Source organism: Cetorhinus maximus, chromosome 34, assembly GCF_964194155.1.
Source record: "Cetorhinus maximus chromosome 34, sCetMax3.hap1.1, whole genome shotgun sequence".
NCBI lineage: Eukaryota > Metazoa > Chordata > Chondrichthyes > Lamniformes > Cetorhinidae > Cetorhinus > Cetorhinus maximus.
This window is the reverse complement of record NC_135912.1, coordinates 5,188,055-5,311,979: the sequence shown is the minus strand read 5'-3', so window position 1 is coordinate 5,311,979 and position 123,925 is coordinate 5,188,055. Positions and strand designations below refer to the sequence as shown.

Below are 123,925 nucleotides of genomic sequence, written 5' to 3'. Positions count from 1 at the left end.
TGTTGGTTTAGCTACCTTGCTTGTTGCTGTTCTGTGTCTGAATATTCATGGGGTTGAAGAGAAAGAAAAGGCTGTTCTTAGAGTTGTTGTCATTATAGGACACATCATAACTTAGTGTTTTGCTGAGTTCCATGGTTTAATTTTAATTCTTAAGGGGGTGCAGGAGCAGAGGGACCTGGCTGTATATGTGCATAAATCATTGAAAGTGGCAAGGCAGGTTGACAGTGCGGTTAATAAAGCATACAGTATCCAAGGCTTTATTAATGGGCTCATAGGGTACAAGAGCAAGGAGAATATGTTAAACTTGTGCAGAACACTGGTTCGGCCTCAACTGGAGTATTGTGTCCAGTTCTAGGCACCGCACTTTAGGAAGGATGTGAAAGCATTAGCGAGAGTGCAGAAAAGATTCATGAGAATGGCTCCTCAGGGTTGTGGGGCTTCAGTTATGGAGAAGTTGGGACTGTTCCCGGAGAAGAGAAGGTTGAGAGGAGATTTGATCGAGGTGTCCAAAATCATGAGAGACCTAGTCAGAGCAGACAGGGAGAAACTGTTCCTATTGGTGGAAGGATCGAGAACGAGAGGACACAATTTAAGGTAAAAACAAAAAGCTAAAAGCTACTGCGGATGCTGGAAATCCAAAACAAAAACAGAATTACCTGGAAAAACTCAACAGGTCTGGCAGTATCAGTGGAGAAGAAAACAGTTGACGTTTCGAGTCCTCACGACCCTTCATCGGTGGAGAAGAAAACAGTTGACGTTTCGAGTCCTCACGACCCTTCGTGAGGACTTGAAACGTCAACTGTTTTCTTCTCCACCGATGCTGCCAGACCTGCTGAGTTTTTCCAGGTAATTCTGTTTTTGTTTTACAATTTAAGGTAATTGGCAAAAGAAGCAACGGAGACACGAGGAGAAACCTTTTCACGCGGCGAGCGGTTAGGATCTGGAATGCGCTGCCTGAGAGTGTGGGGTGGAGGCAGAGAGGGACCCGAGAGGGCTTTGGATTATTATCCAAAAAGGAAGAATGTGCAGGGTTATGGGCAGTAGGCGGGAGAGTGGCACTAGGTGCGTTGCTCATTTGGAGAGCTGGTGCAGACCCGATGGGCCGAATGTCGTTCTCCTTTTTGAATTTTAGATATCTCTGTCTATCTGCCCCCCGCCCTCGACACCTGCCCCTTTTGCGAAGGAAAAGTAATAGAATGGGAAGATTTAATTATCTCAACAACTTGCATTTGTATAGTGCCTTTAATGTCGCCAGGAGCGTTTATCATCCAAATTTGATGCCAAGACACACAGGAGATATTTAAGACAGTGACCAAAAGTTTGGTCAAAGAGGGTAGGTTTTAAGGAGCGTCTTAAAGGAGGAGAGAGAGGCAGAGGGGTTTAGGGAGGGAATTCCAGAGCTTAGGGCCCAGGCAACTGGAGGCATGGCTGTCCAATTGTGAGGCGATGGAAATCGTGGAAAGCACATGAGGCCGGATTTGGACGAACGCAAGAGACCTCGGAGGATCCCCGATTTTCATCGCCACACGCCCACTCCTCCTCCTCAGCATAGACCATGCCTTCAGCTGTCCGGGGCTGGAGGTGATTACGGAGATAGGGAGGGGATGAAGCCGTGGAGGGATTTGGAAACGAAGACCTGAATTTTTGAATCGAGATGGTTCCTGATGGGAGCCAACGTAGGTCGATGAACACATGCCGAGGGAGAACAGGAGCTGACCAAGTGCGAGTTAGGATACGGGTAGCAGAGGTTCGGAGGAGCTCAAGTTTATGGACGCTGGAATGTTGGATAGGACAGCGTTGGAATACGTAGGCTAACTTAAAGTGCTACTGTTAAGCAATGCAAGTGGTTCAACATCGCTATTACGCCCTTAAACCTTAACGCAGAAGAACGCTGCTGACTCGCCCTGTTTGCTGCTTCTGGGCAATGCCAGGAATCTCGGTTTGATCTGGGACAGTTTCAACCACAAGCCAACCTTGACATTGAAGAGGCTTCGAGGCTGCTGGGGCCAGCTCGGGCCTCAACACGTTTGAGAATTGCACAGGCATTAGCTCTTGGCGGAATCTCACTCTTCCACTCTGAATGAAATCCGGCTTTTTAAAAGCGATACTTGGTCGCCCACGAGCGCAAGGTGCCAATCATCCTGCCGTGTGCAGACATTCTGCACAGGAGGAGGCCATTCAGCCCATCGCGCCTTTGCCGGCTTTTTCGCAAGAGCTATCCTATTAGTTCCACCGGCCCCCTGCTCTGTCCCCATCGCCCTGCAAATTGTTCCCCTTCAAGTACTTGAAAAGGCACAGCCGCGTACTCTCTCACACACTCACACACACTCACAATAGCTGTGTTGCTCAGTTCAGCTGTGCAACCACTGAACAAGCCTTGACAATGGCCTTACATCCTGCAAGCTCCTTTAAAAATGCTTTACAAGAATTATGAGCAATCAACGTGTACCAGAAAGCCTCGGTTAATGCCGGCAGGAATGGCACAGCCACAATGCCACCCTTAAGTCACAGGGACAAAATCAAGATCCAAAGAGGTTGGCAGGAGACAGCCACCTACTATTTTACAGACAAGGTGATTTCCTGCGCTGGTGTTAACAGGTTGGTCTATCCTTGGCCTCCTCCTGTTCCTCTACATGCTGCACCTTGGCTACATTATCTAAAAGCACAACGTTACTCCCCACATGTACACTAGCGACACCCAGCCCTACCTCACTGCCACCTCTCTCGACTCCCCTACTGTCGCCAAGTTATCAGACTGCTTATCCGACATCCAGTACTGGATGAGCTGAAATTTCCTCCAATTAAATTTTGGGAAGGCGGAAGCCGTTGTTTTCGACCCCCCACTCCAAACTCTGTTCCCTAGCTAGCGACCCCATCCGTCTCCCTGGCAACAGTCTGAGATTAAGCCAGTCAGTTCGCAACCTTGGCGCCACGTTTGATCCTAAGATGAGCTCCGACCACACGTTCGCGCCATCACCGAGACTCCCTATTCCCGCCTCCAGGATGTCACCTGACATTGCCCCCTGTCTCGGCTTATCTGCTGCTGAAACCGTGGTCCAGGCCTTTGCTCTGGTCCTGACCATTCCAACACGCTCCTGACTGGTCAACCCTCCATAAACCTCGAGGCCATCCAAAACTCTGCTCCCCGTATCTTAACACACAACAAATCCTGCTCCCCTACGCTTGCTGAGCTACATCGCAGTAAAGCAACATCTTCACAGAATCATAGAATTGTTACAGCACAGAAGGAGGCCATTCGGCCCATTGTCTCCGCGCCAGCTCTCCGAATAAGCAATTCACCTAGTGCCAGCTGCCCCTCCTTCTCCCCGTAACCTTGCACATTCTTTCTTTTCGAATAACGATCTAATTCCCTCTTGAATACCTCGATTGAACCTGCCTCCACCACACTCTCGGTCAGTGCATTCCAGACCCTAACCGCTCGCTGTGTGGAAAAAGTTTCTCCTTGTGTCTCCATTCCTCCTTTTGCCAATTACCTTCAATCTGTGCCCTCTCCTTCTCGATCCCTCCAACAATGGGAACAGCTTTTCCCCTTTCTACTCCGTCTGGAACCCTCGTGATTTTGAATAATTTTGACCTTGAATAATCTTGATTTTAAAATCCTCGTCCTTGTTTTCAAATTCCCCTCTGGCCTCGCCTACCCCCCCCATCTCTGTAATCTCCTCCTGCCTCAGTACCCTCCCAGATCTCTGGGCTCCTCTAATTCCAGCCTCTTGTGCACCCCCCCGATTATAATTGCTCCACAATTGGTGGCTGTATCTTCAGTTGTCTAGGCCTCAAGCTCTGGAATTCCCTCCTTACACTAACTCCTTGAAGAGACTACCAGTTTGACCAAGCTTTTGGTCACTGATCCAACATCTCCTTATGTGGCTTGGTGTTATGTGGCTCCAGTGAAGCACCTTGGGATATTTTATTCTGTTGGAGGCATAATATAAATATAAGTTGTTGTTGGTTGTTATGTGCAGTTACAATGACTAGTTGTTAGCCAGGCCTGCCCCTTTAAGATAAAAGCAAAATACTGCGGATGCTGGAAATCTGAAACAAAAACAAAAATAGCTGGAAAAACTCAGCAGGTCTGCGGAGAGGAACACAGTTAACGTTTCGAGTCCGTGTGACTCTTCATCAGAACTAAGACATATAGAAATGAGGTGAATTATAAGGTGGTAGAGGGGGGTGGGACAGGTAGAGCTGGATAGAGGGCCAGTGATAGGCGGAGGCAAAGAAGAGATTGCCAAAGATGTCGTAGACAAAAGGACAAAGGGATGTTGACGGTGGTGATATTAGCTGAGGAATGTGCTAATGGTAACATTAAGGGTAGAAAGCAGGACGAGCAAGTGACAGATAGCCCTAGTGGGGGTGGGGTGGGGGGAAGACTGTTTTTCAGCTATGGGGAAGTGTTAACAACAAGACCTTGGGTAACTTCTGAGCTAATTATCCTGCTGGTTAATTCCCCTGCATTGGTCCCTGATGACATTGTTCCTTAATCCCCACCCCCTGCCCCACCACCGCCTACCACACTCTGGGCTATATTCCGTACTGAAGAAATTTTTTAAGGAAAATGTTGAAGAAATTTTCTTCTAGAGATTGTGTTCCTGTAGCGCCTTTCGCAATGGGACATCACCCAAAGCAACTTGCAGCCGGCGAATTTCTTTTCGAAGTGTTAAGTAGGAAACGCGGCAGCCAATTTGCGCACAGGCAGAACCGCAACGCGACAGTGACCAGATAATCTGATTTTCTGCGATGCGGACTGAGGGATAAATATGAATCAGGACACTGGGGAGAATTCCCCTGCTCTTCCGGTAATGCCACGGGATCATATCCGCACAGACGGCGGGGGTGGGGTTCCTTGGCCTAACGTCTCGACCAAAGGACGGCACCGCTGACGTGTAGCACTCCCTCAGTGCTGGCCTGGATTGTCTGCTCATGCCTCTGCAGTAGGCCTCGAAACCGTGACCTCCTGACTCCGAGTCACGTAAAATGGCCACAATCAACAAAATGGCTGACTGACAGCTGTGGAGTTTTACAGATTCTCAGAGAGCAAGAGAGAAGGAAAGAGAAAGAACAGAGAGAAAGAGAGAAAGAGAGAAAGAGAGAAAGAGAGAAAGAGAGAAAGAGCGAGAGAGTGAGGAGGAGAGAGAAAGAAAGAGAGCGAGAGAGCGAGGAGGAAAGAGAAAGAAAGAGAAAGAGAGAGCGAGGAGGAAAGAGAAAGAAAGAGAAAGAGAGAGCGAGGAGGAAAGAGAAAGAAAGAGAGAGCGAGGAGGAAAGAGAAAGAAAGAGAGAGCGAGGAGGAAAGAGAAAGAAAGAGAGAGCGAGGAGGAAAGAGAAAGAAAGAGAGAGCGAGGAGGAAAGAGAAAGAAAGAGAGAGCGAGGAGGAAAGAGAAAGAAAGAGAAAGAGAGAGCGAGGAGGAAAGAGAAAGAGAGAGCGAGGAGGAAAGAGAAAGAGAGAGCGAGGAGGAAAGAGAAAGAAAGAGAAAGAGAGAGCGAGGAGGAAAGAGAAAGAAAGAGAAAGAGAAAGCGAGGAAGAAAGAGAAAGAGAAAGCGAGGAGGAAAGAGAAAGAGAGAGAGCGAGGAGGAAAGAGAGCGAGAGAGAGCGAGGAGGAAAGAGAGCGAGAGAGAGCGAGGAGGAAAGAGAGCGAGAGAGAGCGAGGAGGAAAGAGAGCGAGAGAGAGCGAGGAGGAAAGAGAGCGAGAGAGAGCGAGGAGGAAAGAGAGCGAGAGAGAGCGAGGAGGAAAGAGAGCGAGAGAGAGCGAGGAGGAAAGAGAGCGAGAGAGAGCGAGGAGGAAAGAGAGCGAGAGAGAGCGAGGAGGAAAGAGAGCGAGAGAGAGCGAGGAGGAAAGAGAGCGAGAGAGCGCGAGGAGGAAAGAGAGCGAGAGGGAGCGAGGAGGAAAGAGAGCGAGAGGGAGCGAGGAGGAAAGAGAGCGAGAGGGAGCGAGGAGGAAAGAGAGCGAGAGAGAGCGAGGAGGAAAGAGAAAGAGAGAGAGCGAGGAGGAAAGAGAAAGAGAGAGCGCGAGGAGGAAAGAGAAAGAGAGAGCGCGAGGAGGAAAGAGAGCGAGAGAGATCGAGGAGGAAAGAGAGCGAGAGAGAGCGAGGAGGAAAGAGAGCGAGAGGGAGCGAGGAGGAAAGGGAGCGAGAGAGAGCGAGGAGGAAAGAGAGCGAGAGAGAGCGAGGAGGAAAGAGAGCGAGAGAGAGCGAGGAGGAAAGAGAGCGAGAGAGAGCGAGGAGGAAAGAGAGCGAGAGAGAGCGAGGAGGAAAGAGAGCGAGAGAGAGCGAGGAGGAAAGAGAGCGAGAGAGAGCGAGGAGGAAAGAGAGCGAGAGAGAGCGAGGAGGAAAGAGAGCGAGAGAGAGCGAGGAGGAAAGAGAGCGAGAGAGAGCGAGGAGGAAAGAGAGCGAGAGAGAGCGAGGAGGAAAGAGAGCGAGGAGGAAAGAGAGCGAGGAGGAAAGAGAGCGAGGAGGAAAGAGAGCGAGGAGGAAAGAGAGCGAGGAGGAAAGAGAGCGAGGAGGAAAGAGAGCGAGGAGGAAAGAGAGCGAGGAGGAAAGAGAGCGAGGAGGAAAGAGAGCGAGGAGGAAAGAGAGCGAGGAGGAAAGAGAGCGAGGAGGAAAGAGAGCGAGGAGGAAAGAGAGCGAGGAGGAAAGAGAGCGAGGAGGAAAGAGAGCGAGGAGGAAAGAGAGCGAGGAGGAAAGAGAGCGAGGAGGAAAGAGAGCGAGGAGGAAAGAGAGCGAGGAGGAAAGAGAGCGAGGAGGAAAGAGAGCGAGAGAGCGAGGAGGAAAGAAAGAGAGAGAGCGAGGAGGAAAGAGAGCGAGAGAGAGCGAGGAGGAAAGAGAGCGAGAGAGAGCGAGGAGGAAAGAGAGCGAGAGAGAGCGAGGAGGAAAGAGAGCGAGAGAGCGAGGAGGAAAGAGAAAGAGAGAGAGCGAGGAGGAAAGAGAAAGAGAGAGAGCGAGGAGGAAAGAGAAAGAGAGAGAGCGAGGAGGAAAGAGAAAGAGAGAGAGCGAGGAGGAAAGAGCGAGAGAGCGAGGAGGAAAGAGAGCGAGAGAGCGAGGAGGAAAGAGAAGAAAAGAGTGCGAGAGAGATCGAGGAGGAAAGAGAAGGAAAGAGAAAGAGAGAGATCGAGGAGGAAAGAGAAGGAAAGAGAAAGAGAGAGAGCGAGGAGGAAAGAGAAGGAAAGAGAAAGAGAGAGAGCGAGGAGGAAAGAGAAGGAAAGAGAAAGAGAGAGAGCGAGGAGGAAAGAGAAAGAAAGAGAACGAGAGAGCGAGGAGGAAAGAGAAAGAAAGAGAACGAGAGAGCGAGGAGGAAAGGGAAAGAAAGAGAACGAGAGAGCGAGGAGGAAAGGGAAAGAAAGAGAGAGCGAGGAGGAAAGAGAAAGAAAGAGAGCGAGAGAGAGTGAGACCCACTGATGCACGGCGGAGACCTTGACCTTATTACATTAAGATCATTTTTTTTCCTGCTATTTTGTACAACCCATAGAACGTGACAGGCGTTGTTTACAAGGACGGTAAAGCCCCGCCCTCTGCGACTCCGACCCCCTTTCGCGAATTTGCTTACCCGCGCAAAAGTCTTCGTCCGCCACCCACTGCGGGTCCGAATATCCACTCATCTGCAGTTTGGAAAATAAAAAATAAATGTTCAGAAAATGCCGCAAAAACGAAAAGCTGCCAAAGTAAAGCTTTAAAGGAAGAAGGTATCCACAGTGAACTCCCTGCGGTAGAAAGTACTCACAGCACGTGTGTGTTATCTATTTGCATGTGAGTGTTCCTCGTTGCTGCTGATCACAGTCCACCTCCACTGTCAAGTGTGTGACAGATTTCACATTTTTCTTGTTTTATTAAACAACCCCCTCCAGTAAATTTCTCTTTACGTTTATTAAAAACATAGTTTTTATTGCCTTTGATCCTTTTTTAATACAGGTAAAATTCTAGGTCCCAGCCATCCTATCTAATTGACTCCCATTGCAAAGTACGTTTGTCATTCGCGATCTCGCCGTTTTGCTAAGGCTTCCCGGGAAGGTGACCCCCTCCCCCCTTGCGAACGGCGGGACTTTACTGTACAGAAGGAGGCCATTCAGCCCATTCGAGTCCATCCCACCAGCCTTCTGTAGATTAATCCATTCGGTCCCATTCCCCCCCCCACCCCCCCCGCTCTAACCCTGCGAGTTTATTTCCCTCAAGAATCCATCCGATTTCCTTTTGAAATCATTCATCATCCCCACTTCCACCCCCCTCGTGGGCAGCGAGTGCCAACTCATTACCACTCGCTGCGTTTTTAAAAAAAAAAGATCTTCCCTCATATTCACCCGTATTTGCACCTCTTGCTCAAAACCTTAAATCTCTGTCTCCAATCCTTGTGCTAATGGGATTAGCTTTTCTTTGTCTAATTTATCTAAATCTGTTGTAATCTTGTACACCTAGAGTCATAGAACAGTTACAGCACAGAAGGAGACCGGTTGGCCTCTTGTGTTTGTGCCTGCTCTCTGCAAAAGCAACTCACCTAAGCGTACTTCCCCATGGCCTGTAAATTCTTCTTTTCCGACAATGATACGCTTCCCTTTTGAAAGCCATGATTGAATCTGCCTTCTCATTCGCTCGGTCTGTGTTCTCTCTCTTTCTTTCTTTCTTTCTTTCTTTCTTTCTCTTTCCTTCTCTCTCTCTCCATCTCTCTCTCTTTCTCTTTCCTTCTCGCTCTCTCTTTCTTTCTCTTTCCTTCTCGCTCTCTCGCTCTCGCTCTCTTTCTTTCTCATTCTCTCGCTCTCTATCTCTTTCCTTCTCGTTCTCTCGCTCTCTCTCTCTTTCTTTCTCTTTCCTTCTCGCTCTCTCTCTCTTTCTTTCTCTTTCCTTCTCGCTCTCTCTCTCTTTCTTTCTCTTTCCTTCTCGCTCTCTTGCTGTCTCTCTTTCTTTCTCTTTCCTTCTCGCTCTCTCGCTCTCTCCTTCCTTCTCGCTCTCTCGCTCGCTCTTTCTTTCTCTTTCCTTCTCACTTTCTCTTTCTTTCTCTTTCCTTCTCATACTCTCTCTCTTTTCTTTCTCTTTCCTTCTCGCTCTCTCTCTTTCTTTCTCTTTCCTTCTCGCTCTCTCTCTCTTTCTTTCTCTTTCCTTCTCGCTCTCTCGCTCTCTCTCTCTTTCTTTCTCTTTCCTTCTCGCTCTCTCGCTCTCTCTCTTTCCTTCTCGCTCTCTCGCTCTCTCTTTCTTTCTCTTTCCCTCTCGCTCTCTCTTTCTTTCTCTTTCCTTCTCATGCTCTCTCTCTTTTCTTTCTCTTTCCTTCTCGCACTCTTGCTCTCTCTTTCTTTTACTTTCTTCCTCGCTCTCTCTTTCTCTCTGTTCTTTCTCTTTCCTTCTCCCTTGCTCTCTGTGAATCTGTAAAATTCCACAACCATCAGTCAGCCATTTTGTTCATTGTGGCCATTTTATGTGACCACAGCACTGGGACATTTATGACAGAGTTGACTGCACACGGATATCATTTGAGCACTTTCAGTGCAACAGAGACACAGCCATGGAGATGCTGCGGCACAGCCATGGAGACGCTGCGGCACAGCCATGGAGACGCTGCGGCACAGCCATGGAGACGCTGCGGCGCACGGCCATGGAGACGCTGCGGCACACGGTGCCAAACAGGAGGGAATTGTTCCCTTTAGGACTGATGTTTGGTGCAGAAAAGACATCGGAGATGGGACTGCTGATGAGGGATTTTTCAGTTACGTGGATCGATTGGAGAAGCTGGGGTTCTTCTTCGAGAAGAGAAGGTTGAGAAATTTACTAGAGGTGTTCAAAATCAAGTTGGAGAGAGACAGAGTATATAGAGAGTGAAAAAAACAAAAAACTACTGCGGATGCTGGAAATCCAAAACAAAAACAGAAATACCTGGAAAAACTCAGCAGGTCTGGCAGCTTCGGCGGAGAAGAAAAGAGTTGATATTTCGAGTCCTCATGACCCTTCAACAGAACTGAGTAATATCAGGAGAGGGGTGAAATATAAGCTGGTTTAAGGTGGGGGTGGGTGGGGGGAGAGAAGTTGGGGGGGGGCGGTGGTTGTAGGGACAAGCAAGCAGTGATAAGAGCAGATAATCAAAAGATGTTACAGACAAAGGAACAAAGAGGTGTTGAAGGTGGTGATATTATCTAAGAGAATGTGCTAATTAAGAATGGATGGCAGGACACTCAAGGTACAGCTCTAGTGGGGGTGGGGTGGAAAGACTAACAGGGCATTAAAGGTATAGATTTAAAAATAATGGAAATAGGTGGGAAAAGAAAAATCTATATAAATTATTGGAAAAAACAAAAGGGAGGGGGAAGAAACGGAAAGGGGGTGGGGATGGAGGAGGGAGTTCAAGATCTAAAGTTGTTGAATTCAATATTCAGTCCGGAAGGCTGTAAAGTGCCTAGTCCAACCCTCGGACAACCTCGGACGGCCCGCTTCTCCTCCTACCCAAACTCCACAAACAGAACTGTCCCGGCAGACCGATCGTGTCAGCCTGTTCCTGCCCCAAGGAACTCATTTCTCGTTATCTTGACTCCCTTCTCTCTCCCCTTGTCCAGTCCCTTCCCACCTACATCCATGATTCCTCTGACACCTTACGTCACATCAACAATTTCCAGTTCCCTGGCTCCAACCGCTTCCTCTTCACCATGGACGTCCAATCCCTCTACACCTCCATCCCCCACCAGGATGGTCTGAGGGCCCTTAGCTTCTTCCTTGAACAGAGGCCCGAACAATCCCCATCCACCACTACTCTCCTCCATCTGGCTGAACTTGTTCTCACACTGAACAATTTCTCCTTTAACTCCTCTCACTTCCTCCAAATAAAAGGTGTGGCTATGGGTACCCGCATGGGCCCCAGCTATGCCTGTCTCTTTATGGGGTATGTGGAACATTCCTTGTTCCAGTCCTACTCCAGCCCCCTCCCACAACTCTTTCTCCAGTACATCGATGATTACTTCGGTGCTGCTTCACGCTCTCTTTGGGACCTGGAAAAATTAATTAATTTTGCTTCCAATCTCCACCCTTCCATCATTTTCACATGGTCCATCTCTGACACTTCCCTTCCCTTCCTTGACCTCTCTGTCTCAATTTCTGTTGATTGACTGTCCACCAATATCCATTACAAGCCTACTGACTCCCACAGCTACCTCGACTAGAGCTCCTCACACCCCGCTTCCTGTAAGGACTCCATCCCATTCTCTCAGTTCCTTCGCCTCCGTTGCATCTGTTCTGATGATGCTACTTTCAAAAACAGTTCCTCTGACATGTCCTCCTTCTTCCTTAACCGATGTTTTCCATCCACGGTCGTTGACAGGGCCCTCAACCGTGTCCGGCCCATCTCCCGCGCATCCGCCCTCACGCCTTCTCCTCCCTCCCAGAACCATGATGGGGTCCCCCTTGTCCTCACTTATCACCCCACCAGCCTCTGCATTCAAAGGATCATCCTCCGCCATTTCCGCCAACTCCAGTATGATGCCACCAGCAAACACATCTTCCCTTCACCCCCCCGGCGGCATTCCGTAGGGATCGTTCCCTCCGGGACACCCTGGTCCACTCCTCCATCACCCCCTACTCCTCAACCCCCACCTATGGCACCTCCCCGTGCCCACGCAGAAGATGCAACACCTGCCCCTTCACTTCCTCTCTCTTCACCGTCCAAGGGCCCAAACACTCCTTTCAAGTGAAGCAGCATTTCACTTGCATTTCCCCTAACTTAGTCTACTGCATTCATTGCTCCCAATGCGGTCTCCTCTACATTGGAGAGATCAAACGTAAACTGGGCGACCGCTTTGCAGAACACCTGCGGTCTGTCCGCAAGAAAGACCCAAACCTCCCTGTCACTTGCCATTTCAACACTCCACCCTGCTCTCTTACCCACATGTCTGTCCTTGGCTTGCTGCATTGTTCCAGTGAAGCCCAGTGCAAACTGGAGGAACAGCACCTCATCTTCCGACTAGGCACTTTACAGCCTTCCGGACTGAATATTGAATTCAACAACTTTAGATCTTGAACTCCCTCCTCCATCCCCACCCCCTTTCCGTTTCTTCCCCCTCCCTTTTGTTTTTTTCCAATAATTTATATAGATTTTTCTTTTCCCACCTATTTCCATTATTTTTAAATCTATACTTTTAATGCCCTGTCAGTCTTTCCACCCCATCCCCACTAGAGCTGTACCTTGAGTGTCCTGCCATCCATTCTTAATTAGCACATTCGTTTAGATAATATCACCACCTTCAACACCTCTTTGTTCCTTTGTCTGTGACATCTTTTGATTATCTGCTCCTATCACTGCTTGCTTGTCCCTACAACCACCCCACCCTCAACTTCTCTCCTCCCCCCACCCCCCCACCTTAAACCAGCTTATATTTCACCCCTCTCCTAACTATACTCAGTTCTGTTGAAGGGTCATGAGGACTCGAAACGTCAACTCTTTTCTTCTCCGCCGATGCTGCCAGACCTGCTGAGTTTTTCCAGGTAATTCTGTTTTTGTATATAGAGAGTGGCTGTTCCTGTTGGCAGCAAGGTCAGGAACCAGATGATACCAGTTTAAGGTGATTGTCAAAAGAAGCCATGGCGACATGGGGAAATCCTTTTTTTACGCAGCGAGTGATTAGGATCTGGAATGCACTGCCCGAGGGAGAGGCGGAGGCAGGTTCAGTCATGGCTTTCAAGAGGAAATTGGATGGTGAGGAGAAAATAACTTGCAGGGCTATGGTGGAGGAGTGGGCCTAGCTAAATTGCTCTAGCAGAGTGCCGATACTGGCTCGATGGGCTGAATGGCCTCCTTCGGTGCAGTAACCAAACAGTCCAGCACTCCCTCAGGCCGTGCACTCCACATCCTAACCACTCGCTGTGCTTAAAAACAAAAACGCTTTTCCTCGTTCTATCAAATCTCCCCTCAAAACTCCTTTGCTCCTAACGTCGTAGCCAAAGATCCCGCCCATCCCTGGAACTAATCGGTAATTCTCTTCTGCACCCTCTCGCGGATACTTGCTATAAAGCGTGGCGACCGCAAAAGGACACGGCACTCCTGCCGGGGCCTAACCAGACCTTTTTATAAAGGTTCGGAGTGTTGTTTTCTGCTGTTGTACTTAATACCCCTATTTATGGAGCCCAAGGTCACTTGTGCTTTGATAACCACTCTCCCAGGATGTCCTGCGCAGATCGATGCCCAGGTCCATCCCTCCGTCCCTGCACACTCTTTAGAACTGTGCCCGTAAGCCTCTGTTGCCTCGAATGGGGGTCAATTCACTTTTCTTCAGCTCGTGTGGACTAGAAAGTGCAGGGGGGGGCGGGGGAGAGCTCAAACTACTGATCACTGTGCAGGCCAGTGATCGCCCTTGAAAGTGTGGGTGAACACCCGTTGACTGAATCATAACCGTTCTATTGTTAAATTATAGTTTTTGTCTGTAATTATCCTGAGACTATGTTTTTAGTTTCCCCCGACCAGCAATCATGGCAGCACCCACACAGCCGCAGGAGTGGGAGGAGGCCATTTAGCCCCTCCTCCAGGCTGTTCTGCCATTCAGTGAGGTCGTGGTTGACTGTGACCAGACCCTACGTTTGTTTTCTATTCATTTAGATGTGGGCATCGCTGGCTAGGCCAACATTTATTGCCCCTAATTGCTCTTGTTCTGAGGGCATTTATGAGTCAATCGCTTTGTTGTGGGCCTGGAGTCGCTTATGGGCCAGGCCGGGCCAGGAGTCGCTTGTGGGCCAGGCCAGGCCGGGCCAGGAGTCGCTTGTGGGCCAGGCCAGGCCGGGCAAGGAGTCGCTTGTGGGCCAGGCCAGGCCGGGCAAGGAGTCGCTTGTGGGCCAGGCCAGGCCGGGCAAGGAGTCGCTTGTGGGCCAGGCCAGGCCGGGCAAGGAGTCGCTTGTGGGCCAGGCCAGGCCGGGCAAGGAGTCGCTTGTGGGCCAGGCCAGGCCGGGCAAGGAGTCGCTTGTGGGCCAGGCTGGGCCAGGCCAGGAGTTGCTTGTGGGCCGGGCTGGGCAAGGCCAGGGTGGCAGATTTCCTTCCCCAAAGGATGGGTTTTTACAACAATCGACAATGGGTTTCTTGATCATCATTAGACTCTCACTCATCAGACTCATCACCATTAGATTTGAACCCAGGTTCCCAATGCATTACCCTGGGTCTCTGGAATAATAGTCCAGTGACATTACCACTACGTCATCACCTCCCCGCTGTATGAATACCAATTCCCACTCTTCCCTTCGGGATCCTCACCCTGTTCAGAAGCAAAACTCCCTCTACTGGGGAAAAACCCCAGCTCTTAAGCCCAGGCTTCAATGGGCATCACCCGCTCTCCACTCACTCGGAAGCTTGTCCTGCTTTAACTCTTAAAGGGACCTGCAATTCTAACATTGTCATGGGTGGTAAGTCTTTTGTTAACCAAAGGTTAGCAGGGATATGGGGAAAAGGTATATCGCCATTCCCTCACTGGCGCTGGGTCAAAATCCTGAAACTGTGGGTGTACCTACACCTCATGGACTGCAGCGGTTCAAGACGGCTCACCACTGCCATCCCAAGGGGCAATTAGGGATGGGCAATAAATGCTGGCCTAGCCAGTGACGCCCACATCCTGTAAATGAATTTAAAAAAATGTAGAGTTTGGTCGCAGAACAGCCACGACCTCACTGAATGGGAGAACAGCCTCGAGGGGCTAAATGGCCTCTTCCTGTTCCCATGGCCGTGTGGGTGTCGCCATGGTTACTTCCGCTGGTTGGGGGAAACTAAAAACAGTCTCAGGATAAGGGGAGGGGGTGATCATTTAGGACTGAGACGAGGAGAAATTTCTTCACTCAAAGGGTTGTGAATCTTTGGAATTCTCTACCCCAGAGGGTCCATTGTTGAATATGTTTAAGTCTGGGATAGACAAATTTTTGGTGTCTCAGGGAATTAAGGGATATGGGGAGCGGGTGGGGAAAATGGAGTTGAATCCAAAGATCAGCCATGACGGTATTGAATGGTGGGGCAGGCTTGACAAGCCGTGTGGCCAATTCCTCCTATTTCTTATGTTCGTATGATTTAGCTCAACTGTGATGCCTTCACAGCGGATTAGCGGTCGATCAGTTGAGTGGCACGTAGCTTGGAGTCTGAGGCCTGTAGACGGCAGGAGGGAGGGAAAGTAGATTGAGGGAGGCGAGGAACTCCACAGTGAGAACAGCAGAATGAGCCATGTATTTCAAGTTACAGGGAGGAGGGAGCGTGGAGGAACCCAAGGTGCTTGGCGCTTGGAAGGACCAAGGTGGGTGGAGGGGGGGAGTAAAATGTGGTGGGGTGGATTTCAGAAGAGCAGCAACCACAGCGTAGTCGCACAGTGGTCATTTTACTGGACTGTTAATCCATGGTGCTTGATGTCAAGAAGCAACTCTTCACACAAAGGGGAATGGAAACCCAGAACACACTGCCGAAGAAAGTCTGAAGAGTTCATAGAAACTAGGAGCAGGAGTAGGCCATTCGGCCCTTCGAGCCTGCTCCGCCATTCATTATGATCATGGCTGATCACCCAACTCAATAGATAGAATTGCCATTTTCAGAGTTGAGGTGCGACAGAATTTTCTCGGGTTAAGGATATTGAGGGAAGTGAAAGCAAGGAATTGGGGTGCAGATCCAACTGAATGACAGAACAGGCTTGAGGGGCTGAATGGCCTCCCTTCCTCACCTCCCCCCCTCCTAAAACCACCCCAGCTCCCGTCCTCCTAAATAATTTGAAACTCGTAGCATCAGCGACAAGTTACAACACAATTCAGATATACTGAAAGTGGAATCTTTGTTTATATTGCACACATGTGCTTCTGATCAAGAATAACTTGTTTACACAGAAGGTTTCTCTTTACACCTGGAGTTTCTGCAATCTGTAGATTTCCACCTCGAAGGATATTTTCTGCCGCTGGCAAATACCAGAGGCTATGACTGATATTAATGTGAGAGGCTTGGGCTGTCAACAGCCAGCAGTTGGCGTGTGGCCTGATGTGCAGCCTTCATTAGGCTCAGTGCCAGGGAGACTGGGGGGGGTTGTCCCTCCCTCGAGTTGTCCCTCCCTCGAGTTGTTGAGTAATCCCTGTGATAATTGGATGAGGTTTGGAAAAGGCAGATTGAGGGCCCCATTCTTCTGCCCACCCACCCACCCCCCACCAATTCCTTCTCTTGTTGTCCACGGAAAGGAAGTAATGCAATGCTAACAGGAAGTGGGGCTTTCCCAGCATGCACAGAGGTAGAGAAAAAGCTCTATTAAAAGCGAGCACAGCCATGGTCAGTATTGTCACATTAATCCCTTGATGTCCAGGTAAACAAGAACAGTTCGGCCAGCACCAGTCATTTCCAAGTTTTACTGTTTTCCCCTTTCTCGTACACTTGTAAGAGGGATGTTGCTTTCTTTTCCCCATTCACTCTTTTTGGATGCAGGAATCGCTGGTGTTATGACCGAGCAGTTGGTAAAAGCTGAGTTATGTAAAAATCCCAGAGGGAAACTCTAAACAACTGTCATAACCTAGAATTTTAAGTGTTATGTTTGAGATGCGACTCTAAATCCAGGAATCTGACCACCAGTTCTCGAGGTTTTGCATTAAACTAAATGAAACGTTTTATTAATTTACACTGGTTAGAATAGATATACACATGGCTACAAATTACTGCGATCATAGCTTTTAACAAATTCCCAAACTATTCTCCATTAAGGCAACAGCAACCCATAGACTTAACCAGACACCAGGCAAAGCATTTTCACTCGACGAATTCAAAATTAGGTTCTTTTCACTTTGGTTCCTGTGGAGCCAGTTGGAGGCTTACAGCTGCTTTTGATCTCACATTGCCTCTGCTCTGCACACACACAACTGCTAAAGTTATACCTAGCACCGCTCATTGAATGTAAGTTCTCAATGTATCACCAACCTCTTTGAACTTCACCTCTTTTAACATTAAAACCCCTTTCGTAGTACCAATTTAATTTGTAACATAAACGTATTGCTTGGTATCTGCTAGCTAGGTGGTAGTTTTCACCCCACTTCTTGAGTGTGTTGTTACAATTGAGGTTTATAAGATTGTTATGTTTTAGAGCTGTGTCTTTAGTTTAAGGTAGAGTGGAGCAGGTCATATGACCTGTTCTGAAGTCTGTTTGACAGCCAGTCTTGTGGATGGGGCTGAAGATCAAAGAGGTCCAGATTGTGTTACTGGGATGATGGTATAAGGTGCTCACAGTTGGAGACAATGGTGGCAGTCTCTGAGTTCGCAACAGGTAGACTCTGAGTCTCCCAAAGTCCCAGAAAGGTGTCGAAGGTATTGGGTTGCAAACAGTTGTGCTGAAAACTGCCCAGTTACTTCTAAGATAAGAGAGTTGAGGTCAAGAATAGCTAATCAGCATTTCCACTTGGATACAAGGCTAACGTGTTTTATGTTGCCACGGGAAAGAGTGAAGGACAAGCTGTTTTGTAGATCAGGTTACAGGCTTCCTTACAAAGCTGGAGATATTCATAATATATCAAACAGTTTGTGTGGTCAGCAGAGAGAAGAGGCTGCTTGACTTTGCAAACTACCACAGTTGGATGTGGGAGAGAAATGGTCTCTATTCGAGGAAACACCTCCTGCAGCCCTCTAAGGATTCTGGGGGATTCGTTCTGGTGTGGCCATAGAGGAAGAATCATTGGGACAGGCTTTACTACTGTAGTGGATTTAGGGAACTCTCCAAAAATTAAGGGAAGTGCCTGCAGACAGTCACTCAAAGTTACTACTCAGTAAAATGGGGATACGGGAACCCATTGGAAGCTGGGAGTAACTGTGAACTGTTTGCTGTAAGGACTGTCATTTCATGGAAAGTGTGATGTGATATATGAATAAAAGGGCAATGTTCCTTTCTGTAGTTTAAAGCATAAGTTGCCTACGAAACAAAACTCATGTTTAAGCAATAGCGTTTTAATCATTTGATACAGTAAAAGTTTTAAAAGTTGAAATCTTGGCATGTCATCCTTTCAGCTAGTAACTGTTCAAACTTATGTTTAAAAGTTGTATGCCTCTACAGGGATTGTGAAAGTTGAAGTTGCTGGTGGTGATGAAACATACTGTTCATGTTCAGAGACAAATAGGATTTCTTTGGGTGGGAGGAGAGGGGTGCACCAAAAACAGTGGGGTCCCTCCATTAACTTCTCCCTCCCCAGGCAAGCTCTCCTCCTCTCAGGTGGACATAAAAAAGGATACCAATTTCGAAGTAGAGCAGGGGGATTTCTCCTCGATGCCTTGTGTTAATCAGGTAAACATCAGTCTGGCAAAGAAAGGATTTGGAGCCAGTTTGACTTCAACATAGGGTTATTCACGAAGCCCAGTGTAACATAAGACCTGACTACTTTTCCCTCCCACACAGTTTCTACTCAGTATAACATAAGTCTCGACTACTTTTCCCTCCCACACAGTTTCTACTCAGTTTACATTAGAAGAGAGAGCAAGTGAGTTTGGAAGGCATAGAAATTAAAGGCCAGTTAAGGCACAAGGGAGTTTGGCACGGTTGGATGGTATTTATTTTAATGCAAGGAGTCTGACAAATAAGGCAGATGAGTTGAGGGCACAAATTAACATATGGAAGTATGATGTCATTGCTGTCACAGAGACATGGTTGAGAGAGGGGCAGGATTGGCAGCTCAATATTCCAGGATATAGGGTCTTCAGGAGAGACGGGGAAGGAGGTAAAAGAGGAAGGGGTGTTGCAATCTTGATCAATGAACCAATTACAGCAGTTAGGAGGGATGACATCTTAGAAGGCTACTCAAATGAAGCCATATGGGTAGAACTGAAAAACAAAAAAGGAGCAATCACATTACTGGGAGTGTACTATAGGCCCCTAAGCAGTCAGAGAGAAACAGAAGAGCAGATATGTAGGCAAATTTCAGAGAAGTGTAAAAATAATAGGATAGTAATAGTGGAGGATTTCAACTTCCCCAATATTAACTGGGTTATTCATAGAGGGATAGGTTTAGAGGGAGTGGACTTCTTAAAATGCGTCCAGGAGAGCTTTTTAAGCCAGTGTGTAGAAGGTCCTACAAGAGAGGGGGTGGTCCTGGACTTAATTTTAGGAAATGAAGCCGGACAAGTGGTAGAGGCATCAGTGGGGGAGCATTTTGCAGATAGTGATCATAACTTCGTTAGATTCAAAGTTGTTATGGAAAAGCACAAGGATGGGCCAGAAATCAGAGTTCTCAATTGGGGGAAGGCCGATTTTAATAAAATCAGATATGATTTGGCCAGAGTGGACTGGGAGCAGCTACTTTTAGGTAAATCTGCATCAGAGTAGTGGGACTCATTCAAGAATGAAATAGGGAGAGTACAGGGCCAAAATATTCCAGTAAAGACAAAGGGTGGGACCAACAAATCCAGGGAACCCTGGATGTCGAGGGATATACAGGATTGGATAAAGAGTAAAAGGGAGGCTTATGACAGATACCAAGGGCTCAAAACAGCGGAAGCCCTAGAGGAGTATAGAATGTGTAGGGGGAACTTAAAAAGGAAATTAGGAGAGCAAAAAGGCTGCATGAAAAAACATTGACGGGTAAAATAGAGGAAAATCCAAAGTTATTTTACAAGTACATTAAGAGTAAGAGGATAACTAGGGAAAGAGTAGGGCCCATTAAGGACCATAGTGGTAATTTGTGTGTGGAGCCAGAAGACGTAGGTAGGGTTCTAATTGAATACTTTGTGTCGGTGTTCACAAGTGAGAGGGACGACATGGGTATGGAAATCAGGCAGAAGGACTGTGATATAATTAAAGAAATTAGCATAGAAAGGGAGGAGGTTCTAAGTGGACTGGCAGGCTTAAAAGTAGATAAATCTCCAGGCCAGGATGAAATGTATCCCAGGCTGTTGAGTGAGGCAAGGGAGAAGATAGCAGGGATACTGGCAATAATTTTCAACAGCTCTCTGACCACAGGAGAGGTGCCAGTGGACTGGAGGACAGCCAATGTGGTACCATTATTCAAGAAGGGAGGAAGGGATACACCAGGGAACTACAGGCCAGTCAGCCTAACCTCAGTGGTGGGGAAACTATTGGAAGCAATTCTGAGGGACAGAATTAATCTACACTTGGAGAGGCAGGGGTTAATCAAGGACAGTCAGCGTGGTTTTGTTAAGGGGAGGTCATGTCTGACCAATTTGGTTGAATTTTTTTGAAGAGGTGACTAGGTGTGTAGTTGAGGGCAATGCATTTGACGTAGTCTACTTCAGCAAGGCTTTTGATAAGGTCCCGCATGGGAGATTGATAATGAAGGTAAGAGCCCATGGGATCCAGGGCAATTTGGCTAATTGGATCCAGAATTGGCTGAGTGGCAGGAAGCAGAGGGTGATGGTCGAGGGATGTTTTTGTGACTGGATGCTTGTGTCCTGTAGGGTTCCACAGGGATCGGTGTTGGGTCCCTTGCTGTTTGTGGTATATATAAACGGTTTAGACTTGAATGTAGGAGGATTGATCAGTAAGTTCGCAGTTGACACGAAAATTGGTGGGGTGGTAAATAGTGAGGAGGATAGCCTTAGATTACAGGAGGATATAAACGGGCTGGTCAGATGGGCAAATGGAATTTAATCCGGATAAGTGTGAGGTGATGCACTTGGGCAGGACAAACAAGGCATGGGAATACACGATGAATGGTAGGACCCTGGGAAGTACCGAGGATCAGAAGGACCTTGGCGTGCATGTCCACCGGTCCCTTAAGGTAGCGGGACAGGTTGATAAGGTGGTTAAGAAGGCATATGAGATACTTGCCTTTATTAGCCTATGCGTAGAATATAAGAGCAGGGAGGTTATGCTGGAACTGTATAAAACGCTGGTTAGGCCACAGCTAGAGTATTGCGTGCAGTCCTGGAATACGCATTATAGGAAGGATGTGATTGCAGTAGAGAGGGTGCAGAGGAGATTTACCAGGATGTTGTCTGTGCTGGAGAGTTTTAGTTATGAGGAGAGATTGGATAGACAGGTTATTTTCCCTGGATCAGAGGAGATTGAGAGGGGACGTGATTGAGGTGTATAGAATTATGAGGGGCATAGATAGGGTAGACAGGAAGGAACTTTTTCCCTTGGGGGAGGGATCAATAACTAGGGGGCATAGATTTAAGGTAAGGGGTAGGAGGTTTAGAGTGGATGGGAGGAAGAATTTTTTCACCCAGAGGGTGGTGGGAATCTGGAACTCACTGCCTGAAAGGGTGGTAGAGGCAGAAACCCTCATAACATTTAAGAAGTATTTGGATGTGTACTTGTGATGCCATGGCATACAAGGCTATGGGCCTAGTGCTGGAAAATGGGATTAGAATAGTTAGGTACTTGTTTGACCGGCACAGACTCGATGGGCCGAAGGGCCTTTTTCAGTGCTGTAGACCTCTGACTCTAGTACATAAGTCCTGACTACTTTTCCCTTCCACACTATTTCTCCCCCTCTCAGGTGGACACTGGTTCTTATATCTGTGCCCGAACCTTTCTCCAATTCCTATCAGCTGTTCTTAACTACAACGAGATTATGCACTCAATTGTCACAGCCTTTGCAACATTAGCACCTTTGGGAGAAGATTAATCCCTCGACCAACATCACTAAACCAAGTGACCTGGTCGCTATCATGTTGCTGTTTGTGGGAGCTTGCTGTGTGTACGTTGGCTGCCATGTTTTCCACATGTAACAATATTCTTGTTACCTCAATCACTCGTTAAGAACTCTTTGTTTCTTTGGCATCTTCATGAGTACCTTCAATATTGGGGGCTGCCAGTCTGACAATAGTTTATTAAAATTAGTCTGAACCCTGGGGAATTGATTTGAAAACCAGTCAAGTCATGACTCCTTGTAACCTATTGTGCGTTGCCTGGAGTAGCAAACCAGCTCGTCGTTGGCTCTCTGCATTTCCCCCAGGACCCACCCGGTCAGAGATGCAGCACAGACAGAATTATGCCAGGAATTGGAGGGTTAAATTAAGAGGGTGGATTGCATAAATGCCCACTCGCACTCTGACCTCTCTATGCTATTCTACTGAAACTCGAGGAACAGTACCTTTGCATTTCCATAGCAGCTTTCACAACCACCGGACATCCCAAAGTGCTTTACAGCCAATGAAGTACCTCTGAAGTGTAGCCACTGTTGTAGGAATCGCAACAGCCAATTTGCGCACAGCAAGCTCCCCCAAACAGCAATGTGATAATGCCCAGATAATCTGCTTTTGGTGATGTTGATTGAGGGATGAATGTTGGCCAGGACACCGGGGAGAACTGCCCTGTTCTGGTGCTGTAAGATTTGTGATGGCCGCCTGAGGGGTCTCGGCGTAATGTCTCATCTGAAAGACAGCACCTCCGACAGTGCAGCACTCCCCCCCCGGCTGTGGTGTGGCAGCTTAGATTGTTGTGCTCGAGCCCTAGAGTGGGACTTGAACTCACGACCTGCCGATCTTCATCTTCCGATTGGACACTTCGAGACTCAACAGTTCTGGCGGAAGGCGACCAACCTGAAACGTTAGCTCTGTTTCTCTCTGCCTGGACCTGCTCGGGTGTTTCCAGTATTCTGTTTAATAGAATTTTGTTGGATGCAGACAACAAGAGATACGGGGCAAAGGTGGGTAGGTGGAGCTAAGATACGATCAACCACGGCCTAATTCAATATTGGGTGGAACAGGCCCGAAGGGCTGAATGGCCTCCTTCCCCCACCCCTTCCCTATCATCTGAGGTAGCATGTGAGCAATTCCACAGGAGGTCAGCTAGCAGAGTTAGTCTGCTGACTCTGACGTGGTGCATTTAAATTCGAGTGCAATGTGATATTTCTTTCATACCACACAAGTGACCAGCTTTGTTCCTCTTCACGTTTTTGTATTTTAAACCAATTCCTTAATTTCTTTACCACACAAAGAGGAAGCCATCTTTACTGTACTCATGCTGTGCCTCACTGATGTTCTCTGACAGTGTTCAGCCAATGAAATGATAATATTGGGGGAGATGGTGGCGTAGCAGTAATGTCACCGGACTAGTAATCCACAGGCCCAGGCTAATGCTCTGGGGACACGGGTTCAAATTTAAATTAAATTAATAAAATCTGGAATATAAAGCTAGTTTTAGTAATGGTGACCATGAAACCATCATCCGTTGACGTAAAAACCCATCTGATTCCCTCATGCCCCCTTTAGGGAGGGAAATCTGCCGTCCTTACCCGGTCCGGCCTACATGTGACTCCAGACCCACAGCGATGTAGTTGACTCTTAACTGCCCCTCTGAAATGGCCGAGCGAGCCCACTCAGCTCAAGGGGCAATTAGGGATGGGCAACAAATGTTGGCCTTCTCAGTGAGGCCCACATCCCATGAAAGAATAAATTTATACAGAATTTTTATGCTTATCCTAATAGGGCATTGCTGTGTCAACAATCTAGGAAGGCCATTAAACCCCTTGAGACTGTTCTGCTATTTATTGAGATCAGGGCCGACCTGTGACCGAACTCCATGTTATGTAGGAAAGGTAACAGGCGAGTTGTGCACAGCAAGATCCCACAAAACCTGTTTGATTTGATGTGGGTTGAGGGGTAAATATTGGCCCGGGATGCCAGGAGAAACTCTGCAGCCCTCCTTCAAGTACTGTGATATTTCGATGCCCGCAGGCGCGGGCAGCCGGTTTAACGTCTCACCTGAAAGTTGGCGCCGCTGACCACGTGGCACTCTTCACCACTGGCACCCCAGGAGCGGTTGGGCCGCGTCGTGTGCACGAGTCTCCGGAGCGGGACTTGAGCCCACCACAACCTTCTGACCTTGAGGCACGATGACAGCCGTCAACTCTTAGTAGCCCAGCGAGTAACTTAGCTCCTGACTAAACGCCTCAGGTCATGTGCAGCCCGTGGGGAGATGGCGGGGTAGGTGGTAAGGTCGATGGACTCATAATCCAGAGGTAAGGGCTCAAGATGCCATCAAATCCCACCATGGCAGCTGGTGAAATGGAACAACCAAATGACTATTAATAATTTTATAGTGTTCGTGTCAGAAACCTGAACTTAATGTAAAACGCTAGTGGTTATATGCCCAGACAATATTCAGCATCACCTTTACCAAGTATTTAACATATGAGGAACGTTTGAGGTCTCTGGGTCTATACTTGATGGAGTTTAGAAGGATGAGGGGGGATCTGATTGAAACTTACAGAATACTGAAAGGCCTGGATAGAGTGGACATGGGGAAGATGTTTCCATTAGTAGGAGAGACTAGGACCCGAGGGCACAGCCTCAGAATAAAGGGAAGACCTTTTAGAACAGAGATGAGGAGAAACTTCTTTAGCCAGAGAGTGGTGAATCTATGGAATTCATTGCCACAGAAGGCTGTGGAGGCCAGGTCATTGAGTGTATTTAAGACCGAGATAGATAGGTTCTTGATTGGTAAGGGGATCAAAGGTTACGGGGAGAAGGTGGGAGAATGGGATTGAGAAACTTATCAGCCATGATTGAAAGGCGGAGCAGACTTGATGGGCCGATTGGCCTAATTTCTGCTGCTATGTCTTATGGTCTTATTTATGTAGCATTGTGCAGGTGCCATGGCTTAGTTGGTTAAAGCACCATTCCTGTAAGCTGGAGATCCTGAGTTCGAATCCCACATTGGTGGGTAGGTTTAAAGCCAGCAATGGCCTGAATACCAGTAATTCTGAAAGACGTGGCATAGTGGTAATGTCAGTGGACTAGAAACCCATTAGCCCCAGCTAATCCTTTTGGTGGAGGGGGGAACAGGTTCAAATCCCACCACGTCAGTTGGTAGAATTTAAATTCAAGTAATAAAATCTGATATTGAAACAGTCTCAGTAAGCGACGACCATGAAACTACCATTGATTGTCGTAGAAACCCATCTGGTTCACTAATGCCCCCTTTAGGGAAGGAAATCTGCCGCCCTTACCCGGTCTGGCCTACATGTGACTCCAGACCCGCAGCAAATGTGGTTGACTCTTAACTGCCCCTCTGAAATGGCCGAGCGAGCCACTCGGTTCAAGGGGCAATTAGGGATGGGCAACAAATGCTGGCCCTGCCAGCGATGCCCACATAGAATAAAAAAAGCCTTGTGTGAGGTTTTGGCCAGAGTTACTGAGTCACAGCAATAATGCAGGTTCTGGCTGTGCTCCGACAAGATGCGGATTGTTAAATGCTCTGAAGGTGGTGGTGTCTTGTTTTTTTTTGGTCAGGTTTATTGCACTTTATCGTACATGGCACTGTTTGTCTTTAATTCCAATTGACCTGAATAACGTGGTGAGCAGCAACCATCTGCAAAAGGTCAGGGAGCCAGAGTCTGATTTCTGAGGTAGTGGGGCCCAGCCTAAGGGACTGGGCCTCGTTTCCTAATATTTGGCTCCCAATCCTTAAGGTGCTCTTTAAACTCCTTGCTTGGAATGTGGACAGGATTCTCCGGGATTGTCTCCAGGAATTAAGAATTTTTCCTGGAGGAAAAAATGTCTTAGGGGTATTGAGAGAAATATTGTGGCTGTTCCTTTTTTTCCAATTTTTTTGGAACTCTGTTTTCCTTTTTGATTTAGGAAGGTATTGGAGATGGTGGTTGGGGGGTGGGGGGGGGGGGGGGGGACATGCTGTTTGTCCGATGGTTGAAATCGTCCAATCGGAAAGCCAGGATTCTGTCCACTTTCCAATGGATGGGGGAGGGCGGGGTCACCATGATGGACATGTAGGGCAACCAGAGAGGGGAGAGGAGGTGCTGTGTGTGGGGGTGTGCGCATGTGTGTGGGGGACGGCGTGTGTGTGTGTGTGAGAGAGACGGACGCCCTTAAACATCTTACCCCAGTGTGAGCGTGGATAGTGAAGGTTGGCACTGCCCGCCTAACTACTCATGTTCCGCTGTCTAGCAGGGGCTACAATGCAACAGGATTAAGTGGAAATCGTTCCCTGGCCTTAGGTACTGAGGCCCATTGTGGCGCCTCAACATCCGGTTAATACTACCCATTTATCAAATCAGTTCTATCAGGCAATGCCTTCCCTGCTGTGCCCGAGACTGGCACCAATACTAACGCATGGGCAGTCAACCCATTGGAAATTCCGCAAGCTTCACTGCTCATGCCAGCTTCAGCAAGGCGAGGTTAAAGTACAAATAAGGTATAAATACTGTGGCTACAAGAGCAGGTCAGAGGCTATGAATCCTGCAGCAGGTAACTCACCTCCTGACTCCCCAAAGCCTGTCCACCATCTACAAGGCACAAGTCAGAAGTGTGATGGAATACTCTCCACTTGCCTGGATGAGTGCAGCTCCTACAACACTCGAGAAGCTCGACACCATCCAGGACAAAGCAGCCCCGCTTGATTGGCACCCCATCCACAAACATTCACTCCCTCTACCACCGACGCACAGTAGCAGCAGTGTGTACCATCTACAAGATGCACTGCAGCAACTCACCAAGGCTCCTTAAACCCTTCCAACCCACAATCTCTACCATCCAGAAGGACAAGTGTGGCAGACACATGGGAACACCTCCACCTGGAAGTTCCCCTCCAAGTCACTCACCATCCTGACTTGGAAATATATCGGCCGTTCCTTCACTGTCACTGGGTCAAAATCCTGGAACTACCTCCTTAATAGCACTGTGGGTGTACCTACGCCACATGGACTGCAGCGGTTCAAGAAGGCAGCTCACCACCACCACCTTCTCAAGAGGGTAATTAAGGATGAGCTACAATTGCTGGTCCAGCCAGCGATGCCCCCACCCTGTGAAAGAATAAAAAAGTCCTGTAGCAATTATGGTTTTATTTAGTGTGTAATGTACTTTTTAAGAATAATACTTGTTTAGGAAAGATCACATGATCTGTAGTAACCAATAGGAGAGTAGCGTGGGCTACCTTAGCAGTTAGTGTAGAGATATCGTTGGAGTTGAAAGCACACGTCTAGTTGCTGCTGAGTACATTGTAAATAAACTTAATGTTTCCACTCAAAAAGTGTCTGCAGATCAACTATCATCAATAGTTGCAACTCAGCCACCCTTACAAGTCCCTATAGGAATAAAGTGTGTTGCGCCTTTTATGGGGTTAAAGGTGTTTCCTGGTATGATGCCAATATGTCACTACGTCCTAGCTACGCCTAGTCAAATGTCTGAGAATGCTAGTTTCCTGTGTCACAACGTAAAGCAACATATATTAGCTAATCCCTTGAAATGTGACTATGCTGTGTCTTATTCACTGTCCTCCTTAATATAAATTCATGGATAACCTTCCTTTCTTATATAAGGAAGGACGTATTTGCCCAAATGGGAATGCAACCAAAAAAACATAGACATAGAAACATAGAAAATAGGAGCAGGAGCAGATCATTCGGCCCTTCAAGCCTGTTCTGTTATTCAGTGTGATCATGGCTGATCCTCTATCTCAATGCAGTACTCCCGCTCTCTCCCCATACCCCTTGACGTCTTTAGAGTCCAGAAATCTATCTCTTTCCTTCTTAAATATATTCAGTGACTTGGCCTCCACAGCTTCTGTGGTAGAGAATTCCACAGGTCCACCACCCTCTGAGTAAAGGAGTTTCTCCTCATCTCAGTCCTAAATGGCCTACCCCGTATCCTGAGACTGTGAGCCCTTGTCCTAGACCCCCCCCTAGCCTGAAGAAACGTCATCCCTGCATCCAGTCTGTCCGGCCCTGTCAGAATTTTATACGTTTCAATGAGATCCCCTCTCATTCTTTACAACTCCAGTGAACACAGGCCTAGTCGGCCCAATATATCCTCATATGACAATTGTGCCACCCCAGGAATCAGTCTGGTGAGCCTTTGCTGCACTCCCTCTATGGCAAGTATATCCTTTCTTAGGTAAGGAGACCAAAACTGCACACAGTACACCAGGTGTGGTCTCCCCAAGACCCTGTACAGCTGCAGTAAGACATCCTTGCTCCTGTACTCAAGTCCTCTCGCAGTGAAGGCCAACGGACCATTTGCTTTCTTGACTGCTTGCTGCACCTGCAGCAGTTAGACTAGTTCCTAGGATGAGTGAAGTGTTGAGGGGAGCTTGAGTAAACCAGGCCAAGTCTGGAAGTTTAGATGAATGAAAGGTGATCTCATTGAACCATAAAATTCTTAAGGGGCTTGAAAGGGTAAACACTGAGGGTATTTCTTCTGGTTGGAGAGTCTAAAACGTGGAGGTCACCGTCTCAGGATAAGGAGTCGGCCATTTTGGACCGAGATGAAGAGAAATGACTTCACTCAGAGGGTTGTGAATCTTTGGAATTCCCTACCCCAGAGAGTTGTGGATGCTCCATTGTTGAAAATATTTAAGGCCGGGATAGACAGATTTTTGGGGTCTCGGAATTAAGGGATATGGGGAGCGGGCGGGAAAATGGAGCTGATCTGCCATATTGAATGGCGGAGTGGTCTCGGTGGGCTGTGTGGTCTACTCCTATTTCTTGTATTTTCAGCATCTATCCAGTCAAGCCCCTTCAGATCCATTTTAAGTTTCAATAAGATCACCTCTCATTCTTCTAAACCCCAATGAGTATAGTCCCAGCCTGCTCCACCTTTCCTCATAAGCCAAACCCCTTCGTCCCAGGAATCAGCCGAGTGAACCTTCTCTGAATGCTTCCAATGCAAGTATGTCCCTCCTTAAGTAAGGACACCAGAACTGTATGCAGTACTCCAGGTGCAGTCTCACCAAAGTCCTGTACAGTGGTAGCAAGACTTCCCTACTTTTATACTCCATTCCCCTTGCAATAATTCCAAACATTCCAATTACCTTCCTAATCACTTGCTGTGCCTGCAAGTCACTCATGTACCAGGACACCCAGATCCCTCTGTACTGCAGCATTCTGCAGCCCTCTCTCCATGTAAATAATATTCTCCTTTTTCCAGCTGTATTTTATGTAGCCTTCTATGAATTCAGGGTGTCCAAAATCCCTTTACCATGCAGTGAAGCACATCTGGAGTAAGCGGAGGACAAATATTTAAGGTGATTGGTGAAGGAACCAGACATGACGAAACACGTTTTTGCGCAGTGGGTCGATGTCGGAACTTACTGTCCGAAAGGGTGTTGGAAGCAGGTTCGATCGTAACTTTCAAAGAAAAAAAGTGGGGGTTGGGGGGTGGATTTGGATGAATAGTTTAAAGGGGAAAAATCTGCTGGGTTAAGTTGGGGGGTGGGGGGGGGTGCGGAAGGAGGAGAGGGGAATGGGACCAATTAGAAAGCTCTTTCAAAGGGCAGGCATGAAAGCCTGAATGGCCTCCCCCCCCCCCACCCCCGTATGAGTTTACGGCATTACGCGTGGAAACTGTTGCAATGTGCGAAATGCAGCAGCCAATTTGTGCACAGCAAGATCCCACAATGTGATAAATGACTATAGGTGGTCTGTTTCTTTTGATGGTGTTGGTTGGGTGGGGAGGGGGGAGATAAAGACTGGCCCAGGACACCTCAAGGGGGTGGAGAGAACTTCCTTGCTCTTCTTTGAAGCAGGTCACAGTTGGATATTTTGGTTCCAGTGTTGAGGTGGCGAGCAGTTCGAACGCTGCCTGGTGAAATTTGTTGGGAGATTTTGTGGGTTTTTTTTTTGGAGTCTGGGGACAATATTCCTGTGAATCTGGGTTGGGAGCGATAAGTGGATGTCTAAACCGCTCTTGACTCCCAGCTCCTACGTGTTATATACCTCACATTGAGTTCGATGGCAGTTGTTAAATTTGAACCCGCTTTTGTTTGTCGTACTTTTCAGAAAAATGTTGGTTGTTGACGGGGGATCTTTTTGTGATTCAAGATGGCGTCGACGGCCAATGGGCCCCCAGAGATGGAAGTGCAGAAACGGGCCGGGAAGCAGCAGCCCAGACCACCCCTTAAACCAAAGCCCCCCGTGCCGGGCCATGGCGCCAAGAAGCAGGACGGAACCCGCGCCTCTGCCATTCTAGAACCTTCCACTGAGGCCGACGTCTTGAGCAGCGACGGGGCGCAGTCAACCGGCCCCCCGGTCCCCAGCAGACGGAGGGCCCCGGGCGCCGCGCCGGGGGGGTGCGAGGCCCTCTCCGGTCCCGGAAACGTCCGGAAGATGCGGGAATTGTTCCAGCAGGCGTTGAGCCTGTCGGAGGGAGAGAAGGCAGCGGCCAAGGATAAGTCGGCTCGGGGCCTCGAGTGGTCAGAGGCGGCGAGGGTCCCCCCTGCCAGAGCCGTGCCGGTGCCCAAAGCCCGGCTGAAACGCATGGCAAGGGTAGCAGTGCCTCCGCACCCGCTGGTGAATGACGGCAGCGATCAGGTGCTACCGGTGGCCAAGATGCGGCCCTGTGACTCGCCCCCCAGCCAAGGAACCACAAAAGGTACTTCAGGTGGCGGAAACGATCATTCACGCGCCCCCCTCCCCTCTCTCGCGTGACATGCCAGCTCAGTGGGTAGCACTCCTCACCCCAAAGTCGGAAGATCATGGGTTCAAGTCCCGCTCGGAGTCTTCTGAGCACAAAATCCAGGCCGACACTCGATGGGGCAGCACTGAGGGAGTGCTGCACGGTCGGAGGTGGTTTCTTTTGCATAGCTTTAAACTTAATGTTGGTTGAAGGATAAATGTTGGCCTGGACACCCAGGGAGAACTCCCCCTGCTCTTCTTACATGTGAGGGCGGACAGGACCTCAGTTGAATGTCTCATCCAAAAGGAAAAGGCACTTTCAACAGTGCAGCACTCCCTCGGTAACCGCAGTGGGAGCGTAGGCCTAGGTTAGTTGCTCAAGTCTTGACTCCACCCCTCCCCTCTACACCGCCTGACTCAGAGGTGAGAGAGCTGAGTGACCCAGAGCTGACACATGCAGTGCCAGGCCCAAGGTCAACTATGATAGCAGTTGAGGTCAAACAGCCTGCAGACTGTCTCTGAATGTCCACCCGAGTGGGATGGTGGAGGGAAAGCCCGTTGCCTGGTGACCATGTCCATAGCAAGCGCTGCTAACTTTTTGGGTGGGAAACAAACGTGCATCAGAGAGAATTTAAATCCAGGCTGCAAAGCTTGGCACGTTCTTGAGAAGCCACCTGGAGCTCATCGGCAGAAGATGTCACCCATCTTAAGCCGTGGTTGGTTTTGGCTTAGTCGGTGCCACGCTCTTGCCTCCAAGCCCCAAGGCTGTGGGTTCGAACCCCCAACTCCAGCGCGTCAGGAGCGCTTATTTGAGGCTGAAGCCTCAGCTCAGTGCTGAGGGGGGGAGTGCTGCACTGTCAGGGACCTTCCACCGAGACTAGGCTTGCCTGGCCAGGGTGGGTGTTACGATTCGGAGAAGGGTTTGGGGAGGGGGGTAGATCGTGAGCAACATTCCTACCACAATCAAAACAGATTAACCGATTGTTTAGCTGGTTGTGGGATCTCGGTGTGAGCCAGTTGTCAGCCATCTTTCCCCCCCAGTAATGGCATTTAAAATCATCTGTCAGGTTTACAATGTGGCTCATTTATACTTGCTAGAAGCTACATATATTCATAGGCAGAGACCTGTCCTCTGCAAGTAAAAAGAACATGTCCAGGCATTGTGCCTTTTTTTGAATTGAACAAAAACAATAGTTGCCTGGTTCATTCTCCAAGGCAATGCCTTGACTTTCCAACCAATCAGCACCCTTTTCTCATGCAGTTTAAAATTTTGCTCCCTTTGAAATTTGGCTTTCTTGTGCCTGTCCTAATGAGTGCGAGATGAAAAGGCTTTGACAGCTTGTCTCCTTCCTTCAATAGTGTTTCACCCCGTCTGTCCGAGAGGTAGTGGTGAGTCTGTGACCTTCTCCGCCCCCACCCACGCCATCTATCTCTATAACCTCCTCCAGTCCTACAACCCTCCGCGGGGGGGGGGGGGGGAATGGGGAGTGTTGAGGGGGTGGCAGGTGGACGCGCCGGGGTGGGGGGGGCGGGTGTTGGTGGGATTGGGGGTGGTGTTTGGGTGGGATTGGGGGTGGTGTTTGGGCGGGATTGGGGGTGGTGGTTGGGCGGGATTGGGGGTGGTGTTTGGGCGGGATTGGGGGTGGTGGTTGGGGGGACAGAGGGGTGAGGATGGGGGGTGTTGGGGGCTGGGCAGGTGGACACGCCATGGGGGGGGGGTTGGCGGGGGGCAGGTGGACGCGCCATAAAATCCTGGCCTTTGCCTTTGTAGCTCGGTGCAATTTATTTATTTATTTTTTTGGCGCTCTTGCGACATTAAAGGCGCTATATCAATGCCAGGTGTTGTTGAGTGATGCCCAGATGCATGAGCGAGTGACCCACAGCCTGATGCCTCTTTTACAGGCCTGAAACCGGAGGGGACGCAGGGTCAGGGCGACGCGGCTGGAGATGGTGAGGCCGACTGGCGCTGCCCGCCCACCTGCCCGTGCATGTGCCACACCACAAGACCCGGGATGGTCCTCGTCTGGAGACCCGCGTCCGTCGGCAAGGAGGGCGTGGATGAGCTGGACAACTCCCTGTCGGACTCGTCGGGGAGCGAGAGCGGGGGCGGGGCCAAGCCGTTTCGCTACGTCATGCACGTGACCGACGGGGACCGCGAGGACGCTTCGGAGGAGGAGGAGGAGGACCATGCGCGAGGCAGCGGCCACGTGGGCTGGAGCGTGCCCGAGATCAGCCTCACGGGGACGGAGGCAGCCGGAGAGCAGGAGGGAGATGGCGGTCAGCCGCCTGACTCCGCCTCCGTCTCCATGGTGACGGTGACCGCGGGGGGCGCAGAGCCCGACGGGAACCCCGAGCCCGGGCCCGAGGGGCCTCCGGGGGCCTCCGCGGGCAGGGGGCTGGATTGGACGTCGGCGCCGGCGGACAAGGGGCCGCTCCCCGGGGCCGCTGCCCATCAGCTGCCCAAACCCCCCCGCCGGAATAAGCCGGCCAGGCAGTCGTCGCTGGCGGGCAAGGGGGCTCCGGTGCCCCACAGGAGGCTGGCCCAAGTGGGGCGGTCCGGCCTTGACCCGCCCTCCCGCATCAGGCAGCGGTACACGGCCAGCGACCTGGACAAGATTTCGCAGTGCGTGGACGGGCTGAACCTGCACTTTCGGAAGCTGGGCCTCCCCAGGGGCGGTGAGGGCCCGCCCCCTTCTCCGCCCCCATCAGCCCTGAAGCCCCTGAGCCCCAAAGTGACCCGCTCAGCGCCCCCTAGCCCCAAGGAGAAGCACCTGCAGGCCGTCTACGACGAGATTGACACAGGTACCCCGCAGCTTCTCGAACCTTCTCTGAGGCCAGTTCCCAATCCCTCCCACACCCCCCTAGAAGTCGGGCAAGTCCTCCCCCATCTCGACTTACATAGAAACCAGGAGCAGGAGTAGACCTCTTCAAGCCTGCTCCGCCATTCATCCTGCTCATGGCTGATCATCCAACTCAATAGCCTTTCTTCCCATCCCTTTCACCCCAAGAGCTCTACCTAACTCCCTTCTCGAAAACAGACAATCACAGAACCACACAGTGCAGAAGAGGGCCCATCGAGTCTGCGCCGACACGTGAGAAGCACCTGACCTAACCTACCTAACCCCATTGACCAGCACTTGGCCCCATAGCCTTGAATGTTATGACGTGCCAAGTGCTCATCCGGGTACTTTTTCTAAAGGATGTGAGGCTAACCCGCCTCCACCACCCTCCCAGGCAGCACATTCCAGACCGTCGCCACCCTCTGGGTAAAAAAAGTTGTCCTATCCTCCCCCCCCCGCTAAACCTCCTGCCCCTCACCTTGAACTTATGTCCCCTTGTGACTGACCCTTCAACTAAGGGCAACAGCTGCTCCCTATCCACCCTGTCCATGCCCCTCATAATCTTGTACACAATGTTTTGGCCTCAACTACTTGGTGTCAGCTGTGGCTCAGTTCATAGCACCCACGCCTTTGAATCAGAAGGTTGTGGGTTCATGTCCCACTCCCGGAAACCAAGAACTGTGAATGTACTCGAAAGAGTTACATGCGATCTGTTGATAACTCGAAAGAGTTACTTTCTGTGGTAGCGAATTCCACAGGCTCACCACTCTCTGGGTGAAGAAATTTCTCCTCATCTCAGTCCTAAATGGTCTACCCCATATCCTCAGAATGTGACCCCTGGTTCTGGACTCCCCCCACCATTGGGAACATCCTTCCTGCATCTACCCTTGGATGTACGTCAAGGGCCAGAGTTTTATGGTTTCTCCCGCCGGCGGGACTTACCGGTACCGAAAAGTCCATGGCCTTTTTGAACGGCTTGCTGCATTTTACAGCCCCGCCCCGTCACGACAGGAGCGTAAAATTCCGCCCAAAGAGTGCAGGCAGTTATAGGGCAACCAATCCGTGCTCTAACCCTGGCCTGGAGATGGAAGGACCCCTTTAAATCCTGCATCCACTGCGATGTTTCACACCCTCCTCCCCCCCCCCCCCCCCCCCCCCCCCCCCCCCCCTTTTCACCCCCTTCTCCCCTCACGGGCAATGGTCTCTTTCACCATGGGCCTTGGGCCCCCATCGGGGTTTCCCAGGCAACGCTGCTAGAAAAGTGAAGTCTTCTGTTTTAGCTACCCCCATGTGTCCCATTATTGGCTGAAAGACCCTGTAATCTATTGGATTATTGCTTTTAAAAAAAAATAAAAACGACGTGCTGTCGAAGCTTTTCATCTTGCACTCATCAGGACACAATCACAAGAGTACCAAATCTCAAAGGCAGCAACTGTATTTAATCTTCTCTTCTCATGCAGTATAAATTGTTGTTCCCTTTGGGATTTGGTATTCTTGCGATGTGTCCTGATGAGTGCAAGATGAAAAGCTTTGACGGAATGTCTCTTTCTTTCAGCAATACTCAAAGTTCCACACTGCCAATCTATTGGATCCTTATTCTCACTGACCAATCGAAACACAGGAGCATTTATAAAGCTCTGGTACCCACAGGCCCAGGCAGCAGGTGGTTGAGGGGATGGGTTCCCCCCGACTGTCTGCCCCTCTTCCATGGCTACAATTGCGGCCAGTTGTCCCTGGAGAGCGCTGGAGGCCTTCTGTGATTGGTGGGCACCGTGAGTGCTGGGGTGCATCATTGGCCCCCACAACAACATTTTGTTTCGATTTGCTGAATTCCTTTCAGAATTTTGTCCCTTTTAAGAGACAGAACCACACCTTCACCCCCCACCCCCCTCCCCTAAAATTGTTGATTTTATTTTGTTAATTTATCCCCTTTTGGTTGATTGGTTACACTCAACAGGGCATATAAAGCTCTGGTGAGAGGCCACAACTAGAATATTGTCTTGTTGCCGCACTTTAGGAAGGATGTGAGGGTCCTTGAGACGAGATTTACCAGAATGGCCCCCAGGGATGAGGGAATTTCGCCAAGAGGTTGGGTTGGAGAAGCTGGGGCTGTTCTCCTTGGAGCAAAAGGGACTGACGGGAGATTTGATAGAGGTGGACAAGATTGTGACAGGTTTAGAGAAGGTGGGTAAAGAAAAACTGTTCCCATTGGCTAATGGTTCAAGGACTAGGGTGACACAGATTTAAGGTTTTGGGGGAGAGACACAGTGGTGAACGTGAGGAAGAACTTTTTTTACGCAGTGAGTGGGTAGGTGACCAGGACCTGCGAGGGTGGTGGAGGTGGAGATGATCAATGATTTCAAAATAACATTGGATGGAGACTTGATGGAAATAAACTTGCAGGGCTATGGTGGGGGGGTTGGTTGGGGGAATGGGACTGACTGGATTTCGCTAGAGAGATGGGCCAAATGGCCTCCTGTGCCATCATGACTCCATGACCTTTCCTGATCGTGTTGAAATAGATGGGGTAGAGTGTAGATGGGGGAAGGAGAGCTGCTAGAAGTGAAAGAGTGAACTGGTTCCCTTAGCAAAAGCCTACTCAGCCTTGCCCTATCCCCTTGCGCCCTCTCCACCACTGTGTCTCTCCCCCAAAACCTTAAATCTGTGTCATCCTAGTCCTTGAACCATTAGCCGATGGGAACAGTTTTTTCTTTATCTACCTTCTCTAAACCTGTCACAATCTCGTCCACCTCTATCAAATCTCCCCTCAGTCCCGTTCGCTCCAAGGAGAACAGCCCCAGCTTCTCCAATCCAACCTCTTGGCTAAATTCCCTCATCCCTGGGGCCATTCTGGTAAATCTCGTCTCAAGAACCCTCACGTCCTTCCTAAAGTGCGGCAACGAGTGCTTTGATTTCACAGGCAGCCTAACCTTCACGAACCAGTTGAGACGAGGAATGTTGACAGAGTAGTCAACAGCCTGAGCCCATTCTTCTTCATTCTCACCTCCTAAAGGTGCCTGGATGGTGATCAGAAGCTGATATTCCAGACCAGGAAAACCAGGCCCAAATGTAACACAACCCCCCCCCAATATTGTTTTGTAGCCTCCAGAGACAAATGGAGGATAAAATCGCCCGGTCGGGACATTGGCTGATTTGGTTGTGTGTGGTTGATGTTGACAGGTGTTGACGACGATTCAGGGGACAACGATTATGAGGCTTATTTGGAGATTCTCGCGAGCAGGTCAGATCTCTTCTGTTGTTCTCCTCGCTAAACTCCTTGCACTGTTGTGGTATATCTTTCTCGAAAAGGGCGATCTCTCCATCATACAATTCCTCGGTGGGCTAAATTTCAGGACATTGTGGTGTTGAGCTCAATGGGACGTAGAGCTTTATAGACTCGGGGTGTCAGCTGGGGCCTCTGCTGGCCGCATACTCACTTCTGAGTCACAAGGTGTCCCCCCCCCCCCCCCCCCCCCGTTCAGCTCCCACCCCAGGGCTTGAGTGTGAAAATCAAGGCTGACACTCAAGTGCAGTACTGAGGGAGTGCTGCACTGTCAGAGGTGCCGCCTTTCGGATGGGACGTTAAACTGAGTAAATCTGCCTGTTCAGTTGGGCATAAAAGTACCTGTGGCACTTTTTCAAAGGAGAGCAGGGGAGTTACTTCCGGTGTCCCAACCAATATTTATCCCATCAATCAACGTCACAAAAAAAACAGATTATCTGGCTGTGAATGCTGTTTGTGCGAGAACTCGCTCGGCGCAAATTTAACTGCCCCATTTCCTACATTACAACAGTTACTACACTTCAAAAAGCATCTCATTGGCTGTAAAGTGCTTTGAGACGTTTGCTGATCGTGAACGGTGCTATATAAATGCAAGTCTTTTTTACTCCACGGGTGCATATCGGGACCCGTGGATAGAGTTTGCGCCTCCGTGTCCAGGTACCTCAAATCTCTGAGGCTAGCGGGAGGCCAAGAGTCGAAAGAATTTGTTTTCTTCTTTCTTTTATGGCTGGGCGCAGCATCCCTAATTAGACCATAAGACATAGGAGCAGAAATTAGGCCATTCGGCCCATCGAGTCTGCTCCGCCATTCAATCATGGCTGATAAGTTTCTCAACCCCATTCTCCCGCCTTCTCCCCGTAACCTTTGATCCCCTTACCAATCAAGAACCTATCTATCTCGGTCTTAAATACACATAGTTGCCCCTTGAGAAGGTGGTGGGGAGCTTACCACCTTGAACAGCTGCAGCCCGTGTGGTGTGAGTAAACCCACAGTGCTGTTACAGAGGGAGTTCACGGGATTTTGACCAGGCGATGTGCAGTTTGAGGGAACCTCGGGTCTCAATGGGCTTCTCGCGACCCTCTCTTTTGTGTGTTGAGGAGGAAAGGGCGGGAGGCATGCTGCACGGCTACAAGTTGACTTGTCGTTGGCATTGCACACGAGGGACGTCGTAGGGACACGTCCACTCAATCCCACCTCCTGAGTTTGGCCTCCCAGGTTGACGGCACTCAGGGTCAAAGGTCACCGGAGGCAAGCGCTGGGCCGAGAATGAGCTCAGCGGCAAGAGGGCGTGGAGGCAACACCAGGTTAGTTCAGCCTCGCTCAAGAGAGGGGAGCTTTTAAATATGTAAGCGGGCCCTCCCATCTCACTGAGACCTGTTTTCTTCAAAGCATTATTAAAACATCCTTTATATGCAGCACTTTCATATACAGAGTAGTAGCAGGTATTGTAATTTAGATGGGAATTTGTGACTAATTAGCAATTCGTTCTAAAAGTGGTCCCTCAGCTAAATAAAAAGGTTTGAGAATGACTGAATTGAATGGCGGAGAACATAACCTACAAATTAGGAGCAGGAGTAGGCCATTCAGCCCCCTCGAGCCTGCTCTGCCATTCGATAAGATCATGGCTGATCTGATTGTGGCCTTAACTCTACTTTCCTGTCTGCCCCCCCACCCCATAACCCTCGACTCCCTTGTCGATCAAAACTCAGCCTCGAATATATTCAATGACCCGGCCTCCACTGCTCTCCTGCGGAAGAGAATTCCGTACACTAATGACCCTCGGAGAGAAGAAATTCCTCCTCCTCATCTCCGTCTTAAATGGGAGACCCCTTATTTTGAAACTGTGCCCCTTAGTTCCAGATTCCCTCATGAGGGGAAACATCCTCTTGGCATCTACCCTGCACAGCCCCCTCAGAATCTTACAGGTTTCAATAAGATCACCTCTCATCCTTCTAAACTCCAAAGGGAACAGGCCCAACCTGCTCAATCCATCCGACAAACACGTTTGTCACCTTAATTCCTTGCTGTACCTGCATGCTGGCTTCTTGTAATTCGGAGAACAGGCTCGAGGGCTGAAGGGCCTTGCCCTGCTCCCAAGACAGCCAAGAAAGGGAAACATGGAGGCGAAAGTTGATGAGTGAGACAATAATGGTCGGTGGTGATATTTGTTTTTCGGCATAACTTGAATCATCTTCATTTTAAAAAAAATATATTTTTAACGACAGGGAGCTGGGCTGGATGAGAAACTGCCAACCGTAGGGGCTCGACAGGGTAGACACTGAGATGATGTTTCCCCTCGTGGGGGAAATCGAGAACTGGGGAGGACACAGTTTAAAAATAAGGGGTCTCCCATCTAAAACGGAGATGGAAGAGGAATTTCTTCTCTCAGAGGAGCGTTAGTCAGTGAAATTCTCATCTACAGAGAACGGTGGAGGCTGGGTCATAGAATATATTGAAGGCTGAGTTAGACAGAATTTTGATTGATGAGTTATGCGGGGGGGCGGGTGGAGACAGGAAAGTGGAATTAAGTCCAGAGCCAGATCAGCCATGATCTTATTGAATGGCGGAGCAGGCTCGTGGGGCTGAATGGCCTCCTCTTGTTCCTATTTCTTATGGCCAACCATTATCTGTCTAAAAGCAAAATGCTGCAGATGCTGGAAATCTGAAGCAAAAACAAAAAGTGCTGGAAAGACTCAGCAGGTCTGACAGCGTCTGCGGAGAGGAAGACAGAATTAACGTTTCGAGTCCGCATGACTCTTCATCAGAACTATCTGTCTATACTTGAGTGGTGCACGTGATTAACTGAGTTTCATTCACACTTTTTGCAAGGAAGGACTCGCTTCCAAACATAGTGTGCAAGCGAGACTTGTGATTACCCAGATAGATTGAACTGCCTGTGATATCTGCTTCACTTCATTTTTGCCTCCAGGCCTACAAAGACCGATAATCAGAAGATGACTAACTGGGAATCCCAATTTCAAAGCGGTAAATATTCAGCAATAATTATACGGAAATATATTTGGGGAGCTGTACTTTATAGATACTGGCCTGTGAAGAGTAACTGTGTACCTAGGGTAACTAAGCCTCCTGGATGGGCCTGGAGTCTTCAGAGGATTGCTGTGTGCAACCCTGGAGAAAAATCATCGGGACATTAAAAAAGATTGTGTTTTTTTTTTAATTTTCTTGAACGTTTCTCTTCACCAGATATAAAAATATTGAAAATAGGGGATAAAAGGTTGTTTGGCTGACAGTCAAGCATCGTCCAATTGGGTAGTGAGTCTTTTTGCTTTCCAATTGGTGTAGGAAGGCCGTGCGTCACAAGGATGGACATGTTGGCCGACCAATGGCTGGAGCTTGTGGCGAGTCATGTGATGAAACCTCCAGGAATGCCTTTGTTCACAGTTGGCAACCCTCTGTGTACCAAGTGTTGATGGCTTTTTATTAAATGTATACAATTAAGAAACTTCAGACGAACATCGTTACTGAGTTTCAAATTAAGTTGGAAAATTTGGGAAATTGCTAAATAGGCCTCACCAGAAGTGTTGTGTCCAACTCCGTGCTTTAAGAAGGACGTCAAGGCCTTGGAGAGGGTGCGGAGGAGATTTACCAGAAATGGGACCAGGAATGAGGGAACTCAGTTAATGTAGAGAGACGGGAGAAGCTGGGATTGTTCTCCTTGGAGCAGAGAAAGGGGAGGTTTAATCGAGGGCATTCAAGATCATGAAAGGTTTTGATAGGGTAAATAAGGAGAACCTGTTCCCAGTGGCAGAATGGACAGTAACCAGAGGGACACAGATTGAAGATAATTGGTAAAAGAGCCAGAGGCAAGATGAGATTTTTGTTTTGTGCATCGAGTTGTTGTGATCTGGAAGGCGCCACCTGAAAGGGTGACGGAAGCAGGTTCAGTCGTAACTTTCCGAAGGGGAATTGAATAAATACTTGAATGGGAAACGTTTGCAGGGCTATGGGGTCAGAGCAGGGGGGAAGCGAGACTAATTTGATAGGCCTTTTAAAAAGACAGCAAAGCACTGGGCCAAATGGCCTCCTCATTTACCATGCCGGTCTATGGCTCTCAGTCGAGGAGTCGTGATTGGGTTGTGTTTTCAAAATACGACAAGGGCAAGGCTGAGGGTCTCCATGGTTATGGGGGTGCTGAGAACGCTGAATTCGTGTTGAAGCAGGCCAATGAGGCTCGAGGCTGCAAAGTGAGGAGGTCAGATGCGTTGAGAGAACATTCAGGGGAGTGAAAGCAATTGAACTTTTGATAAAATAGAGAGAGAGAGAGAGAGAATATGCATAGAGTGACAGAAAGAGAGATGGATAGCGTGAGAGAGACAGAGGAGATGGACAAGGTGACAGACAGAGAGAGATGGATAGTGAGAGAGAGAGAGACAGAGACGACGGACAGAGTGACAGAGAGAGAGAGAGACTGATAACGAGAGTGAGGGAGAGACACACAGAGTGACAGAGAGAGAGAAGGATAGTGTGAGACAGAGACAAACGACGGACAGAGTGGCAGAGAGAGAGACTGATAGCAAGAGAGAGAGAGAGAGAGACGGACAAAGTGATAGACAGAGAGAGAGATGGATAGTGTGATAGAGAGAGACAGAGAAGGCGGACAGAGTGACACTGTATAAACAGGCTCAGAATTAACTCTCTGCCCCTGTCTGAAAATTCCAATCTTTATTAACAATTTAATAAGATTTGTAAAATAACTTTAATCATGAATCCACGGTCTAGTTGACACACAACTGAAGATAAATAGGGATAGAAGTATGGACAGAGATAATCAGCCAAACTGTGGAATGCCTGTGTTACTTGGGCCAGGGTGAAATGAAGAGCAATGGGCTGAGGATGATTCACGGGGGAGTGTGGATGGATGCCTGTTCTGGATGTCTATTAAAATTTACCATTATTTTTGCAGAAGCCTCTTTCAGAATTAGATAGGAATTACAAAATGGACGTGGGCTGCTCCCTGTAACTAATCCCTGTTGGCCAGAGAATCATCACAGCATGGCAGGAGGCCATTCAGCCCATTGGATCCTTGCTGGCTGTCTGTAGGTCAATCCAGTTAGTCCCATTCCCCCTCCGCTCTATCCCCGTAGCCCAGCAAGTTTACTTCCCTCAACTGTCCGCCTAATTTCCTTTTGAAATCATTTCATCGCCTCCGCTTCCCCCACCCTCGTGGGCTGCAAGTTCCTGGTTATTACCTCTCGCTGTGTTTTTAAAAAAATCTAGTTCTTCCTCACATCCGCCCTGCATCTCTTGCCCAAACCCTTAAATCTATTCCCCCCACCCCCCCGAAGCCCTTGTACCATTAGCCAATGGGAACAGCTTTTCTTTGTCTACCTTATCTAAACTTGTCACCATCTTGTCCACCTCTATCAGATCCCCCTTCAATCTCCTTCACCCCAAGGAGAACAATCCCAGCTTCTCCAACCCAACCCTTGTATCTAAAATCCCTCATCCCTGGAACCATTCCAGTAAATCAACTCTGCACCCACTCAAGGATCCTCACATCCTTCCTAAACTGTGGCGACCAGAACTGAGCACAATACTCTAGTTGTGACCCAACCAGGGTTAGGTTTGTAACCTAGATTAGGTTCAGCATAACTTCCCTGCATGTGTATTTAATACCTCTATTTATGAAGCCCAAGATCCCATGTGCTTTGCTAAACACACTCTCAATATGCCTAGCCATCTCCAAAGACTGATGTACAGCACTGTGGGTGTACCTACACCTCATGGGACTGCAGTGGATCGAGAAGGCAGCTCACCACCGTCTTCTCAAGGGCAACTAGGGATGGGCAATAAATGCTGGCCCAGCCAGCGAAGCCCACGTCCTGTGAATGAATAAAAAATGACATGCATCCCCAGATTCCTCTGTCCCTGCACACTCTTTAAAACTCTGCCATTAAAGTCTATGTTGCCTCTCCCTTTCCCTTTGGCCAAAATTCATCACATCACACTTCCCTGTATTAAATTCCATCTGCCACTTGTCTGCCCATTCTGCTAGCCCATCTATGCCCTGTTGGCATAGTTGTTTGTCACCACCCTCGCTGCCTGCCACTCCTCCAATTCTGGTATTGTAAGCACTTATTCTCCATGTGAGATGCCTCAGTGGGTGGCACCCACTGGGATGAAGGTGGGGTTTGTCTTATGAGGAAAGGTTGGGCCTGTACCCTATGGAGTTTAGAAGAATGAGAGGTGATCTTATTGAAAGATATAAGATTCTGAGCAGGGGTGGGTGTTCGGCAGGGTGGAGGCTGAGAGGATGTTTCCCCTGATGGGGCGACCTGGAACAAGGGACGCAGTTTCAAAATGAGGGGTCTCCCATTTAAGACGGAGATGAGGAGGAATTTCTTCTCTCAGGGTCATTAGTGTGTGGAATTCTCTCCCCCAGAGAGCAATGGAGGCCAGGTCACTGAACATATTCAAGGTCGAGTTAAACAGGTTTTTGATCGACAAGGGAGCCTAGGGTTATGGGGGACAGGCAGGAAAGTGGAGTTAAAGCCACAATCAGATCAGCTAACATTTTATTGAATGGCAGAGCCGACTGGATGGGGGCGAATGGCCTACTCCTGCTTAGGGTTGCCAACTGTGAATAAAGGTATTCCTGGAGCTTTCATTACATGACTTGCCCCCACGCTCCAGCCATTGGTCGGGCAACATGTCCATTCTTGTGACGCACGGCCTTCCTACGCCAATTGGAAAGCAGTAAGAACTCGTTACCTGATTGGATGATGCTTGACTGTCAGCCAAGCACCCGTTTTCATTATTTTTATGTCTGGTAAAAAGAAACGTTCAAATTAAATGGCAAAGAAAACCTTTTTAATGTCCCGATGATTTTCCCCCAGGGTTTGCACACAGCAATGTCCCGGAGACTGATCTTCAATCCCTTGGAGACTCCAGGCCAATCCGGGAGGGTTGGCAACCCTATTCTTGCTCCTATGTACTTTACGTTCTTGGGTTTTTTTTTAATTTACTCTTTCACGGGACGTGAGTGTCGCTGGCTGGGCCAGCATTTTAATTGCCCATCCCTAATTGCCCCTTGAGAAGGTGGTGGTGAGCTGCCTTCTTGAACGGCTGCAGTCCACATGGTGTAAGTACACCCACGGTGCTGTTAGTGAGAGGTAGGGGTATGTGGGTAGAGCGTAAGTGGTGTTGGGGGGGTGGTGCGGAGGTTCAGTGGGTGGGTACAACCTGTGAATGGGTAGAGCGTACATGGGGAGGAGTGAGTTTGATGGGCCCAGTGGTCACACAATGTTCCGTACTTCCTTCCACCCTCGATTCTAGAGCCCCTGTATCAAACCTATCGGGAGACAGTAATCAACAAGGCGATTAAGCAACAGACCTTGATGCGAGACTCCAGTAAGACCAGCGATGACTACGTGTACGAAAGCATACCCCTCGTCCCGGACAGCGACAGAGCTCCCCTGCAAGGTCCGAGGTCACAGAGCCCCGGGAACTCGCTGTGGCAGAATCTGAGTGTCGTCCGTCAAAGTGGAATTCTGGATGAGCTCAGCCAGGGGGAATGCCGTCTCCAAGAGGTGAGCTGAGGGAGCCCCCGTTAAAATATAGTCAGTAATATTCGGCTGGTTGCACAGAACTTGAGTATTGCTGAGAAAAGACATTTTGTCGAAGCTTTTTGTCTTGGTGCATTCTCCATGGCAACACCTTTAGCAATCAAAGTCCACTTGCCAACCAGTCAGCACTCTCTTCTCCTACAGCATAAAGTTGTTGCTTCCCCTGACATTGGTACTCTTGCGATTGTCCTGATGAGTGCTAGATGAAAAGCTTTGACAAAATGTCTCTTTTTTTTTCAGCTATAATCAATAATATTATTGCCTCACATCCCCACCCCCACCCCTCCGAGGAAGGCACTGACACGTCGCGTACGAATCCATGGATGTTAACCTTCCTCGACTAGAAGCCCCAAACCCTGACTGGCGACTGGCTATTTGGCCGCAGGATGCCTCGCGCTCAAGCTCTCAGGCTGGACGGCCATCGTCAGGAGTTAGCCTTTCAGCTAATTTCTTGAACCTCTTCTTCACTGCAAGACACTGGGGCCTACTCAGAGCAGATCCCATTGCTACCGTCAGCTGGGATAGCACCCTCGGACCTGACCTGGGGGTTCCTGACCTAAAGACGGGATGGGACAGGACAGGAGGGTTGTCCCTACAAGGAGAAATGTGGGCACTCCAGATTAAGTAAAGGGACACACTAAAGTGCCTTCCTCCAATAGTTTAGTCCTTAAGAGACCAAATTGGCCAAATAATGACGCACTATAGAGTATAATCTCTGCTTTTTTTCTTTACTTATTTTTTCTTATTTTACTGTGTTTTTCTTTTGTGGCTGTTAATAACGTTACTAGTTCAAACCCCCCCACTCCAGAAACCGGAGCATGAGATCCCAGTGCAGTCTGGAGGGAATGCTGCACTGCTTGAGGTGCTGCCTTTCAGATGAGATATTAAACCCACTCGGGCAGATGTAAAAGATCCCACGTAACTGTTCCGAAGAAGAGCACGGGGAGTGCTAGGGGTCACTGTTTAAAAAATAAGGGGTCGCCCATTTAGGACAGAGATGAGGAGAAATTTTTTTTTCTCCGAGGGTCATGAGTCTTTGGAACTCTCTTCCTCAAAAGGCAGTGGAAGCAGAATCTTTGAATGTTTTTAAGACAGAGGTGGTTAGATTCTTGGTAAGCAAGGGGGTGAAAGGTTATCGGGGGTAGCCGGGAATGTGGGGTTGAGGTTACAATCAGATCGGCCTTGATCTTATTGAATGGCGGAGCAGGCTCGAGGGGCTGAGTGGCCTACTCCTGCTCCTAATTTGTATGTTCGTAGTTCTCCCTGGTGATACTCAACCCTCAACGGACATCACTTCTTTAAAAAAAAAATGATCTGGTCTTTTATCACATTGCTGTTCGTGGGAGCTTGCTGTGCGCAAATTGGCTGCTGCGTTTCCCACGTCAAAACAGTGGCTACACTTGGGAAAGGTGCTTCATTGGCTGTAAAGCACTTTGGGACATCCAGAGGTCATGCAAGGCATTGTATCAATGCGAGATCTCCCACTGTCTCGTTGAGCTGTTTTAAGCCTGTCATTCTATTAACAACGAGAGTTTGATCAAAGACACTTGGGTGAAGAACGCTCCAGTGCACCTTGGCAAACAGACAAGGTTTAAAGGTTAGTGGTGAAGACAAGTTTTTTTTTAATGAGTTATTACTGTGGTTTATTACTTTAATACAGGCTGATGAATGACCACTTTGTTAGTAAAGGTTAGCCCTTAAAAGGTCTAAACTGAAATGAAAATAAGAGGATCGGAGCCGATCCTTAAACAAGAAGACATTCATTGAAAAGACTCTCTCTGCAGTCTCTCATCTTCCTACTGATTTTTATGAACCTAATGATTTTTTAAAATCCTTTCATGGGATGTGGGCGTCGCTGGCAAGGCCAGCATTTGTTGCCCATCCCTAATTGCCCTTGAACTGAGTGGGCTCGCTGGGCCATTTCAGAGGGGCAGTTAAGAGTCAACCACGTTGCTGTGGGTCTGGAGTCACATGTAGGCCAGACCGGGTAAGGACGGCAGGTTTCCTTCCCTAAAGGGGCATTAGTGAAGCAGATTTTTACAACAATTGATAGTTGCCACGGTCACCATTACTGAGACTAGCTTAATATCCAAGATTTATTGAATTCAATTTCTACCAGCTGCCATGGTGAGATTTGAACCCGTGTCCCCAGAGCATTACCCTGGGCCTCTGGATTACTAACCCAATGACATTACCACTATGCCACCATCTCCATGTTTTTTTGTCTCTGCCAACTATTGTTCCTGCCAACCATTTTCCCTTCACAGATTCCTGTGCCCAATATTTATAATGAAATTTTTCTATGTAAACTGGTCACGCTGAATTGCACTCTCTCTCACCAGTGGAGGCACTGCAGTGCTACTGGCGAGAGGGTGAAAGGACGGTGTGACATATTTATATTATAGATCGGGAACATAGGAATTTATTGTAGGATTATAGTAATAAGGACTGATATGAGATGAAGAAGGATAGGAGGAGGTTCATGTAGAGCATAAAAACCTGGGCTGAATGGCCTGTTTCTGTGTGGTGCGTTCTATATATCAGCTTTTAAAATGGGGACTGGATTTCATTACTGAGCAATGGACCGTTTACCCTTCACCCTTGTGCTCGCCGACCTATATTGGCTCCCAGTCCAGCAACGTCTTGAATTTAAAACCTCACCCTCATGTAAAAACCCCTCCGTGGCCTCGCTCCCCTCCCTATCTCTGTAACCTCCAATAGCCCTCGGATCTCCAATTCTGTTCTCTCGAGCATCCCCCGATTTTTAATCGCTCCGCCACTGGCGGCCGTGCCTTCAGCTGCCTAGGCCCTGAAACTCTGGAATTCCCTCCCTAAACCTCCCCGCCTCCCTCCCTCTCTCTCTCCTCCTTTAAGACACTCCTTAAAATCTACCTCTTTGACCAAGCGCTTGGTCACCTGTCCCTATCATCGCCTTATATGACTCGATGTCGAATTCTATTCCTGCAAAGTGCTCTGAGGTGTCTTTCCAAAATTAAAGTTGCGATATAAATGCAAGTTGTTGTTTTGTGTTTTTTTTGGGGGATCTGCCTTGGCGGTGACTCTGCAATTCGCTTTGTTGCAGAGCATGTTTGAAGTTCTGACATCCGAGGCCTCGTACCTTCGCAGCCTGAACGTTCTCACCGAGCATTTCATGGACAGCAGGGACCTGAACGAAACCATCATTTTACGCGACAAAAAGACACTCTTTTCGTGCATCACCAGAGTGAAGGAAGTTAGCGAAAGGTACAGGGCGGCTGTTAACAATTCAGACCCCCCCCTCCACACGGCCTAGTCATTAACGGGCCTGAAGCGCAGCGGTGAGGGCCTGAAGCCCTCGGGGCGCTCCCCACTTCCGTGCCAGGCTAGCTCTTCCGAATCATGGTGTTTGTTAGAGAGGGTGCAGCAGCAGAGGGACTTGGGGGTGCGTGTACACAAATCATTGAAGGTGGAAGGACAGGTTGAGAAAGTGGCCAATAAAGCAGACAGGGTTTATAAATAGGGGCGCAGCGCACTAAAACAAGGAGGGTTGTGATAAACCTGCGTTTTTAAAAAAAAAACTGGAACAAGAACAAAAATAGCTGGAAAAACTCAGCAGGTCTGACAGCATCTGCGGAGAGGGATACAGTTGACGTTTCGAGTCCGTATGACCCTTCAACAGAACTAAGACATATAGAAATGAGATGAAATATAAGCTGGTAGAAGGGGTTGGGACAGGAGAGCTGAATAGGGAGCCAGTGATAGGTGGAGGCCAAGAAGAGACAGCCAAAGACGGACTCGAAACGTCAACTGTATCCCTCTCCGCAGATGCTGTCAGACCTGCTGAGTTTTTCCAGCTATTTTTGTTTTTGTTTTGGATTTCCAGCATCCACAGTTTTTTGCTTTTATCTTAGTGTGTTTAAAAAAAAAAACTGGTTTGGCCTCAATTGGAGTCCAGTTCTGGATGCCCTCATTTTAAGGAGGATGTGCCGGGAGAGTGCTGAAGAGATTCAAAGAAATGATTCCTGGGATGAGGAAGTTCAGTTGTGTCGAAAGATTGGGGAAGTTGGGACTGTTTTCCTCGGAGAAGAGAAGGTTGAGAGGAGATTTGATCGAGGTGTTCAAAACCACGAGGGGTCTGGACAGAGTAGACAGGGAGAAACTGTTCCCATTGGCGGAAGGATCGAGAACGAGGAGGGCACAGATTGAAGGTGATTTACAAGGGAAGCAATGGAGACACGAGGAGAAAGGTTTTGCACAGAGAGTCGTCAAGGTCTGAAGTAGACTGCCTGAGGGTGTGATGGAGGTGGATTCAATCGCGGCCCTCCAAAGGGAATTGGATAATTAACTGAAGAGGAAAGAAATTTACAGCATACCGGGGAAAGGGTAGGGGAGTGGGATGAGGTGAGCTGATCTTGTAGAGAGCCAGCATGGACATGAAGTGCCGAGTGGCTTCCTTCTGTGCTTGTTAAAATTTATTTATTTGGCAAACGCAAATCCCAGAAGCCACATGATAGCCTCTTCATTTGCCGAGTTTAAGGTGATTGGTTCATCGGTTAGTCTGTAGAGGGCACACTCCCTCTGCAAAATGCAGAATTGTTTGTATCTCTCCGCAAGTGCGTGAGGGCTTTGAACTGAGGTCCGGGCAATGGAGGTTGGCTGCGTGGAGGTTGGTAGCCTGAACCTGTTTAACAAGGACCACTCCTGCTTTGGTAGTTTTAGCCCTGCCATTCAACAGGCTGGGTTCGTCACGAGGAACTTTAGTGATTTTCTGGGGGGGTTTTTTTCCCATTCCTTGATCCGAAGGATGCTTGCTGGTAGATCTTGCTGAGGAATGTTGCTCCGTTTGGGGCACTGAGATGGACGGCGGGCAATAGGTGGGTAGAACAGGTCATCGTGGAGTGGGGAGTGAAGCGTGGCACGGATGGCATCGACCAGCTCGTGGGTTTGCGTTAGTCGACACTTGTGCGGGGGGAGTTATCTTCGCGAGGACAGGACAGGGGTATTGAGTGGAGAATTCCAGTCATGGTGCATATTGTCGCATTCAGTTGAGTGTCAAGATGTGTGTGTGAGATGACTTGTGCCAGACAGATGCTCAGTATGCTGCTGCAGAGCATGATAGGGCGAGATCTGAGGTCCAGAGTGTAGTGGTAGCAGCGGCCCACGTAGATCCAGCGAGCTTGGTCAGCGGGTTGTCTCTGATTTTGACTTTTTGCTGCTGTTTCCCTCAGTTGTTCCAGGAAGGACAGGGTCCCATCTAGAGTCACTTCCAAGTACATTGGGTTGGGATCATGTTTTAGCCGCTGGCCATCCATGTAGATATGCAATTCTTTTTTGGCACTGGTGTTGTGGAGGTGGAATACCCTGGATACGGTTTTGAGAGGGATGTGCCCATGTGTTGCAGCAGCCCGTCAACTTTGTAACCTCTTCATTAAGGGTCTGGTCCAGAGTGCAGAAGGATGGAACTTTGGGTAACCTCCAGTTCGTTCTGGTGCGGGAGGGAGAGGAGCGACTTGAATGCGTGTTTGTAATCTGTGAGGCCGTTGCCCTTTCACCTCTGACCCTGATTGGTGCAGCGAAGATTTCCAGGCGATTGGAAATCCAGAACTTTAGTCAGCGCTTTGACTTTAGGGGGTTAAATAATGGAAGTACCAAGGACAGGGGTTCGGCCTCCAAAACATCTCTCTCTCTCTCTCTCCCTTCTGCCACACGAAACAAGCAGGGCCTCAAATCTAGGCCGCGTTGTCATGGTGATCACCACCTAGTGGCAAGTCCCCGAGTTGGCAGAGGCCTGAGAGACGATATCGACCCACGAGGAAGTAATTCGCTTCTTTTATCCTTTTTTTTAAAAACAGTTTTCTGAAGGACCTGGAAGATCGCATGGACGAGTGTATAAAGATTAAGGACGTGTGCGACATCATTTATTTGCACGCCCAGCACAACTTCCAGGTGTATGTTGATTATGTGCGTAACCAGCTGTATCAGGAACAGAAGTACAGCCAACTCATGTAAGAAATGATTCCGGTCTCTGACTATGCAGCCTGCAGATTATTATTACTGTTTCCGAGATGATTCAGCGCGTGTCAGCCATGCTTCATCAGGTAGCTCGCTCACTCTCTCTTGAGTCAGCAGGTTGTGGGTTCAAGTCCAACTCCAGTGACTTCAGCATGTGGTCTAGACTGATGCTGGTGCACTGAGGGAGCGGGCGCTGAGGGAACTGACTTTGCTCCGATGAGATGTCAAGCCTCTTTCAGGGGAATGTGAACGATCCACGGGCACTGGGATCCCAGTTCACCCCTCGACCAACACCGTCTTTTCAAAGCCGGATAACCCGGCTGTTTATTTCATGGCTGTTTTGCTACGTGCAACATTGCATTTCCCTACCTTACCCCGCTTTCAAAGTACTTTGTCACCTACAAAGCGCTTTGAGGTGTCCTGGTGTCATGAAACAAGCTCCCTAAATAATGCATTTAGTTCTCTGTTCTCTCTAAACTACTGCTGTCCCCACGTCCTTACTCATGCTTGGTCCCATTCCTCTATCATCCCTGTGCTCACTGATCTACATTGGTTCCTGGTCAAGCGACGTCTCGGTTTTAAGATTCTCATCCTTGTTTTCTAATCCCTCCAAGGCCTCGCCCCTCCCTATCTAATCTCCTCCACCCTCATGGGCCCTCCGAGGTCTCTGCGCTCCTCCGTTCTGGCCTTTTGGGCATCGCCAACTTTAATCGCTCCACCGTTGGCGGCCGAGTCTGCACCTGCCCTGGGCCCTGTACAGCTTCCTTCCATCAACAGAGGGGTATCTTCACGTGGCACACTTCTGACAATGGCTGAAGAGGCCAGTCCTTGAGAGGCAGCCTCTGCCATCAAGACGCCCGCTAAAACCTTGTGGGTCGCTGTTGCTTTTGGCGTTGGCACCTAATGCCACTTTAGCCACTGATCATCGTGGCGGTGTGTACGCCAGCCCGCAGGAGGTGTCGCCATTTTCCCCTTGCCAGCTGGCGACTCCCAGGCGTGACAATCGGTCTCAAGGGCCCTCGTGCCACACTCGCCAGCACACACAACGACTGGGTCTGCCCCAACGTGTGCATTGGCATCACCCAGGATGGAACAGCCTCTCGCCATTTGGAAGGTTCCTCGGAACGTCTCCTAGAAATGCTCCTTGCCCGAGATGGCTGCCCATACAGAGTTGGTGCGTAGGCGCATACGACGTTGACTGCTCTGCCCGCCAAATGGCAGCTGCAATGGGGGAGATGAGGCACCCCCCAGGTTGTGATTGGCATCTGTGCCGGCCGCTTGCTCACTGTGAAGCCCACGCCACGCTAATGGCGATCTCCTGCGCTCTTTCCATGCCAGTGGATGGTGTAATTAAGCCCCTCGAGTTGAGCCCGCAACGGCCAATCCAGTGGCTTGTTGAGCGGCAATGTCGGCACCGAGCTTTGAGTAGCTCGCGGGCAATCGGGGCTGTCTTGCCTACCCTCGTGTGGCTGGTTGCTCGTGCTAGGGAAACACAGCCCTCTCGTTCCGGCTTCCGAGCGGGAAGAATATTGTTGTTTGCAGCATAGTCTTGGCCTGGTTTTGGGAGGTGCAGACTTGCCTCTGTAACCACCACCCCCCGCCAACCTCCATAGGCTGACGTCCAGCGGAAAGGCAAACACCTATACGGCCTGGGGCCTGGTTGGCTGTAGCAGTTGCTAACTTGACTGTAGAGCGAGCAGCCAATGCAAGAGACTCGATTGAAAGGAAGTACCTGCGAATCGCTGCTTCCCAACCTCACCTTAGCTTTTCTTAAGAGTCGTTATTGTGCAGTAGGTGACCATTCGGCCCATCGATCGAGCCCAAGCAAGCTCTCTGTAGAGCAATCCAGTCAGTCCCGTTCCACCATTCTATCGTTTCCCTCCTACGCCGACGACCTAATGGGACTCCGCTCCAGATTTTGTGTCGGGTTGATTCCCTTAGCCGTTAACTCTTGATATTGTTGTTAATGTTCAAAGGCGCTGGGCCCGGCACGCCACAGATGTACAGCTGGGCCCTAAAGCTCTGGAATTCCTTTCCTAACCCTCGCCGCCTCCCTCCCTTCCTATAAGCTGCTCCTTAAAACTGACCTCCTTTAGGCCACCCTGTCCCTAATACCTCCCTTTGTGTCAACCACCGAGGCCTGTGAAGAGCCTCGGGAGTCCTATGTTAAAGTCGCCGCCTAAATGCAAGTTGTTGTTGTTGTTTGAGGTGGTGGGGGAGGGGTGGGGTTTGAGTGCGATGTCACTTCCTGGGGAGTGGTTCTCCATTCAGAGCCAGAGAAGTGAGGAGGGGGGGGGTTACAGGTGGAAAGGGCTCACGCTGTTTCTCGCCCCCTCTCTCCGCACAGGGAGGAGAACGCTCAGTTCGCCGCTGCGGTTGTCCGTCTCCAGGAGCTTCCGCGATGCGAGCGGTTGCCGCTCATGTCCTTCCTGCTCCTCCCTTTCCAACGGATCATGCGGATCAAGATGCTGCTCGAGGTAGGCCAGGCCCGAACCGTCTCAGCCGCGAGGCGCTCTGTGGAACCTGAGAGGGTGGGGGGGGAGGGGTGCAGTGGGCGGGGTTGGTGCGGGAGGGTGTGGGGGGTGGGGGGTGGGAGTGTCAGAGGTAGGGAAGGCGGGGAGGAGGGGACGTTGGAGGAAGTGCCAAATGTGGGAAGGTGGGGGAAGGGGTGGGGGAAGCGTCAGGTGAGGGAGGGCTTGTGGGGGGAGCTTTTGGCTGCTTTTTACCCCCCTTATCCCATTTTTGATCCTTTTTCCCCCCCTCTCTCCCCACCCCATCCCCCACAGGGCCGTCTGTTACTTGTTCTGTGTTGCTCTTTCACACAATGCTACCCTTGTTCTGCTATTATCACATTTTGCTTTCTTACCTTTATGCCACTAACAGCACTTTTTTTTTTTGGTCCTTGCCACTACCATTAACACTCCCTTTTGTTCATGACATCTTTGTCAATCTCTCCTTAGCCTATCGCTGGCCTTCTATCCAGCTTCACCTGCTCCAGTAAACAGTATAAACTTCATCACGTTTCCACGTCTCTTCAGCTCTGAAGAAGAGTCATACGGACTCGAAACGTTAACTCTGTTTCTCTCTCCGCCGATGCTGCCAGACCTGCTGAGTTTTTCCAGCATTCTCTGATATTGTTTCAGGTTTCCAGCCTCCCTAGTATTTTGCTTTTATTTTGTATTAAGAGGGGTGTTAAGGGTACGTTTCCTCACCACGTTGTATTTTTATCCTCGATCTTCGGCTGAGTTGGTTTGAGCCACATGCCTTCTTGAATTCTCGATCACTCCACCCCCAGAACTGGCCCCAACAGGAGGTCCCAATGACTGCCTAGGTGTGACTTTCCCTCCAATTTTAGCCCACGGTCAGTCCCCAGGGTTTTTTTTATTATCCTTCCATAGGATATGAACGGCACTGGCAAAGCCAGAATTTGTTCGCCATCCCTAATTGCCCCTTGAGAAGGTGGCAGTGAACTGCCTCCTTGAACCGCTGCAGTCCCTGTGGTGTAGGTACACCCACAGTGCTGTTAGGGAGGGAGTTCCAGGATTTTGACCCAGCGACAGTGAAGGAACGGCCGATATATTTCCAAGTCAGGATGGTGAGTGGCTTGGAGAGAAACTTCCAGGTATTGGTGTTTCCATGTGCCTGCTGCCCTTGTCCTTCTAGGTGGTAGTGGTCATGGGTTTGGAAGGTGGTGTCGAAGGAGCTTTGGTGAGTTGCTGCAGTGCATCTTGTAGATGGTACACACACTGCTGCTACTGTGCATCGGTGGTGGAGGGAGTGAATGTTTGTGGATGGGGTGCCAGTCAAGCAGGGCTGCTTTGTCCTGGATGGTGTCGAGCTTCTTGAGTGTTGTGGGAGCTGCACTCATCCAGGCAAGTGGGGAGTATTCCATCACACTCCAGACTTGTGCCTTGTAGATGGTGGACAGGCTCTGGGGAGTTGGGAGGTGAGTTGGTGGGTTACTCGCCACAGAATTCCCAACTTGCCACTACCCAACACCGTTGATGTGATCAGGAATTGAGCACCGTGAAGCTCCAAACCTCCTACATCTCGGCAAAAACCGTGAGGTTTGGAACCCGCTCGTGGAAAGACTGCAGTCGGGTTTTGTGTCTCTGTTTTTCCCTCCTCCTTTGGAGGAAAGTGACATTGTCAACATTAATTCACTACCTTGAAAGCAATAAGAATTAACCGGGCTGTACGGAACTGGAGGCGAGAGTAGGCCGGGACTCGTGGTGGGTGCCCTGAAGGATCAGTTGGATCAGTCCCTCGTGGATAGATTTTGGTCGTGCGCAAGAATTATTTTGAATCAAATGGTCCCACTTGCCAATGAGCTGCTGGCCCATACCCGAGGCCTCAAGTAGGTGCACCCAAATAAGTGCAGACGTTGCCTGAGAGACTGGGCACGGAAGTCTAGGCCGACATTCCCAGTGCGGTACTGAAGGACTGCTGCACTGTCGGAGGGTGCCGTCTTTTTGGATGGAGATGGTAAAGCCAGGCTCCCATCTGCCCTCTCGGTGGGGGGGCCTCCATTTTGACGATGAGCAGGGGAGCTCTCCCCAGTATCCAGGGCCAACACTTATCCCTCCGTCAACATCACTAAAAACAGACGATCCGGTCATTGTCGCAGTGCTGCTTGTGGGAGCTTGTTGTGCACGGATTGGCTGCTGATTTTCCTACATTTTTCATTGGTCGTAAAACGCACTGGGATGCCCTGAGGCTGTGAAAGGTGCCCTAGAAATGCAAGTCTTTCTTTTTAAAGTTGGTCCCAGTTCTGAGACGCTTTTATCTCTTTAGAATATACTCCAAAGATCCGAGGTTGGATCAGTGAACGAAGAAACTGCCTCGAAAGCACTAGGCCTCGTATCCAAGGTAAGAATGAGAATCCAAGCACATTCACTAAGCCAGAATTGAGTAGCAATCTAATGGTTAACCAGGAGAAGAGCTCCAATCACTAACTTAAACCATGATCATTACCTTGTTAACAGGACAGGTACAGCACGGGGTTAGATACAGAGTAAAGCTCCCTCTACACTGTCCCTATCAAACACTCACAGGGCAGGTACAGCACGGGGTTAGATACAGAGTAAAGCTCCCTCTACGCTGTCCCTATCAAACACTCACAGGGCAGGTACAGCATGGGGTTAGATACAGAGTAAAGCTCCCTCTACACTGTCCCCATCAAACACACTCTGGACAGGTACAGCATGGGGTTAGATACAGAGTAAAGCTCCCTCTACACCGTCCCCATCAAACACTCCGAGGACAGGTACAGCACGGGGTTAGATACAGAGTAAAGCTCCCTCTACACTGTCCCCATCAAACAATCCCAGGACAGGTACAGTATGGGGTTAGATACAGAGTAAAGCCCAACCTCAGAACTCCCTTTACTCTACCAGTTTGACTGTTTCCCTTTCTCCACGGTCAGATCAATAATTTTGTTCAGTTGTTCTCTGCTGTGGGACTCGGGTGCACGATGACCCTGGTTTCACCAAACCCATTTACCACGGGGTCCCCTTCAGCCACAGGGAGAGAGGAGACTTTCACAGTCCTGTCCATTTTAACTTCAACTCCCATCTCGTCCAACTTCCGTCCTCTTCCCAGATCATTGAAGAGTGCAACCGGGAAGTCGGGATAATGAAGCAAATGGAGGAAATGATCCACATTGGAAAGAAGCTGGAGTTTGATAAACTAAAGGTAATGGAGTTTAAACTGGCTGGAAGCCCTGGGTCAGAGATCTTGATTGGGAAGTGGAGGTTGCTGATGGGATGATAGTTTGTGAGGACAGAGGGTCAAGGGTTTGGTATCTTCCCATACAATCCTGTAGAGGAACAAAATTCTTGTGACTTGTTGGGCAGAAGGTCCGAGGGCTTCCAATGTCACAAGTGACCATCCTGTGTGAAACTGTCCCTCCTCGTCCTTCTCGGCCTGTCTGCAGCCTTTGGACACAGTCGACCACACCATCCTCCTCCTCCGCCTCTCCACTGCCATCCAGCTGGGTGGGACAGCCCTCACCTGCTTCCATTCTTATCTCTCTCATTGTAGCCGGGCGATCTCTGGCAATGGCTTCTCTTCCCTGCTCCTGCACCGTTACCTCTGGTGTCCCCCGCAAGGATCTATCCTTGGATCAGCGACATCATCAAAAGCACAGGGTTAGTTTTCACATGTCTGCCGATGATGGGCAGCTCCACCTCACCACCACCACCCCTCTCGACTCCCCCTAAATTGCCGGACTGCTTACCTGACATCCAGGACTGGATGAGCACTTCCACGCCTGAAACACAGCCCAACCCTGCCCCTGCCGCGGCTAATCTGCTGCTGAAACCCTCACCTATCTCTTAGTTACCTCTAGCCTTGACTATTCCGGCCGGCCGGCCTCCCACATTCTACCCTCTGTAAACTCGAACGCGTCCTAAACTCTGCTGCCCCCGTGTCCTAACTCACATCAGGTCCAGTTCAGCCATCATCCCCTCTGCTCGCTGACCTACATTGGCTCCTGGTAATGCCTCGATTTTAAGATTCTCAGCCTCGTGGCCTCACCTCCACTCCCCCTCCGCCTTCCTATCTCTCTAACCTCCTCCAGCCCTGCAACTCTTCGAGGCTCCTAGGCTCCTCCAACTCTGGCTTCTTGAGCATCCTCGATTTTAATCACTCCCCCTCTGGCGGCCCTGCCTTCACCTGCCTGGGCCCCAAGCTCTCGAATTTCCTCCCTAATCCCCTCCTCCTCCTCGCAGGAACTGACCTCTTTGGTCAAGCTATTGGTCACGTGTCCTAATGTTTCCTCGTGGGCCAGGATCAAATTTCTGTCTGGTTTAATGCTCCTGCAAAATGCCTCCGGACCTTTTTGTTACCTCAACCATTTCGTGGGAAACTGGGCTTTATAAAGAGGTGTAGAGTACAAGGTTATGATGAACCTTTGGATGTGGAGAGGGAGTTTCCTCTTGTGGGAGAACCTAGAACTAGGGGTCACAAAAATAAGGAGTCGCCCATTTAAGACAGAGATGAGGAGAATTTTTTTCTGAGGGTAGTGAGTGTTTGGAACTCCCTTCCTGAAAAGGCGGTGGAAGCAGAGCCTTTGATTATTTTTAAGGCCGAGGTGGATAGATTCTTGCCAAGTGAGAGGGTAATAGGTTATGGCGGGTAGGCAGGAAGGTGGGGTTGAGATGAAAATCAGGTCAGCCGTGATCTTGTTGAGTGGTGGAGCAGGCTCGAGGGGCCGAGTGGCCTACTCCTGCTCCTCGTTCGTATGTTCGGCCTCCGCTGGAGTGTTGTATCCAATTCTGGGCACCGGACTGTAGGAAGGACCAAAGAGTCTACAGAGGGATATAGACAGGTTAAGTGAGTGGGCAAAAAATGTGGCAGATGGAATATAATGTGGGGAAAATGCGAAGTTATGCACTTTGGCAGGGAGAATAGAGGAGTGAATATTATTTAAATGGAGAAAGACTGCAGAAAGCTATTGCACAGAGGGATTTGGGAGTCCTCATGCATGAATCTCAAAAAGCTAACATACAAGTTCAACAGGTAATAGGGAAGGCAATTGGAATGTTGGCCTTTATTTCAAAGGGAATGGAGTATAAAAATAGGGAAGTCTTGCTAAAACTATACAAGGCACTAGTTAGACCACATCTAGAATACTGTAAACAGTTTTGTTCCCCTTATCTAAGGAAAGATATACTGGCATTGGAGACAGTCCAGAGAAGGTTCACTAGGTTGATCCCGGGTATGGAGGGATTTTCTTTTGAGGAGAGGTTGAGAAGGTTGGGCCTGTACTTATTGGAGTTTGGAAGAATGAAAGGCGACCTTATTGAAACATATAAGATTCTTAGGGGGCTTGACAGGATAGATACTGAGAGGTTGTTTCCCCTTGTGGGAGAGTCTAGGACCAGAGGGCATAATCTCAGAGTAAGGGGTCGCTCATTTAAGACAGAGATGAGGAGGAATTTCTTCTCTCAGAGGGTAGTGAATCTATGGAATTCTTTACCGCAGAGGGCTGTAGAGGCTGGGTTGTTAAGTATATTCAAGGCTGATATAGACAGATTTTTAATCAGTAAGGGAATCAAGGGTTATGGGGGGAAAAGGCAGGAAAGTGGAGTTGAGGATTATCAGATCAGCCATGATCTCATTGAATGGCGGAGCATTCTCGATGGGCTGAATGGCCTACTTCTGCTCCTACGTCTTATGGTCTTTTGGTCTGAAGGCTTTACAAGAGGGTGCAGAAAAGATTCCTCAATGGTTCCAGTGATGAGGGAGTTCAGTTCTGTGGACAGATCGGAGAAGCTGGGGCTGGTCCCTTTTAGAGAAGGGAAGGTTGAGAGGAGATTTGATAGAGGTGCTCAAAATCATGAGGGGTCTGGACAGAGTCGATTGGGGAGCAACTGTTCCCACTGGCTGAAGGATCGAGAACCAGAGGGTACGGATTTAAGGTGATTGGCAAAAGAAGCAATGGAGACATGAAGGACCTTTATACACAGCGGATGTTTAGGCTCTGGAGTGCACGGCCTGAGAGTGTGGTGGAGGCAGATTCAGTGACGGCTATCAGAAGAGAATCGGACAATGATCTAGAGAGAGAGAGAAACGTTACGTGGTTACGTGCGGGAAGTGGGACGAGCTGAGTTACGCTTCCAGAGAGCCAGCAGGGACACAACAGGCCGAATGGTCTCCGGCGCTGTAACTGTTCTGCGATTTCTACCTCATTAAAGGTGCTATTTGAATACAAGTTGTTGTTGTAATCAGTTCCATCTGGTCAACAAATGAGGGAGTCGCTAATTCTCTTCCCTTCCCCCCTCAAACTCTGTTGTGCATTTTCAGGCTATTCCTATTATCTCTCAGCTTCGCCACCTCGAGAAGCAGGGGGAGCTGTCCGAGATTGTCTTCCGGGGGAACCTGTTTGGGATGAAGCCCAAGGTCACTCCTTTGTACCTCTTCCTCTTCAATGACCTACTGCTCATTACCAACAAGAGGAGGTGAGTCTCTGATCTGTATGAACAACCAGTTACGCTTAAAACCTCCATCTTTCACTTCCTCGTGGAGGCCCGATTGTACGTTCTGGGCAGGCTCATCGCTCTTGGCCACGAGGGCGCCCCCCCCCCCCCCCCCCCCCCCACCATCGGCACACAGCAAGATCCCAACAACAGCGGATAACTCGTTGTGGTGTCAAGCAGGAGACAAATGTTGGAAAGGTGCAGAGCTTCCCTGGAATTGGATGAAGGGAATTAGGTTGTGGGGGGGGAGGGGGTGGTCGCTGGCTAGGCCAGCATTTGTTGCCCATCCCTAATCGCCCCCTGAACTGACCTCGCTCGGCCATTTCAGAGGGGCAGTTAAGAGTCCAACCACATCGCTGTGGGTCTGGAGTCACATATAGGCCAGACCGGGTAAGGACGGCAGATTTCCTACCCTAAGGGGGCATTAGTGAACCAGATGGGTCTTTACAACAATCGATGATATGGTCACCATTACTGAGACGAGCTTTATACTCCAGATTTTAATAATTTTAATTTAAATTTCACCCGCCGATACCGTGAGATTTGAACCGGTGTCCGCTAGACCATTGGCCTCAACCTCCAGGTTAACAGCCCAGTGACCTTAACACTACGTTACTGTCTGCCCCCCCAGATGCCTCCTGTTTAAATGGGGGAATGGGACCTACCCCGGGGATTGGTATAAAATACTGGCAGCTGCGATGGGGAAAGGATCAGGCGCAGGACAGAGAAAGGAAGAGGGAGAAGAGACCCTCGCTGTTCGGACGTTTCCCATTGGAATGCGTAAATGGGTGGCCAGTGAGGATGGGGTAGACTCTATTGCTTTGCATACACCCAGGTCCTCATGTGGACAATGGTCACTTGGCTCTGTCTTTCTCTGGGATGGCCCAGCAAAATCCAACGTCTTCAGGAGGGGGAGGGGGTACATATTTTCATTAAAAAAAAATCTCCCACACTTGATATCTGAAAGGACGCACACTGCAGGCCAATGGGGTTAGTGCTAAAGTGAGCAGGGGTCTCTCTCTATTGCACAATGGTTGCTTAAGCTCGGCCCCACCCCACCCCAGTCACTCGCCCCTGAGCGCCCCCCCTGCTGGCTGACACCTGCGCCCCTCCCTCCACTCCCCCAGGTCGCTCATGCCTGCCCCCACACCCACTCCATCCATTGCTCGCACAGGCTCACCCCTCCGGTTACTCTGCCCGCCCCATTTGCCTTCACCCCCCCCACTCGCTTACCCCCGCCACCCCCATGCTCACGGCCCTGTTCCCCCACCAACTTATTTCCCAGGCCACTCCCACTCGCAACCCCCCCACCCCAGCTCGCACCCATGCCCCTGCTCTCTCACATTCTTGCCCTCACCCCGCTCATGCCCTGCCCTCCCTCCTCCTCCCCCTCCTCGCTCCCGACTTTAAGCTTGATTGATAACCCTGGCCGTTTCCGTGGCCAATCTCTGGCCCTCTAACCAAGCTGTGATGCTGTGCCCAGTGGAGACAGGTACCAGGTGGTGGACTATGCCCATCGATCGCTGGTTGAGGTGCAGGAATGCGCCAATAACTCCGTGGGAGCCGGAATCGGGAATGTCTTCACATTAATTCTGCTGGAGAACCATCAGGGCAAGCAATCTGAACGCCTCGTGAAAACCTCAACAGAGTGAGTATCCCGTCTGTCCAATCGCAGAGATGCCCGCCTATCACCAGGGATCCAGCCGTGGGCAGGCCTGATTTTAATGTGAGCTCTGTTCCCAGGTCTGACCGGCACCGCTGGATGGATGCTTTAATGTTGGGCAAACGGAACCTTCTGGAAGATTCCAACGATGACAAAATCTACGAACGCTGGGGTAAAAATCGCACTTGTGCTTAGAATTACAATTGAATTTACAGCACAGAAAGAGGCCATTCAGCCCATCTGGTCCGTGCTGGTATTTATGCTCCACGTGAGTCTCCTCCCATCCTTCATCCCACCCTATCACCATATCCGTCTATACCTTTCTCCCACGTGTTTGTCCGGTTTCTCCTTTAAATGTGTCTATACTATTCAAATGGTCGTTTGGTAGGACAGAACTTGAGTATCGCTGAGAAAAGAGAGGTGTCGAAGTTTTTCCTCTAGCACTCATCAGGACACTCTCAAAAACACCAACATCAACCACCGTAAAACTATTTGTATACCTGAGACCAAGGCACAACAAAGACCAAATTCGGGATATCAACTACATAGTTTGACTTACAGGTAAGTTATTGTATAAATTGTTGTTTTCCCCTAATGTTGGTGTCCTTGCGAGTGTCCTGATGAGTCAAGATGAAAAGCTTTGACATATCTTTTTTCAGCAGTGCCATACTATTCGCCTCGACCACTCCCTGCGTTAGCAAGTTCCACATTCTCCCCACTCTCTGGGTAATTTGCTCCTGAATTCCCTGTTGGATTCATCAGTTGGATTCATCCTATATTTAAGGTCCCTAGTTTTGCATTGCTGTCTGTGCCTAGTATTTATTGCCCATCCCTAGTTGCCCTTGAGGAGGTGGTGGTGAGCTGCCTTCTTGAACCGCTGCAGTCCATGCGGTGTAGGTACACCCATGGCACTGTTAGGGAGGGAGTTCCAGGATTTTGACCCAGCGACAGCGAAGGAACGGCCAATATATTTCCAAGTCAGGATGGTGAGTGGCTTGGAGGGGAACTTGCAGGCGGTGGTGTTCCCATGTGTCTGCTGCGCTTGTCCTTCTAGATGGTAGAAGCCGCGGGTTCAGAAGGGGCTGTTGAAGGAACACCCGAGGGGGCAGACAGGGCCCCGGTTCAACGTTTCACCTGAAAGATGGCATTGCTGACAGTGCAGCACTCTCTCTCAGTGCTAACACTGGGAGTGTCAACTTGGATCTGGGGGTCTTATCTAGTCTCTGGGGTGGGACTCGAACCCACAACCTTCTAATTCAGAGGCAACCCCACTGAGCCACAACTGGCAGGTCCAACTCTCTGTTGTGTATCTCATTTGTGGGCAACTCCTGGATTTGGATTCCTTGGGGATTCTATCACAGGAGCAACATGTCAGTGAGGTGCAGGCAGCAATTCCGCTGTCAGTTTGTGGAATTTTGAGGTGACCCCATTGATCTCTCTCCTTTTCCCAAACAGACTGTCCCCAGATGCAGTGTCTGATACCATACACTGCCCAGCAAACTGATGAGCTGAGCTTGGAGCCTGCGGACATAATTAACATCACGAGGAAATCAGCAGAGGGTGAGATCATCTTTCTTTGTTAATTGATTATCCTCTTGTGTTAGAAACTTGTGTTTGATCACAGGATCACCTGGTAAATATGATCATATTCCCCTTCCCTGTAAATACTGACACACCCTCCCCGGGGGCCCCCTTTAAATACTGACCCACACTCCTCGGGACCCCCTGTAAATACTGACACATGCTCTCCCCGGGACCCCCTGTAAATACTGACACACACTCCCCGGGGACCCCTGTAAATACTGACACACTCCCCGGGGACCCCCTGTAAATACAGACACACACTCCCGGGGACCCCCTGTAAATACAGACACACACTCCCCGGGGACCCCTCTGTAAATACTGACACACACTCCCCAGGGACCCGCTTGTAAATACTGACACACTCCCCCGGGGACCCCCTGTAAATACTGACACATTCCCTGGGACCCCCCTGTAAATACTGACACACACTCCCCGGGACCCCCCTGTAAATACTGACCCACACTCCCCAGGGACCCCCCTGTAAATACTAACACACACATTCCCCGGGGACTCCCCTGTAAATACTGACACACGCTCCCCGACCCGCCCTGTAAATACTGACACACGCTCCCCGACCCGCCCTGTAAATACTGACACACGCTCCCCGACCCGCCCTGTAAATGCTGACACACGCTCCCCGACCCGCCCTGTAAATACTGACACACGCTCCCCGACCCGCCCTGTAAATACTGACACACGCTCCCCGACCCGCCCTGTAAATGCTGACACACGCTCCCCGACCCGCCCTGTAAATACTGACACACGCTCCCCGACCCGCCCTGTAAATACTGACACACGCTCCCCGACCCGCCCTGTAAATACTGACACACGCTCCCCGACCCGCCCTGTAAATACTGACACACGCTCCCCGACCCGCCCTGTAAATGCTGACACACGCTCCCCGACCCGCCCTGTAAATGCTGACACACGCTCCCCGACCCGCCCTGTAAATGCTGACACACGCTCCCCGACCCGCCCTGTAAATGCTGACACACGCTCCCCGACCCGCCCTGTAAATACTGACACACGCTCCCCGACCCGCCCTGTAAATACTGACACACGCTCCCCGACCCGCCCTGTAAATACTGACACACGCTCCCCGACCCGCCCTGTAAATACTGACACACGCTCCCCGACCCGCCCTGTAAATACTGACACACGCTCCCCGACCCGCCCTGTAAATACTGACACACGCTCCCCGACCCGCCCTGTAAATACTGACACACGCTCCCCGACCCGCCCTGTAAATACTGACACACGCTCCCCGACCCGCCCTGTAAATACTGACACACGCTCCCCGACCCGCCCTGTAAATACTGACACACGCTCCCCGACCCGCCCTGTAAATACTGACACACGCTCCCCGACCCGCCCTGTAAATACTGAATGATGAATAAAGAAATAGGGATTTCAAATGAAATAGAGGTGGTGGGGCGTGGATTTGATAAAGACCAGCTCGGTATGAGAGAGAGTCGGAGAAAGGATTAGCGGGTAGCTTAAGAAGGAATTGTCTCTGTCGGTTGGAGTTTTTAAGATGCAGCCTCTAATCTGCAGGGAGGGGAAGCCTCAATTTGTGCACAGGAAGATCCCACAAGGAGGCTGAGCGACAATCAGTTGAATTAGCCGTGAAATTGAAAGGGAGGCCGGGGAAGGGCAGAGTAAAGTTGAAAGGGGAAACCACCGATTTATTTGGGAATAGCAGCATTTCCCGTGTTTCCGGTTGTTTGAGGCCCTAGCACTTCTGATATCTTGGAGGTCGTTGATAAGGGAGTCTGCCTAAGTTGCTTTTGTATTTAATAAAGGCAAATATTCTGAATGCATTTTTTTTTAATGGAATAAATAGCCGCGTCCTGGTTACCTTCAAAGATTCAGTTCGAGTTTGACTGGAACTGAAACGTAAGGGGGACTTGACAGGGTAGATGCTGAGAGGATGTTTCCCCACACCCCATGGGAGAGACTAAGACTAGGGGGGGGGCACAGTTTTAAAAATAAGGGGTCTCCCATTTAAGACGGAGATGAGGAGGAATTTTCCCGTCAGATGGTCGTTGGTATGTGGAATTCTCTTACCCCCACTCCGAGCTGTGGAGGCCGGCTCATTGAGTTGTATTCAAGGCTGAGTTAGGCAGATTTTTGATTAACAAGGGAGTTGGGGATTGGGGGTGGGGAGGGCAGGCAGGAAAGTGGAGCTGAAACATAGAGAATAGGAGTAGGTCATTCGGCCCTTCGAGCCTGCTCCGCCATTCAATATGATCGTGGCTGATCCTCTATCTCAACGCCATAGTCCTGCTCTCTTCCCATACCCCTTGACTCCTTTAGAAATCTATTTCCTTCTTAAATATATTCAGTAACTTGGCCTCCAGAGCCTCTGTGGTAGAGAATTCCATAGGTTCACCGCCCTCTGAGTCATGAGATCCTGAGATTGTGACCCCCTAACCAGAGGAAACATCATCCCTGCATCCAGTCTGCCCATCCCTGTCAGAATTTTATACGTTTCAATGAGATCCCCTCTCATGCTTCTCAACTCCAGTGAATACAGGCCTAGTCGGCCCAATACCTCCTCACACGACCATCCTGCCAACCCCAGGAACCAGTCTGCTGAAGATTCAGGCCACATTCGGATCAGCCACGACCTTATCCAATGGCGGAGTAGGCTCGAGGGGCCGAATGGCCTACTCCTCCTGTTCCTCATGCTTGTGGGCAGGGAGGCAGAGGACACCGATTCGAGGCGATTGGTTAAAAGGGAAACGATGGCGACTTCAGGAAAATGAACGGTTGGGACCTGCCTGAGAACTTGGCGTAGGCAGATTAAATCGCAGCTTTCCAAAAGGGAACTGATTCGGTAACGGAGGAGAAAAGATTTGAAGGGCTTCGGGGGTGTGGGGGGGGGGGGGGGGGGGAGGGGGGGAAGAGGCCAGGGTTGGTGGGGAAGAGGAGGGTAGACAAGGGATGAGGTGGGCTTCTCTGGCAGGGAACCAGCTCCGGGACAACGGGCCTTCTCTGCTTGTAACCGCTTTCTGATTTCCAGTGCTGTTTCCACTTTGCCAGGGTGGTTCGAGGGCTGCAAGTTGTCCACCGGGCAGAAGGGCTGGTTCCCCAGCGACAACGTGCAGGAGATCACCAACGAGCACGTCCGGAGGCGGAACCTGAGGGAGCGATATCGGCTGCTCCAGGCCGCTCAGCATCAGACACGACAGAGCGAGGCCACCAGGAAAGCGAACGTGTCCTTCTGAAAACCTCCCCCCCAGGACGGCGGTGGGGACAGGAAGTTGGGGGCGTGGGGAGAAAAACGAGCGGTTTACAAGATAAAGCGACGGCCTCTTCCTCCGGCCTAGCGAAGGTCTTTGGAAGGCCGATTTTGGTCTGGAGAACGCCCTAGCAAGCGAGGGGAGGACGGACTCAGGCATATTAAGGTGCTGCACATCTGGACTGCTCGAGAGAGAGAGGGGCAAACACTACTTGTGGATTTAACTCTCTGGTTTTTTTTTTCTCTTCCCGCCTCACCAATCGGTTGCTGCTTCTGGTGACACCTTTTGTTCTGTCGGTGACCTTTACCCTCCCAATCACTCGCCCCCTCTGCCAGACTCGAGCACGACTCCAAAGCAAACGTTTTACCTTGGGCGCCCCCGGGGGTTGGGTGTTTTAAGCCCAGTCGTTGATTTGTGCCCACCAGGACCCTGTGGGCAGCCGTTGGGAGGGCAGGGACGGGCGGGCAAGCAGGCAAGTCTCTCGTGGTGACGCTAGAATTGGAAGCGGCGAAAAAGACGTGGAGAGAAAATTCATTGGAGGGGCTGGGGAATTGCAGTAAACTTCGAGAGAAAAAGACATCCATTGGGGGAATTGCACTATCACTGACTTTCTAGTCAAGACAGCGAAAATGGTTTTGCGATTTTGTGCATGCATCTCTTCCAAAGTTATTCACTTGTGACCGGTGTTTTATACAGCTATTATATTTTTTATTGTACAGCTATTATTTTTTTTTTAAAAAGAAAAAGCATCAAGCCAGCAATTGCACTCTACCTGACCTTAGCAGCAGAACAATACATATTATACAGTCTAGTGCTCCACCTTACTTTCAGCAACACTATTGGAGATCCAGCGTGCTCTGATAAGATCATTGAGCTCACTTGGAGACCATCTGTGCTCACTCACTAAACGCCCAGGGCACCCGGGTGTTGGCAACATGGGCAGGGGATCCCGACCAATAGATCTGGGTGCTTGAGGTGGGCGTGTAAGTATCACTATTGTATCCAGGACAGATGTTGGGGAAGAAAACCACTGCTAGGTAAGAAAGCTAGGAAATGGGCACAACTGCCACGCAGACAGATGTTGTTGGTGAGACAAGGGGTTACTGCATTTCAAACCCCTGGTAGCTGGGAATGGGGTGGGGTAAACCCTGCCTCGGTCCCATGCAGAAGTTGGCTGTCTTCGACTGGGCTGTGAAACGTTTTAGCTGCCATCTTTTCCCTACCACAGTTGCCATGGCAACATGTCCTCAAAAACGGCCCAGGCGCCTGAGAAAGACCAGACGGGAACAATGTTCAAACCACTACACGTGCCGGGCCTGTTGGAGGCTTGGGGGACAGGAACTTTTGGCTTGTAACCCCAGGGCCTTAAGACCTGGGTTGGAGGGATGAGAGTTGGGAAATGCAGGCAGCCAGAAGCCAACTTCGGCTGTACTACCTTCAGCCTCTCCTGCTCAGGAAAGTGGCTGTTGTACATTGAAAGGAGAGGGGAACTTTCAGAGGGGTATTCTGCCTTTTAAGCCTGGTTGGGGGGGGGGGTCCAAATTCAGTGGGCTGCCCTATGGGGAGAATAAAATCTGCTCACCCAGTAGTATCCCCCCAACCCCAACCTTCAATCCCAAACTGTGGGGTCTGTTTATTTGCCTTGGTGAGCGAGGGTCTCAAGTTCTGCCTTGGTGAGCGAGGGTCTCAAGTTCTGAAGGTTGGGCAGGGGAAGGAGAAAATAAAGGAGGGGGAGGAAATGTAACCCCTTCGAGGCTGTGTCCTCTGGTTTGTGTGAGTGGGGGGATGATTGGGGTGAGAGTGGGTGGGGGGGTGATTGGGGTGAGAGTGGGTGGGGGGGTGATTGGGGTGAGAGTGGGTGGGGGGGTGATTGGGGTGAGAGTGGGTGGGGGGGGTGGGGAGAGTGGGTGGGGGGGGTGGGTGAGAGTGGGTGGGGGGGGTGGGTGAGAGTGGGTGGGGGGGGTGAGAGTGGGTGGGGGGGGTGAGAGTGGGTGGGGGGGGTGAGAGTGGGTGGGGGGGGTGAGAGTGGGTGGGGGGGGGAGATTGGGTGATGGGGGTGGGGCGCGATTGGGGTGAGAGTGGGGGTGGGGCGCGATTGGGGTGAGAGTGGGGGTGGGGCGCGATTGGGGTGAGAGTGGGGGTGGGGCGCGATTGGGGTGAGAGTGGGGGTGGGGCGTGATTGGGGTGAGAGTGGGGGCTGTGCATAAATGTGGGGATAAAGAAGAAAGGAAAACAAGGAGCGGCAGAATGGATTCCCCAAGGGCTGTAGAGTAGATCTTGGCTGGTCCAAAGGTTGTAATTCAATGGCAACGCAGTCCCGTGATTTCATTGGCAACCTCTAGGTTAATGGAGTGGAGAGGCTGGGCCTTGGCTGTAATGGTTTCCCACCACCACACTGCCCCGGCCTCATTCCCCCCTCCCCTCCCTACCCCCACCACCATGTGCTCTCCTTCCCTTCCCCCCCACCCCACCCCTCTCCCCCACCCTAATCTCCAATAACCTGCAACACACAATAGCAACTTTGAGTTAAGATCCTGCTCTGTTATATTCCAACTTGTGGAGCACTGGCCCAGAAGGTGAGATTCCCACAGTTGGGATGGAGGGGGGGAAGAGGGGAAAGCGTTTACACTAGGTGGGGGGGTGGGGAAAGGAAGAGTCCCTTACTTGAAGCCAAGTCAAAAGGAATGGCCTCACCCAATCCAACCAGAGAGAGTGACGAGAAGAACGATATCACCAAACCAAAGTGTGCACAAAAAATAGTCCCTTCAGGAACTGTTGAACACTGAAGTGTATTTCTGATAATAATGCTGTTGTAAACAAAAACTGCTTGTTTAATTAGAGATCTGTTCTTGGAATGGGAACCAACATCACCCACAGCAATGTGGTTGATTCATAAAATGCCCTCTGAACAAGGGCAGTTAGGGGTGGGCAATAAATGCTGGCCTAGCCAGCGATGCCACACGTTTATTGACCACCCCCCAGGCGCCTCGAGAAGGAACTGGTTGAAAGCTGTGTAGCAATGGTGCTGCCGAAGGGAAGGAAACTCTACAAGTACTAACTCAACGCCAATGGGTGGCATGTCCAGGTCGATGTGTGAAGTGAAGGTTCTCATTCCATCCTTGGGAGCAAAGGTGAGTGCCTGGGCCCTGCAGATAGTTTTTTTATTCATTCATGAGATGTGGGCGTCCCTGGCTAGGCCAGCATTTATTGCCCATCCCTAACTTCATTTTTGAGAGTCAACCACATTGCTGTGGGTCTGGAGTCACATGTAGGCCAGACCAGGCAAGGATGGCAGATTTCTTTCCCTAAAGGGGCATTAGTGAACCAGATGGGGTTTTTAGAACAATCGGCAATGGTTTCGTGGTCATCATCAGATTTTTAATTCCAGCTGCCGTAGTGGGATTCGAACCCAGGTCCTGAGTATTACCCTGGGTCTCTAGGATACTAGTCCAGTGACAATACCACCCATGACACCACACCTCCCCTGCAGAACGCCCCCAGTGAGGATGACGATGAGAGGCAGGGCTACGGCTCTGGCCTGGAAAGATGCTATGTTCCTTTGGCAGTGTTATACTTTTACCTCACTGCCACCCCCACCCCAAATCATTCGGATGAGGGGTCCTGACGTGGAATGCTCAGAGGGGCTAGGCCAAGTCACTCATCACAGAATAGGCAATGCTGCTTCTGCTGTAGTAGCTACAGACGTGACTTATTAAATGTGTGTCCTCTCGCTCTCGATCTTTCCACCAATAGTTTCTTCCCACCTACTCTGTGCGGACCCCTCATGATTTTGAACACCTCGATCAAATCCCCTCTCAACCTTCGTTTCTCCACGGGACACAGTCCCTATTTCCCCAATCTAAGAAACGGAAGTTCCTCATCCTTGGAACCATTCTCATGAATCTTTTCTGCACTCTCTCCAATGCCTTCACATCCTACCTAAAGTGTGGCGCCCAGAACTGGAGACAATACTCCAGCTGAGGCCAAACCAGAGTTTTATACAAGTTTAATATAACTTCCTTGCTCTTGTACTCTATGCCCCTTTTAACCACTTGCACCACCTGTCCGGCCATCTTCAATGACTTGTGCACAAATAAACTCTGGTCCCTGTGCTCCTCTTCCCCCCGCCCCCACTTTGTTACATTATCTCTCCATGTTCTTCCTACCAAACTTGGTGAACTTCGATACATAACTTATTTCAAAAAATATGTCTTAATCATTCTTCAATTTAACAGGAGAATGGACAATGCAGGAAGGTGCAGTCGAGGTAGATTATCAGCCACCAGTTTGGAGAATGACAGAGCAGGCTTGAAGGGATGAATGGCCTCCTCCAATTCCTATTCCTTCTGTGCTTAGGCCGATGGGGTAGGATGCACACTGTTTCATGAGGGAGTGGGAGAGATCACTTGCGGCTCCCACTTTAGCTAGGACGCTGAGACAGTACTGAATGCTTTTGTTGTGATCTTTAAACAGAGCCATGGATGGGCTGAATGGCCTCCTGTGCTGGGAAAAAAAAAGTTTCCTCCATAACATCACTTGACCTTTCCCCCCAGCTCAGTGCAACTGCTGAAACCCTCAATCATGCCTTCATCAGCTCTACACTTTGATATGGTCTCCCACCTTCTACACTCTGTAAACTTGAGCTCATCCAAAACTTGGCTGCCCGTATCTTAACTCTCAGCGAGTCCCGTTTCCCAATCAGCCCCTGCTGCCAATGTAAGTCAATGAGCACAATGTCTTTATTTTTAAATTCTCTCACCCCCTTGTTTTCAAATCCCTCCTTGCCCCCGCCCCCATCTCTGTAATCTCCTCCAGTCCCATGACTCCAACATCTCTGCACTCCTCTAATTCTAGCCTTTTGTGCATTCCAGATTTCCATCGCTGCACCATTGGCGGCCGTGCCTTCAGCTGCCTGGGCCCCAAGCCCTGGAATTCCCTCCCTCAACCTCCCCGCCTCTCTCTCTCCTCCTTGAAACCTCTCTCTGACTGAGCTTTCGGTCATCTGACCTGCTATCGCCTTAATGTGACTGCGATAATTGGCTATATAACACTGCTGAGAAGCACCTTGGGGCATCTTATTACATTAAGGACACTATATAAATATTGTACAAGTTGTTGAGTTGCAGCCAGTGGAGTTGCAGCTCAGATTTTGGTGGAACAGGGCCACCTGGTGGTGTGCAGCCAGAACAGCACACCAATAAAAAGGTAGGGTGTTGGGAAACTGAAGATCTAGCACCTGCCCCACCCCCCCAAAAAAAGGTTCGGAACATTCCAAAGCACTTAACATTCAATGAATTACTGGAAGTAACAAGATCCCAGATCAGTTTTCCAGCACGGTTAGATGAGGGATGAATATTTGCCAGACAAAAATCAGGGAGAACATCTCCACCCCCACACCCCTCCCTCCCTACCCACCCCCCGCCACTCTTAGAAATATTGACACGGGATCTCCCACACCCACTCAGAAGCAGCCAGACTACGCTCAATGTCCCATCTAAAGACAGCACTTCAGAGAACGCAGTGTTCTCCAAGTACTTTTTTATTCATCCAGGGGACATGGGTGTCGTTGGCTAAGCATTTTTATCGTCCATCCCTAATTGCCCCTTGAGAAGGGGGTGGTGAGCTGCCTTCTTGAACCGCTGCAGTCCATGTGGTGTAGGTACACCCACAGTGCTGTTAGGGAGGGAGTTCCAGGATTTTGACCCAGCGACAGTGAAGGAACGGCCGATATATTTCCAAGTCAGGATGGTGAGTGGCTTGGAGGGGAACTTGAAGATTGTGGTGTTCCCATGTGTCTGCTGCCTTTGTCCTTCTAGATGACACACGTCACTGGTTTGGAAGGTGCTGTCGAAGGAGCCTTGGTGAGTGTCTGCAGTGCATCTTGTAGATGGTACACACTGCTGCTATTGTGTGTCAGTGGTGGAGGGAGTGAATGTTTGTGGATGTGGTGTCAATCAAGCGGGGCTGCTTTGTCCTGGACAGTGTCGAGCTTCTTGAGTGTTGTTGGAGCTGCACTCATCCAGGCAAGTGGGGAGTATTCCATCACACTCCTGACTTGTGCTTTGTAGATAGTGGACCAAGATTTGGGGAATCAGATGGTGAGTTACTCACTGCAGAATGCCCAGCCTCTGACCTACTTTTGTAGCCAGAGTGGAGTATGTGGCTAGTCCAGTTGAGATTCTGGGCAATGGTAACCCCCAGGATGTTGATAGTGTGGGAATTCAGTGATGGTAATGCAAGGGGTGATCGTTGGATTCTCTCTTGTTGGAGTTGGTCATTGCCTGGCACTTGTGGCACAAATATTACTTGCCATTTATCAGCCCCAGCCCGAATCTTGTCCAGGTCTTGCTGCGTTTGCACATGGATTGCTTCAGTATCTGAGGAGTCATGAATGGTGAATATTTTGCAATCATCAGCGAACATCCCCACTTCTGACCATATGTTGGAAGGAGGGTCATTGATAAAGCAGCTGATGATGGTTTGGCCTAAGACCTTAGCCTGAGGAACTGCATGGGGGATGGGGAGGAATGTCAGCCTGGCTTCTGTGCTTCTTAACTACAGAACAGTCCATCAGTGAACTACAGTGTGCACACTTCCATGGACAGCAGTGATGCAGGATGGTCTCACTGATAGAGGAAGTGGACAATCCACTATAACACCAGCCTGTGGCATAAATATACAGTATATGGGAATACAGGAATCATTATTTTTCTGACAAGGTTTATTTTTTGGGAAATTTAGAGTTGGTGTTTGGGAAAGAGGTTCCTGACTCCCTGCCATTTAGACTATTGGCTAATTTTTTATTTTAAAAATGGGGATGAGGGGAATTTTTCCAGCATGTGAGACTGGACTTTGCAATGCTATCTATTTTCCCCTGCAAGTTACCAGTTATCAAACAATGTGACTGGCTGGTTAGTGTGCCAACTTGCATTTATATAGCACCTTTGACGTAATTATTCCAAGCACTTCACAGGAGTGTTAACATATGACATTAGGGACAGGTGACAAAAAGCTTGTTCAGAGGTAGGTTTGAAAAGGAGGGGGATGGTCACAGGGAGGGGAACTCCAGAGCCAAGGGCCCAGGCAGCTGAAGGCACGGCCGCCAATGGCGGAGGCGTTAAAATTGGAGGAAGTGTTGGAGAAGCACAAAAGGTCTCGAGAGGGGGGACATAAGAGGGTGGGTCAGGGGAAAAATGATCACAGAGGGGTTTGAAAACTAACTTAACCTGTGGCTCCAGTTTAGAGCCAGGTAAGTCCTGCACCAGACAGACACTCAGCCCAAACACAGAGCTGCAGTGGAGGAAGTGAAGTCCTTTGCCTAAGATGTTAATGTGAGGCCCCTCAAGTGGAAGTTAATGATTCCATGACAATATTCTGAAGAGCATGGGATTCACCCCAATGTCCTAGCCAATATTTATCTCCCAACCAACATCGTGGAAACAGATGATCTGGTCCTTGTGACAATGATGTTCATTGTGTTCCTTCTATTGCAGTAACTATGCTTCATTGGGTTTAAAAGGGCATCTTAAATGTGGTGAAAGGTGCTATAGGAAATCAAAGTTCTTTCTTAGAACATCCCCTACTCATTTATTGAGGGCCAGAGCTCATGAACTGACCAATCAGAGCTCCCGCCACAGGATATGAGACGGGTTATTTGAAGTCAGATCTTTGTCTGATTAGTGATGGGTCATGTCTACCCAAGCCCATTGTTCCCTATCCAAACCAGAATTTCAGTCTCCTAGACTGATACCCGGTAGTTTATCTATATAGAGTCTGCAATCAGAGAGGAGGGATGTGCTTCACAGCAATTATTATTCTTTAATGGGATGCTGGCATTGCTGGCTAGGCCAGTATTTATTGCCCATCCACAAATGCCCTTGAGAAGGGGGTGGTGAACCACCTTCTTGAATTGCTGCAGTCCCATATGTTTTTAGGTACATGCCCAGTGCTATTAAGGTATGCCAGGATTTTGACCCAGCGACAGTAAAGGAACTGACGATATATTTCCATGTCAGGATGGGGAGCGATTTGGAGGGGAACTTCTGGGTGGTGGTGTTCCCATCTATCTGCTGCCCTTGTCCTTCTAGCTGGTAGAGGTCAGGTGTGTTGGACAGGCTTGGAGGGAGGGAGTGAATGCTGAAGGTGGTGGATGGGGTGCCGATCAAGCAGACTGCTTTGTCCTGGATGGTGTCAAGCTTGTGGTGTTCTGGGAGCTGCACTCATCCAGGCAAGTGGAGAGTATCCCATCACACTCCTGGCTTGTGCCTTTTGGCCAGGCTTCAGGGAGTCAGGAGGCAAGGTACTCTTTGCAGGATTCCCAGCTCTGACTTGTTCTTGGAGCCACAGTATTTATTTGTTCATGGGATGTGGGTGGCATTGGCTAGGCCAGCATTTATTGCCCATCCTTAATCGCCCTTGTTCAGAGGGCATTTAAGAATCAACCAGAGTCTGGAGTCACAAGTAGGCCAGACTAGGGAAGGACAGTAGGTTTCCTTCCCTAAAGGACATTGGTGTGGTGGGTTTTTAATTGAATTCAGATTTCACAATCTGCTGTGGTGGGATTACTGGTCCAATAATACCACCACTGGCTGGTCCAGTGGAGGTTCGGGTTAGGATTGGTCCCATGAGAAAGTAAAGGTTGTTTGGGATACAGGTGGAGGGAAAACAAAGAGCAGGGGTTGAGGGAGTGGGACTAAATGGACAAGTCTTTCAAAGATAAAAACAAAAAGCTAAAAGCTACTGCGGATGCTGGAAATCCAAAACAAAACAAAAACAGAATTACCTGGAAAAACTCAGCAAGTCTGGCAGCATCGGCGGAGAAGAAATCAGTCAACGTTTCGAGCCTTCATGGCCCTTCGGCAGAACTGCAGCATAGTTTCAACAAGGGAGAAATATAAATTGGTTTAAGGTGGGTGGGGGGGGGGGTGGCGGGGAAGAGACACATTGAGGGTGTGGTGTGAGCAGATAATAATCAAAAGATGTCACAGACAGAAGGGTCAAAGAGGTGTTGAAGGTGGTGGTCTTTGAGAAAAGTGCTAATTAAGAATGGAAAACAGGATATTCAAAGTACAGCTTTAGTGGGGGTGGGGTGGAAAGACTAAAGGTTTTAGTTTTAGATTTAAAAATAATGGAAATAGGTGGGGAAAGAAGAATCTATATAAATTATTGAAAAAAAAGGCAGGTGGGGGGGGGAAAAGAAACGGGGTGGGGATGGGGGGAGGGGGAGTTTAAGATCTAAAGTTGTTGAATTCAATATTCATCCCAGAGGGCTGTAAAGTGCCTAGTCGGAAGATGAGGTGCTGTTCCTCCAGTTTGCGTTGGGCTTCACTGGAACAATGCAGCAAGCCAAGGACAGACATGTTGGCAAGAGAACAGGGTGGAGTGTTAAAATGGCAAGCGACAGGGAGGCTTGGGTCTTTCTTGCGGACAGACCGCAGGTGTTCCGCAAAACGGTCGCCCAGTTTGCGTTTGGTCTCTCCAATGTAGAGGAGACCGCATTGGGAGCAACGAATGCAGTAGACCAAGTTAGGGGAAATGCAAGTGAAATGCTGCTTCACTTGAAAGGAGTGTTTGGGCCCTTGGACGGTGAGGAGAGAGGAAGTGAAGGGGCAGGTGTTGCATCTTCTGCGTGGGCATGGGGAGGTGCCATAAGTGGGGGTTGAGGAGTAGGGGGTGATGGAGGAGTGGACCAGGGTGTCCCGGAGGGAACGATCCCTACGGAATGCCGTCAAGAGGGGTGAAGGGAAGATGTGTTTGGTGGTGGCATCATGCTGGAGTTGGCGGAAATGGCGGAGGATGATCCTTTGAATGCGGAGGCTGATGGGGTGATAAGTGAGGACAAGGGGGACCCTATCATGTTTCTGGGAAGGAGGAGAAGGCGTGAGGGAGGATGCGCGGGATATGAGCCGGACATGGTTGAAGGCCCTGTCAACGACCGTGGATGGAAAACCTCGGTTAAGGAAGAAGGAGCACATGTCAGAGGAGCTGTTTTTGAAGGTAGCCTCATCAGAACAGATGCGACGGAGGCGAAGGAACTGAGAGAATGGGATGGAGTCTTTACAGGAAGCGGGGTGTGAGGAGCTGTAGTCGAGGTAGCTGTGGGAGTCGGTAGGCTTGTAATGGATATTGGTGGACAGTCTATCATCAGAAATTGAGACAAAGAGGTCAAGGAAGGGAAGAGAAGTGTCAGAGATGGACCATGTGAAGATGATGGAGGGGTGGAGATTGGAAGCAAAATTAATAAATTTTTCCAGGTCCCGACGAGAGCATGAAGCAGCACCGAAGTAATCATCGATGTACCGGAGAAAGAGTTGTGGGAGGGGGCCGGAGTAGGACTGGAACAAGGAATGTTCCACATACCCTATAAAGAGACAGGCATAGCTGGGGCCCATGCGGGTACCCATAGCCACACCTTTTATTTGGAGGAAGTGAGAGGAGTTAAAGGAGAAATTGTTCAGTGTGAGAACAAGTTCAGCCAGACGGAGGAGAGTAGTGGTGGATGGGGATTGTTGGGGCCTCTGTTCAAGGAAGAAGCTAAGGGCCCTCAGACCATCCTGGTGGGGGATGGAGGTGTAGAGGGATTGGACATCCATGGTGAAGAGGAAGCGGTTGGGGCCAGGGAACTGGAAATTGTTGATGTGACGTAAGGTGTCAGAGGAATCACGGATGTAGGTGGGAAGGGACTGGACAAGGGGAGAGAGAAGGGAGTCAAGATAACGAGAAATGAGTTCCGTGGGGCAGGAACAGGCTGACACGATCGGTCTGCCAGGACAGTTCTGTTTGTGGATTTTGGGTAGGAGGTAGAAGCGGGCCGTCCGAGGTTGGGCGACTATCAAGTTGGAAGCTGTGGGAGGAAGATCTCCAGAGGAGATGAGGTCAGTGACAGTCCTGGAAACAATGGCTTGATGTTCTGTGGTGGGGTCATGGTCCAGGGAGAGGTAGGAGGAAACGTCTGCGAGTTGACGCTCAGCCTCCGCGAGGTAGAGGTCAATGCGCCAGACAACAACAGTACCATCCTTGTCAGCGGGTTTGATGACAATGTTGGGGTTGGACCTGAGAGAACGGAGTGCAGTGAGTTGAGAGAGAGACAGATTAGAATGGGTGAGAGGAGCAGAGAAATTGAGACGGCTAATGTCACGCCGACAGTTCTCAATGAAAAGATCAAGAGAAGGTAAGAATCCAGAGGGAGGGGTCCAAGTGGAGGGAGAATATTGGAGGTGGGTAAAAGGATCCGTTGAACGGGGAGAGGACTCCTGCCCAAAGAAGTGAGCACGGAGACGAAGACGGCGGAAGAAGAGTTCAGCATCATGCCGAGCCCGAAATTCATTGAGATGAGGGCGTAAGGGTATGAAACTAAGTCCTTTGCTGAGCACTGAACGTTCAGCATCGGAGAAGGGAAGGTCAGGGGGTATAGTGAATACGCGGCTGGGGCTGGGATTGGAAGATGGGGTGAGGATGGAGGGACAAGCAGGGGTGGAGGGTCCCAGATGGGTGTTGGAGTCGATGAGTTGTTGGAGCTTGCGTTCCTTAGCACTTGAGAGAAAGAGAAAAAGTTTCTTGTTGAGGCGACGGATGAGGCGAAGAATAAAATGAAACTGGGGGCACGCGCAGCTTTGAAAAAGGGTGCGGCGGTGCTGCTGGAGGGAGAGGTCGAGTGTGTTCATATGGCGGCGCATGGCACTGAGTGTGGATCTCAGAATGCGACAGGAACAGCAGTCCGAACAGCAGTCTTTCAAAGAGTTGGCATTGACATGATGGGCCGTTAAACTTGCTGCACCCATTCCAGGTAATCACTGGCCTACCAAAAAAAATCCACTATTGACCTCATGGCCAGCAGGCAACCAGTTTGGCAAAACTCAAACTACACCTTTTGTAACTCTGTTCCACTCTTCAGTTTGGATCCAACTCATCTCTCTCAACATGAAGGTCCTGTGGTAGTATCCCTGCCTCTGAGCCAGAAGATCCAGGTTTGAATCCCACTCCAGCACTGGACAGCTAAGGAAGCTGCCTTCTCCAGCTCTATGGAATGACCATTGGAGCCTCTACCATCACTATCCATAGCTCCAGTCTACAACACAGCAACTCTGACCCCATGAACTAACACACCATAAAAGTCTCTCAAGTACAGGAATATAGTTTTTTAAAAAGTCTTGCTACAATTGTACAGGGCTCTGCTGAGACCACATTTGGAGTATTATGCCCAGTTCTGGTCTCCATATGCTTGCTTTGGAGGTAGTCGTGGGTTTGTAAAGTACTGCCTAAGGAGCCTTGGTGAGTTTCCACAGTGCATCTTGTAGATGGCACACACTGCTGCTAACTGTGCATCGGAGGTGGAGGGAGTGAATGTTTGTGGATGGGGTGCCAATCAAGTGGGCAGCTTTGTCCTGGACGGTCTTTAATACTAAGATGCTAGGTCTTTGCCCCAGTCGGAGAATCTAGAATATGGGGACGATCATTGATGGAGAAATTTCTTCACTCTTTGGAAATCTCTACCCTAGAGGATTGTGGACGCTCCATCGTTTAATACATTTAAGACTGGGATAGAGATTTTTTTTTGGGATCTCAGGGAATCAAGGGCTATGGGGAGCGAGTGGGAAAGGGGAGTTGAGATGAATGATCAGCCATGATCGTATCGAATGGGTCTACTCCAGCTCCTATTTCTCAAAGACCTTCCAGACCCTGTGACCTCCACCACCTAGAAGGACAAGGGCAGCAGAAACATGGGAACACCACCACCTGGAAGTTCTCCTCCAAGCCGGACTTGGAAATATTGCTGGGTCAAAATCCTGGAACTCCCTACCCAACAGCACTGTGGGTGTACCTACACCACAGGGACTGCAGCGGTTCAAGAAGGCAGCTCAGCACATGGTACTGCAGTTGAGGTCTCAAAGCCCTGTACAATTGTAGCAAGACTTATTTTTATTCCTGTACACGGGGGGGGGAACCCAGACCTTCTGGCTCAGAGGCAGGGATGCTGCCACCACAGGACATCCATGTTGAGAGGAGAGATTAGTTGGATCCAAAACTGCAGTTTTGAAATTGGTGTATACCCCATGGAAGAATAAAGAAAGGTTTGCCCCATACCAATCCTCCCTGCTGAAAGATGAACACAGGCAACGACCCACAGTTAAAAATGACTTCAATCCCAAATACCAGTGGAAATTTAAAAAAAGGTCAAAACCCTTTTACGAAAAAGAGGCATCTTACCTTCAGGTGAGAGAGCTGGTTGGTCAGAACTTCTAGACCTGATCAGACAAAAAAAAAAAAGAGGGGGAAACCCCACAAGAGAAAGCAAAACAGCGTGTATAAGCAGCTACGGCTGTGCCAGAGTTAAAAAATGTCACAAGCTGTGGAGAGGAGAGTAAACCGGATCAGCACATCAACTCTTAATGGTTTCGTAGAACTGCCAACTTCCATCATCTGATTCACGACCACAAATCCTGTTTGAACAAGAAAATCATCGCCGCAGAATCGTTAATTTAAAAAAAGGAGCAAAATACCGCGGATGCTCGGAAATCGGGAGCACGGACAGAAAAACGCTGGGAATGTTCAGCAAGGCAGGTAGCTGCTGGGGAGGCAAGCATGGGGTTAACATGACCGCCTCTTGGTCAAGAAGTCAAAAAAGTCAGAGATTTAACAGATTTCAAATGAGTTGAGGCAGGGAAAAAGGGAAGGAGGAAGGAAGAGGAAGAAGGAAGAAGAAGGAGGACAAGAAAAAGGAGCCATTAATCCCATTAACACCCCCCATAACATCTAACTTTTCCCAGTTCTGAAGAAAGGTCAGTACAGGCTGTTTCTCTCTCCACAGATGCTGCCTGACCGGTTGAGGATTTCCAGTTTCAAATTACACAGTATTAACCATTGACACAAGCCCAACGTCAGATTCTCAGTTGGCAGATCACCACCACCCTGGCTTGCAATCATCAGATGGTCACCGCACAGGGGGTGGCCATTTGACCCCTCGTGTACCATGGTGGCTCTCTGCAAGAGCTGCTCACCTCGTCCTGCCATTGCCCGTCCCCCCCTTTTCCTCCATACTCCTGCAAACATTCTTCAGGTAATTGTCCAACTCCTTTTGGAAAGCCATGACTGACTCTGCCTCCCCCACTCAGGCCGCACATTCCAGATCCTAACCACTCACTGCGTGAAAAAAAGTTTCTCCTCATGTCTCCATTGCTTCTTTTACCAATTACCTTAAATCTGTGCCCTCTCATTCACAATCCTTCCACCAACAGAAACAGTTTCTCCCTCTGTCCAGACCCCTCATGATTTTGAGCACCTCGATCGACAACCTTCTTTCCTCTAAAGGAAGAGACCCAACTTCTCCAATCTATCTACGCAACTGAAGTTCCTCATCCCCGGAACTATTCTCGTAAATCTTTTCTGCACCCTCTCAATGCCTTCACATTACTTCCTACAGTGACCCATCAATCCTTCCCATCCCCAAAATGGGATGAGTGTCCCATCAAGCCTCAAGGATAATCTGGGTCATTTCCAGTCAATGAATGGCTCTCCAGGAGGTAGCCAAACCCACATTCCCCGCCCTTTATTCCTTCATGGGACGTGGGCGCCGCTGGCAAGGTCAGCATTTGTTGCCCATCCCCAACTGCCCTTGAACTGAGTGTCTTGCTCGGCCATTTCGGAGGGGCAGTTAAGAGTCAACCACATTGCTGCGGGTCTGGGGTCATGTGTAGGCCAGACCGGGTAAGGGTGGCAGATTTCCTTCCTTAAAAGGGGCATTAGTGAACCAGATGGGTGTTTTATTAAAAAAAGAACAATCGATCATGGGTTGTCATGGTTACCATTACAGATTCGCTTTTTATTCCACCACCTGGTGGGATTTGAGCCCATGGCCTAGAGCATTAACCTGGGCCTCTGGATTACTAGCCCAGTGACAGTAACATTACCACTAAGCCATCATCTCCTACCCCCTTCCTCTGCCACCATAAAGATAACTAATCCAGATAATCTAAATGAAGAGCATAGGTCATTGTCATAGCCATTTCAAAATATTAAATTTCTCTATAAAGTCACATTCAATCCATGAAAAATCACCAAGTAAATTACAGTTGCCTCTCGGGCAGTTAAGTATTAGTTAAAAACCAGGGTCGTGGAGGAAGTCACCTGGGGTCAGAGAGTCATCTCACTTCAGGTTTCGCACGAGTACAATCCAAGGTCACAGGCCTCCAATCCCGTTTGAATCGAGCAGCCATCGCCTCCTCTACTCCACAATGTGTCCACCCTGGCCCGGGTACCAGCCAGTATTGGCCCAGGATCAGGCTAATGCCACCTACTGCGAAAGCCCTCCTAGAAATTGACCACCAGGCCAACCTTAAGCACAGTCGCCCGCGATACCTCATCACTGCAAGAGGATGCAACAGGGTCCAGAGGAGGAGTAATTCCGTCCCCCACCCCCCGTCCCTGCTCAGTTTCTATGTTCAACAGTTCAGTTGTTGGGCTCCACTATCCTGTACACCTGCAAGATGCACTGCAGCAACTCACCGAGGCTCCTTCAACAGCACCTTCCAAACCCACGACCTCCACACCACCTCGAAGGACAAGGGGAGCCAATGCCTGGGAACATAATGGTGACATACTCTGCCTCCATCAGGGCCCTGCTGGTCTCGTCATCCTGGACAGGCAGGCAGTGGGGCTTTCAAAGCGGCAATGTCCACGCCAAAAAAGTGGTCATTCTCCACCTCTGAAGGCCAGGTCACACAGGAAGTCGTCCTCTGGCAAGCTCCCTTCAAGTCACACACCATCCTGACTTGGAAATATATCACCGCTCCTTCACTGTCGCTGGGCCAAAATCCTGGAACTGCCTAACAGCATGGTGGGTGTACCTACACCACGTGGACTGCAGCGGTTCGAGAAGGGGCCTGCAACCATGCCATCAGATGGCAAAAGTCAAACTGCAACCACATGCAGGGAATGGAGAGTGATCTGAACATCTCACACCTGAGGTACAATCCATGCAGACTCACCCTGTAACCTCCTACAGTTACATCCCTGCTTAAAAAAAAGAGTCCACCATCGCTGGTCGGGATCTCGAATCCTGAAGTAGAAGTCTTGGAGGTCTGGTATTCCCATGTACTAGCATGAACCTCACCCATCCTCTCAACATCAGGGCGCATTGCCACTGGTGACAGTCCCTCGGGCCAAGATGATTCCAATTGGACACTGCTGGGTTAGCAGCATCTCAATGGCTGGGTCCAAGGGTGTGGAGTCAGGCCACAGAACAGCCATGACCTCACTGAATGGAGAGGGGCTGAATGGCCTCTTCCCACCTTCCCCTTCATATATAGGGGTGAGACTGCCCAGGAGATGGTGGCACAGGGGCAATGTCACTGGGCTAGTGATCCAGAGGCCAAGGCTAATGCTCTGGGGACAGAGATTCAAACCCCATCATGGCAGTGGTTTAAATTGATAAACCTGGAATTAAATAGATTGTTGTAAAAACCCCATCCGATTCACTAATGTCCTTTTAGGAAGGAAATCTGCCGCCCTTACCCAGTCTGGCCTACATGTGACTCCAGACCCACAGCAATGTGGTTAACTCAAGTGCCCGAGCAAGCCCACTCAGTTCAAGAGGTAATTAGGGATGGGCAACAAATGTTGGCCTTGCAAGTGATGCCCACATCCTGTGAAAGATATATTAAAAATAGTCCTGTCACTCAAGAATTACTCCGGGTCTCTGCGGAGCTGACTGCAGTCAGGACAGAAGCAAAGGTTTCCTACAATAGGGGGATGAAAGAGAATCACCCCTCCAAACCAGGGTCCCACCCTCCTCCCTGCAAAGCTGGGTGTGGATGCCTTCTCTTAAAGATTCTTTCACAGGACGTGGACATCACTGGCTAGGCCAGCATTTATTACCCATCGCTAACTGCCCTCGAGGTGGTGGTGGTGAGCTGCCTTCTTGAGCCGCCGCAGTCCATGTGGTGTAGGTACACCCACAGTGCTGTTAGGGAGGGAGTTCCAGCATTTTGGCCCAGCGACAGTGAAGGAACGGCTGATATATTTCCAAGTCAGGATGGTGAGTGGCTCGGAGGGGATCTTCCAGGTGGTGGTGTTCCCATCTATCTGCTGCCCTGGTCCTTCTAGATAGTTGTGGGTTTGGAAGGTGCTGTCGAAGGAGCCTTGGTGAGTTGCTGCAGTGCATCTTGTCGATGGTACACACACTGCTGTCACTGTGTGTCGGTGGTGGAGGGAGTGAACGTTGAAGGTAGTGGATGGGGTGTCAATCAAGCAGGGCTGCTTTGCCCTGGACTGTAATGTCCAATGGACATCAGCTCCAGCTCAGCAGGGACATTGCCCTCACACACACACCTTCCTGCCAACACTTAAATGAAGGCCACCATGTAACATCCCAACCTTGAGAAATGGTTTAAAAACTCAGGATAAACATTGTTTAACAATTTTAATAAGTTAGACCCACCTTCTCCCCCCCCGCCTCTCCAGAAAATGTCTTTCAAATCCAAATTACACACAATCTTTTCCATTAAATTCCCCTCTATTAAATATAAATAATGGCAATGTGAATGATTCCTCTCAAAAGTGTCTAAGGCATGTCACTGTTTTCAATACAAGTTGGTCAATTTTGGAGCTCAGTGTTCAAAGGTTTAGTGCCCGTGACGTTGGCGTTTCCAAGTGTCGGCTGCCCTCAGAGGTCAGTGCAGGTGACTGGAGTGAGGCCGTGGATCAGCAGGGTAGGCCCGAGGCCTTCGGTGAGGATGTCCAACTGCTCCAGGTAGCGCTGGGAGCGGGCAGCGTCGGTGGGCGGCCGGGGCAGGTAGAGGAACCTGACGGCCGTGTGGAAGCCCTGGTCGAGTACCATCCTGTTGGCGGCCCGCAGGTACTCGTCCGAGATCAGGGCCGAGGGGTCGCCGCTCGAGTGGCGGGCCGCCTCGTGCTCCTCGCCGGACAGCCGGCTCTGCCAGTGCAAGGACACCACGTCGTCCCAGGTCACTATCTTGATGGTGGCCTTGATCCGCAGCTTGTCCAGGAGTTCCCTCAGCTTCTCCTCCTTCTTGATCCAGCTGTCGTCACCGGACTCGATGCACAGGAAGATGCGCAGCCGGGCGCCCTTCCAGGAGACCACCATGGTCAGGACACAGGCCATCTGGAGCAGGAAGAGGCTGCACATGTCCACATAGTTGGTGCTGTCAGGCCTCAAGAGGTTCAGGGGCCAGACGTCGATGGACACCCGCTCCGGCCGCTTCTTGGCGAACAGGTCTTTCTTGTTCATGGTGAAGAAATAGCGGGCCAGGCAAACGTTCTTCTGCATCTTGAGGGCGTCCGAGATGATGGCGACGTACTCCGCCTCCGTCAGGCTCCTGCTGGTCTCTCCGTCCCGGACGGGCGGGAAGTGGGCTTGCAAGGAGGCAATGTCCACGCCAAAGTGGTCGTTCTCCTTGGCGTCTTTGAAGGCCGGGTCGCACAGGAAGTAATCCTCCGGCACGCAGTGGTCGTAGAAACCGAGGACCAGTGTGTTGGGTTTCATGCCACCTGCAGGACAAGAGAACAACTGCAGTTAACCCTTCCCGGAAAGTCAACAGGGCCATCTAGTCACTTGGCTGGTGCCCAAACCCTTGCTGCAGAGCATGAGCAAGCACGAGATGGTAGTGTTAAAGACTAAAGCTTTTCTTTACCACTAACATCAACACTCCCTTTATCTTGTGTCCATGACATCTTTGTCCCACCTATCCCTGACCTATTTTTCTCCACCACCCCCCAACAAACAGTATAAAATCCACCACATTTCTACCTCTTCAGCTCTGAAGAGTCATACAGACTCAAAACATTAACTTTTTCTCTCTCTCCACAGATGCTGCCAGGGCTGCTGAGTTTTTCCAGCATTTTGTGTTTTTATTTAAGCTTTTTTTAAAATTCCTTCCTCATCGTTGTGGTAGATTTTGCTACTGTGGGGTTAGGAAAGCAGGATATTATTTAAATGGAGAGAGGGGACTGCAGTACAGAGGGATCTGGGTGTCCTTGTACATAAATCACACCTTCAGGTAAAGGTAACTAGGAAGGCAATTGGAATGTCGACCTTTATTGCAAGGGGGGATGGAGTAATAAAATAAGAAATCTTGCTACAACTGTACAGGGCATTGGAGAGACCACACCAGAATTATCACATGCAGTTTTGGTGTCTCTTTACTGGAGGGACATACTTGCATTGGAAGCAGTTCAGAGAATGTTCACCAGGTTGATTCCTGGGACGAAGGGGTTGTTTGTCTTATGAGGAAAGGTTGACCCTCTACTCGTTGAAGTTAAGAGTGAGGTGATCTTAGCGAAACATTACGATTCTGAGGGGGCTTGACAGGGTGGATGCTGGATGTTTCCCCTCGTGAGGGAATCTAGAACTAGGGGGCATAGAGTTTCAAAATTAGGGTTCCCCCTTTAAGACGGAGATGAGGAGGAAGTTCTTCCGAGGGTAGTTGGAATTCTCTCCCCCAGTGAACAGTGGAGGCTGGGTCGTTGAATGTGTTGAAGCTGGAGTTATATTGAGTTGGTTGAAAAGGGAGTCAAGGGTTAAGGGGGACAGACAGGAAAGTGGAGTTAAGGCCACAGTCAGATCAGCCATGATCTTATCAAATGGCAGAGCAGACTCGAGGGGCCAAATGGCCTACGTTTTTATTAAAAAAAAGTGTTCCACTGCATTCATGCCTGCCTCATCCCCAGACTCTCCAACATTCTCCACCTCTTGAAGCCAGCTCTCAATTTTCCAAGGCAGAGATGAGGGTGGCGGAAGTGGAGACCATGAATGATTTCAAAAAGGAAGTTGGATGGACACTTGAGGGAAATAAACTCACAGGGCTCCAGGGATAGAGCTGGGGGGGGGTGGGGGGCGGGGGGAGAATGGGACTGACTGGCTCGCTCCCCAGGGAGCTGGTGTAGCCTCTTCCTGTGCTGTAATGACTCCTGCTGGCCCTTACCGAGTCCCGTTATGCGGAGGAGATGCTGCACCCCTTGGCGGACTGTCGGAGACAGAGTCAGATCCACAAATGCCTTGACGTTCAACTTGTCCACCAGGCTGAGCCAGAAGTTGTACTGTGGCTGGATGGGGTCAGTGGGCAGAGTGTCTGTAAGAGCAGACAAGTTTTTAGCTCTGGGTGTACAACCCACATTAGAGGACAACACTCACTTCAGCACACCAAAAATCACCAAAGACTTTTTTTTGTAAATTAAAGATCCTAACTATACTCTCAAATGTCCAGCGTTACAATATAAACCATCCTCTACCCCAGGGCACTGTAGAAACTCAAGTCATGGAATATGTTCAAGACAGAAATTGATAGATTTCTAGATAATGACATCCAAGTGATACAGGGAGTGCAGGAAAGTAGCATTGAGGTAGATGATCAGCCATGGGCTAGCTGAATGGTACAGCAGGCTTAATGGGCTGAATGGCCTGCTCCCATTCTGTGGGGAGAGACACAGAAAACTTGCCCCCCCCATCCTCTCCCCACAGGAGCATAACATACTTGTCCAGCTGACGACTTCTGGTAGATGGGTGCAGCGTTCAATGGTTTAATTGTTCTGTGTTTGATTAGGAGAGTCTGATAGCTGATCTGTGCTGTCTACGTTTGATTGATTAAGTCGGTGTGTGGACTCAGCTCAAGACAGACCTGGAAGCCTGGGGCACAGGCATTATGATTGCAGAGATATTTTAAAACGCTAAATAAACCTGTTGCAAACTTAAGAGAAAATATTGCCATCTCTGTGTTGCTCCAAAGTAGATCAGAAACATAAAACACACAAACTGGAAAAAAGAACAATAGGAGCTAGTGAGCACCATACTGAACGTGACTTGGTGGATGGGAGCTGGCGTTCTGGGGTTGAGAATTTCAAGAGCTCCTCACATTTGAATGACTGTGGCTTGTGTCTCATCTACCTCTGAAGGGAGAGGATGGTTTGTGTGCAGGAACACCCTTGAAGCCTGTTCAACCCTTGACAGAACTGTGCAAGGCACCAAGTCTACTGAGTTAGCACCGATGAGAAGTCGGGCCCTTCTACTGTTCACCTGGCAAGTTAGGGACTGTGAAGTTTATTACAGTAAAGTCCCTCCGTTTGTGACTTGCTCATTCGCATTCTCACTTACCCACACTTTGTGCACAGCACTGCCCATGGCATGAGCAATCTTCGCTTACCCACGGTTTCTTCTCTCTCTCTCTCTCTCCCCCCCACCGAAGGAGATGGCAGCCATGATGGAGCAGAGACTGAAATAGTTTCAGCTGAAGTGCAGCCCGAACAAAAAGGGGATAACCCGAACATGTCAGAATTGCTGGGTCCAGAGCTGCAATAATGGCTCTGAGCGACACACCGGTGAAGATTTAACATCGAAGAGAGGCTCCCCCATCTGTCGTATACAGGTACTGCACCACAGTTTTACTGGAGAATCCAAGACTGCCCTCGCATGACTGGACCCCATCTAAAAATCGAGTCAAATTCAAAAACATGTTCCCCGTTCGAGATTTTGCAGGAGTGTAAGCCCCCTGTGAAGGGCAGGACTTCACCGCAATAGTCTTGTGCGCGCACAAGTGCCACAGAAAATTAAAGAGGTTGGTCCGATTGTCAGACAATCACAGCGCAGCTTGGGTTTATATAACACGTTTAACAAAACAAAACAACCCACTTCACAGCAACAAAATTGGACACTGAGCCACATCGGGAGATATTAAGGCAGATGGGCCAAGGGTGGGGAAAAACAGATAACGCTCAAGAGCCCAGAAGAATTGGAGGAGCGCAGAGATTGGGAGAGTGGTCGGGTCAGGGATTAGAGAGACAGGGTGAGGTGAGGCTATGGAGGGATTTGTAAACAAAGCTGGTAACTTTACAAAAATTGGGGTGTTGCTTAACCAGGAGCCAACTGTAGGTCAATAAGCGCAAGGACGATAGGGGAATGGGACTTGGTGAGGGTAAAGGAGCAGAGTTCTGGATGACTTCAAGTTTATGGAGAGTAGAACAGCCAGGAATAGTTACTTCTAGGAGGTAATAAAAGGCCTGGATGAGGGTTTCAGCAGTAGATGAGCTGGGGCTGGTAACATTACAGCGATGCAAATAGGTGGCCTTAGTGCTGGCACACACATGCGGACAGAAGTTCAACTTGGGGTCAAATACATCACCGGAGGTTACCAACAGGTTGAAATCAGCCTCGAGTTACCAGGGAGAGGGATGGAGTCGGTGACTAGGGAAACTGAGCCTGTCATGACTGCAGTCGGTGCAAAGTTTTTAAAGGATTAAAACAATGACATTGCCCAAGATGCTCAGTTTTGCTGGGCTATTCAACCACAAATGCTTCACGTCTACCACCCAAACCCACAGGTAAGCATTTCCAGGTTACATTGCAACATTTTCAGCATCTGCAGGATTTTACGTTCTCTACCACGGATCTGAAGGGTCTTGTGGCACAGTTGTGGCCCGAGCCAGAAACTCCAGGTTCGAGTCCCACTCCGGGACTTGATGGCCGAGAGGGAGGTGTTCATAACCCAGCCAAAACAGGTCGAATATCGGCCTGCAAATCCTTGCAAACACACCAATGGCAGGTGGTAAGAGCAGGAGAGATTCTTGGTCAGCCATGTGATGGACAGAAAATGGATCCTCAACCGTAGCTCCAGACTACAACATGCATGTAAAAGTACAGGTTTCTCAGACAAAGCTGCTGGGAGTATCTACATCAGGCTGGGAACAGGAATCAGACACATGGTGACTCAGCCTGAGGCTAGGCCTCGTGTGAGAACAACCATACATGGAAGGTTCCAGATGCCGCTTTGTACTGCAACAGTGAACCCCCCCCAACCCACCACACCCCTCTACATGCAAGAGGCCATCTTACCGAGGTCCCCGATTTCCACGTGGCCCAACACGAAAAGCCCCCCCTTCTTCAGGTCGTTGATGAAGGTGATGAGCTGAGCGCTAGTCCGCGGATTGGCCACCATGAGCAAGATCTGAGGCCTCCAGAATTTGACATGTTCCTTCCGAATGTCCAGCAGCAACAAATACTTCCTCACCTGGAAAGATTAAGACAAATAAACGCACGCGGTCTCTTCCGTCGGAGTCCCCGCGAGTTTCATCGGGTCAAGAGCGTTCCCTGGTCAGAAAGGGGTTGTGGGTCAAGTCCCAGTCCAGAGCCTCGAGCCTGTGATCTAGGCCAACACTCCCAGTGCCAGCCCTGAGGGAGTGCTGCACTGTTGGAGGTGCCGTCTTTCTGTCTAGATGCTGAAAAACAGAGGTTGCCCTTGATGGTTGGTGTCCACCTTACCATGCCCGCTAATGGAAGAGCAGGATGGTCTAGCAAGCTCCACCTCTGCTTTCTCCCCACCCACCTGCCCCCCCAAAAACCCCAGGGCCAATATTCAGTCTTCAATCAAAATCATAAAAACCAGATTAGCTGGTCCATTATCACGTTACTGTTTGAACATTGTAGTAGGCCATTCGGCCCTTCAAGCCTGCTCCACCATTCAATAAGATCATGGTTGACCTGGTTGCGTCTCAGCTCCACTTTCCCGCCTGCCCTCCCATAACCCTCGACTCCCTTGTTAATCAAAAATCTGTCTAACTCAGCTTTGAATATATTCAGTGACCCAGCCTCCACTGATCTCTGGGGAAGGGAATTCCACAGACCAATGACCCTCAGAAAATTTCTCTTCACTTCAGTTTTAAAAGGGAGACCCCTTATTCTTAAACTGTGACCCCTAGTTCTAGATTCCCTCCCGAAGGAGGAAACATACTTCTGGTGTCTGCCCTGTAAGTCCCCTCAGGATCTTATGTTTCAATAAGATCACCTCTCACTCATCTAAACTCCAATGAGCACAGGCCCAACCTTTCCTCATAAGATAAACCCTTCATCCAGGAGTGAGTAGAGTGAACCTTCTGAACTGCTTCTAATGTAATCATACCCTTTTTCAAAGGAGCAGACCAAAACTGTAGACAGTATTCCAGATGTGGTCTCACCAAGGCCCTGTACAGCTGCAGTAAAACTTCCCTACTGTTATATTCCACTCCTCATGTATTAAACACCAACACTCCATTTGCCTTCCTAATCACTTGGTGTGTCTGCATACCAATCCATGTATCACGTGCACAGCAAGCTCCCACATTTCCTACACGACAACACTTCTTAAAGAATTTCATTGGCCGCAAAGGATTTTGGGACATTTATGAGGGGGACCCCTTCTTCAAAATCAGACATTTTACGTTCACCCACGAGACTAGGCCTCAGGCCTCATCTTAGCATCTCCTCCAGGAACGAGGTGGGGGGAGGGATAAAGAGCGCTCCCCGCACCACCACCACCACCACCCCCCCAGAATTGCCGACCTTGGACAAAGTCGGTGGCTGTGCTCACCTGATGGAATATGAGGGCTTGGCTGATGTAGCCCCAGCTGCTGGTGGGAGACCGGTAGTGGATCACCACCAGGAGGATCAGCATGACGACAATCCCGCAGGAAGCGTAGGCCGGGTTGATCAGGAACATCATCACCAGGCAACCAATTATCCCCAGCAAACACGTGTGCCAGCTGAAGAGTTGGAAAGTAGGCCTGAAGGAAAGAGAAAGCCCAGTGAACGAGGATCAAATGCAAGGGGAGAGGCAGGAGGACTTTATTTTTCTTTTCTTAAAATCCTTTCATGGGATGTGGGCATCACTGGCAAAGGCGGCATTTGTTGCTCATCCCTAATTGCCCTTGACCCGAGCGCCAGATAAGAGTCAACCACATTGTGGGTCTGGAGTTACAGGTAGGCCAGACCGGGTAAGGATGGCAGATTTCCTTCCCTAAAAAGGAAGGTGAACCAGATGGGTGTTTACAACAATAGTTGTCATGGTCATCTTTCATTACCCGAAATGTGGATTGAATTCATATTCCACCAGCTGCCATGGTGGGATTTGAACCCTGTGTCCCCAGAGCATTCGCCTGGGCTTCTGGATTACTATAGTCCAGTGATATTACCACTCTGCCACCATCTCGCTCCCTCTTCTTTCCTCCACCCCCCACCCCCTCCTCAAAACTGTTAGGAGGCCAACGTCCTCTCCTCTAGGGATCAAGTGGCGGGGAGCCTTTAGAGGCTGGAACAGACACTCATTCTCCAAATCAAGGCCCAGTTAGACCTTATAACCAAATCGAGCAAGCTGCCAGATATAGAAGGTCCTTGATATTCTCCTAAGACTGGCTGCACCCACCCAGGAGGTCAGGGAGAGGGAGGAAAAAAGAAAATACTTGGAGGAAAGGCTAAACCAAACACAAATAGGATTAAGCCATTTAGCCCCTCAAGCCTGCTCTGCCATTTGATATCATGACTGATCCAATTGTGGCCTTAAACTCCCCTTTCCTGCCAGCACCCCCATAACCTTCAATTCCCTTGTCAATCAAAAGTCTGTCTAACTCAGCCTTGAATATATTTGATAACTGCTGTACAAAGGTATTCGACATAGCAAGGGTTAAAGGTGGGACTGGGAAACAATACCACTCAGTGTGATGTAAAGAGACATGACCCAAGAGGAGAGTCGGTTGTGGACCAGACAGAGACCTGTTTAGAAGCAAGCATGGAGTTTGCTCATAACTGTTGTTAAAGAATGTATCTTTTTATTTCTGTTGGACTGTGGATTAAAATTACACTGGTTGCAGTTTGAAGGACATGTCTACTAAAACAGTGTGAAGGATATATACAATGTCACTGCTCTGGAACAAAGTGTGTCATGAAAGACAGGATGGTGCTGAGAGGAGTCTGGTTTAATGGGGAACTACCTGGCAACAATGTTTGGCTCCTGATCAGGTTTTGTGCGAGAACAATACATCGGAATAGCTCCTAGCCCGAAAGGAAAAAAGACTTAAAACCTCTTGCTCCTGTGTGTAAGATTCCAGTAATTCCACAATAATAGCTAACTGGCTTTTTCTCCTTGTATCTATAACCTGCCCTCCTGAAAACCTGTCAAGAGGAAAAAGGGAAAATAACAAAATCACCATTCGAGACATTGAAAGGCAAGTGCTCAACTAGTGAGCTAAATACTGAAAGTGTTGGAAGACCATCTCGTGTCATCAATGAAGAAACATCCTCCCAGCATCTATCCTGTCAAGCCCCCTCAGGATACACTATTTCAATAAGACCACCTCACTATTCTAAACTCCAAATGAGCATAGACCCAGCCTGCTCAATCTTTCCTCATAAAGGAAAACCCTTTCATCCCAGGAGCTTCTCTGAACTGCCTTCAAATGCAAGAAAAAAAGTTCCTTCAAGTAACCTTCACCAATATTGAATCTTACAGCACAGAAGGATTCCATTCAGCCCATCGTGTCTAGGCCAGCTCTTTCGAAGAGCTCTGATTAGTTCCCCTGCACACTTCCGCTTTTCAAGCATTCATTCAATTCCTTTTATCGATGGAATCTCCTTCCACCACCCTTTCAGTCAACGCATTCAATCCTGTCTCTCCATCTGGTCCTTTTACCGATTACCTTGTGAAGTTTGGTACTACAGAATGTTAAAAAAAGACATGCTGTCAAAGCTCTTTGTCTTGCACTCATCAGGACAAACAAGAATGTTTGTTTGAAATCTGGCAACCACATCAATGCATACAACAGGAAAGAAAAGGGGTGCTGATTGGCCAACATGTTGCCATGGAGGCTCCAAGCGATTCCAAAAATTAAAGAGACAAGGCTTAAACATATTCCTTTTGTTTGCAGAGAACGAGTCCCAACATCTGAATGGTCGCCACTGCTAGTGAGTGTAAGTGAGCAATGTGACGAGTTTGACCGATTGTTTTAAAAATCGGTTGTTAGTGTAGCTAGTGGCGCATTCAGGATTGTTCAGCAAGTGCTCAACTGCAGAATTGCATCAAACAGTAGAGGAAAAGCTTCGGCATCAATGGCTCTCTTTTCAGCAGAGTTTTAAAGCTTTTCAGATCTGGCTATTAACTCCCTTACTAGTGTAAAATGTATTCCTCCCTCTGTTTTACTGTATCACAGCCTTACGCAAGCCTGGAACTAGGTGTTATTTGCTCAGATTGCCCAATGCTTGACTGAGATCACAATGAAGGGGAAAGGTGAACTACCTGAAGTTGGGTGCGGAGGCCCATTCCAGTGCCAAACAGGCCAAGTCAACAGCAGCATAGGCCATCAGGAAAAAGATGGTGACGATGCCAGCGATCGTGTTCAGTTTACCTGCAAACAGCACAGACTAGAAAAAAAACAAAGAGAGACATAATTCACGTGGGCCAAAACACTTCAGAAGTAACTTCCCCAATCAACTCCCCTCCAAAAGGTGATGCCAACCTTCCACTGAGGGTGCAGTCCACGGGGAAGAGCTCCCTGAGCGGCGACTCTAAATGCACTGTCCCCTGACTGGGTGGGTACGTGACCCAACACTTCAGGCACTGCGTCTGTTGACTTTTCACAACAACTGCTCAAGAGCTCGGGGAGCAAGTCTTTGCAAGACATTTAACCTCATCCTAGAACCCAACCCATAAACAACTGAACAAGGGGTTCTCAAATGTATATGGGTGGGGGAAAAGGAGGGGAAAAGAGAGAAAGAGGGGGGTGACGGAACACAAGAGAGAAGGGGGGGTAAAAAAAGAGAAGACAAGACAAAGAGAATGAATGGGGGCTAATTGTTTTGATAGGTGGTCAAATCCATGAGGGTTTCGGACAGTAAATCCAATCAGTTCCCATTGGTGGAAACAAAGAGCCAGAGGTCACAGGGTTCAAAGGTCAAAGAACCAAATCTGACAGGAGGAGCAACTTGTTGTTAAAATCGCAGCGAGTGTTTAGGGTCTGGAATTCTCTGCCCGCGTGTGTTTGGAGACAAATTCAATCATGGCTTTTGAAAGGGAATTGGATAATCATCCAAAATGGAAAAATATTTGCAGGGCAACAGGGAAGAAGATGGGGGAGTGGGACTAGCCAAGTTAGTCTTGTAGAGAGAGATAACACCGACATGAGGGACCGAATGGAAGGCCATTCTGTGACTGGCCATTCGAGCTAGGATATTCAGGAGGGAATTCAGCAGGCATTTCCAAGTTCCCACCCACAGAGGTTGGCGGAACATCCAAAAGGGGTGTGGGGGCTCAAAAAAAAAAAAAAATTGTTCAGCTCTCGAGGGCTACAGGCTTGTATTGGGAAGTGGCATTAAAGGAACGCGAATCAAAAGACGGGTAGACATCAGAGATACAGGTCAGCCATCATCAAACCGAATGGTGGGATAGGCCCAAGGGGGTGGGGCTGAACAGCCTCCTCCTGCGCAGAGTAGCTTTACAGGATGGACACTTAAGATCCAGGTGTCAAGTCTTACCTGAACCATTAACCAGGTATAGAGAACGGCGACCCAGGGGTTTCCTGTCATGGAGGTTCTCTTTGCAGGGGCCAGTATGATCCCTGTGTAGAAAAATCAAACCATGTATTGGGGTAAATTCTGATGCCCACGTTGTCTCCTGCATCAATCCCCTTTCACTCATACCCCTCCACTCGCTGACCTACACCAGAGGCTTTGTCAGACCAGGAGTCAATCTAAAAACTCTCATCCTCTTTTCACAGTTCCATTCCTGTGAATCTCCGTAACCACCTCCTCCCTGACAACCTCCAGAGCTCAAGAGTTCCTCCCTCTGGCCGGTTTCCCAATTCCACCACTGGTGGCCACGCACCCCCCCACCCCGCCACCGCACCCCCCCCCCCCCCCGCCCCCCCCACCCACCCACCTCCCCCAACACCACATCACAAAGCTCTGGAATTCCCTCCCCTCTCTCCTCCCTCAAGGGAGATTAGAACAGGAATAGAAGAATATAGCGATGGGGTGAGATGGAGAGGGTAGAGGAGGCTCACGTGGAACATAAAACAGCAGCATGGATCAGTTGGCCCGTTTCTGTGCTGTAATCTTCGATGTAATTTTGAATTCGGCAAGTGGGGTTTTGAAGGATCTCATCGTTGACCCTCCCTGGGGCCCCCAATCTTCAAGCCCGTGCCGTCTCCTGGCACACCATTTCCCCAATTTCCAGATCGGCCCCTTTCCTGCCAAGTCTCAACCCGTCTCCCTCCCTACAGCAGGGCTAACCTCACTCCAACACTGCTTGCAGACAGCTTCATCACCTCTCACCCCCTTCCATGAAAGTGGAGAACAGCAGAAGATGACACTGCTCCCTCAAGTCTGCTCCTCCATTCAGTAGGGCCATGGTTCATCTCCTGCCACATTTCTGCCCGCTCTCCATATCCATAGATTCCCAAAAAAACCTGTCCATCTCGGCCTCACATGTATTCAATTATGGTACCTCCGAAAATAAGAAATGGGTGCAGGCGACCACATAGCCCTCAGAATTCCAAAGACTCAGAACCCCCGAGTAAGGGAATTTCTCATCTCCGACCTCCATCCTAAAACGATCAGCCCCCCTACCCCGAGATCGCACCCACCCCATGTTTCACATTGCCCAATCATTCCTGGCAGGGCAACTCCAGAGTGCACAGTTTCCTTCTGTACTGAACCCATGCTACAGCCGTTCTGATCCTGGATGTAAACCACCCCCACTGCATGCTAATGTCTGTCTTCGAGCTAACCTATTCAGTGTTTACTAGTTACACAAGATGCACGCTCCAATAGGCAGCACCGGTTTGGAATGCTGAGCTTAGCAAAACAGCATGTGAATAAGCTCGAAAGCGTTCAGAAATCAGCTCAAACTGATCCTGGGCAACTCATACCAAAAACTACTGACTCAAACAGCTGAATGCATGTTCCCTTGCTTTAAAAAAAAAAAGCAGTTAGTCAGAACTTGACTGGAAAACTCTTCAATCCCACGTCCCATTGCCACAATTGCACAAAAGGAAATGTGTGGTGGCATCAAGAGAAAAGACACCATTTTGCAAACATATAGAACGAACAGGCTATGAGACAGCCCAATTCCCTGCTCTATAAAACTCAAATAGTCCGTAAATGATTGAGAATTTAAGGAAATCAGCCTGACAATGTATCAGCCATACAGTTTATTCTGTAAATTAAGGGGACCTGCATTTTGCATTGTAATTATTTATATATCGGAATGATAATTGTGCAATTTTATACCCCATTTCCATGATTGACATAGCTATAGACGTGAATTATGATTTACTGGTTTTATTTGTATCAATGCGGCACTTGCACCTTGATTTTTCAACCAAAAAAACCCCTCTTTAATTGGTTTAAGACACAAATGAACTTACCAAAGAGGTCATCCCTGGCCAGGGCGTGTAGGATACGTGATGCCCCTATCAGGGTGCTCATTGATGCAGACAGCGAGGCAGCATAAACGCCGATTACCACAAACGGGGGCCAGACATTGATTTGACGGAAGAAGATGTAATCCCCTTTAAGTAGTGCCCTAAGCAGCAGAAGGAGAAAGAGAGAGAGAGAGAGAGAGAGAGAGATACAGTGAGGCCCCAGAGATTAAGTTGCTCAGTCCAGGGTAGATGATCAAAACCCAAACAGGTAGAACATCACCACGGTCGGGATAATCTAATGAATTTAACGTGGAGGGTGCTCAGCATTGAGATGGATATGACAATGGGAGGGCTGGGGAAAATGGGCTCTACTCCAGTACTCAAATTTCCTCAGCTGTTTGTGGAATTAAAACAGCTTTCTGCTAAACGGGAACACTTTGTGAAACAGTCTTAAGGCAAGAATAAGGAATGCGAAGATCAGTGTCCTGATACACTGATCACTGTCTATAGTAAAGTGATTGGAAGACCTTAAGTGGACCATATAACCATGACAATGATTTAGGAGATCTAGGGATGAACCAAGTACATCTTCTTGGCTTGTTGCTTCTCTGATGCCATCTTTTCCATTCATTCATGGGATGAATGGGTGCCACTGGTTAGGCCAACATTTGTTGCCCATCGTTAATTGCCCTCAAGGTGGTGAGATCCCTTCTTGAACTGCTGCAGGGTACACCCACGGTGCTGTTAGGAAGGGAGTTCCAGGATTTTGACCCAGCGACTGAAGGAACAGCGATATATTTCCAAGTCAGGACGGTGAGTGGCTTGGAGGGGAACTTCCAGGTAGTGGTGTTCCCATGCATCTGCTGCCCTTGTCCTTCTAGATGGTAGCAGTCCATGGATTTGGAAGGTGCAGTCTGTGGAGTTCCTGTGGTGCACCTTGTAGATGGTACAAACTGCTGCTACTGTGCGTCAGTGGTAGAGGGAGTGAATGTTTGTGGATGGGGTGCCAGTCAAGCAGGTTGCTTTGTCCTGGATGGTGTCAAGCTTCTTGAGTGTTGTGGGGGCTGCACTCATCCAGGCAACGGGAGGGGTATTCCATCACACTCCTGTGGATGGACAGACCTTGTGGAAGTGGTGGCAGAATTCCCAAACTGACCTGCTCTTATAGCCACTGTATTTATATGGCTAGTCCAGTTCAGTTTCTGGTCAATGTAGCCCCCATGATGTTGACAGTGACAGTAATGTCACTGAATGTCAAGGGTGATGGTTGGATTCTCTCTTGTTGGAGATGGTCATTGCCTGACACTTGTGTGGTGTGAATCAAAGATGCCACTTGTCAGCCCAAGCCTGGATATTGCCCAGGCCTTGCTGCATTTGGACATGGACTGCTTCAGTATCTGAGTCATGAATGGTGAACATTCCAATTTTTGTTGTGGTTTGTTACAGCTCATGCAGCCCCAGTTGCTGTGGCAACATGTATGTTTACATGCATGTTGTGGTCTGGAGCTATGGGTAGTGATGGTAGAGGCTCCAAAGTCCTTTCCATCACATGGCTGACCAGGAATCTCCCGTTCTTACCACCTGCCACGTTATGAACACATCATCCGTATCAAGTTCGAGAGCAGGACTCGAACCCAAGAGCTTCTGGCTCAGAGGCAGGGAAGCTATCCACTGCGCCACATGACCTCCATGTGCTGTGGTAGCATGCATGAAATGTGCAGATCAAAAAAAATGTAGGAGCTGGTAGAAGAGCCTTGAGTTACACTGTAGTCACATTGAGTTGTGGAGTGTGAGATACTCATGTTGGACTGTGTAACAGGAGCTCATTAAAATACCTCGTTCTGTATTGTTACAATTGATGTCCAATTTGAAGTTGCACAAATTACAAGCAGGTCCCAACAAGATTCAGGGGACCAAACATGGATCTCATGGGGAGAATGTGGAACTCGCTACCACAGGGAGTGGTTGAGGTGAATAGTATAGGTACATTTAAGGAGAAACTGGATAAACACGAGGGAGAATGTGCCAGGCAATGACCATCTCCAACAAGAGAATCCAACCATCGCCTTTGACATTCAATGGCATTACCACCACTGAACCCCCAACTATCAACATCCTGGAGGTTACCATTGACCAGAAACTGAACTAGCCATAAACACTGGAGGGGGTGAGATGAGGATAGGGTGGAGCATAAATACCAGCACAGAGCAGATGGGCAGATTGACCCATTATAAAATTCCACTGGCAGAGCCAGTTCAGTACGCCAACGCGTGACAAAGTAGCAAGGGGCAGCTTTCCTCATGGCACTAGCAGGGTTTTCTTGGGATCAAGTTAGTCACTTATCCTACCACATCCCTGAAGATGGGGAATCTCCGTTTTGCACATCCAAAATGACATCTCCTACTTCAACTTGGAGAAGAGGGTGGACAAGAGAAGTGCTCGACAGTTTACAAAAACCACCCCCCCACTACCCCTCAAACAAACAAACTTCAACCCTCTGCAGGAGGCAGAGGTCAGTTCGGGATTTGTTGGGACCTCACCTGTCACAGGTAAAGCTGACTAGGAAGAACAGCAGTAGGTAGACCAGGAAGGTATAGATGACAGCAATGACCGTGCCTTTGGGAATTGAGTAGCTTGGGTTCTTCAAATCCCCTGGAAAGTGAAGAAGAGTCAATACCACAACAGCCAGGCCCCAGTCAACATTTACAGAAGGCCACAAGATGAACGCTTCCCTCTTCTGAAGTCCCAGTCACAAGGGAGGGGTATTCACCCGAGTGAGGCCCTCACTTGGGGGCCATTAGCTACCATGTCCCTCCTGGGGTTTTAATGGATGGGCAGAGGCAACTGGATCACCTCTCCAGCTATATTATAGAAAGGAACTAGGGCTGGGGTTAATGGCACAGCTCGATGCTGTGAAGGGGAAGCCATACAGCCCTCAACTCATATTTTACACATCACCGGGACACCCAAGGAGATCTCAACTTTCAATCACAAGAGGTCATTTTTTTAAAAAAGTGTCTTTAAAAGGATTATTAAATAAGACATGGGAGGGATTTCCAGATCTTCAGGCCCAGACTGACAGGAGACACGACCACCAAATGGTGCAGCGACTAAAATCAGGGGGTGAGCAAGAGGCCAGAATTGGAGGAGTGCAGAGGTCAAAGGGCTGGAAGAGATAGGGAGGGGCAAATACACGGACAGGGTCCAAAAGCAAAGCCGAGATGGGTCAAATCGGAGGCTCAGCTGGGCTGGGAGCCAATGGAGGTCAGCGAACACTGGATGAGTGCGAGAGAGGGTCGGTGTGTGTTTGGGTGCGAGGAGTTTGGAAATAAGCTCAAGTGCACAGACCAGAGTTTGATCCTCGATCACCGCTCACCCGAGATTGCAACAGAAGAGCTTCATATTTTATACACGTTCTCGGGATGTGGGTGTCACTGGCAAGGCCAGCAGTTGTTGCTCATCCCCAATTGCCCTCGGGAAGGTGGTGGGGCTGAGTCACCTACTTGAACCACTGCAATCCATGTGGTGTAGGCACACCCAGTGCTTTATTTTCCTGCACCCCCCACAGGGGGTTTGATACAACTAAGCGGCTTGCTAGACTATTTCAAAGGGACAGTTAAGAGTCAACCACATTGCCGTGGGTTTGGAGTCACATGTAGACCAGGCCGGAATGGCAGATTTCCTCTCCTGAAGGGGATTAGTGAACCAGATGGGGATTTTTAAAAAAAAAACATTATTAATGGGTCAAACATTTTATTCCAGATTTTAGTAAACTGCATTCGTATTCCAGTTGCCACGATGGGATTTGTACTCATGCCTCCAGACCATGAGCTCAGGCCTCTGGGTTACTAGTCCAAAAACATAACCACTACACCACAGCTCCAACACAAGGGAGTGTGACACACAATTCAGTGCCCCTGAATTAGGGAAGAGATGGGAGATCTTTACCAGACATATTGGAGCCAGCCATGATACCAGTGCAGCCATTAAACATGACAGCGAACACCGTCGCGAAGGTCATCATGTAGTTGGTGGTGTAATCCACAGAATAATCATCTAGAAAGTATAGGACAAACATTACTCAGAACACAGTGCTGCCCTCACACACACACACACCACCCCCACAAAAACATTTCCAACATTCTACCTCACTGCCCCTCCCTCCACAATCCCCTCAGCAGATAATTTACTCCCAGGCTGCTTTGTAACTAGGCCTCAGGAGTTCAATCTACCCAAAGCACAACAGGAAAGTTTCCAAAATGATCAACAGGATGCTAAATAATTGGACATTAAATTACAAGACAACCCTCCTCTCATACTTAATGTAAGTGAATTGGTTTAGAGATTCAAATAATCTTATTCGCCAGTCCTGACTCCCCAGTGCTGCTCAATCTATTTTTATGTTTAGATGACAGTTGAGATTGGGCAAAGAGGGGAAAAACATACAAAAGTTTGGCAACTTGTCCTGTACATGTTAACGGGGAGTTTCCATCGCAAACAATAATCCAGTGTTGAAGTGACAAGGCTCAGAAACTGATTCATGCCAGACTTTGGCCCGAGCGTGAGGCTTGCCGACACTGGGTAGATTCCCGATGTCATCATTCCTTTGCCCCTAAAATTGCTCACCTGCATTTCGGTGTCAGGAAAAGGCTGAACAAGCTAGGGCTCTTTTCTCAGGTGAAGGGAAGGCCAAGGGCTTTAAGAATTATGAAATGGTTCGATGCTGAAATGTCTCGCCTACATCTACCCTTCAGGAGGGAGGCCAAAACTAGGTGTCGTAAATGTAGGAGTCACTCATAAGCCCAAATCAGGAATTCAGGAGAAACTTCTTTACCCAGAGAGAAAGAGAGAGAGAGAGAGAGGTGGGAATGTTGATGTTGCTACCACAGGAGATTTTTATTTATTTATTTATAAATTTCTTTCATGGGATGTGGGCAAGACCAGCATTTGTTGTCCATCCCTAACTGCCCTCGAACTGAGTGGCTCGCTCAGCCATTGAGGGCAGTTAAGAGTCAACCACATCGCTGTGGGTCTGGAGTCACATGTAGGCCAGACTAGGTAAGGATAAGAGATTTCCTTCCCTAAAAAAAGGGGCAGCAGTGAAACAGATGGGTTTTTACAACAACAAATTGGATAATGGTTTCATGGTCACCAGCTTTAGTCAAAGTTAAATTCCACCAGCTGCCGTGGTGGGATTTGAACCAGTGACCCCAGAGCCTTAGCCTGGGCCTCTGGATTAGTTCAGAGACATTACCACTGCGTCACCCTCTCCCCAAAGTATAGGCACATTTAAAGGAGAAGCTGGATAGGCAAGAGGCAGAAAGGAATAGAAGGATATGTTGAGATAGGGAGAGATGAAGAGGATTGGGTGGAGGGTAAATTCCAGCATGGGCCTGTTTTTTCTGAAGGCCTTAAAAGTTACAAGTAACCAGTGTGGAGTTGTATGGTCGAGCGAGAGCAAAACAAAAATCTTACCCATGAGATTTTTCTTCAGTGTTGCTGTACTGAAGCCAGTGTAGTTGGTGTAAATGATGCGGCTCTCATTGCCGGACTGCTTCACAATCAGGATGGTCTTGGGGCTTACTGCGAAAAAGCTGACAACGATGGTGATAAGGACAATGTGGACCACCAGGAAGATCAGGAAGCTAGTCCTGGCGTAAATCTGGGCTCCGACCAGACAGACCAGGAGGCAGAGGAAGAGGAGGCTGGAGGCGTACAGGACATCGTACAGGTAGTTCTGCGGCAGCACGTGAATGCCTCTGGTTTCAGTATCTGCTGATGGGGAGGGGTTGGGGGGGGGGGGGGGGGGGGAAGAGGGACACAGATCAAGCGGTTACTTTGGAGCCAAAGATGCCATTCACCCTTCAATCTCTCCGATTATGGCTGATTTGTACCTCAACACCATTGACCCAGTCTTTGCTCCCTTTCCCTTATAGGGATCGTAGAATTGTTATAGAACAGGTGGAGGCCAATTAGCCCATCCTGCTGTGCTAGCTCTCTGCAGCAGCAACTTAAGCCAGTCCCACTACCCCCTACCCCCAAAACTCTACAATCTCCTCAGATGATGATTCAATGCCTACTCAAGACCCCTTATGCAATAAAAATCTCACTCCGAAAGTTCCAATTTACTCCCAAGCTCTCCTGTCATGAAAGTGTCTTCCCAGTGAGATGCATTTCTTCCCAATTCCACTCCTGAATGACCAGGTCCCAATTTCAAATAGTCCTTAATCTTCAGTAACGCGCTCCCACCCCCACTAGCCAACACCACCCAACCCCCTCTTGCTCCCCAAACCGGAGGGATACAGTTTCTCTATTTCTAACCTACCGAATTCTTTTAATAGTCGTTTGGTAGTAATGCTGGGAAAAAAAAAGAGACATGTTGAAGCTTTTTGTCTTGCACTCATCAGGACATTGAAGAATACCAACATAAGGGGACAACAATTTATACTGTATGTGAAGAGCACTGATTAGTTGGCAAGTGGACTCTACTAATCACTTCACATACAGTATAAATTGTTGTCCCCTTATGTTGGTATTCTTCAATGTCCTGATGAGTGCAAGCTAAAAGCCTCGACATATCTTTATTCAGTAATCTTTTACTAGTGTTCAAACGCTGATCAGATCACCCCTTGAGCTTTTACAGTCATGGGAACATTAGTCTAGTCTATGTAACCTGCTCTTCATATATCACCTGGAGGGTGGCCCATCACCACAGCACAGCACGAGTCAGCATTGCCTCAAGTGATTTTAAATACACTGTCTCCTGCCAATGCAAGATGGCCGTGCAAGATGGCCGTGCAAGATGGCTGTGCAAGATGGCCACCGATACCCATCTATGCGCACACACTTATCCGTGCGCATGCCAAAAAACCAATGATGTCACTGGCAGGAGGTGGTGCCAGCAAAAACCAGTCAAGAGTGGGCTGACGCGCAACTTAACCCGTTGCGCAAGAGGGGTTGGGGACCAGGGCATGATTGAAATCCACATCGATCAATAGCAAGGTCAGTCTGAGGGGGCAGTGCGATGCACGCAAGCCAATCAGAGCTGCTGCCTCCTCCGGTTTTGGGAGCTGTGGGGGTGGATCGGTTTTGGTTTTTTTTTTTTTAAACTCCCCCTCCACTGGTTTGGAGGTTGGGCCTTGCCTGGTGTTTTCTTAGAGCATCTGTATTTGCTCGAAATATCTTTGAACTCATGGGAAAACATCTTTTTAATAACCGTCTGACGAGCATCTCTGCTCCTGACCGCTGTCTGCTCTGTCGCTCACAATGACGTCACTGAGTAAACCAATACAACTGTGCCTGCACGGCGTTGGCCACAAACACAGCCTTTTAAACAAGTAACAACGTAGTGTCCCCTACCATCGAGAAACAGGCATTCCAAGTGGTGCCTACCTCCACAAGTCTCAATCCTTCCCTACTTACCCCGTTCGCTGTCTCCAATGTCCTCATGGGATCGCTCGGGCCTCCTGTGCATCCTCAGATTGTTCTTCGCCCCCACCACTGGTGGCCATGTCTTCAGCTGCCGGGTCCCCAAATTCTAGGACCCCCTCCCTAAACCTCCCCTTCCAACCTCAGACACTCCCTTAAATAATCTAAGTTCACAGTCACCTGCCCTTAGAAGGCTCAAGTGTTTCCCCTTGTGGGAGAGTCTAGGACCAGAGGGCATAATCTCAGAGTAAGGGGTCGCCCATTTAAGACAGAGATGAGGAGGAATTTCTTCTCTCAGAGGGTAGCGAATCTATGGAATTCTTTACCGCAGAGGGCTGTAGAGGCTGGGTCGTTAAGTATATTCAAGGCCGAGATAGACAGATTTTTAATCAGTAAGGGAATCAAGGGTTATGGGGAAAAGGCAGGAAAGTGGAGTTGAGGATTATCAGATCAGCCACAATCTCATTGAATGGCGAGCAGACCAGATGGGCCGAATGGCCTACTTCTGCTCCTACGTCTTATGGTCTCAAGCAGCACGGTGAGGTGGTCATTCAAGTTGTTAAAGGAACAAGCCTGCATTTCTATAGCACCCTTCTTCACCTCAGGATGTCCCCAAAGTGCTAAGCTCAGCTAAAGTACTTTTTAAAAAGCATGGTCACCTGTGTAATGTGGGAATGCAGCAGCCAATAGGTACACAGCAGGATCCCGACAATGACCAGTTAATCTGTTCTAATGATGTTGATGGATAAAATATTGTCCCCACCGGAGGATTCTGCCATCCTCCCTCATTCCAATAGTGCCCATGGAATATTTTTACACCCATCTGAGGGGGGCAGATGTGCCACCTCAGTTAAGCATCTCAGATGAGAGACAGCACCTCTGATAGTGCAGCGCACTCCACGGCGAGTGTCAGTCTACTGTGTGTGTGTGTGTGTGTGTTGAAGTCTCTAGAGTGGGACTCGAACCCTCAACCTTCTGACTCAGGAGGTGAGCGTGCGACCCAATAAACTGTGGCTGACACTAACAATAAGGTCTGTTCAAGATGCAAGGACAAAATAATGGAAACGGGGGAAATAAGAGGCAGGGAGGAAGGTATTCTTAAAAATAGAAGCGATTCAGTGGCTGATTGACCATCGTGAAGATTTTTACCCTGGTAAGGGCAATTAGGGGTGGGCAATAAAACGCTGGCCTAGAAAGAGATGCCCACAGCCCATGAATGAATTAACAAAGCCTGTTCCAGTCTTTGTTTCATCCAGTCAAGTTAGCAACCCAAGCCCCCTCTAGTAAGTCTCTGCAGCCTCTTCAGAGGCTAAGAACAAAACATTGGCTGTCCCAAATAGATCCAGCTGGATTTAATCCTTAAACAAACAAAAACAGCCGACACTCTCACTGTCCCCCACCAAAAAGTGAGGGTTGACTCACCTGCATTGGGGAGCTCTCCAAACACGTCAAGAATAGCCTCCACCAGTCCCAGAATGTAAACCGCACAGGAACAAACATTAGCAAGAAAAAACATCAGGCCTATACTCCCGCCAAACTCTGGGCCCAACGTACGACTAATCATAACTGGGAGCCGTTTGTAAAGGAAAGATAGACAGACAAGAGTCGATTTTGAAAAAAGGCGATGGCCCCAGGGCCCTAGCCCACCAGGCCCCAGATTAGCACTTGCAAAATAGAATCCATTTAATAGTTAGTTTGGGGTTAGCAGAAAGATTCACATTAATAAATCTGCTCTAAAATTTGAAAAAAGTGGTCTTGAGACAGGGGTGTTGGTGGAAAAAAGAATATTCATTGTCCAGTCCTGGATGATAGGCCCACTTCATGTGCATCAAGGTGGTGTTGGGTAGGGAGCCCCTGTTATTTGGGTTGCCAACCCTCCGGTTCTGCCCTGGAGCCTCTAGAAATTAAAAACCGATTCACTTGCAATTAGATGCATGGAACAAACACAGTCCAAGTTTACTCAAATTTTTCTTCAAATGCTTTTGTTTATTAGTTTGAGGGCAAGCAGGAACGAAGAGGGCTTTTGAGTTGATGTGACGAAACTTTCAATAGGCCCAGGCAGGCACATAGAGTTAAAGGATACAGTAAGCCCCACCACCCTTCACTGCTCCGTTGGTGGAGATGGCACACACCGACAACACAGTTAGACTGACGATGATGTAAGCCACAACTAGCATGAGGAGCGACTGCAGGAACCCGGCCTGACCAATGACAAAACCTGGACAGAAAAAGACAAAGGGGACAGTCAACAGTTGGCATCCTGGAAGACAAGAGACGAGAACTGTTTTCCTCAATGTAATCTATATCACACCCTCTTCCCTGTAAAAGGGAAGGGAAAATAACTTGGCCATATCTGGATTTATCTCAGCAAGCCATTCCGGCCAATATTACACACACTTTTACCACGTGTCCAATATAAGCTCCTGGACTCTGATCAACATCCAATGTGCCCAAGCCCAGTGACAGACCCTGTATCCCAGTGCTATACAGTGACAGACCCGTCCCCACCAGTACTGTACCCCAGTGTTATACAGTGACAGACCCCGTCCCCACCAGTACTGTGCCTGTATTATACAGCGACAGACCCGTCCCCACCAGTACTGTACCCCAGTGTTATACAGCGACAGACCTGTCCCCACCAGTACTGTGCCTGTATTATACAGCGACAGACCCGTCCCCACCAGTACTGTACTCGTGTTATACAGTGACAGACCCCGTCCCCCAGTTATACAGTGACAGACCTGTCCCCACCAGTACTGTACCCCAGTGTTATACAGTGACAGACCCCGTCCCCCAGTTATACAGTGACAGACCCGTCCCCACCAGTACTGTACCCCAGTGTTATACAGTGACAGACCCGTCCCCACCAGTACTGTACCCCAGTGTTATACAGTGACAGACCCCGTCCCCCAGTTATACAGTGACAGACCTGTCCCCACCAGTACTGTACCCCAGTGTTATACAGTGACAGACCTGTCCCCACCAGTACTGTACCCCAGTGTTTTACAGTGACAGACCTGTCCCCACCAGTACTGTACCCCAGTGTTATACAGTGACAGACCCCATCCCCATCAGCACTGGGGGCCAATGGCACGGTGGTATTATCACTAGACTAGTAATCCAGAGACCCAGGGCAATGCTCTGGGGACCAGGGTTCAAATCCCACCAGGCCAGATGGTGGAATTTGAATTCAATAAAAATCTGGAGTTAAAAGTCTGGTTTCATGGTCATTGTCAATTGTAGTGAACCAGATGGGTTCTCTCAAATGCCCTTTAAGAGAGAGAGAGTGTCCTCACCTGGACAGGTGACTCCAGACCCAGAGTAATGTGGTTGACTCAAAAAAAAATGTCCTTTGAACAAGGGCAATTAGGGATGGGTAATAAATGCTGGTCTAGCCAGCGACATGCACATCCTGAATATAAAGTATGCAGCCAGGCAAGGTAATGCACTAAATGCTGCATATGAGCTCAGAGCTGGGTTATAAACAGGTTTCTGTTGGGCAGGTGGTTTTGGAGAAGCAGTTGTTTATCATCCAGGTGATGAAACTCTAACCTGCTGTCTCCATAACTACTATATTTACCCAATTACTGGGCACTCCTAAAAAAAATCAAAGACCAGCTGTCAGACAAGGCGGTCACATCCAGGATCCAAAAGAGCAACTGTTAATGAAGGGAATTTCAGAAACAAAAAACAAAAAAGAGTGTGCAGCCTGTGGGCTGAAGTGAGGGGCAGGAGGGGGTGCAAACACATCATTCCTGCAGGTCTGTCACTGTCCTGCCATCCAGGGTTAAATAGGCCACTCTGCCCTCTGCATACATCTGTCTACCACAGGGAGTGCAGCCATCTTTCAGATCCCTGTGAATCAGGGATAAACATCCGAAAAAGAGAGCGGGATCCATTAGTCCAACTAAATTAGTGACTGGGATCCTATTCAGGAAACAATTCATCCTCACACAAAGCAGAGGGGGATTCTGGATTCCCCTCTAAAGGATGCGGGTGCTGGGGTTGAGGGGGGGGGGGCTTGGGTCAGTGGAGGTGAAGCATCGCAGCCAATTTACGCACAGAAAGATCCCACAGACAGCAAATAGGCTCCCAATCACCTGTTTCAGCGAAGTATTCTGGCCCTCTCAAGTACAAAAGAAGGACATGTGCCATTGCATAAAGCCCTTAGACCACATCTGGAGTCACCGAGCAGCTTTGGGCACCACACCTTAAGAAGGGTACATTGTCCTTTGGAGTGAGTGCAGCATAGATTTACTAGAAATGATACCTGGACCCCAAGGGTTAAATTACGAGGAGAGATTTCACAAACTAAAGGTTGCATTCCCTGCAATTTAGAAGGTTATGGTTAAGATTTGATCAAAGTTTACAGGACACTCAGGGGGACAGATGTTTCCACTAGTTTGAGTGTCCGGCAGTAGGGGACAGAATCTAAAATTTAGAGCTAGACAGGGGCTAAATCAAGAAAAACTCCTTCACTACGGTAGATGTTTAAAACTCTGAATGGCAATTGATGCTAGGTCAATTGTTAAGATTTTAACATCTGAGATCGAGAGATTTTTCTAACTAAAAAAGGTATATGGGGCATGGGACAAAGGCATTCAGCCGCAGATCAGCCACGATTTCATTGTATGGTGGAACAGGCTCGAGGGGCTGAATGGCCTCTTATATTGTAGTTGAGGGATAAATATCGCAAACTTCCCTTTTTCCACCACCCCCGGTAGAAGACATGTCAACCCTACTTAAACTACAATTATTTTGAACTCCCAATTTTAAAGGGGATTTATTATTTTAATAAAATGTTGCTTTCCTCCACCCCACCCCCCACAAAACATAACACCAGTATAAAATGGACAGTTGGTTTATAAATCTCATTGGATAATTTAGTTAACAGATTTATTAACAAAAACTATTTTACTACATTTGAAAAATGCTTCACAAAAGCACTACTTGCTATTGCCTTGTTGCTATGCATCTAATCCCTTACTCAAAAGAGAGATATCTCTCTTTACTGCAAGCTGTTACAAGACCAGCAGGAAATGAAAAATGAAGTGTTTGTGCAAATTATTCAATTGTTTACAGATGTTTTAACCAGGTGTTGCCAACTCAAGACAAAAATTCCCCCCAAGTCAAAAAATTGCTCATCAAGCTGATGGGTGGCCTAATGGTTACATCACCAGGCTGGTAATCCAGAGGCCTAAGGCTGATGCTCTGACGACCCGGGTTCAAATCCCACCGTGGCAACTAGTCGAGTTTAAATTCAATGAATAACTCCGGAATATAAAAGTAGTCTTAATAATGGTGACTAAAAATGGTCATTAAAAACCTATCCGGTTCATTAATGCCCCTTTAGGGAAGGAAATCTGCCGTTCTTACCCGGTCTGGCCTACATGTGACTCCAGACCCGCAGCGATGTGGTTGACTCTGAACTGCCCCTCTGAAGCTACTCAGTTCAAGGGTAGTTAGGGATGGGCAACAAACTCTGGCCTTGCCAGTGACCATGCATATCCCAAGATATTAAAAATTTAAGTTTCACTGAACTGATATTTTCCAAAAATCAAAGCTAGGCCTTAAATCATAGACCTCAACGTACAGGGACCCTGCTATTGCACAGTCTGTCTCCCCAGAACTCGATATAGGTAAGACCATGTTAAAATGGGACTGAAGTGTATTGGCAGGTGATGGAGGTGGAGGAGGAGGAAGCGGTGTATAAAAAGATACAAGAACGTGCATAATTTATTTCCTGCATCAATTAGGGCTTCCTCCTGGGCTAAGAAGACATGTATGGATTAGGCCTGCTGCCTTTTGCGGTGCCTAGGTGCTCAGACTTGCATGTACACATTCCAGCCAGCAGCACTCTTTGCTAACAGTGGCACTGAAATGTCTTTCATGCTCCCCAAGCATTGTCCAGTTACGCAGCTGAAAGCCTTCCCGACTGGCGGGGTTCAACACCACAAGTGCCGTCCTGACAGATCGACACCACCCAGGACAAAGCAACTGTTTATTGCCACCCCTTTCACCACCTTCAACATTGACTCCCTCCACCACACGATGGTGTACTGCAGCAACTCGCCAACGCTCCTTCGACAGCACCTCCCAGACTCCCTCCACCACCAACGCACAGAGGCGGCAGTGTGTACCATCTACAAGGTGCACTGCAGCAACTAAGGCTCTTTCGACAGCACCTTCCAAACCCATGACCTCTTCCATCTAGAAGGAAAAGGGCAGCAGATGCGTGGGACCATGACCACCTGTAAGTTCCCCTCCAAAGACACACCATCCTGACTTGGAACTATATCACCATTTCCTTCACTGTCGCTGGGTCAAAATCCTGGAACTCCCTCCCTAACAGCACTGTGGGTGTACCTACACCATATGGACTGCAGCGGTTCAAGAAGGCAGCTCACCACCACCTTCTCAAGGGGCAATTAGGGATGGGCAATAAATGCTGACCTAGCCAACACCACCCACCTCCCAAGAGCGAATGAAGAAATCCTAAGATAGACCCTCATTATACTGAGCCCCATGCTATAGCAGCCAGCATCATGGCAGGATCTGGGTATAGCACAATAGTGAACATAATGGCTGTTACAATGGTAACCACCGACTGGTGCTCAATCTTTTCTTGCACGAGACTAAAAACTTTGGAAAACATTGCAGTGACCCAATTAACTTTTTGGACCATAACCAAGCTGAAGATCACAACCGCTATTTCTACTCGAGTATTCACTCTGGTAGGTAGAAGCTGTCAATGCGGCTGTAACTCTTCAAGTGATCTAGTGGAAATTCTTGTGGTTGTAGGATTCTGCCACACAGACTTGCTCAATTGTGTGGAGAGACTGTATTTCCTGTTATAAGTTAGTAGATGCACTGCAAAACAATGGTACCAAGTTTACAGTTTTTATTCATTCACAGGATGTTGGCGTCACTGTAGGCCAGCATTTATTGTCCATTCCTACTTGCCCTTGAGAAGGTGGTGGTGAGCTGCCTTCTTGAACCGCTGCGGTCCGTGTGGTGTAGGTACACCCACAGTGCGGTTAGGGTGGGGAATTCCAGGATTTTGACACAGCGACAGCGAAGGAACGGCCGATATATTTCCAAGTCAGGATGGTGAGTGGCTTGAAGGGGAACTTGCAGGTGGAGTTCCCATGTGTCTGCTGCCCTTGTCTTTCCAGGAATGATGTTCCATATCAGCACTGTATAAGCCAGCATGCTGGACCAAGCCTTCTTTAAGCCTCTAACCCCAAGTACAGCTTGCATGCGATTGTGATTTCAATTTCACAATTTTGAAACTATTTTGTGAGGGTTAGCATGCCTGCAATAGTGCCTATTGGGAGCTTTTACATCCACCCAAGGGGCATGGACAGAGCCTCGGTATAAACTGCTCATCCAAAAAAAACTGCACTTCTGGCAATGCAGCACTCCCTCTGTACCGGCTCTGGAGTGGATTGAGTCGTAGGACAGTTACAGGACAGGAAAGCAACATTTGGCCATTCCTGTCTGGACCGGCCCTGTAAAAGAGCCTCTCAGCTAGTCCCACTCCTCCACCCTTTCCCTCTAGCCCTGCAAACGTTCTCTTCCGATAATTATCCAATTCCCTTTGGAAAGCCACGATCGAACCTGCCTCCACCACACTCTCAAGCAGCGTATCCCAGATCCTAAGCACCCGCTGTGTGGGGGAAAGACAAAAGCTTTTCCTGTTGCCTTTGGCCTGGCGTGCTCTCAAACCCACCACTTTCTGGCTCACAGCCAGAGAAGGCAGCCTAAATTAAACACTAAAGTACTTCATAGCCCCAAAGCACTTCACATCTAGCGAGGTCGCAGAAGGCACTACATAAAACGAGTTCGGAAGCTGTTGCAATCTCTGTGATAGCTGCCCCATCCACGCCAACATCAGCAAACTCCAAAACGATGGTGTCATTCGGTTACTCTCAAAATCGGGAGTTTGGGCCCTCACTCCAGGCCTTCAGCCTATAAATCTAGGCCGCATCTCAAGGGCAGTACTGAGTGCTGCATTGCCTTAGACATCAAATTAACAACAGGCATTTATAAAATCGCACCTTCCACACAAGACACACGGCTGTCAACAATGGAGTGATTAAAATAGAGAAGTGCAAGAGGTCAGAATTGGAGGAGTGCAGAGATCAAGAGAGTTAGAGGTGGTTAGTGAGGGGGTGGTGCAGGAAGCCATGGAGCGACTTGAAAACAAACAGGAGAATTTTTTAAAAAATTAATTTAATTTAGAGGCCCTATCTGGCTTTTCAATTAAGTGTGAAAAAAATTGACAGATCAGAAAACGAGGAGGCATTCTTTCAGACATCTAGGCTCCCTCGTGGGAGTTGAGTAAAGAAAGCTCCTTTCTACAGTTATCTTTGCAGGATGTTTAGATGAATGTTTATCAGATGGAAATTCTCCGGAGGCTCACCGCACATTTCCATACCAGTTAAACATAGAATTCAACAGCCAGCAAATAAATTGCAAATTTTGAAATAGTCATTCATGGGATGTGGGCGTCGCTGGCTGGGCCAGCATTTATTGCCCATCCCTAATTGCCCTCAATAATTTTCCACTAGTTATAAGAAACGGGCATAACAATTTTCTTCCCCCAGAGGTACCCAACACCTTAAAAAGGTCTTCCCAAGTGCAGTCAGTCTGAGCACAGCAAGATCCCACAGCAGCAAGTTGGCAACCAAGTTGGCCCATTTTTAAAAAAAAATAATGGGGTTTGGCAAGGGATAAAAATTCATCTGGATACAGGAGCACTGCACATTTCAATAGCCAGGCCTACATTTCTTGGAGTGTAGGAAAAAGGCGAGGTGATCTCATTGGCGAGATACAGAACTCAAGGGGTTTGACTAGGTAGATGCTGAGACAATGTTTCCCTTGGCTGGGGAGTCCAGAACCAGGAGTCAGCCTCAGGATAAGGGGTCACCCACCTTGGGCTGAGATTAGGAGAAATTTCTCAAGAGGTTTGCGAATCTTTGGAATTCTCTACCCAGGGGAGGTGCGGACGCTCATTCAAGTAGAGAGGTTGATCTTTTAGGATACCAAGGGAGTCGAGGGATATAGGGACAGTGCAGGAGGTAGGGTTAGAGACAAGCCATGATCTTAATGAAGGGGCTGAATGGCCTCTGCCAGCTTCAATTTCTTACATTCTGTTCAGTCAAGTCCAGTCTGGTGTCTCCAGTTGTCAAGATCTCCAGTGGCACTATTCATAGGGCAACAGCACAGGAGGCCACCATTTGGCCCATTAAAGGAGGGATATACTTGCACTGGAGGGCAGGTCAGAGCATCTTCCCTCAGCTAATTCCTGGGATGAAGGGGTAGTCTTTATGAAGAAAGGTTGAGCAGGTTGGCCCTACATTCACGCTGAAGAACGGAGAGATGATCTTACTGAAAGATAAGTTTGAGGGGTCTGACAGGGTTGATGCCAAGAGGATGTTTCCCCTCGTGGGAGAGGAGGATATATCTAAAACTAGGGGAGACAGTTTAAAAATAAGGGGTCTCCCACTTAAGACAGAGGAAGAGGAGAAATTCCTTCTCCGAGGGTGTTTAGTGTTTGGAATTCTCCCCCCCAGTGTGCAGAGGAGGCCGGGTCATTGAATATATTCAAGGCCAAGTTAGCCCCAGCTCTGTAGGGAGGACTTTAACCTCAGGACTTAGAAGGTTCTGGGTCAAGTTGACTTGAGCCAAAAAAAAAAAAGGACGACATTCTGTACTATTGGAGGTGCCATCTTTCAGATGAGACGTTGAACCAAAACCCAGCCCGTTCTCTCAGTTGGAGGCAAGAGATTTCATGATACTATTTTGAAGAGGAGATTACTCCCTCATGAATGTTTGTCCCTCAAATCGACTTCACAAAAGCAGATTTCCTTCTTCATTCTTTCATGGGATGTGGGTGTCACTGGCAAGGCCAGCAACTGTTACCCATCCCTAATTGTCCTTGAACTTGAGTGCATTTGCTTGGCCATTTCAGAGGGGCAATTAAGAGTCAGCCACATTGCTCTGGGCCTGGAGTCACGTGTAGGCCAGACCGGGTAAGGGTGGCAGATTTCCTCCCCTAAAGGACAGAAGGAAACCAGGTGATCTGGTCATCAATTGCTGGTTGGTAGGAGTTTGCAGTGCGCAAATTAGCTGTTACCAACAGTGGCTACTCTTTAGAAAGTACTTCATTGGCTGTAAACCATTTCGGGATGACCCATGGTTATATATAAAAATAAGTGCTTTGTAAATGCAAGTTTTTATTTCAAAGTGCTTTCGAGCCAATGAACTATGGTCACTACTGCGATATAGGAAATGTGGCAGCCCACTGGCACACAGCAAGCTCCCACAAACAGATGAGAAATAATCAGTTGATCAGGGGATAAATGAAGCCCAATGGTTTCCCAGGCAAAACGGATTACAATCGATTGTTACGGTTTAGTCAGATGTTTTATAGAGTTATAAAACCCACTCCCTGTTTGAGTTGGGAGACGCCATGTTCCAGGAAGTTCAAGAGGGCAAGGCCGTTTGTACTGGAGTCTCCAGGAATTGGGCATTAAAATGTCTAGGATGCTGCTCGATTTTCAAAAATTGCACCCCCCCAAAACAACCAATGAGAGCTGGCAACCCCAGGCATGGCCGGAGTTTATTAAAAACATTTCTTTTGCTTGGATTTCCAATGGAGGCAGCTGCCTCCCAGTGCCACCCATTCACAAACACGACTTGCATCTGTGCAGCACAGTTAGCGTGACAAAACATCAAAGTGCAGATAAGAAAGACCTGCATTTATAGAGCACTGAAGCGCTGAATAAAAATGTAAAAGCACTAAGTGCTTTACAGCCAACGAGGTAGTTTTGTACAAAGCGTAATGGCAATTGCACTGCAGAAATGTTACACTCACGGGAGAGTTAAATTTGACACTGAGCTACGAGAAGATGGAGGGCAGGTCACCAAAAGCTTGGTCAGAGGGTTTTAAGCTACATCTTAAGAGAAGAGCAGCGAGAGAGAGGGAAATTGCAGAGATCAGGGCCCAGACAGCTGCTCCTAACAGAATGATCAAAGTCAGGGATGTGCCAGAGGCCCAAATCGGAGGAACGCAAAAATGTCAAGAGAAATGCAGGATGTTGCATAGATAGGGCGAGGGTAGGAACCGTGTAAAAAAAAAACTGACATGTTGCTAAAGTGGGAGCCAAAACAGGCCAGCAAGAGGAGCCGGGTGAACAGGAGTTGGAGAGGGTTAGGATTGCAGGCAGCAGAGTTACACAAGCATTAGCAGTCTCCATAATCAAGCCTCAATAAGGTGCTTTTACAGAAATAGCCTAACCCAGAAGTATCAATACAAAAGGAAATAACTAATTTATATATAGCACCTTTCACAGCCTGAGGTTGGTACTAAGAGCTCTACAGTTAATGACTACAATTCACTATGTACCGACTGTTAGTCATGTAGGAAATTTGGCAATTTGTGCACAGCAAGCACCCACAAACAGATTATCCAGTTACTGCAATGATCGTTGAGGGATGATATTGTCCCAGGGCACCCGGCTCTTCTTCCAATGCCACTGTGGGGTCTAGCCACCCACCTGAGGGGGGCAATCGTGGCCTTGGTTTAATGTCTCATCTGAAAGACAGTACCTCCAACAGCGCAGCACTCCCTCAGTATGGCACTGGGAGTGTCGCCACCGATTGTGCTCAAGTCTCTGGGGGTGAGACTTAAACCCACAACCTTCTGACTCTGAGTGCTACCCACTGAGCCACAGTGGAGTGCGTGCCCACACTGCTATTGGGGTCAGGGTAGCGAGACACAAAAGGAAGATCATCTCCTTTTGTTTCCCCTCTATTAGGGGAGGGTATAGTTGACTAGTTACAGCAGTTGGCTGGTCTGGGGAAGAGCATGAGGAATTTGACACTTTGCGCACAAAAATAGCCAAATATTTGACCTGTGTGTTGTAGGACCGCGTGAAGAAATGCTTGGAGGTGGGGAAGGAAGTGAGATTAACCAAAGAGTTGCATAATGCATAGCCACACTTTCTTCCAAAAAAGCAGTTAAACCACATCCATGTTATAACAAAAACCTCAATGGATTCAACGAAAAAAAAAATTTGCATTAGATGCAGCTCAGTTGGCAGCACTCACACCTCAGGGGGGTCACAAGGTCTGAGATTCAAGACCCAATCCATGGCGTGGGCACAACAAAAAAGAAAAAATATCAAGGCTGGCATTCCAGTGCAGTACCGAGGGAGCACTGCACTGCCAGAGGTGCAGTCTCTCGGATGAGATGTCAAACTGCGATCCCCCACCTGCCTGACCGGGTGGGGGCAGAGAGATCCCGTGGTAATATTTTAAATAAGGGCAGGGGAGTGGCCCCGGGCCAATATTTACCCCTCAAAAATCAAACAAAAAAAAAAAAACCGATCTGGTCATCATCGCATTGCTGTTTGTGGGAGCTTGCTGTGCACAAATTGGCTGCCAAGTTTCCTACATTACAGTGACTACAATTCAAACTGTACTTCATTGACTGTAAAGTGCTTCAAGGTGTCCGATGGTTATGAAAAATGCTAGAGCAATGTGAAATCTGTCACTTATGAGCACAGGGAGTCCATTCAGCCCGCAAACCTGTTCTGCTACTCCATTAGATCCTGGCTGATCCGCATTCAAACTCCATCTACCCCCAACTTGGTTTCGTTTAACTGCCGTCAGCAAAAATAATTCAGCTGTCAAGATTAGTTTTGACATTCTCACCTGCCTGCTCTCCCCAGATTTCAAACCTTCTAGCCTAGAGCAGAAGGTTGCAAAAATCTCAATATCAGCTGGCTAATACTGCCGCAAAATTTAGATTGTGGGAACAAGCAGAAAAGTCAAGGCAAGATGGTTTGAAGCTGCCCGAGCGAGCAGCCTCCTTTTATATCTGGAACCCAAGAGTTCCGATGATCGTAATAGCTTCTGAAATGAAGACAGAGGCTAATTTCAACAGAACAGCCAGTAACATGACCACATCACATGTCAGGGGTTGAAGCAACAAACGAGCCCATTGATAGAGGCTGTGAAAACGATTCCTCGATCCCTCTGTACCAGGCGGAGATCCGGCAACATTCCAGGGATCAGAATCGGCAATGGATCTCCAAAGCCAGACACTGATTTCAGTGGCAGGATGTGTTTTATTTCTCTTCTTTCACCCCCCCAAGGAAATGGGTTGCTGCTGGAGGGTGGGTAAAAAGTCTGTTCCTTCCAAGGCACCTCCCGTTGCGCAAGTCTGGGGAGTGCACTTCACCAGGATGTTTGACAAGCACCTGCATTCCCCCACCCCGACTCTCATCTCAGCTGGGCCCCTGAATGATCAGGAAACTCTCGACTGCCTTCACCTCCTCCTCTGCTGTTGGCCTTTGCTCAGTGGATACAGTAGCTACCTTGCCTCGAATCTCAAGGCCGTGAGTGCAACTCCCACTCCGGAGGCTTGAGCACATAACTGGGCTGACACGCCCTAGTGCGGTACTGCAGGAGTGCTGCACTGTTGGACATGCCGCTAACCCAACTGCCCTCACAGGTCAATGCAAAAGAGCCCACTGCACTGTTCAGAAAAAAAGTCCTCCCTTGTGCCCTGGGCTAATATTGAACCCTCAACCAATCTCCCCTCACAAATTCCCTGATTACCTGGTCATTATCACATAGATAATTGTGGGAGCTTGCTGTGTGCAAATTAGCAACCCAGGAAGGTTTGGTAAAATTAGGGGCCATCAGGCAGTGAGAATTTGGAAACATGTTCTGACAGCAGATTCTGCAAGCCATGGGAAGCAACTGCCAGCAACCTACACCAATTATACTTAAAATACTTACACTTCAATGTGTGTGTAAGTCCAAGGCTAGCAGAGAGAGTAGGACATGGGGCACAGCCATGGGAGGGGTTGTAAGACAGAAACTTCTTCCTCCTCCTAAAAGCACGGTCAGAGTTGATGTGAATCCATTTTATGCCACCAACATAACCAACCATCTGTGGTTAGTGGCAACGATCAGCCACGATCTCATTGAATGGCAGGAGCAGGAGCAGGCATGAGGGGCTGAATGGCCTCCTCCTGTTCAAGTCTCTAAAGGGAAAAAAAGTTCTTTTCTTTGAACACCACTTGCTTATAAAAAGGCAATAAAAATATTGGACATGGCAACATTTGACCAAAAAACCCATTATGGTAATGAAAAGTTGGTTTTATTTCCAATTGGTGGGAGAAGACAGGGCACTGCAATATTAGCCCAGGCAACTAATGGCTGAAGAGTGGGGGCAGGGTATTTTGAGGGAGGAGGGTCACGTGATGACACCTCTAGGTATACACCTGACCAGAGTTGGCAACACATGACAAGGCATCATGGGGAGGCTGCGGCATAATGGTAATGTCACCAGTAATCCAGAGGTCCCATCCAATGCTCTGGGGCCACAAGTTCAAATCCCACCACAGCAACTGGTGGAATTTAAATTCAATTAATAATCTCAGTATCTTAGGGGGCTTGACAGGGTAGATGCTGAGGTTGTTTCCCCTTGTGGGAGAGCCGAGGACCAGAGGGCATCATCTCAGAGTGAGGGGGCGCCCATTTAAAACGGAGATGAGGAGGAATTTCTTCTCTCAGAGGGTAGTGAATCTGTGGAATTCTTTACCGCAGAGGGCTGTAGAGGCTGGGTCATTAAGTTTATTCAAGGCTGAGATAGACAGGTTTTTAAATCAGTAAGGGAATCAAGGGTTATGGGGAAAAAGGCAGGAAAGTGGGACTGAGGATTATCAGATCAGTCATGATCTCACTTAATGGCGGAGCAGGCTTGATGGGCCGAATGGCCTACTTCTGCTCCTATGTCTGACGGCGACGACAATCAGCTGTCATAAAACCCACCTGGTTCACCAGTGTGCCTTCTGGGAAGGGAAATCTGCCACCCTTACCCGGTCCGGCCTACATGTGACTCCAGACCCACAACAAATGTAGTTGACTCTTAACTGCCCCTCTGAAATGGCTGAGCAAGCCCACCCGGCTCAAGGGCAACTAGGGATGGGCAACAAATGTTGACCTTGCCAGTGACACCCAAATCCCGTGAAAGGATTTTTAAAAAAAAAGTAATTGCGGATGATGCACAGAATTGGATATAGATAAAGAGTGCCACAAGTAAAAACGATTTAGGCATTATTCACCCCAAGCTGCTCTCAGCTAGACTCTTAGAATGCTAAGCACTTAAAGAACAATCCAATTTGTCCCGCTCTCCCCCGCAGGTTTTTCTCTCCTTTAGTTTTGAACGCAAATTCACTTTGAAAATTACTACAACTCTGATTCTGCAAGCAAAGAACACAAGAAACGGAAACAGGTGTCAAGACATATGCAGCCCCTCGAGCTTATTCATCAAGACCGTAACTGAACTCGGACATCGACTCCACTTTCTCCCCCGCCACCCCCAACCTGATCCCCATAATCCCTCGATTCCCTGAATGCAGCAACCCTCCTGCCCCAGGCATCAGCCTAGTGAACCTTTATTGCACCCACTCGTGTATCCTTCCTTAGGTACAGGGAGACCAAAAAAACTGTGCATTATATTGCAGGTTTAGTCTCATCAAACTGCTGTACAAATGCAGCGGGAGTTCCTTACTCTTGTACTCCAGCCTTTATTGCAAGGGTGCTGATGTACCATTTTCTGTCCCAATTGCCTGCTAACTTTGTACAAAGATCACACAACGACACCCAAATCCCTCTGAACATCAACATCTGATAGTTTCTCACTTTAAAAAAAAATTCCGCTGTTCCATTCTTCCTAGCAAAGAATAATTTCACACTTTCCTCACATCATGGGGTGCTACCCCATTTAACTGGTCTTTTCAGTTATCTGTGTGTTGTCCTCACTGCCCCGCCTCACTTTAAATCAGCAACAGACTTGGTTACATTGTACTCAGCCCTCTTATCCCAGTCAATTGACTGAGATTGTTAACAACTACAGTCCGAGCACCGATCCTTGCAGCACTCCCCTGGTTACGCTGGCTTTCCATGTTCAGTCCATTAACCAACCCTCGTACCATGCTAATATATTAACCCCAATCCTACGAGCTACTTTACAATCATTTACTGTGTAAAATAATTAATCTCCCCCCACCCCCAACCCATCTTTTGCCTTCAATCTCTGTCTTTGGTTACCAACCCTCCCTGCCACTGAGCAGTTTCACCAAAGCCCATGATTTTGAACATCTTAATTAAATCTTGTGAAATCCCACCTTCACATCGAGGATGCGGGTTGTGTTGCATTAGCACCATGCTAGATGGGATAGATTTTAAGCAGGCTTAGAAGCTCAAAATTGGGCATCCATGAGGCACTGTGGGCCATCAGCACAATTGTATATAACCACAATCTGTAACCTCACAGCCTGGCATATCCCCCCAATCCACCCCCCAGCTGGATGGTAATGGCAATTAACCCTGGTTCAATTAAGAGTGGAGGGCAGGCCAGGAGCAGCACCAGGCTTACCTAAAAATGAGATGTCAAACTGGTAAAGCTACAACACAGGACTACTTGCGTGTCAACAGCATTAGATAGAGATAGCAATCCCACAACCAACAGGTCAGATCCAAGCTCCAAGTCCTGCCACATCCAGTTGTGAATGGTGGTGGACAATTAAATGACTAACAGGAGGCAGCGGATCCACAAATATTCCCATCCTCAATGATGGAGGAGCCCAGCACATCAGTGCAAAAGATAAGGCTGAAGCATTTGCCACAATCTTCAGCCAGAAGTGCCGAGTGGATGATCCATCTCGGCCTCCTCCGGAGGTCCCCAGCATCACAGATGGCAGTCTTCAGCCAATTCGATTCACTCCACGTGATATCAAGAAACAGCTGAAGGCACTGGATACTGCAAGGCTATGGGACCTGACAACATTCCAGCAATAGTGGTCACACAGGTTTTTTTTGCCAATTAACTCCAATTTATACCCCTCTGATCACCGACCCCCCTTACTCACTCTATCAAAACACATGATTTTGAACACCTTGATTAAATCTCCCCTTAACCTTCCTCTGCTCCAAGGAAAACAATCCCAGCTTCTCCAGACTCTCCGCAACTGGAGCTCCTCATCCCTGGTACCATCTCGTGCTCTGCATTAAAATGAGGAGCTATAGACGGAAGACAGAAGACAGCTTTGTGCAGAGTTAAAACAGTGGGACAGAAAGCGTTCCTTCAATCCCAGCCTCCCAGACAAAACAGAACCCTGTTTGTGCATTAATACACATCGTCAGCCCCATCTCCACCGACTAGTCATTTGGGGTTGTGAAGAATTGGGAAAACTCTTCTCCAAATCTACCAATCAGGAGGCAGACGTAGTGCCAGGAAAAGGGAGGGAAGCCAAGGTGAAGAAGTTGAAAATCAAGCTGAGAGAATCATCAGCATGGACAGCATAATTGAGGTCAACGAAGGCAGGGGAGGGGTGGAAACAAGAACAGAGAGAAAGGGCTGGGGGTGGGAGAGGAGGAGGATGATGATAAGGACAGAAAGCAGACATGTTCTTGGCCTAGCCACCTCAACCCCTTCCAGCTCTATGTCTCCACGCTTCTACCAGGGGCTCAGTCTTCACCCAGCGGACACCCAGGTGAGCAGGAAAGGAACATGGGCAGATCCGAGAATGAGCCAACGATTCACAGCAGATGCAAGGATAGGAGGGAAGACAGGAGAGCATTAAAATGAGTGAGCTTAGGGAGGTGACAAAGGGCAGAGGCCAGGGTTTCACAGGTAAATTGGAGGAAGGGTGGAAAGGAGCAGAGTCTGAGAGACGGAGAGGATCCTCAGGGCAGGGGGAATAGGAAGGTGGAAGAGAGGTCACAAGAGGTGACCTGAGGCAACTGAGCTTCTATTGCAAGTGTGTCTTTTTGGCAAGTTTGAAATGCAGTGTTAAAAAGTGCAGCTTCTCAATGCAGGTTTTTTTCTTAAAAACGTCAGCATTTAAATGAAAACTCCAGTTAATATGAAAATGTAAAATCTGCAATGAGGAAACATTTCAGATTGTGTAGGGATTAGAATTAGAACACAGTAAGATGCCAATATAAGGGTGGGGTCACAGGATCTTTACGGTGCTATATTGGGGCACAGTCATAGTAAAACATTTCACAGAAGTGACATCAGGCAAACATTTGGCTCCAAGCCACATTTGAACAAAAATACATTAGAAGTAGAGCAAAAAGCTGGAAATACTCAGCACAACAGGCAGAGAGAGAGAGAGAGAACGAACATCACAGGTTTTTCCTCTGAGCAGGTGACCAGAAACTTGGTCAAAGCTTTAAAAAAAGGAGCAGGGAGAGAGGGGTTGGGGGAGGAAATTCCAGAGTTTTAGAGCCTAGGGAGCTGAAGGCACAGTCGCTGGTGCGGAGGTGGGGAAGATTAGAGGAATGTCGAGATCTCATAGGAACATATGAAATACAGTAGACGACGAGATTATGCAATTCTGTTGAGTTAGGCATTTTCTCATATAGCAAAAGGTAACAGCAACCATCACAGACCCCTCCTCTTTAATAATTTGGAGGGGGGTGAAGAGAAAGAAGGGGACACCTTATCTCGAGGACACAGTTCAGTGCTAAAGGCTGCTGTTCTGTGCAGACTGCACCTGACCCCATCTGCAAAGTAACAGTCCGGCCAAGTTGCCATGAGCTGACATTTATATATAATTTAAAAAATCCGGTTCACGCCGCAGCTATAACACTTCCCCCCACCCCACCCTCAGGAGTATGCATCCAACACAGGAGAGGAATAGAAAGATGGAAGAGAGGTCACAAGAGGTGACCTGAGCTTCCATTGCAAGTGTGTCTTATATTAGCTAAAAAAAAAAGGGCAAGTTTGAAATGCAGTATTAAAAAGTGCAGCTTCTCAAGGCAGTTCTCTCAAAACGTCAGCATTTAAATAGAAACTCCAGTTAATATGTAAAAATCTGCAATAAAATGAGGCAACATTTCAGATTGTATAGGGATTAGAATTGGAACACAGTAAGATGCCTATATATATATATATATATAAAAAAGAGGGAGGTCAGGTTTTCCTGTACCTACCAACCCGCATGAAGATCACGATGCTGAACATGGAGAGGACGGTGGGGACCACGACCCCGAAGAAAGTAGAAAGCTTCCTGCTGTCATCCTGCTGGGAGACGGCGACCTCCTCCTGCGAAGCAGCCACGCAACTCTCGGCGAAGCCACCGGCCACATTGTAGAGGCGGTAGTTGAGAAGAGGAGAAGTCTCGCTGGACATGATCAGAGAGAGAGGGAGAGGGAGGGAGGGGTAGGGGGTGGTATGTGTGTTGCGGGGGTGGGGGTGGGTTGGTGGTCAGAATAAAGAATTCTTTGTAAGACACCACAAAGCGACAGTACAGGGATTTCTCTCCTCCTCCTCCCCCCAGCCCCACCGGCGTTACTGAAATGCACACAATGTAACCCTCGCTCACTGAGTGTCCATTTCAAAGGCGCCGCAATTGGATACAACCAGCTGGTAATAATATTGCTACTGGCTCATATCGCCCGCTTGCAACCTGCATTATCCGCAATCGAGCATCATGAGACAATGACCCATGTGATTTCTCCCTCCCTGTGGTTGGTCCCTTTCCCTCTAACCCCCCGCCTCCCAGTCCGGTTTCCTCTGTCACCGACTCCTCCATCACACCCGCGGGGCCCCTTCATTTGCTAAAAAGCAGCACAAGAGCGTATTTTTTTTAAAATTCATTTGTCAGGCGGAGACGCCCTTCTTCCCTCATGCATACCCCCTCCTCACCACACCCCCACCCCCCCCCTGTCTCCTCTAAAGGACCACTGCAGTTCTGGAGGGGCTGGGAATCAATATAATTTCAACCCTCCCCACCACTTTATAAAATGATGCAATGGTTAGAGTGTTAGTACTTGGTAACACTCTCGTCTGCCGTGAAGAGAGAGATATTTGCATTCATTCAACGATCACATGCCCCTTAATTAATTTTGAACTGTGGCTACTGTCGTACAGTACGAAACCTACCAGTTCGCGCACAGCAAGCTCCCACAAACAGCAATGTGATAATGAGCAGATTTTTTTGTTTAAGTGATGTTGCATCGAGGGGTAAATATTTGCCTGCCCATGGGGACACTTGGGAGAACTCCCCCCAGCTCTTCTTCAAAATAAGGACCAAGGTGTTTTTGTTTTTTGTATCCACCTGAAGCACAGGCAGGGCCCCTGTTCGATATCCCATCCAAAAGGTAGCACCTCTGACTTTGCAACACTCTCAGCGTTAGATTTCTGTGTTCAAGCCCCCTGGAGTGGAGCTTGAACCAAAATGGGTTAAAATTTTTAAAAAGATGCAGAATTGGAGGTGCAACCGAGACCTTGGGGGGGTTGAGGGGCAAGAGGAGCTTGTAGAGACAGGGAGGGAGGGTGCGCGAGGCTGTGGAGGGATTTGAAAACTGGAGTGTTGGAACATGTAACACAAAATGTACCATTCGGTTAGTAAAGTAGAAATTGTTTTCTTTTGACACACCCTGATTAATGTCATAAAGTCTAATAAACACAGCCTGGGGGTCATTCAGAGTTTAATTGCTTTATGGTGAGGAAAGTTTGGAGATCGGCAGGGCCATGTAAAGTTTGCATTGGAGCTCAGCAAAAGCAGCACGAGAGACCTTTGATACTTACAAGTGTCCATCAGAACTTGAATGGATGCTTTCAAAACATCTATACAGAACTAACTGATTCCCTGCTAACAGCCTCAATGTTCTGTGGTTCATCTTTTCTCTGAGATTTCTGAGCTCTGGGATGCATTGTCAACTGGTGCGTTCTCTTCCTTAAAGATTTTAACTGGAGTAGAAACCACATCATATGGAATCTAAGTGGATTAAAAGTTAATCCACGCATGCTCCACATGACCTCCTGGTCTGATTTTAATCACCCAGGAATGGGAGGAGGTCATCCAG

The 123,925-nt window shown here is 48.9% G+C and overlaps 2 protein-coding genes across 4 annotated transcripts; one reads left to right on the top strand and one right to left on the bottom strand.

The window, feature by feature from the left end:
- Nucleotides 1-29,673: 29,673 nt before the first annotated feature.
- On the top strand, nt 29,674-66,134 carry LOC144671804 (uncharacterized; the record flags this gene model as incomplete). The annotated part of the gene is made up of 15 exons (XM_078533851.1): nt 29,674-30,229; nt 32,155-33,054; nt 36,273-36,333; nt 39,305-39,360; nt 43,672-43,925; nt 47,044-47,204; nt 49,793-49,945; nt 52,300-52,429; nt 54,747-54,821; nt 55,554-55,646; nt 58,761-58,915; nt 60,399-60,581; nt 60,677-60,768; nt 62,052-62,156; nt 65,226-66,134. Coding segments are annotated over 15 exons (3,159 nt in total), but the record flags the coding sequence as incomplete, so codon positions are not given.
- A 16,690-nt stretch (nt 66,135-82,824) lies between these two features.
- Nucleotides 82,825-122,278, bottom strand: slc12a9 (solute carrier family 12 member 9). 3 transcript variants are annotated; one of them, XM_078533848.1, is made up of 13 exons: nt 122,048-122,278; nt 105,105-105,239; nt 104,444-104,587; nt 101,069-101,368; nt 99,542-99,649; nt 98,134-98,245; nt 95,597-95,754; nt 93,705-93,787; nt 92,470-92,594; nt 89,773-89,965; nt 88,263-88,437; nt 85,363-85,509; nt 82,825-83,929 (listed from the first exon to the last, which is right to left on the bottom strand). In XM_078533848.1, the coding sequence occupies exons 1-13, from the start codon at nt 122,244-122,246 to the stop codon at nt 83,085-83,087; spliced, it is 2,724 nt and encodes a 907-aa protein (XP_078389974.1). In that variant the 5' UTR covers nt 122,247-122,278; the 3' UTR covers nt 82,825-83,084. The 3 variants fall into 3 exon arrangements, with proteins under 3 accessions (XP_078389974.1, XP_078389975.1, XP_078389976.1); XM_078533849.1 differs by having other exon boundaries at nt 101,069-101,365; XM_078533850.1 differs by having other exon boundaries at nt 122,052-122,165.
- Between the last annotated feature and the right edge of the window lie 1,647 nt (nt 122,279-123,925).

Bases quoted from the DNA above. Each gene is read 5' to 3' on its own strand.
- slc12a9 (XM_078533848.1), bottom strand. From the start codon at position 122,246: ATGTCCAGCGAGACTTCTCCTCTTCTCAACTACCGCCTCTACAATGTG. The intron at 101,369-104,443 runs GTGAGTCAACCC...CCTCCCCATCAG, and splicing joins TGGAGAGCTCCCCAATGCAG to CAGATACTGAAACCAGAGGC. The intron at 95,755-98,133 runs GTGAGGTCCCAA...TCTGCTGCTTAG, and splicing joins GTCAGCTTTACCTGTGACAG to GGCACTACTTAAAGGGGATT.